The 143,863-nt window shown below is 34.3% G+C and overlaps 10 protein-coding genes, 3 long non-coding RNA genes and 3 pseudogenes across 24 annotated transcripts in view; 10 read left to right on the forward strand and 6 right to left on the reverse strand.

Moving 5' to 3' along the window:
• Positions 1 to 4,428: 4,428 nt before the first annotated feature.
• Positions 4,429 to 10,466, reverse strand: LOC146918112 (uncharacterized). The gene is made up of 2 exons (XM_085719776.1): positions 10,371 to 10,466; positions 4,429 to 6,320 (listed from the first exon to the last, which is right to left on the reverse strand). Exon 2 carries the CDS (start codon positions 6,318 to 6,320, stop codon positions 4,845 to 4,847), a length of 1,476 nt encoding a protein of 491 aa, XP_085575902.1. The 5' UTR covers positions 10,371 to 10,466; the 3' UTR covers positions 4,429 to 4,844.
• Positions 10,467 to 18,744: 8,278 nt separating this feature from the next.
• On the reverse strand, positions 18,745 to 23,052 carry LOC146918113 (wall-associated receptor kinase 17-like; annotated as a pseudogene). The gene is made up of 5 exons (XR_015016012.1): positions 22,362 to 23,052; positions 21,307 to 21,510; positions 20,265 to 21,071; positions 19,915 to 20,007; positions 18,745 to 19,633 (listed from the first exon to the last, which is right to left on the reverse strand). The product of XR_015016012.1 is annotated as a wall-associated receptor kinase 17-like (transcript).
• A 1,871-nt stretch (positions 23,053 to 24,923) lies between these two features.
• LOC146918114 (LEAF RUST 10 DISEASE-RESISTANCE LOCUS RECEPTOR-LIKE PROTEIN KINASE-like 2.4) lies at positions 24,924 to 27,324 on the forward strand. Its single transcript, XM_085719794.1, has 2 exons — positions 24,924 to 25,850; positions 26,913 to 27,324. Exons 1-2 carry the CDS (start codon positions 25,048 to 25,050, stop codon positions 27,178 to 27,180), a joined length of 1,071 nt encoding a protein of 356 aa, XP_085575920.1. The 5' UTR covers positions 24,924 to 25,047; the 3' UTR covers positions 27,181 to 27,324.
• A 1,027-nt stretch (positions 27,325 to 28,351) lies between these two features.
• On the reverse strand, positions 28,352 to 33,111 carry LOC146918115 (wall-associated receptor kinase-like 20). Of its 2 annotated transcripts, none has more exons than XM_085719783.1 (5): positions 32,705 to 33,111; positions 31,633 to 31,844; positions 30,243 to 31,019; positions 29,780 to 29,872; positions 28,352 to 29,479 (listed from the first exon to the last, which is right to left on the reverse strand). In XM_085719783.1, exons 2-5 carry the CDS (start codon positions 31,802 to 31,804, stop codon positions 28,677 to 28,679), a joined length of 1,845 nt encoding a protein of 614 aa, XP_085575909.1. In that variant the 5' UTR covers positions 31,805 to 31,844; positions 32,705 to 33,111; the 3' UTR covers positions 28,352 to 28,676. The 2 variants fall into 2 exon arrangements, with proteins under 2 accessions (XP_085575909.1, XP_085575908.1); XM_085719782.1 differs by having other exon boundaries at positions 30,243 to 31,049.
• A 1,606-nt stretch (positions 33,112 to 34,717) lies between these two features.
• Positions 34,718 to 41,897, forward strand: LOC146918116 (LEAF RUST 10 DISEASE-RESISTANCE LOCUS RECEPTOR-LIKE PROTEIN KINASE-like 2.4; annotated as a pseudogene).
• A 2,544-nt stretch (positions 41,898 to 44,441) lies between these two features.
• On the forward strand, positions 44,442 to 47,742 carry LOC146918117 (LEAF RUST 10 DISEASE-RESISTANCE LOCUS RECEPTOR-LIKE PROTEIN KINASE-like 2.4). Of its 2 annotated transcripts, XM_085719780.1 has the most exons (4): positions 44,444 to 45,344; positions 46,000 to 46,041; positions 46,448 to 47,570; positions 47,658 to 47,742. In XM_085719780.1, exons 1-3 carry the CDS (start codon positions 44,504 to 44,506, stop codon positions 47,545 to 47,547), a joined length of 1,983 nt encoding a protein of 660 aa, XP_085575906.1. In that variant the 5' UTR covers positions 44,444 to 44,503; the 3' UTR covers positions 47,548 to 47,570; positions 47,658 to 47,742. The 2 variants fall into 2 exon arrangements, with proteins under 2 accessions (XP_085575907.1, XP_085575906.1); XM_085719781.1 differs by lacking the exon at positions 46,000 to 46,041 and having other exon boundaries at positions 44,442 to 45,344; positions 46,448 to 47,697.
• Positions 47,743 to 48,676: 934 nt separating this feature from the next.
• Positions 48,677 to 54,387, reverse strand: LOC146918118 (wall-associated receptor kinase-like 20). 6 transcript variants are annotated; one of them, XM_085719789.1, is made up of 7 exons: positions 54,170 to 54,387; positions 53,675 to 53,800; positions 53,051 to 53,105; positions 52,002 to 52,213; positions 50,612 to 51,388; positions 50,149 to 50,241; positions 48,677 to 49,848 (listed from the first exon to the last, which is right to left on the reverse strand). In XM_085719789.1, exons 4-7 carry the CDS (start codon positions 52,171 to 52,173, stop codon positions 49,046 to 49,048), a joined length of 1,845 nt encoding a protein of 614 aa, XP_085575915.1. In that variant the 5' UTR covers positions 52,174 to 52,213; positions 53,051 to 53,105; positions 53,675 to 53,800; positions 54,170 to 54,387; the 3' UTR covers positions 48,677 to 49,045. The 6 variants fall into 6 exon arrangements, with proteins under 6 accessions (XP_085575915.1, XP_085575910.1, XP_085575911.1 ...); XM_085719784.1 differs by having other exon boundaries at positions 50,612 to 51,418; XM_085719785.1 differs by lacking the exon at positions 53,675 to 53,800 and having other exon boundaries at positions 50,612 to 51,418; positions 54,170 to 54,356.
• A 2,524-nt stretch (positions 54,388 to 56,911) lies between these two features.
• On the forward strand, positions 56,912 to 65,280 carry LOC146918119 (LEAF RUST 10 DISEASE-RESISTANCE LOCUS RECEPTOR-LIKE PROTEIN KINASE-like 2.4). Its single transcript, XM_085719792.1, has 3 exons — positions 56,912 to 58,184; positions 63,390 to 63,431; positions 63,991 to 65,280. Exons 1-3 carry the CDS (start codon positions 57,311 to 57,313, stop codon positions 65,085 to 65,087), a joined length of 2,013 nt encoding a protein of 670 aa, XP_085575918.1. The 5' UTR covers positions 56,912 to 57,310; the 3' UTR covers positions 65,088 to 65,280.
• A 4,639-nt stretch (positions 65,281 to 69,919) lies between these two features.
• LOC146918120 (uncharacterized) lies at positions 69,920 to 77,357 on the forward strand. The gene is made up of 6 exons (XR_015016013.1): positions 69,920 to 70,071; positions 70,238 to 70,309; positions 71,817 to 71,880; positions 75,309 to 75,402; positions 75,569 to 75,640; positions 77,148 to 77,357. It is a non-coding gene; the product is annotated as an uncharacterized LOC146918120 (long non-coding RNA).
• Positions 77,358 to 82,170: 4,813 nt separating this feature from the next.
• On the forward strand, positions 82,171 to 83,783 carry LOC146918121 (uncharacterized). Its single transcript, XM_085719791.1, has 4 exons — positions 82,171 to 82,327; positions 82,437 to 82,528; positions 82,840 to 83,255; positions 83,342 to 83,783. Exons 1-3 carry the CDS (start codon positions 82,255 to 82,257, stop codon positions 83,059 to 83,061), a joined length of 387 nt encoding a protein of 128 aa, XP_085575917.1. The 5' UTR covers positions 82,171 to 82,254; the 3' UTR covers positions 83,062 to 83,255; positions 83,342 to 83,783.
• Positions 83,067 to 83,674, forward strand: LOC146918122 (uncharacterized). Its single transcript, XM_085722000.1, has 2 exons — positions 83,067 to 83,255; positions 83,342 to 83,674. Exons 1-2 carry the CDS (start codon positions 83,067 to 83,069, stop codon positions 83,672 to 83,674), a joined length of 522 nt encoding a protein of 173 aa, XP_085578126.1.
• A 3,268-nt stretch (positions 83,784 to 87,051) lies between the features above and the next one.
• On the forward strand, positions 87,052 to 104,395 carry LOC146918123 (uncharacterized; annotated as a pseudogene).
• Positions 104,396 to 104,587: 192 nt separating this feature from the next.
• On the forward strand, positions 104,588 to 112,736 carry LOC146918124 (LEAF RUST 10 DISEASE-RESISTANCE LOCUS RECEPTOR-LIKE PROTEIN KINASE-like 2.4). 3 transcript variants are annotated; one of them, XM_085719779.1, is made up of 3 exons: positions 104,588 to 105,257; positions 111,010 to 111,051; positions 111,465 to 112,736. In XM_085719779.1, the coding sequence occupies exon 3, from the start codon at positions 111,497 to 111,499 to the stop codon at positions 112,562 to 112,564; it is 1,068 nt and encodes a 355-aa protein (XP_085575905.1). In that variant the 5' UTR covers positions 104,588 to 105,257; positions 111,010 to 111,051; positions 111,465 to 111,496; the 3' UTR covers positions 112,565 to 112,736. The 3 variants fall into 3 exon arrangements, with proteins under 3 accessions (XP_085575905.1, XP_085575903.1, XP_085575904.1); XM_085719777.1 differs by lacking the exon at positions 104,588 to 105,257 and adding an exon at positions 108,987 to 110,351; XM_085719778.1 differs by lacking the exons at positions 104,588 to 105,257; positions 111,010 to 111,051 and adding an exon at positions 108,987 to 110,351.
• Positions 112,737 to 113,076: 340 nt separating this feature from the next.
• LOC146918125 (uncharacterized) lies at positions 113,077 to 121,474 on the forward strand. Its single transcript, XR_015016014.1, has 4 exons — positions 113,077 to 113,942; positions 115,358 to 115,419; positions 116,010 to 119,748; positions 121,164 to 121,474. It is a non-coding gene; the product is annotated as an uncharacterized LOC146918125 (long non-coding RNA).
• A 1,328-nt stretch (positions 121,475 to 122,802) lies between these two features.
• Positions 122,803 to 125,378, reverse strand: LOC146918126 (LEAF RUST 10 DISEASE-RESISTANCE LOCUS RECEPTOR-LIKE PROTEIN KINASE-like 1.1). The gene is made up of 3 exons (XM_085719793.1): positions 124,576 to 125,378; positions 124,065 to 124,157; positions 122,803 to 123,683 (listed from the first exon to the last, which is right to left on the reverse strand). Exons 1-3 carry the CDS (start codon positions 125,279 to 125,281, stop codon positions 122,881 to 122,883), a joined length of 1,602 nt encoding a protein of 533 aa, XP_085575919.1. The 5' UTR covers positions 125,282 to 125,378; the 3' UTR covers positions 122,803 to 122,880.
• Positions 125,379 to 141,526: 16,148 nt separating this feature from the next.
• The window catches only part of LOC146918127 (uncharacterized), a 3,398-nt gene continuing 1,061 nt past the window's right edge, over positions 141,527 to 143,863 (reverse strand). Inside the window, exons 2-4 of one of the 2 annotated variants that reach the window (XR_015016007.1) lie at positions 143,294 to 143,863; positions 142,075 to 142,234; positions 141,527 to 141,961 (exon numbers count right to left, since the gene is read on the reverse strand). The exon at positions 143,294 to 143,863 is cut by the window's right edge and continues 452 nt beyond it. This is a non-coding gene — a long non-coding RNA (uncharacterized LOC146918127). Of the gene's footprint in view, positions 141,962 to 142,074; positions 143,125 to 143,293 lie in introns of those variants that run through there. The other variant, XR_015016006.1, reaches the window with a different exon arrangement.

The raw sequence follows: 143,863 nt of genomic DNA on the forward strand, positions 1-143,863 counted from the left end.
TATTTCTTAATATCTTGATAAATCAAACATGTCGTAGATCCGATCATATTCATGTTTAATGATTAATTTGCTTCCGCTATACTTTTATTTTGTATTGAACATGTTTTATGAATTAAGACCTAAATTTCCAACATATACATCACACACTCATGTTAAAATATGCAATCCATTGTTTTGCCAATATTAATATCAAATGCTAATATGTCTAAGTTATATCGTCAATTCATTTGGAGAATAAAAATAATTATTTACCACACGTATAGTCAAAGGGAGCAAACCTATTATAGTTTTCTCATAACACTAATAAGTGAGACAAATTTAAATTAGATAAAATCAATTAAAATGTATTATTCATGCTCTAACCTTCAATTTTGGCATCAATTGATATGTGCAGGGAAATCCACCATATGTGAGTTTTTTGTACCATCGTTATTGGAACAACAATGGCCCATAACTATATACATGAATGTAAGATGTATCTTCACAAACTAGCGAATTATGTTTGTCAAACATATAACTTGGCCATAAAATATGTTCACGATACACGGGCTTTGGCCATCGAACTTGGTTCAACCTTATATGGTCACTTAGTTTGAAGTTTGGTGGCTAAAGTCGTGTACCGTAAACACATCTTGAAAGGATTGTTCGGATATACATCATGCATTAATTCATGTAAATAGTTTAAGGCCACTATTATACCAATATTAAATTATCATATTTGATTAAAAGAGGGAGCAATCTATATAATAAAGGCATATATAATAGATAGAAGAAGAAAAAAACTCATTCTTGATTTATGAAATTTGAAATGAGCATGAAGCAAGTGGATTGAGAGAAAAAATAATTAGAGGAGCTTATTTGTATGTGAAGAGAGGTTGAAATGAGATTATATTACAGGTAAAAATAAGCTGAATAGTAAGGTTTTTATAGTGTGAAGGGACTGGGAAAGTAACTTTGTATTATAAAGTAGATGAAGAGAGGTAGAAAGACACATTTATTGAATGTGAAGGAAAGAAGTAAGTAAAGTAGTTGAAGAGAGTTGAAAGGTACAATTAATATGAAGGGAGATAGAGTGGGTGAAAAGAGGTTACAAGAAACTTTCAACATGAAAAGATGTTGAAGAATAATTTGTATTTTTAGAGTAAGGACATATTACAAAGGAGATTTTTTTATCCCATATCTTCCAAGGAAAGTAAGCAATAAATATATTCGAACATTTCATCAAAATTTGAACTATACAAATACTTACATCTTTCATCATGAACAAATTAGTTTTACCATTGGATTAATAAATTCTATTATTGAATTAGATGAAATATCATGTGACTTATAGATCAAATAGTGAAGAATACACGTATGGATGAAGCAAGACTATTATACTTGTTTGCATTATATAAAACATTTAAAGAGATTTTTTTTTAGGAAATTATTTAAATTAAGAGATATTATTTAATGTTTTAAATATGTATATTCAATGTTATCAACAATTTCTAAATATAGTAGTTAGAACATAATGCTTTTATATTTGATAGTAAAACTCATCCAATACTCAATGGCGAACAAAAGAGGATTTGTTAAAAATTGTGTGATAAAGAGTGTTGCAACCATTATTCTTCAAATAAAATTAGGGTTAAATATGTTTTTTGTTCTTATAAATATATCAACTTTTTGTTTAAGTCTCTCTAAAAAATTTAACAAAGTTTTCAACTTTTAGTCTGTAAAAAGTTTTTCATCTTCACTTGTGGTCCCTTATTTTAAGTAAACTCATATGTAAAATTCATATTTTTTAATAAAATTTTGCAGAAAAGTTTGTGATATTATAATAATAATCTATCCCAAAAAAATTAGATTTTTTTAACAAAACATGAATTAAATATGAATTTTTATAATATTCTACACATTTCTGCACAATTTCATTAAAAAAATACGTGAGTGGATTTAAAAATAAGGACCAAAAGTTGTGATTTAAAATTTTATAGGGACTAAAAATCGAAAGAAAATTCTAGCGACTAAAACAAAAAGTTGATATATTTATAGGGACCAAACATATTTAACCCATAAAATTATGACTTTCTTTTTCTTTTTCATTTATCACATGATCCTGAGAAGTGCAAAGTGAGATTAATAAAAATAATTATAATTGTCCATAAGATCTAATTCAAATAATAATGTTGATATTGTTACATTGAACACGTTTACCTGGGTTTAAACTCGATAACTCACAATTGTGTCACTTTGTCTAAAAACAAAAAAAAAATCACATTTTAATTTTTATAAGATAAAAGGAGTAATAAAATAGAGATTTTTTTTTCTCTATTTTATTACTCCTTTTATCTTATAAAAATTAAAAATTAATATAGAGATTTTAAATCAAGATAAAATGAACACAAATCTGAAAAATTAAATGTAATTTGTAACTTTTAAATGAAAAACTTACCTAATTCGGCCTAAGGTATAAAAAAGAATTTTACCTAATCCAAGATAGAAAATAAAGGTAAACGCAGTGGTACCCTATATTGTTTGAATATACATGTACCTATCATTTAATTATTCAATGATATGTCATGTTTTTGCATTAATTTAATTATATAAAAATCAAATTAATTTTTAAATGAATTTTGCAATTGGTATCAAACCAAATATCAATTCAAATAAGTGATTCAGGTCAAGTGGTCAATGAGCTTACAAATCATTCGCGACAACCAAGTTTGATTCTTGAGAACAAATTTTTGTCTGACTTTACTTACCTTCCGGTTGTACTACGGATTATTAAGGATCATTTCTCCTAAGAAACGAAGGGTTAACTATATATATATTTTAAATGTTTAATTAATTATCATATAATTCTAAAAGTCAAATTCAATTCAAACTTTTCTTTTCCATTTACACTATATTTGTTTTTACCTAATTCTACTAAATCGTATTAAAACAATTATAAAATTATTCTACACATTTAAATTCAAATTGAAATCATTTTTATAGGAAAAATTATTAATAAAATTGAAATCGGTTAGTAGTTCTCACCATTGACTTACCCAGAAAAAAAATTAAAAGATGATCACATAGATTCATTAGTTCACCTAGACAAATGCATGATAATATAAGCAAAGCAGTTAGTTTTTTGTGTTTTAAAAACCAAAATGTTAGTTCTTAAATAGGACAATGAGTTTTGTAATTAGTTCTTAAATAGGACAAACCTCGCTTTATCTACATGCTTTTCTGAAAGGGTTAATTAAGTTTTTAGTCCCTATAAATATTCACAATTTTGTTTTCAGTCCCTACAAAATAAAATCACACTTTTTAGTCCCTGTGACATTTTTCTTAAGCATTTTAGGGACTAAAAATGCTGACGGAAAAATTTTATAGGGACTAAAAATGTTGTTGGAAAATTTTATAGGGACTAAAAATGTTGATGGAAAATTTTATAGGGGCTAAAAAGTGTGATTTTATTTTGTAGGGACTAAAAACAAAATTCTGCATATTTATAGGGATCATTTACTTAATTAACCCTTTCTTCTGAAATTTAGAAGGAAATAGAGCTAGTGATTTCTCACCAATGTGTATCCATGATCTAGCTCACTAAACCCTTAATGCCCTCTTACACCCTTAATGCCCTCTCTCCCACTCACTCACTCACTCATTCAATATACAATCATAGATTAACTACTAAAATGCCTAATGCCATCATCTCTTATGCATAGTTCTAAGTTACGGTCCACAACTACAATAACGGTTTTAAGTTACGGTTCACAACTACAATAACGATTGCAATATAAAGGCTTCAGAGGTCTCTGCACTGTCATTGTGATCACATTTGCAACTACATCGGTCAGATTTGATTGAATTTATCCGCAATCATGACCACGTTCACAATGTAGAACTATGCTATGATGAGCTCCCTGCCTATTATAAAATTGCAAGCTTTTTAGTTTGTGCAAAAAAAAATTGCAAGCTTTAACTTTCAAGTAGAATCAAATCATATGCATGAAAATTTGATAATCTCGGTTAACTAACATTCATTACAATTAGAAAGAAACTCCTTAACACGCAGAATCAAAAACATTACAGCTACATCTAATGAGTTTCCCTCAAAGATTACAACACATAAAATGATAATCATCGTTGTGAGTGTATTGTTAAAAAAAAAAAAAAAATCATTAGGAGTGTAAAAATAACGGGTTTGACCGGGTTGTGTTCCTTACCCGACCCTAACATTAGATCCAACTAATGTTTTAGACCCAATCTTTAACCAGATAAAATATGATTAGATCTGAGTTCAAAAAAGACAGGTTCGTGCAAGTCAATACCAAAATTGGTCCCAACTAACCAAATAATACACAATTATTTTTTTATTTTTTTGTGAAAGAGCATAATTTATTAGTTGCAGTGTTAGCACCATAACCAAATATGAGATATGCTAGTCCATCATACACAGAAAACAGTCCACTACATATTTTGACAGTAAGAAATTGAGAGCTAAACTCAGTGCTCTCTCTATACACATCAATGTCCCCCACACCAATCAAACATACCCAAGACACACATTGCTAGTTTAACATACTCAACATACCAATTTCAACAGCTTCTGGTCCTAACAAACGTAACAGAATTACCTTATACACCATGCTTTTGAGAAATAAAAGCTAGATAATATTTCATGAAAAGGAGAACTAAACTTTGCCAAGCATAGAAAGAACTCTATGCACCCAAAAAAGAAATAGTACACAACCCATGCAGGATGTTTTGTTTAGCTGCATAACAGAGATAAGAGAAAGGCATGCAAAACTAATAATCCAGTAAGATCTATGAAACAATGTAAAATGATGAGATAGCTGATTGTAACTTTAAGAGGCTATAACGGTATGACGCCTATGACCAGTAAAAGCTTGAAGAATTTCTTTATATCCACTCTTGTAGTGATCAAGCGAGAAACACAGTTGCCGGATTGCCTCCCTCTTCTCTTCATCCCGGTCGGAGATCACAACATTCTGTCTAGTCACCTCTTTTTCAAGTTCTTCTACTTTCAGTTTCAACTCATTTACTAAATTCAGTCTAGTTTCAGATCTTGAGATCAGCTCACTCTCTTGTGCACGAAGTTGGATACGCTCTCGATCCATATTGGCATTGGCTTCATCTATTTCAGTCATGAGCATGTCAAATTTCTGTTTATGCCTGTCAAATTCCTTATTCACAGCTTCCACATCATGTCTTCTTTGATGAAGTTCTTCCTTTAAAGAACAGATTTCGCCTTGCATAGCCATTTGTTGTTTAGCATACAGCTCTTCTTGCTCCAAATTTTCAGCTTCACATCGCCTTGACTTGTTTGCTAATAAATGGCTTCTAGACTCCCATTCCTCCAGTGTTGAGGTCAACTGTGTTTTTATTTCTGACAAGCTCGCAATATCAGAATGCAATTGATCTTTCTCAAAAGAGAACTGTGCCTGCACATCATGCATTTCATCCTTCAGTTTTTGCACCTCAATTTCAAGGTTAGTTTCATTAGTTTTAAACCATGTAATCCTGTCTTCCAACTCGCAAATTTGCTTTCTGCCTGAATCAAGCTGCCATTCTAATTTAGTCACATTTTCCTGTGCCACTTCAAGCTGGTCTTGCAATTGACGAGTCTCATCTGAACTACTCCCAAGTTCCTTTCTTAATCTTGCAACTTCATCATTTGATATCTTGAGGTGTTTGTTAGCTACTTCCAATTGTTCCACCAAATTTGGAACATGAGTCTCCAACTCAGCTTTTTGCTTTTGCAACTCCAGCACCTGTCCCTTTTTATACTCAAGTTCATCCTTATTCAGTGTTAATTCTTTCTGCACACTATCAAGCTGACCCTCACTTTTCTCATTTTGATTCTTCAACTTGATAATCTCTTCTTCTGAAAGCTTAAGTTTCAAATTGGAAACTCGTAGCTCTTCCTCATTTTTAATGAACTTCTTCAACAATTCATCATAACTTTTATTTTCTCCCTCCCCAACAAACTGGCTTTGTCTTTCGGTATCGGCAAGGTCTTCTTTCAGCTTACCTTGAGTGGTTCCTTCATCGTCAGTATTCACCACCGTGCCATGGTAATGAATTACAGACTTGATACAAGAGTCAGTTTCAGAATCAGAGGAGGATGATGAAGAAACTGATTCAGAACCCTCCTTCTGAGAAGCGGCAGAGCTAACACCACCTGAGCTAGGAGAGAAGTCCAAATTGACAGGTTGAGGACCAGATTTCTGCAATCCCTGCTTCTGGTATGGAGTATAATATGGAGTTACCAACAAACTTTCTTGGTCAAGACCTTCGCCAAAATCACCAGTGCCCTCCATCTGAGATTGCAAAGATAAAAAAAGTCTATGATAAGTACTCTGCATTACAGGGGGAAAAAAATCCTAAAAGGAACAACTTTTCCATTCCAAACATCAAATAATCACCAAGGCAAAATTCATTGAACCCAAATAAATAAATGTATCATGAACAATAAACTGGATCACAGAGCCATTCAGTAAGACAGTGACAGTGATCACATTTTTTCACATCATTCTCTTCTCTTGAGATGCAAAGCAAATCCAGAGTAGTAACATAAAACTAAAACTGTTTAAAAATCCTACAATCAAAATAGATATCAAAAGGAAAATATCCAGCATAGACACTCTAATCTCTCAACGCAAAAAATTGTACCTCAAGTACTTATTTACTCCCCTAAACATATGGCACTTTAATTATGTTGTATAAAATTATGTCTCCTGGCAAGATTACATTTTTTGATTGAACAAATAAGAATAAAAGATGCACCCCAATTCATTTGTCAAAGCAAAATAAGGTTCCGACTTATAAATTATTATTGATATTAGCCCTATGAGAGTAAGTGTCTGCAACTGACATAGGTATTTACAATGACTACACCATCATTTTGGTCTTTGAAATTGTAGAGGTGTAGGAAAACATCACTCAAATTTATGAAATGACAAATTAGTCGATGAAATGAATGTCTTCAATTTCAAGACTAATTCGCTATTTCGTAAACTTAGATACCAAAATTGTCTTATTACTACAATTTCAAAAACTAAAATGATGATACATAAATGGACATATAGACCTAATATTTGGAGTATACCTTTAATTAACCTCAGTCCCTAAAGCATCATCATTTTATCTACTATTCAGTCTTACATGGAAATAATCGCTAGGACTAAAACTTTATGAAAATTTATCCAGTCTCAGCAAAGACTAACATCGGAACGAATTTTCATATACTTTACGTAGTAGTAATTACTTACATATACTTAATTGATGATTGATTTACCTTACTCCCTCCGTTTCAAAATGAGTGTCGCTTTAGGCTTTGGCACACAGATTAAGAAATAGAATGAAATAATCATTGGATATAATGTTTTTACTAAACCGCCCTTACTTTATAAGAAAAAGACAAAATTAAAGTTGCATTGAAAATTGTGTGAGAGAAAAGTTGGAGAGGGTAAAGTTGGAAGAAAAAAATTAAAGTTGTATTGGAAATGTAAAGCGACACTCATTTTGAAACAAATTTTTTTGGCTAAAGCGACACTCATTTTGAAACGGAGGGAGTAATATTTAATGATGGTCATGATACATAGAAGTAGAACAGAAGATACATGAATACATACATGTAGATCGAAGCTGACATGCTCACTCAGCTATTTATTTGCTCTATCACACTCTTCTATTCTAGGTTTAACATCTTAAAATTATAGAGGTGCAGCAAATTGTCCCCCAAATTATTGAAATGAAAAATTATTCCATCAAATACCGGTCTTTAATTTCAGGACTTATTCGGCATTTCATAAATCTGGAGACAAAATTACTTGACTCCCCCAATTTTAAAGACTAAAATGATGATACATACATTTACATCAAAAGGAGACTAACTTAGCCATCACATAATATTTGGAGTAAACCTTTAATTCAATTTAGACCTGTAACTATTACCTTATCTCATACTTGGTCTGATGAAAATAAAAATAGTTTTAAAATTCATCATATTAAACCCTAGAGTATATGAAAATTTGTCTGGTTAGTCCCAACTAGGGGTGGGCATGGTTCGGTTAACCATATTAACCGAACCGAACCGAACCTAAGTGTTGAAATGGTTCGGAATAACCGAACTGAACCGTTTAAGGTTTGGAACTAACCGAACTGAACCAAAGTTATGGTTCGGTTAACCGTTTGCTTGCCTATTAACTGAACCGAACCGAACCAAAACCAAAATTTTGAACCGAAATGTATTTTTTTTTTATCCTTTTGCTAATTTAATTGTGTTTTTTTGTCCTTTTTAAATTTAATTGCAGGGTATTCGAAACAGTATTGTTATATTGAGTGTAATCCATTGATAATAAATTATTACTTTGTGTGATAAGCATAGGCTGATGAACTCATTTACGAAAACTACAAGTTTCAGATTGTTATACATAATACATATAAGTTATACAATCAGCTCAAAGTTAATTTTGCAGGAATTATAAATCATCTAAGTTTGAACAAATAAAGCTAGAAACTCAAAAAGTTGTTGTCACATAAAGCCAGCTACTATGTAATTTTATATGATACTCAGAAAATTCATATCTACAGATTATCCCTTGAGATCAACTACCTTCTGCAGATAAGCATGAAGCTACAAGCTTCACTTACCTTACATCATAATTCATAGCAGGACATTCCACAAAATGTTATTTGTTGACACATATGTTGGTGTTTTTTTAAAATGATTTAGCCAAATAAAACTAGAGAAAAAGAGACATCCTGCATCTGAAAAAACAGTATAGAAACTCAAACTGAAATCAACACTTGAAGCAAAATACATGAAATCATAAGCTTTGTGTCAGCACTTGAAGCAAAACACATGACATCCTGCATCCTTTATTAATAAGAGGTGTTGTGTAATTGTGTTATATGGTTATGGTTCGGTTCGGTTCGGTTTGGATAACTGTGGTTATTAATGGTTCGGTTCGGTTAATTAACTGTTATCAAAATAATGGTTCAGTTCAAAAATTTGTGAAATGGTTCAGTTAATTTTGATATGGTTCGGTTCGGTTAACCGGTTCGGTTCGGTTATTGGTTAATTTTGCCCACCCCTAGTCCCAACATGTAAGCATAAACTAGGGCCTGTTTAGATAAACAACTTTGGCAGCTTATATACAGGGGTTTATCGTGATAAGCCCTTAGGTATAAGCTTAGATAAGCTATTTCTATAGCAAAAGATAAAGTTAAATTGTTTTTGTGTATGCTATACGCTATATTAGAGAACTTATGAAAATAAGTTGAAAAAACCCATGAAAATTGTCATAAGCTGTTTTCATAAGTTCTCCCAAACAGCCTCATCAAATTATGCCAAAAAATAAGCTCAAATAAGCCAATCCAAACAACCCCCCCGTGTATTCTTGGTTCTACGATGAGAAAAATTGATTTGGAGTGAATTGAGTCTAACAAACGTTGAGTTGAAGGTAAAGTAATTTATGTTGGAATATTTTCATGCCAAAGTTAAATGAACAATAAATTTGAGTCTAAAAATCAATTCTAGAATCAAAAACTCCAATTTTTAGCTTCAAGTCCGAATCAATTCTGAAACCAAAACTAATTCTACTCGAGAGCAACCAAATTATACACCTCTCGAATCAATTTTGCCTTTTTAAAAAGTGGATGTTTGGTTCCACTTCCAGAGGGACCAAAATTGATTCTGAAGGTGTAAAATTGATTATAACATGTTTGATTGCTTTCGAGTAGAATTGATTTTGCCTCCAGAATTGATTCTACTTGGAGCTAAGATTAATAGCTTTTGATTATAGAATTGATTTTTACACACAATAGTTCAACTCACTATTTTACACAAATAACTTTCCCCTCAACTCACTTTTCGTCAGAATCAACTCACTCATAATCAATTTTTTTCATGGCAAAAATACTTCAAAAATTCATAAAAGTTCATCATGTTTGTTCATAAAGTATATGAAAATTTAACACTAATTATTACTCTCATATATTGAATGAATATAATCAGTATACACCGTTGGTGTACAATTATTTTACACATTCAATAATACATAACACACTAATTAAACTATTTTTTTTTTATAGCAGTTAAACTCATATTTAATCTATGTAGAACATACATGTAGATCAACACTGACACACTGATCCATCACACATTTCTAGGTTTAAGATCTAAAAATTTACGAAACTTGAAATAATGAAATTACCGAAGCACAAAATTCAAAGAACATGATATACAATTAAAAACAGAAAAATTTAATTCCAAGAACTAAAAATTAAACAAGAAAATCATAAAACCGATTACGCAAAAACAAAAGAAAAAACAGAGAGATTAGAGAGAAGAAGATGAATGATACCTGAATCGTAGAGAGAGAAGAGAGAAGAAGAAATTTGTGTTGTAGAGAGAGAGAGTGAAATGAAAAGTGAGGAAATGGAACAAATGAGAAAAGGTTAAGAGAGAAAGAGAGAGCCAAACAGAAAGTTTTAAGTGACAGAGGAGAGAAGGAAGTGATGTGGGGCCCGATGTTTTAATTTTGATTTTGGGATTTGGGTCGTTTCACATGCTAGTAGTGGGCAGTGTGGCTCCTTTTCAACAAAATCAAGTCGGTTAAATAATTTATAAGTTCTAGATTAACTAGTCAAATTCTCAAAATTATTAAATCCAAGTTTGAATTTCAATCTTTTGATTTATGTGTGTCAATTTTAATATGTGTCAGGTTAACCTGTGCCCTTAGGGCACAAGATAAGAAACTTAAAATATAATTAAATAATAAATTTTATATTGAGAAGATAACTTTTGAAACTTTTAAGGTATTGAATGCATAATTTCCAAGAAAAATTTCCACATTTGGTTTCTTAACTTATGCTTCAAAATTTCCCTTTTAATATTAGTTATTTGTTATTTCATTATTTTTTTAATGAAAAATAATCAAGTCGATTAACGGATAACAAATACTTTATTCAATTTTATAACAAATATTTAAACCAATAAAAATTGATCTATCTTTTTTTAAGAAGCTAAACAAAATATGATATAAAACTAAGCTCCACTAACACAAGGTGTATCAAAGGAAGCTAAAGGGTACAAAAATTATAAAAAAACGATCCACATGCTACCACAAAGCAGCCAAGAAAAATAAAGATAGAAAATTGATGTATCTAATCTAAATTTTGAGCAAAATACATCAACCTTTTGTTAATCTAAATGTCTTTTACAAGTAAGATCAAAGGAAGTAGCAAATAAGTTATTAGGTAGTTTAACAAATAATTAACCGATTGATTTTGTAAAATTATTTATGGAATTAGTTTTTTTTTAATAAATTGATTGATTTAGTTTTTAAATATAAAATAACATATAAAAGATATGTTTAATTAATATTTAAAAGATAGTTTAATTAATTTATCATCATAAGTTATAAGTTCGTGAAAAAAACCTAAAAAAAATAAAAGACTACTCAAAATAAATGGAAAGTGGGAACACCCAAAATATTTAAATGCCTGAACTAAGAGGGTGGGAGGGTGACCAAGCTCAAACCTCCGTTCAAAGCAACAACCTAAAGAGTCAAGTCAACCATATGCAACACGGTTAGATTCACAATCACAATTCACAATAGATGGGAAGATATGGTACAAAGTAATGCATTGAATGCCCCTAGATAGAGACATGAAACAACTGAGTTTATGTAAGACATGACTAGTTGGTTTGAGATAAGATATTTATAGTAAACTTTGTACGTAAAAATAAACAAATTAAATGTGTAATGTTATTTCAAAAAAAAAAAAAAAGGTGTATTGATATTGTTATACAACAATTTTGATTTTTGATCGTCTTATTAGGGTCGGCTATACCATTAGGTGGGCTATTGCATGCATATGACCTCAAAATTCTCTCTAAAAGCATTAAATATAAATGTTTAAGTATTTAAATTTTAATTAAATTTTGAATTTAATTATGTTAATAAATCTTAAATTTGAGACATCGATCCAAATTGTTTAAGGGTCCTAATTTCCAGATATACCAATTTTTAGAATCCAAATTTCGGTATCCAAATTTTGAGGGTCTATAATTAGAACAAGACTTCCAAAATATGTAAGGCAGCCTTAGTCTTTTTTATTTTTTGAAAAATATAGTGAAGATGAATTTGAAAATGCTATAATTTATGTCAAAGAGATTTTTTTTTTTTGAAGGAGTGTCAAACAAATTGTTATTGCAATGAAATAGAAGTTAGAACTCAAATTTTATGAAATGCGAGTGTTATTCATACAAAAAAAATGATGAATTAAATTGGTTAAAAAGTACTTTCCCTAGTATTGGTATTGGCTTGAATAGAGGGATTAGTCCATTCAATCAGTTGTTATACAAAATGCATAATTTTTTTGGGAATGTTTAGGGCACTTTTTAAAAAATTTAAAGTGGAAATTTTATCTTGGGAATAATGTGTTGAACACACTAAAACTTTAAAAAACCACTTTTTTTTTACATAAAACTAATCAATTATTTTCTTTTTAATATCATTAGCAATGTCATTAAAGACACTTGTTAGCGTAATTTTTTTTTCTTTATATACTTGTTTTTGGATCAACTAAAATGGCACACCATTTGATGATATCAAAGGCATAAACAAGTCAAAAAAGAAGTTTGGAAGTTTGCTCTAAGAGTTGTAGATTTATAGAAAGTTGCCAATAAACATGGACTATTGAAATGATAGTTATGGATGCTAAGGTATAATTGTTTATGTACTTTATCATGCATTTTCCTATTAATATTTTATAACTTCACAAATTACACATAGCTTTTTCTTCAACTTTATAACTTTTTAAGTATTCAAATGCATGCTTCTTTCCAAGAGTAAGCATTGTCCATTTTACCATTTAGGGTAGTAAGATTCATGTTGTTAACCGAAATGAATATTTTGGGGGCTTGGCAAGACAAAGCTCAAGGTAGGTACTGCACATGTTTTTCACTATACAAGTGTGTTTGATAATGACTTTCACTTTAAACCGAAATATTTAAGGGTGACTATAGTCCTAATAACATACTTGTAAGAAACTTAATAATTTCAACTATTGTAGGATATTTAGATATTGCTCATCCATTACTTCAATGTCTGAATTGTGGACCAAATATGTTCCTCAAATAATGAGAGAATGAATAATACATACAATGCTCCAACATCTACTTTTCCAAAATTCTTCAAAAAAAAAAAAAATCTACTTTTCCAAAATGACTCAAAACTAGCAACAAATTTTACAACATGATGTTTGCATTCACCTCACAGTAGAGGACAACCAACTATTGGAAATTAAGGTTAATCATGTTATACAACAGGTTTTAAGTCTGGGGGTGCGGCTGCTGCTGTCATGTGCTTGACAGGTTTGGTTTGGCCTCCTTGCCAGCATAGGCTTCTGCATTAGGGGGGCTGCTGCTGCTGTTTGTTGTTGTTGACAGTGTTGGGGTGTTTTCTGTTTTGGTTTTTGACATGGTAGCCGCATATATATATATATATATATATATATATATATACGGTACCTTGGTTTTGGTTTTCCTGTGTTGGTAATTTCCTACAGCCACACCTGTTACGTCTTGTACGGGTTGTTGGTCTAATAAATTTGCTGATTCAAAAAACAAAAATTAGGAGTTTGCTGCCTAAGTCATGCCAATTACCAAAATTTGCCCAACTTCACATTTACAATACATAGAATGAATACAAAATTGAATGCAAGGTTACGTGTATAGAATTGACTGTTGTTGTATATTTTATTATTAATTTATTTTAAAGTTATAATATTATATTTTAACATTAATTCATTGTTATTAATAATAAAGTGATATTTTGGTCAATGCCGTTACTTTCTTATTGCTGCCGTTACACCATTTTGGCACGTTGCAATTAATCAATACTTGGTCAAGCCTATAATTTAGCTTTTAAAGTTGTATCAGTTAGGAAATAATTGCAACGGTAAAATGGATACTGAGTCAAATATATAGAAGGACGGCATTGCTTGGCATATAGATAACAGAAGCAATTTCACTCTTTCCTCCACAAAAAAAAAAAGGCATCCCCTTATTACACAATTTGATAGAGTTGGATAATTGTTCCTTTGAGCATCCTATAGTTGTTCCTGTGCCCTCGCTAGTTCACGTGCAGTGTTAGTGAGAAGAGGCTGTTGTATCCTGGAGAGCACTAGCTTTGAGGCCAACTGCATCAGGTGATTGACCTGTGGCGGCGAAATGCTCTTAAGCCCAGTGCGTTTGCACGCCTCAGCCAACAACCGATAAGTTCTTCCTTTCTTGTTTATTTTATTGAGAATTATATTTATAATTACGGTTGTATTTCTTGATTATTATTTCTACCTATTAATTAATTCTATGTCAAATTTCCAACAATCTTAAGAGCATCTTCATCAAAGTTTCATTGATATAGAATTAATTATAATCAAGAATTATTATACTAATTTTATTCATATAATTGTCACAATTCTTTTCGTAAAATATTATTACTACTGTTGACAAGCTGTACATCTTTTGTTGCCTCTCATTTACTAACATATAATTTGCACTACTATTTGTTATATATGAAAACCAAATTGTTGCAATGCCCCTACAATGGAACTTTTTTAAACAAAAGTATGGACCTTGTACTGCTCACTATAGATGCAGTAATGGAAACAACCAACCTGTCAATCCTAAATTTAATTTAGCTTTGATGGATGATATATTTGCGAATGTTGTTTCTGAAACTATAATTCTTACAAAGGAAAAATCATGGGTGGTAGATTCTGGGGTCACCACACATATATGCGCAAATAAAAATATGTTCACCTCCTATAAATATATAGGGGAAGGAGAGGAAAATAAAATTTTAAGTGATTCAAGAACAGCCACTGTTCTTGGTAAAGGAAAGGTTAATTTGAAACTCACTTTAGGAAAAAAATCCTCTCATTAAGTAATGTTCTCCATGTTCCTGATATGAATTATAATTTAGTATCTGTATCTATATTGAGCAAGGCGGGTATATAAAAAAAAAAAAACTATTTTTGATTCAGACAAAGTTTTACTTTCAAAATGTGGGGGCTTTGTAGGCAAAGGTTTTTATAGTAATGGTTTATTTGTTTTAGATGTTTCTAAAGTTATGAATGAAAGTGTTCCATCTTCTGCTTATCTTGTTGATTCCGTTGATTTATGACATGGTAGATTAGGGACATGTTAATTTTTCATACATAAAAGAAAATGAAAGAGCTAGGAATTTTGCATCAGGAGAGGATTTTCCGTGGATGATTCAAAATTGGTAGTGAATCTTTGATTTAAAAGAATGTCTATTCAGCTGAAGCCCAAACATATTCTTCCGAAATCAAACTTTGTTGTAAGTTTTAAATTCTTATACCCTTGAAATCAACCACAAGGGGTCAGGTACACATTCTAACCATATACCTCACAAATCTTGATTTTGTGTGTTGTGAAATTGCAAGAGTATTGTATTGAATATGTTGGGAAAAATGGCTCTTGCTCTTGTAGCTTTCTTTTATGCCTCTACATTAGTTATTGAGTTCTATTTTGATAATGATTAATGATTTTACTGTTGGAGTCTTTGAATGCTCTTTTAGCTTACATGTTAATTTTTGAATGCGTGAAAATGATCTTGAATTTTGTTTATCTTCAATTAAATGTTACTAAGTAGATGGTGTACGTGATTAGAACTCGGATTTAAAGATTATTGTTAAAACTAAAGGTTTTTAATAGCGGTTAACTTAGTGTAGAAGGAAATGCAAAAATAATTCTCTACCAATTATATTGGATAGATGTTGTCATGCAGGTTCTATCAATTTCATCTTACTTCTCATTATTATATATGATTTACTTGTGTCAATTATAAATGATTCATAGTCATGATAAAATTTTCAAGTGTATTTGGTTCAAATTTAAGCTGTTGTGAATTGATGTATACAAGTACCTAATTTTGGTGTATTTCTAATGCTAGGTTTACTTGTGCATCTGACTATGTTATATGCTTCATTTTGATAGTTACATCTGACTATGTTATATGCTTCATTTTGATAGTTATTTACTCTATGAGATTTGGATAATTTTGAGCTTTGTTTGGGTCAACACTTGTATAAACTTGTTTTGTTCACTATGTGAGCATCACATAAAAATTTCATGAGAGTGACTTGGAATTATTTCTATCTCTTTAATTTAAATTTTGATAGTGAGATATTGAGTTGTCCATTTTTTATATTATGCACTAGCTGTCATTTTAATAGATGCAATAAGATCGTAGCCATTGAAGCATGAAAATACATACATGACAAATAAAGAGAAATTCATTAAGATACATGTATGATATTATGAGTGAAATAAGTGCAATTGAGATGTTGTCGCTTAGAAATAATCTAAGTAGACCTGAATATATTCTTGCGACACTTGCTAAATCATGAGTTATATATTGAGATTCACCTTAAAATAATGGTGACATCTTGTGGATTATCCATTGTATTAAAATAATACAATGATGTTTAATTTATCTATATGTGTTATTTTTCCCAATGTGGGGGTGTCGTCACTTGAAAAATAATTCAAGTAGACTTAAGTAAAAATTCACACATTGATTTATATTTACCCAATGTGGGGGCGTTGTTGCTTGGAAACATTTCCAAGTAGACCTGTATAATAAATCTAAATGTAGATTTAATTCTCTCCTATGTGGGGGTGTTGTTGCTTGAATTTAATGAAGCAAACCTATGATAATATATCATGGATGATGTTTTGATGATATATATGAGATACTGACTGAGAGACGTCTTGGTCAATGTATTATTTTTTATACAGCTGTATAGTGAAAAATATATTTACATCGAAGGGGGATGGATTATGTCCAATACAAAAATTGAGAGTGATGGTAACCCAACATAGATTGTGAAAATTTGCAAGGCTATGTTCATATGGGTAAGAACAAGTCACTTGTCAATTTGTTGAGACACTATCCATTTTAATTTTTAGAATTCATCCCTATGGTGTAGGATAGTGTATACTACAGCGTTGGAGGTTGAGTATATAAACTCTTAATAAATCTATAGCTCATACATTTGAGTGGTGTGCTTGACTGTGGTGTACACTTGATAGATTTACCTATATGAGTGTTGGAGGTGGGGCCGCCTCTATGAAAGCTTGGGCAGACTTTCTAGAGCCACTCATGAAATCCAGGTATAGGTGCAAGGCCAAAATGCACCACACCGCGTTGAACAAACTTTGGAGGAGAGATCAATGTGAGTGATGAGGTCACTGATTCACATACGGAATGAGGTTCATAGAGGTTATAATCTCACCGACATTCTAGTGGATCAAATTTCATTTGCTCTATGTGCTAGTTCATAGTCCAAAAGACACTAGTGCTTATGCATTGATGTTTCACGCTCTTTGGAACATACACAACTTTAAAATAAATTGTGGGGGATTGTTGTATATTTTATTATTAATTTATTTTAAAGTTATAATATTATATTTTAACATTAATTCATTGTTATTAATAATAAAGTGATATTTTGGTCAATGCCGTTACTTTCTTATTGCTGCCGTTACACCATTTTGGCACGTTGCAATTAATCAATACTTGGTCAAGCCTATAATTTAGCTTTTAAAGTTGTATCAGTTAGGAAATAATTGCAACGGTAAAATGGATACTGAGTCAAATATATAGAAGGACGGCATTGCTTGGCATATAGATAACAGAAGCAATTTCACTCTTTCCTCCACAAAAAAAAAAGGCATCCCCTTATTACACAATTTGATAGAGTTGGATAATTGTTCCTTTGAGCATCCTATAGTTGTTCCTGTGCCCTCGCTAGTTCACGTGCAGTGTTAGTGAGAAGAGGCTGTTGTATCCTGGAGAGCACTAGCTTTGAGGCCAACTGCATCAGGTGATTGACCTGTGGCGGCGAAATGCTCTTAAGCCCAGTGCGTTTGCACGCCTCAGCCAACAACCGATAAGTTCTTCCTTTCTTGTTTATTTTATTGAGAATTATATTTATAATTACGGTTGTATTTCTTGATTATTATTTCTACCTATTAATTAATTCTATGTCAAATTTCCAACAACTGTATCAGAAGTTGCTGCTTTATCAAAAAGAGATATAATTTTGCAGACTCAAAGCAATCAAATTTAAAGAATAGATGAATTTCATGCAAGTTATCTACGCCAGTGGCGGATCTTGACAAAATATGTGGGGGGAGCCAAATATATATAAGTTGTTTCACACAATGAACACAAGTTGATATGTGGTGTTGTTGTTTATATTACTTGGATACCACCTTAAGATCAATGGTTTGAATCCTTGCCTAGCCACTTTTTGTCAAATTAAAATAAAAATATGAAGAAAAAAGAGACAGAAGGGGTCAAACTCACGACCTAATAGTCCAAAACAACTTCATTTTCCACTGCGACACAGGCATAACATTTGATAATAATAGTGTAATAGAGTATTTATATCAGATCTGGGGGGAGCCATGGCTCCCATGGGCTCCCAAGAAGATCCGCCACTGATCTACGCTACCAGTAGCCTTTACTATTTTGTGAGGATGGCTATAGACCTAAAGTAGCACATAGGGACAACAAATGAGCAAGTTTAATGCAACGCACCGAGCGTTACTATAAGAGAATGACCGACCTTCAAAATTATGTCTAGAACCAATGAGACATAATTTTAAGATATCAATCAATGGATTTGTGATTTACATAATTATAGAAACCTTATCCATATATAAAACACAAAGCCTTGGATCCGTGCACCTGTTTCAAAGAGTTTATCCAAACTTGACTCCTATGTTATTTGGTGGAATCCCCATTTCCCTTTGCTTATGCCCTCTAGAGTCTCTAACACCTGTTTCATGGTTGGCCTAAGTTCCTTGGGACACTGCACACACTGAAATGCTAACTCAGTCACTGTTGTTATCATTTCCACTACATTTTCATTAAAAGAAATTTGAAGACTTTGATCCACTAGCAGCTGTAATTCCTTGTTTAAGATTTTACTCGTTGCATATTGAGAGCAAGAGTAACACGCTCGGTGCCTTGCATTAAACTTGCCGGTTTCGATGATATAAGCTCAAATAAGAGCACTCCAAAGCTATAGACGTCGCTTTTCTCACTGACCCTTCCAGTTTCATAGTAATCTGGATCAATGTAAGCACGAGTTCCTACTGGAAGAGTTGAAACATGAGTCACATAGTCAGGAAGAAACCGCGAGAGACCAAAATCTGCAACTTTAACAACAAAATTTTCATCCAGCAGAATATTGCTTCCTTTTATGTCACGATGGATGATACCTGAGTCATGAAGAAATACCAAGGCATTTGCAGTTTCAATGGCAATATTCAATCTAGTAAGCCATGATAGTTTACTACATGAAGATCCGTGAAGATGTTGTGTAAGAGTTCCATTAGAGATGTACTCGTACACAAGCATGTGCTTGTTGCTATGACGGGAACTGCAGCCATAAAGTGAAACCAGATTTTGATGATGCAGGTGACTTAAGATCTCAATTTCTTTCATGAACTGCTTAATGGTTTTTTCAGTCTCTTCGTGGAAGCGTTTTATTGCAACCTCTCTACCGTCTTTAAGTTTTCCTAAATATAAATACAATGAAATGCGGTCAGAAAATGTAAAAGTTAGTCACACTCATTAGTTATTCTCATTGACTATATAAGCCTTATTGTACCTCTTCATATAATTACCATTTTCATTATCAATACTATTTGCATATTACTTTTATATACTTTTCTTTTATCTATAGTTTCTATCAGTTGTTTAGAGATCGTAACGAATGCAAATTACTACGTAACTACAATTTAAGTGTGCAGTCATCATTTTGTCATTAAAATTTGCAGATACCTTTGCAGCTTCTTACCATAGTAGACTCTGCCGAACCCTCCGGACCCCAGAAAAGTGTCAAACTGGTTAGTAGCTTCTTCAAGTTCGGCATGGTGGAAAATTTTGAAAGCTGAGACATATGAATTACATAGTAAGAGTCTAAAACATTAACAATCTCTAGCATATTAACAATGCAACCAGAAAAAAGCGTTAACATTTTATCAGAGTTAGGCCAATTACGCGAGCGGCTGCACAGCCTTTCTATTACCCCCCAGTTGCAGGCGGACAAAAATTTGGGCCAAGCGACCTGCTCACTTATCAGTAAACTATAAGCCGTACCCAACAAAAAGGGACAAAAGTTAGATGGTCTTAATTAATGTATTGTACCTTTTATTGAAATTATCTCATATCTCCCTTGCTTTATGCCATGGAGAGACTCTAGCACTTGTTCCATGTTAGGCCTTAATTCTTGTGGACATTTCAAACACCAAAATGCAAGCTCAGCCGTAGCAGTCATCATCTTGTTGATCTTCAGGTCTGATTCGAAGCCAAGTCTTGGATCCAACAGCTCCACTAAAGCTTGGTTTTCAACTTTTTTGTATAAAAGGGATGCTAGACTTTCTTCTTCATTCTGAATATAATATTCTGCAAGCATAGATGACACAAGCTCACACAACACCACCCCAAAACTATAAAGATCATTTTGGACACCAAGTAAGCCTTTTGACACAAGTTCCGGGTCTACATAACCACTTGTTCCGATTATGTCTCTTGTAACATGGGTTGCTCCAATATCAAGTTTCTTTGACAAATGTAAGTTACCAACTTTAGCACAAAAATTTATATCAAGGAAAATATTGTGAGACTTTACATTACGGTGCACAATGCCGTTATAGTGAAGATATTCCAATGCATTTGCTATATCAATTGCAATATCCAATCTGTTAAGCCAAGTTAATGATGTTCCGCTGTCTGATATTCGGCCTTGAATATGAGCAGCAAGAGTCCCATTGGACACGTATTCGTGTACTAGCAAGGACTCCATTTGATGAGTCGCACATCCATAAATTGTAACAAGGTTTTTGTGTGGCATGTAGTTTAGGAATGCAGCTTCATCGATGAACTGTCTCAATATGCTGTACTTGTCTTCATTGAAACATTGGACTGCAATCTCACAACCATTCTTAAGTTTTCCTAATCAAAGCAGATTAAATGATCAAAATTGTAATAAGATTTATGTAGTTTTTTTTAGTGAATAAACAACTAGGTCCGTGAATTTGTGTAATCATCGTTTATTTGAATTTGTTTTGTGTCAGTCATTTTCATTTCTCCGTTAACTTCAAAGACTAAATTAAACGATAGTTACAAATTCAGAGACTATCTCGTCCATTCAATCATTTTTTTTTTTTTCAGGTAAAAGACTTCTTACCATAATATATAGTAGCAGAGCCTTTCTTTTCAAGAATGTGAGCTTGATCAAAATAATTTGTGGCTTTTCTAAGTTGCTCATAGGGGAAGATTTGCCACTTCAATTTATTCTTCTTTGGAAATATGTCAGAAGTGCTTGTGAAGCAGCAACACATACAGAGATTCCACCCCATTGCCTCAACCTTATAGGGTCGTTGCACGTTTTCTGTGATGCAGAGTTGAGAAAAAAAAAAGCTGATTAGAATTTCAATATTTCTATGTATGTTTACTTGTGTTTTATGAAGTGTTGGGTAATTCAGAGTTCGGTCTGGAGTTAAGGAAAGTCTAACTAAAGATTAATTCAAGAAGAATTCGAATTTAAACTCTCAAACTGTTCGTTCTTAACTGAAACTCATTAACAATTTGAGCTCAATCACTTTATGTTTTTACAGGTCCTTACTAATGTTCAAGCAAGATACATCAAAACATAATTTGATAAAAAAGAATAGAATTTGACATATTAACTAATTGTAACAAACTAATGAACAGGTTCTGGGGTTGGAAAAAACAAAAGCCTGCAAACATAATCTAGATTGACATCATGATTATTGACAACAAACAATGATTTTGGTGTCTAAATGTGTTAAGCGCTGTAATTTTAGTCCCAAATGTATTGAAATTGTAAACAGTGATTCTTTTAGTAATTTTATGGATTCAATTGATCGATGAAAAACACATTTCATAACTAATTTGAATAGCTAAAAACATATTCAAGAACCAAACTGACTAAATTTGGATGTGTTTGTAATTTTGATACATTGAAGTATTATAAGAACATCTTTCTATATTAATGTGTATATTATGAATGATAATTCATGAATGTATGAGTATCAATAGGAGATGATTAGGAGACTATTTATTATTAAGAGTTTCATACTTGTGTTAGATAGACCATAAATTCAAGAAGTATTATAGCAAGTAAGAGCTTCATACATGTTTATTCTGATCATAGTAAGTTTCATACATGCAAATTAAGCAACCAACCAACAAAAAGTGGTGACAGAAAGTCTCACTCACCTTGGGAACCAAGAAACTCTGGAACTTCTCACGAATTCAAGGAAGTAAAGTAAGGAATGAAGAACTTATTAAAATATAACAATAGGACAAAATGAAAGGAATAAAGAAAGAAGGGGCGGGAAAGTCAAGATAAACTTTTCTTTTTTTGAGGAGAAGTCAATATCAACTTATGAAGCACGGTTGCCGTAGAGTAAATTAAACACAAAAAATCACTAAAATTAGTATAAAAAAAAAAAATTAGTCTAGATATTTTTTACTAAAATTAGTGTAGATTTTTTTAAAGAAAATTAGTCTATATAATTAGTCTATAAGTGAATTAAGAAAGAACAAAGTAAAACTAAAATAGAGAAAAGAGATTAAGGATAAAAGTGATTATAGAAAATTTTATTCAACTGATGAGTGATACGCTTGAAACACTTTCTCAATGCACTACATCACTTATATACACAAATTAAAAGTTCGTACTAACTATGGTTATTTGACCACCAAGTAAATCCTGTGGTGAGTTAATATCTAACTAACTAACTCATCCTTTTTCAACGAACTTATAGCTAGTAACAAACTAATAACAAACTTGTGTTAATCTAAAGTATATATATACACATCATAACAGCTATACACTAGATTACCAATGCGTTTTCCGTGATGATCCTCTGCACCTTTGGATCATCTATATCGCAAGAATGAGTTACTTCAAGTCCAAACAATAACTATGTTAGTGATGCGAAATATTCATCAACTTGACTTTATTGATAATAATATCTTCGGGAAAATTGTCACTACCTTTGATATATAAATAAAAAAAGGAAATAGAGTGGAAATTTCGTGGGTGACTTTGAGTTGACTCTATGGTCATTAGAATCATTTTTGTTGATAGCATGAGACCATCACTCAACTGAACCCCTCCTCATTTTTAATTCGTTTCCAAACATGATGGATCTGTTCAAACTCAAAAGAACAGATCTTGATCAAAATCTCTGTTCTCCTCAATATGATGATACTTATTTGTTTCCATCTCCGTTTCATTATCTCCCAACTCTCAAGAACATCACCATATACTACAATTATACTTCATCTCCTATTTCACCTGAAAATTCTTTATGTGAATCTCCGAATCATGCTTTCTATACTGTTGGTGATGAAGATAAGTTGTTGGAAGAATCAAGGAATAGTAAGAGACATATTCAAGTGCCAGTAGGAACAGATATACAAATAGCAATTATAAAAGAAATAACCAATTCCATATTTGGTTAAATATGCAATTAGTTCTGGAAATCGTTGCACTTTGTGGTATTAGTCTGCAAATTTCTTTGTCTGGTTTTGGTTTAAGTACTTGAAGTCAGTCAATCCTTAACAAATTGACAAAAGTAACGGAGTGTCACGTGATCCAATCATTTTATGCCACATGCCCCGATCATAAAAAATATCAGCATTTCAACTCAATTTAGTAATTTTAAACAAAGCTGCAACACTAATTTTAGACCATGCAACTTCATGATGTCACTTGGTACCCATCCTTTAGCCAAAGTTATTTTTCATAGAAGTAAAATAACTTTTTCAGTGATATGTAAAATAACCCAATCTAATTTCTATATATACCTTTCCCAATTTATTTAGCCATTCATATGCTCAAATATTCAAGACATATATAAAATTGTTATTTTTTAGGCGTAAGCTATGCTCTAACAGATTCCTCTATGCACTTTCTACTATTATCGTAGGTAAGCAGTTGAGCTCGTTGTTAAGAGTCCCACATCGGTTAGGAGTTGGCCTGACAATTTGTTTATAAGTGGGGGCAATTCTCACCTCATAAGCCGGTTTTGTGGGGTTGTGTTAGGCCCAACCACGATTTCTAATATGGTATCAGAGCCTCTTCACGATTCTTTGGGCCACCTGTTATCAGGTTTCCGTTATTGGACCACCCGTCATTTATGTTCACGCTTCAGATGTGTAATCCTGAGTGTGAGGGGGTGTGTCATTTATGTTCACGCTTCAAATGTGTAATCCTGAGTGTGAGGGGGTGTGTTAAGAGTCCCACATCGGTTAGGAGTTGGCCTGACAATTTGTTTATAAGTGGGGGCAATCCTCACCTCATAAGCCGATTTTGTGGGGTTGTGTTAGGCCCAACCACAATTTCTAACAGATTTCCTTCAAGGAGGATTAACGGAGGAGGATACCAGAATATACTACTCTAGGACTACTAGGAGGATACCAGAGGAGGATACCAGAATATACTACTCTAGGACTACTAGGAGGATACCAGATTAGCTATTTTATACCTTTAACTATTTTGTGGAATAATATTTAGCAAGATCATTAATCTATCTGCAAATGAAGAACTGTTATCCTTCCTTATTAGGCAAGAAAAGACCGAAACGATACACTATCATTCTCATAATTCATTAATGGAAACCTCAATTTGTTACTATCTATGTTGATCATACTAGTTTGGACTATGTATTAGTGTTAACTATGTATGAGGCAAACCTTAAGCACAAGGGTTACAAATATAACTTTGATTACTGATATTTTATCATTGACACCCCAAATAACATCATAACTTCAAAAGAAAAGATACAACATTGTAGTTTTTATTTATTTAGTTTTGTTTCTTCCATCAGCACATACTAAGATAATTCTCATTCTAACAACAGGTGTGGGAAGTGCAGCAATCATAGCATTGTTGATGTGCATCGTAATTTGTTGTTTTAGAGGCAAACCATCGATACTACACCTAAAATTTCGATCTAAGATAAAGAATTATAAAAACATTGAAGCATTTTTAAAAGATCATGGAGCTCTATCGCAAAAACGTTACAAATTTTCAGAAATAAAGAAAATGACAAACTCATTCAAAATTAAACTTGGTCAAGGGGGATTTGGTGTTGTCTACAAAGGAAAGTTATTGAATGGTTGTCATGTGGCAGTGAAGATTTTGAATGCATCAAAAGGAAATGGTGAAGAATTTATTAACGAGGTTGCTAGTATTACTAGAACATCACATGTTAATGTCGTCGCCCTTCTTGGATTTTGTTTTGAAGGCCGTAAAAAAGCTCTTGTGTATGAATTTATGCGAAATGGTTCTCTTGACAAATATATTTACAATAAGGGACCCGAAACCATTGCATCTTTAAGTTGGGAGAATATGCATCAAATTGCGAAAGGGATAGCTCGTGGGCTAGAGTATTTGCATAGAGGATGTGCTACTAGAATTTTACATTTTGACATAAAACCACATAACATTCTTTTAGATGAGAATTTTTGTCCAAAGATTTCAGATTTTGGACTTGCAAAGCTTTGCCTCAAGAAAGACAGCATTGTTTCAATGTCGGATCAAAGAGGGACAATGGGATATGTAGCTCCCGAAGTGTGGAATAGACATTTTGGAGGAGTTTCACATAAGTCTGATGTTTATAGTTATGGAATGATGCTATTAGAAATGGTGGGTGGGAGGAAAAATATTAATGCTGATGCAAGTCACACAAGTGAGCAGGGGCGGAGCTACATGTAACTGAGGGGATTCAAGTGAACCCCCTGGCCTTAAAAAAAATACACGTACATCCATATGATTTTGCAAAATGAACCTCCTGAAATAATTTTTTTGCACCCTGACCCAACAGAGTCTAGCACCGCAGGTTCATTTCACTATTTGTTTCCTTCTCTCTATCATTCTCACTTCTCTCTAAACTCTCTCATGTCCTTTACTACCTCATTCATCCTACCTCTAACCGCTGGCAGCAATCTCCCAGGCGCCACAAGCGCATCACCGCGCACAACTGACACCGACACACCACCCTTCTCCCTTTCTCTCTCAGCCGTCCTGCTTATGTTCACACGAATCTAATTTTGCCGACGGAATCTCTCCGCTGCACGCCCTCCTCCTTCTACCACTCTCCTCCGGTCTTCATCAACCAACTCTCATGCCTCAACAAAACAACAACACATGCAAGTAATGAATCCATGGTTTTGTGATTTAGGAATATTGTAATTTTAGAGTTTTTTAGATTTGGAGATTTTGTTATATTCATCAAAATTGGGAATTTTTGTTGGTGATTACTTGTCCATTTGATCATTGTTGTTGTTAATTTTAATTTTTTGTTGATTTTTCCAAACTGGAGATTGTTCATTACTTGCTTATTTGCTTAAAGTTATGAAGAAAATGAGTTTTCTAGGCTCCTAAAGATTATCTCCTCCTAAACCAAATCATGATATTCTGTTACCTGAATCCAATAATTTTCTTTAATAACTTGTGTGTTAAAGTGTCATTTATGTGAACTAAAACCTAGCTTCAAAGTTGTGTCTATTCTTAATCATGATTGACATATTTGTATAATTTAAAACATTGTTGAAGTTAGCATGCAGTGTAAACCAATTTTCTCATTCTGTCCAATTTTCTCATTCTTAATCATTCTGTCTCATTCTTTTCTACTATGAAGATTGTGAGCATTAGATTGCGTAACCAAATGGGGATGAATGGACGAACAAATATTTCATAATTTATATTCATAAGTTTGAACCCCCTGACCCAGGTTCCTGGAACGCCACTGCAAGTGAGATATGCTTTCCTCATTGGGTATACAATAAGCTTGAGCTTGGCACTAATTTGAGACCTGATGGGGTAATGGATACAGAAGAAGATGAGATTGCAAAGAGAATGACCATTGTGGGTTTGTGGTGTATTCAAACATTTCCTAATGGCAGACCTACAATGAGTAAAGTAGTTGAAATGTTAGAAGTTTACATTAATTCGTTGGAAGTACCACCAAAACCATTACTTTCGTCTCCTACTAGATCGGTATCTGAGTCTTGCACGTCTTAAATTTAAGGGTATGTGTACAATTGTTATATACTTTTTAATCAGACTAGAGATCATTTCATCCCTTTGAATAATCTTGTAAAGTAAGTGGGTTACATTGTCTCAAACTGTTTTTATATTGAATGCAAAATCATGAACAATTGGTCATGTAAAGTCTATGTTATAAATTTATATTTTCTGATCTTATATCCTTTAGAAGTTGGTGACTGCAAATGCTACAAGTGGAAAACAAGTTATACTAGAAATTGTTTTTATCTGATGTGGAAGGAACTAGCTAGTAAGCCATGATCAAAGCATATCCTTAACACTTGTTACGAAGAAAATTAGGTTTATCACCCTCTTTAGTGAACTTTAGGTAAAGCAAAAATGCGTATACTGCTGGCATTCAAGTAAGACATGGCCAAGGAATGGTGACGGTTAGCCTGGTCATATAAAAATGTTGAGTATTACAATTTACAAGTTTATTCGGATTTTTCAGTGATCTATATATAAAACTGTGTCCAACAGATATATTAAATCACAGTTGTGCTTAAACAAGCTGTTTGACACAAGTTCTGTCTATATAACCACTTGGTCCTATTAAGTCTCTTGTATCATGCATGGGTTGCTTCAATAGCAAGTTTCTTTAACAAATGAAAATTAGCAACTTTAGGACAAATGTTTATGTCAAGGAAAATAGTGCGAGACTTTAGATTACGGTGGACTGCCATTATAGTGAAGATATTCCAATGCATTTTCTGTGTGAATTGCAATATCCAATCGGTTAAGCCAAGTTTAAAATGTGTTGTGGAAATGGAAAAGTTCAACTCCTAGCTAGTCTTGAAGTCGCCTCCTATGGTGCTTCAGCATCAAGAAATTACAACAGCGTAACAGAGTTTACAACATCATGTTTGCATTCATATCACAAGAGGAAAAGTTGGATAACCATTTTAATAATAGTAGGGGATCACCATTTATTAGAGCTCAAGGTCAATCATGTTATACAATTAGGAGTTTGCTGACAATTACCAAAATTTGTTCAGCTTACATTTACGATACATAGAATGCAATACAAAATAAGATGCAAGGTTACATGCATATGCAACCGTGTCAGAAGTTGTTTCTTTTATTGTTTGTGGGAGTATCGATACTAACTCAAAAAGAGATATGATTATTCAGACTCAAAGTGGTAAACATCAAAGAATAGATGAGTGTCATAAAAGATATCGACATTACCAATATCCGTTACTATTTCCTTAAGGTGAGTGAGGATGGCTATAGACCTGAAGTGCCTCATAGCGGCAACAGATGTGGTAAAATCGCTAAAAAGAATCGTATTACTATAGTAGAATGACCAACCTTCAGAATAATGTCCAGAACCAATGAAGAACTTTACTATGACTTAATTTTAATATATCAATAAATTGACTTGTGATTTACATAATTATAGCAACCTTATCAATAAAACATAAAGCCTCGGACCCGTGCACCTGTTCAAAGAGTTTATCCAAACTTGAGTCCTATGTTGTTTGGTTGAATCCCCATTTCCCTTTGCTTATGCCTTGTAGAGTGTCTAAAACCTGTTTCATGGTTGGCCTGAGTCCCTTGGGACACTGCACACACTGAAATGCTAACTCAGTCACTGTTGTTATCATTTCCACTACATTTTTATTAAAAGAAATTTGAAGACTTTGATCCACTAGTAGCTCTAATTCCTTGTTTAAGATTTTACTCATTGCATATTGAGCAAGAGTAACACGCTTGGTGCCTTGCATTAAACTTGCCGGTTTCGATGATATAAGCTCAAATAAGAGCACTCCAAAGCTATAGACGTCGCTTTTCTCACTGACCCTTCCAGTTTTATAGTAATCTGGATCAATGTAAGCATGAGTTCCTACCGGAAAAGTTGAAACATGGGTAACATTGCCTGGAAGTAACCGCGAGAGTCCAAAATCTGCAACTTTGACGGAAAATTTTTCATCCAGCAGAATATTGCTTCCTTTTATGTCACATTGGATGATACCTGAGTCGTGAAGATATACCAAGGCGTTCGCAGTTTCAATGGCAATATTCAATCTAGTAAGCCATGATAGTTTACTACATGAAGATCCGTGAAGATGTTGTGTAAGAGTTCCATTAGAGATGTACTCGTACACAAGCATGTGCTTGTTGCTATGACGAGAACTGCAGCCGTAAAGTGAAACCAGATTTTCATGATGCAGGTGACTTAAGATCTCAATTTCTTTCATGAATTGATTAATGGTTTTTTCTGTCTCTTCATGGAAACGTTTTATTGCAACCTCTCTGCCGTCTTTAAGTTTTCCTAAACATAAATACAATGAAATGCGGTCAGAAAATGTAAAAGTTAGTCACACTCATTAGTTATTCTCATTGACTATATAAGCCTTATTGTACCTCTTCATATAATTACCATTTCCATTATCAATACTATTTGTATATAACTTCTATATACTTTTCTTTTATCTATAGTTTCTATCAGCTGTTTAGAGATCGTAACGAATGGAAATTACTATGTAAAAAAAATCAAGTTATTGAACTACAATTTAAGTGTGCAGTCATCATTTTGTCATTAAAATTTGCAGATACCTTTGCAGCTTCTTACCATAGTAGACTCTGCCGAACCCTCCGGACCCCAGAAAAGTGTCAAACTGGTTAGTAGCTTCTTCAAGTTCGGCATGGTGGAAGATTTTGAAAGCTGAGACATATGAATTACATAGTAAGAGCCTAAAACATTAACAATCTCTAGTATATTAACAATGCAAACAGAAAAAAGCGTAATATTTTATCAGAGTTAGGCCAATTACGCGAGCGGCTGCACAGCCTTTCTATTACCACTTAAAGTTTAAGGTTTATAGATTATAACTTGAATCTAAATACTATATGGTATAGTTTACAATGTTACTCCTAAACTGTACTGTCAAGTGCAGGGGGCTTCGCTCACCATACGCCCCAGTTGCTGGCCGACAAAAATTTGGGCCAAGCGACCTGCTCACTTATCAGTAAACTATGAGCCATACCCAACAAAAAGGGACAAAAGTTTGATGGTCTTAATTAATGTATTGTACCTTTTATTGAAATTATCTCATATCTCCCTTGCTTTATGCCATGGAGAGTCTCTAGCACTTGTTCCATGTTAGGTCTTAATTCTTGTGGACATTTCAAACACCAAAATGCAAGCTCAGCCGTAGCGATCATCATCTTGTTGATCTTAAGGTCTGATTCGAAGCCAAGTCTTTGATCCAACAGCTCCACTAAAGCTTGGTTTTCAACTTTTTTGCGTAAAAGGGTTGCCAGACATTCTTCTTCATTCTGAATATAATATTCTGCAAGCATAGATGACACAAGCTCACACAACACCACCCCAAAACTATAAACATCATTTTCGACACCAAGTAAGCCTTTTGACACAAGTTCCGGGTCTACATAACCACTTGTTCTGATCAAGTCTCTTGTAGCTTTGGTTGCTCCAATATCAAGTTTCTTTGACAAATGTAAGTTACCAACTTTAGCACAAAAATTTATATCAAGGAAAATATTGTGAGACATTACATTACGGTGCACAATGCCATTATAGTGAAGATATTCCAATGCATTCGCTATATCGATTGCAATATCTAATCTGTTAGGCCAAGTTAACGATGTTCCACTATCTGATATTCGGCCTTGAATATGAGCAGCAAGAGTCCCGTTAGACACGTATTCGTGTACTAGCAAGGACTCCTTTTGATGAGTCGCACATCCATAAATTGTAACAAGGTTTTTGTGTGGCATGTAGTTTAGGAATGCAGCTTCATCGATGAACTTTCTCAACATGCTGTACTTGTCTTCATTGAAGCATTGGACTGCAATCTCACAACCATTCTTAAGTTTTCCTAATCAAAATAGAATATATGATCAAAATTGTAATAAATTTTATATGTATTTTTTTAATGAATAAACGACTAGGTCCCTGAACTTGTAATCACCGTTCACTTGAATTTGTTGTGTCAGTCAGTTTCATCCCTCCGTTAACTTCAAATGTTACTTATGATAACTTGAGACGTGAAACGATGATTTGACAGTACACACGGGTTACAAATAACTTCTACACGTACTAGAGCTTATATTGTAACATACTTGCTCATAAACACACCTACCAAGCTTCAACAACTGGCTTAAGATTTCAAACATACACACGATTCCAATCAAATACTTCAACATTTTCAACTCATTCTCTAAAGATTCAGTCTGAAGGGGATTTGAAACCCACGTACACTGTCATGTCATTATTTAACATCACACATCACCATAGATAATGTTTGAAGTTAATGGATAGATGAAACTGAATAATGCAAAATAAACCTAATGTCTATTGTGATCTTTCAAAAAATTCAAAGACCAAATTGAAGGATAGTTACAAATTCAGAGACTATCTCGTCTATTCATTCATTCTTTTTCAGGTAAAAGACTTCTTACCATAATATACAGTGGCAGAGCCTTTCTGATCAAGAATACGAGATTGATCAAAATAATATGTGGCTTTTCTAAGTTGCTCATATGAGAAGATTTGCCACTTCGATTTATTCTGCTTTCGAAATGTGTCAGAAGTGCTAGTGAAGCAGCTGCACATACAGAGATCCCACCCCATTGCCTCAAGTCCTCAACCTTACAGGGTCATTGCACATCCTCTATGATTCAAAGTTGAGAAAAAAAGGCTGATTAGAATTTCAATATTTCTATGTACGTTTACTTGAGTTTTATGAAGTCTTAACTTTTTGTATTGTCTTAACTCTCTTGTTTCTAGGAGAATGAACTCTTGGTAATTCAAAGTTCGATTAGGAGTTAAGTAAAGTCTAACTAAAGATTAATTCAACCAGAATTCGAACTCAGCTCTCAAACTATTGTTCTTGACTGGAGCTCATTACAATTTGAGCTCAACCACTTTATGTTTTTAAAAGTCTTTACTTATGTTCAAATAAGATACGTCAAAACATATTCTGATAAAAATAATAGAATTTCACATACTATTAACTAGTTGTAAGTAACTAATGAACAGGTTTAGCGCCTTTTCCACTGGGGTTGCAAAATACAAAAAGTCTAGAAACATAACCTAGATTGACATCGTGATTATTGACAGCAAACAGTGATTTTGGTGTCTAAATGTTTTAAGCGCTGTAATTGTAGTCCCAAATGTATTGAAACTGTAAACAAGGATTTTTTTTTTAGTAATTTTATGGACTAAATTGATCGACGAAAAACACATTTGATAACTAATTTGACTAGCTAAAAACATATTCAAGAACCAAACCGACTAAATTTAGAATATCTTTCTGTATTAATGTGTATATTATTGGAAATAATTATGAATGATTAGTCATGATTATTATTAAGAGTTTCATATTTGTTAAGCTAACCACAAATTCAGGCAGTACTATAGTAAGTAAGAGCTTCATATATGTTCATAGTGATTGTAAGTTTCATTCATCCAAGTTATGCAACCAACTAACAAAAAGTGATACGAATTGTAATGACAGAAAGTCTCACTCACCTTGGGAACCAAGAAACTCTGGAGATTCTCAGAAATCAACGTTGTTCTGTCTGCCCTGAAACGTGGAAGTAAAGAAGGAAGTTGAAAATAACATAGGAAGGAGAAATATAAATAGTAAGGAATGAAAAAGACAAAATGAAAGGAATAGAGAAGGAAAGGGCAGGGAAGTCAAGATAAACTTATGAACCACGGTTACACAAATTTCCCTTGACCGATTCATCACAGAAAATAAACTAGGACACATGTTTATTGAAAATTAGTATCCGCTCTAATGATCGACTAATTCAGGGATCAAATAGCTTGTCATGCCGATCGATAGCTCCAACATATCAACACTTTGTCCTCATTCTAATTGTCCAATGCTAGAGATCAATTTTGTGGTTACCCTGTTTGTGGCCTAGAATGCTCTGAAAACAAAATCATAATTAATCATCCAAGTGACATATATTATGTGACAAATATAAACTATGATAATTATTCAATCACCCTTGGATAAAAAATGTCCTAGAGCAAAAAAAAATGTTACACTTTCAAACCTTACTTTGTCTTTTAGCAAATTTGATTTGAATCTTAGTTTCTACTTCAATTGTAGTTCTTATTGTTATGAAACATGGTAAAACTTGTTAATGGATTTTATAGTGATATAAATGATATTGTTGGTGGTTTGATTAATGGATTTGGTTCAACTATGAAAAAAGGGTTTGTGCTTGTGCTCTGTATGAGAGAACTCTGGTAGTTACTGGATAAAACACCAAGATTTCTACATGCATATGTCGAAATGGTAGTTTTGCTAAAAGTTGCAGAAAAGGACACTACTTCTAGACTGTTAATTAGTTTTTTTCCCAGTCTTTTGATCTTTATGTGCATGATGGCAATCAGTAATACACAATTTTTAGAGTCATTTTAACTAAATTTTTAGTTTAGCTTTGGAGAATTAGTCACTTTAGTCCCTGACTGAGAAATAAGTATTTACTTTAGTCCTTGAATGCAGAGAAATTGCAAAACAGTCCCTGAATATAGACTTTGTTAGTCAATTTCAAGGACTAAAATGACTAACGGAGTCTACATTCAAGAACTAAATTGGCTAACGGAGTATGCAATCAGGACTAAATTGACTAACATAGTATGCATTCAGGACTATTTTGCAATTAGTGACGACTCATTTTCTACTCAGGGACTAAAGTGACTAATATCTCTTTAGTTTTATTGGTTTAATATTTACTTTAGAGTCATTACCAATAATTTTTTTTAACACCCCCAGCCATTTTCTGTCCTCGTGTTTTAACCTTTTAGGCCTATTAGAATTAGGCCTCTTGCTTTTGGTGTTAGGTGGGGGTTCCTCATGTATACGGTAGTCATTTTCACTTTTGGGTGTACCGCATATATACGGCACCTTGTATTTATCTTTTAAAAAATATAAATAGAACATTGCTCTTTTAAAAAAAAATACGTTTTGATTTTATCACTGACCTCTTTTCATTCCCAGAGCCGAGCCTTCAAATTCTTAGGGTCGGCCTGGTTATGAATGGTCAATGGCTACATAATCAAACAATAAATAAAGACATCACAACAAAAGGAGGGATACATAGTAAAGATAAGAAGACAGGAATATGGCCTTGTGCATACGGGACACATAAGAAGTCAACATATGATGACCATTTACAAAAGGAATCCTAATAAGTTGTTTTGCATAAATAAACTATTTTGAATAAGTTGGTTTTTAAAATTAATCGGAATAAGCTGTTTTGTATAAATAAGTTGTTTTGAATAAGCTGTTTTGCACAAATAAGCTGTTTTGTATAAATAAGTTGTTTTGAATAAGCTGTTTAGCACAAATAAGCTCTTTTGTATAAATAAGTTGTTTCAAATAAGCTGTTTTGCATAAATAAGCTGTTTTGAATAAGTTGTCTTGAGTCAAAACCATTTTTATTAAGATAACAAACAAGTTGTTATACTTAAATGTCATTTTCTTTTGACTTTTATATATAGGACGTTGTCATATTTTGATAATTTGCCTCCTGAAGAAGGCCTAACATAATTTCATCTTCTAATTATGCTCTAGAATTCTATCATTAGATGCTTTTAAATTTTCATCACCTCCACAAATGTCTTCACCACTTCTTATTCTTCCTTGTTCCTTCATCATCAACATCTTTCTCTTCCTCTCATTCTTCTTCTTAATCCCAATATATGTCACTAGTGATGGTGAAAGCTACAAATCTTGTGCACCTTTTAGCTGTGGAAAATTCACCAACATTAGTTACCCATTTCGGAGTATTAAAAACCAACCAAGTTATTGTGGTCATCCAAACTTCAAACTTGATTGTGAACATGGCAACTTGACTATTGAAATCGAGTCACAAAAATTTCACATCATTGACATAAATCAAACATCACAAGTTTTGAGGATTGCAAGGTTGGATTTGTGGAGTTATGATGATGCTACTATTCCTTCTTGTCCCAAGAAATATGTCAACATAAACTTAGATTTGGATTTCTTCAACTACACTACCAATGATGAGAAGTATACGCTATTGTATGAGTGTGGTCCTCTTCCTGATCCATACTCGTCTTCTTTGAGTTCAGAAGTTTCTGTGATTTCTTGCCTCATAGAGGGTAAACCTCAAGATGCAAGTGCTAAAGTGGCTGATTTCATTGTACTCGGGTGTAGGAATAATATTACAACCCCTGGCCTAAAGAGTTCCTTCATAGAAGACTCGAATTCTGTGGTGGATGTTTTACACGAAGGATTTGAGGTTAGGTGGAGTGGCGTGGAAGAAGACACGTGTGATGGCTGCAAGAAATCTGGAGGGAGATGTGGGTATAATGCATCTGAGAATGCGGTTTTGTGTCTATGTCCTAATCAACAATCTAATGGTGTTTGCGGGTTTTGCCGCCCGAAGTCAACAACTGAGATTTGGCCAGATGAGCCTGATTGCAAAAGACTTATGTCACGGGCTCCAAAGGGTATGTATTTTTCCTTCTCTCAATGTTCTAATTGATTCTTCTGCGGAACAATCTTGTTCTCACAGCACGTTGAAATTATTCTTCTGCGGAACAATCTTGTTCTCACAGCACGTTTAAAGAGCTTATTATTATTAGTGTAAGCACGTTTAAAGAGCTTATTATTAGTGTTTAATTGATGAAGAAATTATTTGTTGAAGTGTTTTTTTTTGGTTCAATGTTGAAGTGTCTTAGAAATCGTGGTTGAGCCTAACAAAACCGGCTTGTGAGGTGAGGATTGCCCCCACTTATAAACACATTGTCAGACCATCTTCTGTCCGATGTGGAACTCTTAACACACCCCCTCACGACCAACACTATTGAGCTTGGTTCGTGGACATAAATGGTGGGTGATCCGATAGCGGAAACCTGATAGCAGATGGCCCAATGGATCTTAGAGAGACTCTGATACCATCTTAGAAATCGTGGTTGGGCCTAACACAACTCCACAAAACCGGCTTGTGAGGTGAGGATTGCCCCACTTATAAACACATTGTCAGACCATCACCTATCCGATGTTGGACTCTTAACAAAATGTTTGATACAGAGCTTAAAAATAGTTTATCATATATTTACATAAGCTGTTTTTGGGTTATTTCAATTAGTTCATGATCTAGAACTTATTTGCTAACAATTTATTAACAACATAAATACTATGATCGAAGACCTAATCAGTTTACGTTTAATTAAGTTGTTCACACAAATTCACCCTTGACATGATGGTGATATTGAATTTTAGTTTGGAATCCAAAAATGTATAGGACTTCCATAAAAAAAAAAGATGTATAGGACTTGAATCCATTCTGGCACGTTAGGTTGAGCTTGATATAGAATACTAGAATAGTTAAGTTCTGTGTTTTCTTTCAAAAAAAAAAGTTCTGTGTTCAAAATTATATTTTGGTTAGAATTATAAAAATTGTATTTTTATAATTATATAAATTATTTCAAAATAAAATAAAATAATGGTATGAAACGTTTTTGTAGACATGGTGACAATATATATTCGACACTTGTTTACTAAAGGTCAAATTCTAGCCACAAGCTACTTAAAAATAAAAAAGGTATGAAACTAGTTAAGAGTTAAGACCGTCTAATAATTTTTTTTTTAAAGATTTAAGACGGTCTAATAAGATAACGTGTTCAATATTTTAAATTTAATTTATATTTTTGGTTGATTTTGAATTTTTGTTTAATTGTGTTCCCCTAGTAGTCAAAGTCGATAGTTTTCTCCCTATAATCATTGTTCTTAAAATCCAGACTTAAATTCTAAAATTTAGGATTTTATTTACTTTCAACGACTTAAATCTATAGTAAAATTTCAAAATTGGCAAAATCCTTCGATTTTGATTACGATTTTACAATTTTCGATTTTTTTTAAAGGGGTTTGAAGGGTTTTCTCTATTACTTTTAGTCATTTATGTATAAGTATTTTGTGGACTTTAAACTGAGTCATTTATGACTATATACAATTTATAATATATATTTAACATTATTTTTGTTTTGGTAAAATCCATCGATTTTGAACGTGATTCTACGATTTCTTATATCAATTCTACAAAAGTAGTTAATTAAAATCCTTCAATTTTGATTGAGATTTTACATTATCGATTTTGCTATTCTCTTTCGACCTGAAGTAAAATCCCGATTTTGACAACCTTATGTTGCATTTTTTTGTTCCTCTTTTGCTTTTTTGTCTTTTATTTTAGTTCCTCCAACTATGAAGAATCAACATCCTGCCTGATCTATAACGCCTACAATAGAGCCACATGAACAGTTTACACAATTTGAGAAACAACTCGTCAATTTCAACCCTTTAGAATTATATTAAAAAACCATGCCGAATACTGGATGTAGAAATTTGCCAAAAGCAACTAAATTTACAATGTTCTGTTCTGGATACTCCGAATTTGGAAATCATATGTTCTACTACTTTGTTCTATTACCCACTACTTTCCATAGCTAATTTCAGTCTTAAAATTTCAATAGTTATAGATATTACCTCAGAGAGTTCCAAGCTATTGATTCCAATTGACAATTTAGTTTGAAAACCTTGCCTTTAGTTGAACTGAACTTCCCGAGTGGGAGATCAGTTGCAGGAGTTCATTCAGGGGATGAGGAAGGTGACCTTGCAACTTACGTGGGTCAGAAGCAGAGGGTTCTCAACTAACTAGTCGCTTCCCGAGAAGAGCCTTTGGTTCAGTCTGTTCTGCAGTTCTAGTTTCAATCTTTTTGTAACTGACTCCAAGTGAGACAGGCTCCCCACTATAGCTATGGATTCCCGCCTAAGCGGTGGGTGACCACTTCTTTAGTATTTTTGCTTGTTTAGTGTCGTTTTCTTGCTTGCTTTCTCTTGCTGTAAAACGTCTAGAATCATTCAAGTGGTGGATATGCCAATTGTAGCTAGCCTGAAGTGAAGGAAGTTTTTCCGGTACCGCTAGCTCCCTTTCACGAGAAGAGAGGCACACTTTAGACTTTACTTTCAAATAAGCTAAAACCGTAGCCTCTGGCACACCCACATCGGATAGGACCACTTCCCCTTTCGGGAACTATCTTCCAACTCAAATCACAAATCTATGATGCTTGTCACCCGAGTATACAAGAGATTACGGATAGAAAGTAAGAAAAATGAAATAGAATCGTTGAAAGAGATGAAACCATGGCTTGGACAGTGACCCCAAATTGAGAGCACGATATATGGATCTGTGGGATGGTACTGTGTCTATTCTTTTTCATTTAGCTTAGAACCCGTAAAAATATCTAGACACTTATTTCTTTTCTTTTTATAATTTTTTTTAACCAATATAATCTTAACTAATATAACTAAAAAAATATTCTTTCCAAAAAAAAAATTCTAAATAATATTATTTTTAGTTCATTGTTTTTTGTCTGATAAATAATTATACATAACCCTCCTATAGTTGGTGATTTAATTTTTTTTTTTAATACATACAACCACTATATACAAATTTCATGAATAACTAATGGTGTTGCACTATTATCATTGTTATTATTATTTTAATCCGTAAATCATGCTTTAGAATATTGGGGGTGTTACAACACCTTTAGTTGGATCTCACCTCTTAACCACTTTTTTTTATGAGAAGGCTCAAACTAGAGACCTTGGTTAAGAGATCCGAGTTCAGTTCCACTCGAACCAATGTAATGTTGGTTTTAGAAGTGTGTAGTTAGTGTTCCTATTATTGCTCCTGGCTTCCAAGCTCCAACCTAGTAAGAGAGTTTAAATTTTAGAATTTTACAGCTAGCAAATAAACAAAGAAATAAGAATGACAGAGAGAATCATTTTGTTGAGGGCATAACTCAACTCATCAATCAGGAACTGAACTGCTTCAAAACCTATTATTCATTTTCTTCCCCTCTTTACCTTAACTGCCATAAGTCCATAACAACCATAACACAACCATTCTATTATCCTCACAAAATTCCACAGTACTTAAAATTGACACCGAAAAACGAATCATCAAACTCGAAAGAACAGACCTTTCCTTAAATCTTTGTCCTCCATAATTTGTTGACACTGTCTCCCGAGTGTCAAAAATAACATCACCGTATACTACAACAGTACTCCCTCTGAATATTCCCTATGTGGAGCTCAGAATCCTTCTTTCAGTCATGTCGGTGATGAAGTTAAGCAGTTTAAAGAATTTTCAAGCATCAGATGTGAGAAACATATCGAAGTGCCGGTGGTAGGAGCATATTTGAATCAGGAGAGGGATTATTTTAATCCTGATGAACTTGGAAGAGTTTTGAATGAAGGGTTTGAGGTGAAGTATTATGTGATTCTATTGATAAACTTGTTCAATTATGCTATTATTATTAGAGAGAGAAGAGCATAATAAAGTGATGTCTCCTAGTTTACTTGAGATACAAGTTAACTAGTCTTAGTTAGTTTAATCTTGTTCATTAGCATGTGATTAGGCTAAGTGTAATCTTCATTTTGCTTATACATATCTCATGTACATACATTTACATCTATGAGAAATGAGATCATTTTCATTCTTTGTTTTCCATAACAATTATGATAATTGTCCAGATGGATCTATTGCTCCATCCTCACACTATTCTCTATACAAAAGCATATTTTTTCTTTTATCACTTTATATCATTAGCCGTAATATTACGGCCTAAATCGCAGTCGCAAACCTTGATTTATTTAAAATCCTGCTCTTTAGTTTTTAGTTCCCCATTCCTATTTCTGTTTCTAGCTTTCCCAACTTCTTTAGGCAATCATATGCAGCTTTACCTATTAGTTTTTTTTTATTTTTTTATTTTATTGTTTGCTCAAATTAGAAAATTTTCCTTGAATCTTTAATTGCTTATTTTTCAACTATCAAATGTTCAAGACAAATTTAATATTCTTTCAGCGTAACCAATGCTCTAATAGATTCCTCTATCGCAGGTAAGAAGTTGAGCAGGCAAGGGAAATTGGAAATCATTCTAGGTGATACATCTATAGTCTAATTTTCTATTTTATTTATCCCTTTTGCTATTTTGTGGTATATTTGGTAATGATCATCAATCTATTGACAAGCAAAAGACCAAAACTATAGTATCACTATTATAATTCGTTTATTGACAACCTCAACTATTGTCTATCTATGTTGATCACACTAGTTTGTAGCGAAAGCAATTTCACAAAACGCTCACGAATGGACTGTCACCATTAGATCTTCCTTTGGCACAATACATGAGTGGCTGGCTGAATACATTGTTGGGTGAATAAAAACTCAACTTGACTACAGTACAAGTCGTTCTGTCATCGCAAGCACACTTTTCGCTATAAATAGCTTTTCCCTTGTTTTACAAGCAAACTATCATCATTAACTATGTACTAGGCAAAACCTTAAGCACATGGCTTACCAATATAACTTAATTTGATTACTAATACTTTGTCATTTGACACCCCAAAGAACATCATAAGAAAAGATGTCACTGTAGTTTTTCTTTATTTACCTTTTTTTTCTGCCATCTGCACATAATAAGAAAATTCTCATTATAAAAACAGGTGTTGGAAGTGCAGCAATAGTAGCATTGCTGATGTGCATTATAATCTGTGGTTATAGAGGCAAGTCATCAATACTCCATGTAAAATTTTGGTTTGAGACAAAGAATCATATAAACATTGAAGCATTTTTAAAAGATCATGGAGCTCTATTGCAAAAACGATATGAATTTTCAGAAATAAAGAAAATGACAAACTCATTCAAAACTAAACTTGGTCAAGGGGGTTTTGGTGCTGTGTACAAAGGAAAGCTATTAAATGGTTCTCATGTGGCAGTAAAGATATTGAATGCATCGAAAGGAAACGGCGAAGAATTTATTAATGAGGTTGCTAGTATTACTAGAACCTCACATGTTAATGTTGTTACCCTTTTTGGATTTTGTTTTGAAGGTTGTAAAAAAGCTCTCGTATATGAATTTATGTCTAATGGTTCCCTTGACAAATTTATTTACAATAAGGGACCTGAAACCATTGCATCTTTGAGTTGGGATAATTTGTATAAAATTGCCAAAGGGATAGCTCGAGGTCTGGAGTATTTGCATAGGGGATGTAATACCCGAATTTTACATTTTGACATTAAACCACATAACATTCTTTTAGATGAAAATTTATGTCCAAAGATATCCGATTTTGGACTTGCAAAGCTCTGTCTCAAGAATGAGAGCATTGCTTTCATGTCAAATGCAAGAGGAACAGTCGGTTATGTAGCTCCTGAAGTGTGGAATAGACAATTTGGAGGAGTTTCACACAAATCCGATGTTTATAGTTATGGAATGATGCTTCTAGAAATGGTGGGAGTGAGAAACAATATTGATGTTAATACTAATCAAACTAGTGAGTATTTTCCAGATTGGATATACAATAAGCTAGAGATGGATAGTGATTTGTGACCTGACATAGTGATGGCCATTGAAGAAAATGAGATTGCAAAAGGAATGACCATTGTTGGTTTATGGTGCATTCAAACATTGCCAAATGATAGACCTACAATGAGTAGAGTGATTGAAATGTTGGAAGGTAGTATGGATGTCCTTGAAATACCACCAAAACCTTTGGTTTCTTCTCCTACTAGATCGTTATTGGAATCTTCAACTTCTTGAAATTTGGATCTATAAGTATATTTCAAGTAAACTTTTCATTTTGTAAAAATATGAAAAGATATGTTCTTCATAATATTTTTTATGTACTTTTTTATTATTATTAAGCAAGTAGATTAAATATATGTGATTCAAATACCAATGTGATCTATGTGGATAAGTGAAGGCAAAGAAGAGTAGAAGTTTGTATTGTCATTGATTTTTATGAGGTTCATATTTACTATCTTGACTTTTTTTATTGTCGCTTGATTTCACAAACAGACACACAAGTTGAAGGGTGGATAATGTCCCAAGCTTTCTGACTAAATTATGGAAGTGAAATGATATATATAACCGTTTTGTGACAAGTTTTCTCTATTACTCACATTATGTTTTTACTTTACCTCTATTGATTTGATTATCGTCTCAATATCTACTTTTTTTTTTGTAAATTTGTGGTTGTTCCATAAGTATTCATACAAATCGTTATTCAAATAGCACACCTCATCCTGGAATGGTCTAGGATTGGAAGCCTTAGTGAATATACCTGCTATTTGAGAAGCAAATGGAACAAGTAAGAGTCTCATGAGACCTTTTTGCACTTTGAGACTAAGAACGTGACAATCAATGTCCACGTGTTGGGTTCGCTCATGAAAGACAAGGTTTCACTACACGGATAAGGGCTAATCGCGGTGGGTGAAAATACTGATTTTGGAACGTCATTTGCGGCATGTGCGCACCTGCCACAGTTTAATGCTATGCGAGGGTATTTTGCGGCGGTTAGAGCCAACCGCTAGAAGAAGTGCCACGAGGGAAATCTGCGGTTGTTTGTAGTTTTAGGTTTTTAACTTGTTCATGGCTTTCGCAGCGGTTCCAAACCACCATAATTGTTGCCATTTATTTTATTGCATGATTTTCTTTCAAGTATTCATTTTTGCCACTTATGGTAGCAAGATTAGGGCATCAATTCAAGGTCAATCATGTCACCCAGTTAGGAGTTTACTACCTATGTCATGGCAATCACCAAAATTTGCTCAGCTTTACGTTTACAATACAAAGAATGAAATACAAAATAGAATGCAAGGTTACGGTTACAAGCATCTACTGTGAACAATCAACTGTATCAGAAGTTGTTGCTTTTATTGTGAGAGACGTAGATAATACATAAAAAAAATATAATTATGTAAACTCAAAGTGGTAAACTTCAAAGAATAGACGAGTTTCTTGCAAGATGTCTACATTTCAAATATCTATTACTATTTTCGAATGGTGACAATGGCTATAGACCACAAGTGGCTCAAAACAGACGTGGTAAATCACTATAAAATGAATCGTATTACTATGACTTAATTTTAAGACATCAATCAGTGGAATTATGAATTACATAATTATATCAACCTTATCAATAAAACAGAGTTTATCCAAACTTGACTTCTATGTTACTTGGTAGAATCCCCATTTCCCTTTGCTTATGCCCTCTAGAGTCTGTAAAACCTGTTTCATGGTCGGCCTGAGTTCCTTGGGACATTGCACTCAAGGTTATGCACTCAATGTTTTACAGGTTTTACAGGTTTTACGATTCGTCTCCTATTCAAGGTTTCATGATCATATAGGAGACGAGTATATTATTATTATTATTTATTATGAATGATAATTCATGAATTTATGAGTATCAATAGAAGATGATTAGGAGACTATTTATTATTAAGAGTTTTATACTTGTGTTAGGCCAACCACAAATTCAAGAAGTACCAGTAGTAAGAGTTTCGGATGTCCATAGTGATAGTAATTTTCACACATGCAAATTAAACAACCAAATAAGAACAATTGATACTTCAAAGTGATAAGTGGTGACAGAACGTACCTTGGGAACCAAGTAAATTGTCCCAAATTAATGTTGTTGTTCCATCTGCCCTGAAATGCATAAGTAAAGAAGGAAGTTGAAAATAATAGAGGAGAGAGAAAGATAGTATGGAAGGAAGAAGTTATAACAATATAACAATAGGACAAAATGAAAAGAATAATGAAGGAAGGAGCAGGGAAGTCAAGATAAACTTATGAAGCACGGTTGTCCTATAGTAAGTAAATTAAAAACGCAAAAATTTCCCTTGACTGATTCATCACATAGAAAAAAATTAGGGCGCATGTGTTTTTTTTCTAATGATCAATTAATTCCTAGATTAAAGTTCACCTTCCCGTAACGAGGATACAATTGATGTTGTATCTTAGATTAAAAACTCATACTAATAAACTTTGATGTGTGGAGCAAGGGTCAATAGTAACCAATGACCAAAACAATTGCAAGCAATAAGAACAAACCTAACAACAATGTAAAATTTTATTTTGAAAGGTGTTTTTATTTTGATGTTAATATTTGGCTCTTAGGAGAAAGGGTTTTTCGTAATTCAGAATTGTTTAGATATAAGTAAAGCTGCACGAAAAATTGTTTCATCAAAGAAATAAATTGATCTTAAGGGCTAGTTCATTAATCGCTTAAGCCTAATTATTGGGTTGAACTTGAGTAAATTCTATATGCCCGTTTGTCACGTTTTGTTCATTTTTTAGAGTGGAAATTTAGTGGGTGACTTTGAGTTGACTCTGTTGCCATGATGAGAATTATTTTGGCTGAGACCATAACTCAACTCAACCCCTCCTCATTTTTTCTTCTTCGTTCCGAACATAATAGATAAGCATATCTCTATGCCCATGAATATTACATACATATCTTTGTTATTCTTATTAGTAATAATAACCACTTCTTTTCCTCATCAATCCCACTCTCAACTTCAACCAAAACAACAACCTCAACCAGATTTCAATTATTCAAGTTGTAAAGACATCAAAAACTCTTACAACTGCGGAAGTATCTCCAACATCTTGTATCCATTCTGGGGACAAAATCGTCCTGTTCAATGTGGCGCCGGGAACCAGTTTTACCTTAACTGCCACAACGACAATACTACCATTCTGTTATCCTCACAAAATTTCACAGTACTTGACATCAACATAAAAAAACACACCATCAAACTCAAAAGAACAGACCTTGATCAAAATATCTGTTCTCCTCAATATAATGATACTTATTTGTTTCCACCTCTGTTTCAATATCTTCCAACTGTCAACAACATCACTATATTCTACAATTGTACTCCCCCTCAATTTAAAGATAAAAAATCTCTATGTGGATCTCAGAATCATGCTTTTTGTCATGTTGGTAATCAAGATATACTCTTGAAAGAATCTCCAGAGTTAAATAATTGCAAGAGACATGTTCAAGTCGCAGTAGGGGAAGGCTTTCCTCTGTGGTATTTTTATGATGGTATAGTTGACATTGATGAACTTAAAAGAGGTTTGAATAACGGGTTTGAGGTGAATTATAGTGTGAAAGATGAATGTGTAAAGTGTTTGGGAAGTGAAGAAGGAGATTGTAGATGGAAGAGCAATAGTGATATTGAGAAACATGTAAAGTCCTCTTGCTATTATGATGATTGTTTAGATGGATCTGTTGATTCTTCCACACAACACTGTTCTATTCCCAGAAGTATGTTTTCTTATCTCTTTATCTCATAAATAACTAAATTAAGGAAATGAACTTCATAAAAAAACACCAAATTTGTTAGAAGTATATAAAGATAGCAATTATAAAAAAATAACTAATTCTGTATTTGGTTATATATGCAATTAGTTCTGGTAATTGTAGCACTTTGTGGCATTAGTCTCTGCAAATTTCTTTAGTATTTTCACTTTGAAAGAAATTTGTTTTAAGTTCTTGACGTCAGTCAATCATTAACAAATTGACAAAAGTACAAAAGTAAGGAATGTCATGTGATCCAATCATTTTATGCCACATGGCCTGATCATAAAAAATATCAGATTTTAAACAAAACTGCAACACTAATTTTGGACCATGCAACTTCATGTTGTGACACCAACCCATCGTTTAGCCAAAGTTCTTTTTCATATAAGTAAATTAACTTTTTCAGTACTGATATGTAAAATAGCCCATTCTAATTTCTATTTATACCTTTCCCAATTTATTTAGCCAATCATATGCTCAAATTAGACGTATTTCCTTGCATCTTTAATTGTTTATTTGTCAGCTATCAAAATATTCAAGACATATATAAAATTATTATTTTTTAGGCGTAAGCTATGCTTTAACAGATTCCTCTATGCTCTTTCTACTATTATCGTAGGTAAGCAGTTGAGCTCGCAAGGGAAAATCAAAATCATTCTAGGTGATACATCTATAATCTAATTTTTCTATTTCATACCTTTAACTATGTTGTGGAATAATATTTAGTAATGATCATTAATCTATCTGCAAATGAAGAACTGTTATCCTTCCTTATTAGGCAAGAAAAGACCAAAACTATACACTATCATTCTCATAATTCATTAATGGAAACCTCAATTTGTTACTATCTATGTTGATCATACAAGTTTGGACTATGTTACATATATAGTCTATGTATTAGGAAAGCACAAAGGTTACAAATATAACTTTGATTACTGATATTTTGTCATTGACACCCTAAATAACATTATAACTTCAAATGAAAAGATACAACATCGTAGTTTTTATTTATTTAGTTTTGTTTCTTCCATCAACACATACTAAGATAATTCTCATTCTAACAACAGGTGTGGGAAGTGCAGCAACTGTAGCATTGTTGATGTGCATCGTAATTTGTTGTGTTAGAGGCAAGCCATCGATACTACACCTAAAATTTCGATCTAAGATAAAGAATGATAAAAACATTGAAGCATTTTTAAAAGATCATGGAGCTCTATTGCAAAAAAGATATAAATTTTCAGAAATAAAGAAAATGACAAACTCATTCAAAATTAAACTTGGTCAAGGGGGATTTGGTGTTGTCTACAAAGGAAAGTTATTGAATGGTTGCCATGTGGCAGTGAAGATTTTGAATGCATCAAAAGGAAATGGTGAAGAATTTATTAACGAGGTTGCTAGTATTACTAGAACCTCACATGTTAATGTCGTCACCCTTCTTGGATTTTGTTTTGAAGGCCGTAAAAAAGCTCTAGTATATGAGTTTATGTCCAATGGTTCTCTTGACAAATATATTTACAATAAGGGACCTGAAACCATTGCAACTTTAAGTTTGGATAATATGCATCAAATTGCGAAAGGGATTGCTCGTGGGCTAGAATATTTGCATAGAGGATGTGCCACTCGAATTTTACATTTTGACATAAAACCACATAACATTCTTTTAGATGAGACTTTTTGTCCAAAGATCTCAGATTTTGGACTGGCAAAGCTTTGCCACAAGAAAGACAGCATTGTTTCAATGTCGGATCAAAGAGGGACAATGGGATATGTAGCTCCAGAAGTGTGTAATAGGCATTTTGGAGGAGTTTCACACAAGTCTGATGTTTACAGTTATGGAATGATGCTATTAGAAATGGTGGGTGGGCGGAAAAATATTAATGCGGATGCAAGTCACACAAGTGAGATATACTTTCCTCATTGGGTATACAGTAGGCTTGAACTTGGTAGTGATTTGAGACGTGATGGGATAATTGATACAGAAGAAGATGAGATTGCAAAGAGGATGACCATTGTGGGTTTGTGGTGTATTCAAACATTTCCTAATGGCAGACCTACAATGAGTAAAGTAGTTGAAATGTTAGAAGTTGACATTAATTCGTTGGAAATACCACCAAAACCATTACTTTCGTCTCCTACTAGATCGGTATCTGAGTCTTGCACGTCTTAAATTTAAGGGTATGTGTACAATTGTTATATACTTTTTAATCAGACTAGAGATCATTTCATCCCTTTGAATAATCTTGTAAAGTAAGTGGGTTACATTGTCTCAAACTGTTTTTATATTGAATGCAAAATCATGAACAATTGGTCATGTAAAGTCTATGTTATAAATTTATATTTTCTGATCTTATATCCTTTAGAAGTTGGTGACTGCAAATGCTACAAGTGGAAAACAAGTTATACTAGAAATTGTTTTTATCTGATGTGGAAGGAACTAGCTAGTAAGCCATGATCAAAGCATATCCTTAACACTTGTTATGAAGAAAATTAGGTTTATCACCTTCTTTAGTGAACTTTAGGTAAAGCAAAAATGCATATACTGCTGGCATTCAAGTAAGACATGGCCAAGGAATGGTGACGGTTAGCCTGGTCATATAAAAATGTTGAGTATTACAATTTACAAGTTTATTCGGATTTTTCAGTGATCTATATATAAAACTGTGTCCAACAGATATATTAAATCACAGTTGTGTTTAAACAAGCTGTTTGACACAAGTTCTGTGTCTATATAACCACTTGGTCCTATTAAGTCTCTTGTATCATGCATGGGTTGCTTCAATAGCAAGTTTCCTTAACAAATGAAAATTAGCAACTTTAGGACAAATGTTTATGTCAAGGAAAATAGTGCGAGACTTTAGATTACGGTGGACTGCCATTATAGTGAAGATATTCCAATGCATTTTCTGTGTGAATTGCAATATCCAATCGGTTAAGCCAAGTTTAAAATGTGTTGTGGAAATGGAAAAGTTCAACTCCTAGCTAGTCTTGAAGTCGCCTCCTATGGTGCTTCAGCATCAAGAAATTACAACAGCGTAACAGAGTTTACAACATCATGTTTGCATTCATATCACAAGATGAAAAGTTGGATAACCATTTTAATAATAGTAGGGGATCACCATTTATTAGAGCTCAAGGTCAATCATGTTATACAATTAGGAGTTTGCTGACAATTACCAAAATTTGTTCAGCTTACATTTACGATACATAGAATGCAATACAAAATAAGATGCAAGGTTACATGCATATGCAACCGTGTCAGAAATTGTTTCTTTTATTGTTTGTGGGAGTATCGATACTAACTCAAAAAGAGATATGATTATTCAGACTCAAAGTGGTAAACATCAAAGAATAGATGAGTGTCATAAAAGATATTGACATTACCAATATCCGTTACTATTTCCTTAAGGTGAGTGAGGATGGCTATAGACCTGAAGTGCCTCATAGCGGCAACAGATGTGGTAAAATCGCTAAAAAGAATCGTATTACTATAGGAGAATGACCAACCTTCAGAATAATGTCCAGAACCAATGAAGAACTTTACTATGACTTAATTTTAATATATCAATCAATTGACTTGTGATTTACATAATTATAGCAACCTTATCAATAAAACATAAAGCCTCGGACCCGTGCACCTGTTCAAAGAGTTTATCCAAACTTGAGTCCTATGTTATTTGGTTGAATCCCCATTTCCCTTTGCTTATGCCTTGTAGAGTGTCTAAAACCTGTTTCATGGTTGGCCTGAGTCCCTTGGGACACTGCACACACTGAAATGCTAACTCAGTCACTGTTGTTATCATTTCCACTACATTTTTATTAAAAGAAATTTGAAGACTTTGATCCACTAGTAGCTCTAATTCCTTGTTTAAGATTTTACTCATTGCATATTGAGCAAGAGTAACACGCTTGGTGCCTTGCATTAAACTTGCCGGTTTCGATGATATAAGCTCAAATAAGAGCACTCCAAAGCTATAGACGTCGCTTTTCTCACTGACCCTTCCAGTTTTATAGTAATCTGGATCAATGTAAGCATGAGTTCCTACCGGAAAAGTTGAAACATGGGTAACATTGCCTGGAAGTAACCGCGAGAGTCCAAAATCTGCAACTTTGACGGAAAATTTTTCATCCAGCAGAATATTGCTTCCTTTTATGTCACGATGGATGATACCTGAGTCGTGAAGATATACCAAGGCGTTCGCAGTTTCAATGGCAATATTCAATCTAGTAAGCCATGATAGTTTACTACATGAAGATCCGTGAAGATGTTGTGTAAGAGTTCCATTAGAGATGTACTCGTACACAAGCATGTGCTTGTTGCTATGACGAGAACTGCAGCCGTAAAGTGAAACCAGATTTTCATGATGCAGGTGACTTAAGATCTCAATTTCTTTCATGAATTGATTAATGGTTTTTTCTGTCTCTTCATGGAAACGTTTTATTGCAACCTCTCTGCCGTCTTTAAGTTTTCCTAAACATAAATACAATGAAATGAGGTCAGAAAATGTAAAAGTTAGTCACACTCATTAGTTATTCTCATTGACTATATAAGCCTTATTGTACCTCTTCATATAATTACCATTTCCATTATCAATACTATTTGTATATAACTTCTGTATACTTTTCTTTTATCTATAGTTTCTATCAGCTGTTTAGAGATCGTAACGAATGGAAATTACTATGTAAAAAAAACCAAGTTATTGAACTACAATTTAAGTGTTCAGTCATCATTTTGTCATTAAAATTTGCAGATACCTTTGCAGCTTCTTACCATAGTAGACCCTGCCGAACCCTCCGGACCCCAGAAAAGTGTCAAACTGGTTAGTAGCTTCTTCAAGTTCGGCATGGTGGAAGATTTTGAAAGCTGAGACATATGAATTACATAGTAAGAGCCTAAAACATTAACAATCTCTAGTATATTAACAATGCAAACAGAAAAAAGCGTAACATTTTATCAGAGTTAGGCCAATTACGCGAGCGGCTGCACAGCCTTTCTATTACCACTTAAAGTTTAAGGTTTATAGATTATAACTTGAATCTAAATACTATATGGTATAGTTTACAATGTTACTCCTAAACTGTACTGTCAAGTGCAGGGGGCTTCGCTCACCATACCCCCCAGTTGCTGGCCGACAAAAATTTGGGCCAAGCGACCTGCTCACTTATCAGTAAACTATGAGCCATACCCAACAAAAAGGGACAAAAGTTTGATGGTCTTAATTAATGTATTGTACCTTTTACTGAAATTACCTCATATCTCCCTTGCTTTATGCCATGGAGAGTCTCTAGCACTTGTTCCATGTTAGGTCTTAATTCTTGTGGACATTTCAAACACCAAAATGCAAGCTCAGCCGTAGCGGTCATCATCTTGTTGATCTTAAGGTCTGATTCGAAGCCAAGTCTTTGATCCAACAGCTCCACTAAAGCTTGGTTTTCAACTTTTTTGCGTAAAAGGGTTGCCAGACATTCTTCTTCATTCTGAATATAATATTCTGCAAGCATAGATGACACAAGCTCACACAACACCACCCCAAAACTATAAACATCATTTTCGACACCAAGTAAGCCTTTTGACACAAGTTCCGGGTCTACATAACAACTTGTTCTGATCAAGTCTCTTGTAGCTTTGGTTGCTCCAATATCAAGTTTCTTTGACAAATGTAAGTTACCAACTTTAGCACAAAAATTTATATCAAGGAAAATATTGTGAGACATTACATTACGGTGCACAATGCCATTATAGTGAAGATATTCCAATGCATTTGCTATATCGATTGCAATATCTAATCTGTTAGGCCAAGTTAACGATGTTCCGCTATCTGATATTCGGCCTTGAATATGAGCAGCAAGAGTCCCGTTGGACACATATTCGTGTACTAGCAAGGACTCCTTTTGATGAGTCGCACATCCATAAATTGTAACAAGGTTTTTGTGTGGCATGTAGTTTAGGAATGCAGCTTCATCGATGAACTGTCTCAACATGCTGTACTTGTCTTCATTGAAGCATTGGACTGCAATCTCACAACCATTCTTAAGTTTTCCTAATCAAAATAGAATATATGATCAAAATTATAATAAATTTTATATGTATTTTTTTAATGAATAAACGACTAGGTCCCTGAACTTGTAATCACCGTTCACTTGAATTTGTTGTGTCAGTCAGTTTCATCCCTCCGTTAACTTCAAATGTTACTTATGATAACTTGAGACGTGAAACGATGATTTGACAGTACACACGGGTTACAAATAACTTCTACACATACTAGGGCTTATATTGTAACATACTTGCTCATAAACACACCTACCAAGCTTCAACAACTGGCTTCAGATTTCAAACATACACACGATTCCAATCAAATACTTCAACATTTTCAACTCATTTCCTAAAGATTCAGTCTGAAGGGGATTTGAAACCCACGTACACTGTCATGTCATTATTTAACATCGCACATCACCATAGATAATGTTTGAAGTTAACGGATAGATGAAACTGAATAACGCAAAATAAACCCAACGTCTATTGTGATCTTTCAAAAAATTCAAAGACCAAATTGAAGGATAGTTACAAATTCAGAGACTATCTCGTCTATTCATTCATTCTTTTTCAGGTAAAAGACTTCTTACCATAATATACAGTGGCAGAGCCTTTCTGATCAAGAATACGAGATTGATCAAAATAATATGTGGCTTTTCTAAGTTGCTCATATGAGAAGATTTGCCACTTCGATTTATTCTGCTTTCGAAATGTGTCAGAAGTGCTAGTGAAGCAGCTGCACATACAGAGATCCCACCCCATTGCCTCAAGTCCTCAACCTTACAGGGTCATTGCACATCCTCTATGATTCAAAGTTGAGAAAAAAAGGCTGATTAGAATTTCAATATTTCTATGTACGTTTACTTGAGTTTTATGAAGTCTTAGCTTTTTGTATTGTCTTAACTCTCTTGTTTCTAGGAGAATGAACTCTTGGTAATTCAAAGTTCGATTAGGAGTTAAGTAAAGTCTAACTAAAGATTAATTCAACCAGAATTCAAACTCAGCTCTCAAACTATTGTTCTTGACTGGAGCTCATTACCATTTGAGCTCAACCACTTTTATGTTTTTAAAAGTCTTTACTTATGTTCAAATAAGATACGTCAAAACATATTCTGATAAAAATAATAGAATTTTACATACTATTAACTAATTGTAAGTAACTAATGAACAGGTTTAGCGCCTTTTCCACTGGGGTTGCAAAATACAAAAAGTCTAGAAACATAACCTAGATTGACATCGTGATTATTGACAGCATGTGTTAAGCGCTGTAATTGTAGTCCCAAATGTATTGAAACTGTAAACAAGGATTTTTTTTAGTAATTTTATGGACTAAATTGATCGACGAAAAACACATTTGATAACTAATTTGACTAGCTAAAAACATATTCAAGAACCAAACCGACTAAATTTAGAATATCTTTCTGTATTAATGTGTATATTATTGGAAATAATTATGAATGATTAGTCATGATTATTATTAAGAGTTTCATATTTGTTAAGCTAACCACAAATTCAGGCAGTACTATAGTAAGTAAGAGCTTCATATATGTTCATAGTGATTGTAAGTTTCATTCATCCAAGTTATGCAACCAACTAACAAAAAGTGATACGAATTGTAATGACAGAAAGTCTCACTCACCTTGGGAACCAAGAAACTCTGGAGATTCTCAGAAATCAACGTTGTTCTGTCTGCCCTGAAACGTAGGAAAGAGAAATATAGTAAGGAAGGAAGAAGTTATTACAATATAGGACAAAATGATAGGAATAAAGAAGGAAAGGGCAGGAAAGTCAAGATAAACTTATGAAGCACGGTTACACAAATTTCCCTTGACCAATTCATCACATAGAAACAAAATAGGACACATGTTTATTGAAACTAGTACTGCTCTAATGATCGACTGATTCAGGGATCATATTTCACCGTCCACTAGAACGAACACAAGTTGTGTATAAATTGACCCAACACATAAATTGTTGACACTTAAGAGATTTAAAACTGAGACAAAGAAAGAAGCACAATCGTAGGTATCAAGTCTTCAATTCTTCATCATTATGCCAACCCGGAGAGACATATTTGTTTTAAAGAGTTGTACATTCATTTTTTGAAAAGTCCAATTTTTTTTTTTAATAAAAAATTTCTATTTTTTTTTTTTTTTGCAAGTATCATCACAATCAAATGCATTATTACCCAAATTATAATTTTAGTATTTGTCTATATACTCACTAAACTATGTCAAAACACTTCCAACCCTGTTTGCATTACCCATCATCCTTGTAACATCTTGTCACGCCGATCAATAGCTCCAACTTATCAACACTTTGTCCTCATTCTAATTGTCCAATGCTAGAAATCAATTTTGTGGTTACCCTGTTTGTGGCCTAGAATGCTCTGAAAACAAAACCAAGTGACACATATTATGTGACAAATATAAACTATGATAATTATTCAATCACCCTTGGATAAAAAATGTCCTAGAGCAAGAAAAAATGTTACACTTTCAAACCTTACTTTGTCTTTTAGCAAATTTGATTTGAATCTTAGTTTCTATTTCAATTGTAGTTCTTACTTCTCATTGTTATGAAACATGGTATCAGAAATAAAGTTGAAAGAAAGCTTGAAAACTCTTTATATTGATGTTAATGAACATATTACAAATGAGGAAGTCATCAACCTTCTAATGAGGTGATTACATCTATATCTATATACTTACCCTTCAATTTTAGAACCTATATTAATGATGAAAAATCGAAGGCTTACTTGTTTGTGGCTGATGATGAAGCAGAAATTGGCTATGATAATTGGAACTGTGAGGAACATGTTGTTGTGATTGTAAAGAGTGATGAGTTAAATGATGTTGTTGGTGGTTTGATTAATGGTTTTGGTTCAACTATGAAAAAAGGGTTTGTGCTTGATTTGAGGAATGGGTTTGAGGATTGTGCTCTGTCAGTATGAGAATTCTGGTAGTTACTGGATGTGATTAAAACACTAAAATTTCTACACGCATATCCTGCATATATGCAATATCCCTATCAACTGAGCTAAGCTCATAGGATTGAGTCTTTTGATCATTATGAGCACATAATTATATCACAAGTTAAATTGCTATACATGTAGGGTTCAATTCAGGGATGGAGTTAGAAGGGGACCAACAAAGGCCACAGTATTTTCATATTTTTATATATTTTTTCATATTAGTATGCTATTATAGTTTTTTTGTCACTGTAGTTATTTTATGTGAACTTACTTTACATAATTTATATAATGAACTTTTTTTTACTCAATATATTTAGCCTTGTATACATAACTTTCGAATTTTAATTACACCAAACCTTAACTCGAATGCATACCATTGAGAAATAAAGTTAAATTTTTTATGTAATTAGAAGAACCTTAACTAGAACATCAATTTATGACTTGTTGCATGCAATATTGTTTGTGCACTCTTAGTCACTACCAACGATTCACTATTCGTGATATTATTTTGAATTTCTCCTCCTAACTTTGCATTCTTGTTGTTTCCTATTTTCTTTCTCTATTGTTGATAATTTTTCTTTAGCCTCCTCATACTCAAAGAAGCCTCAAGGAACTCATTTTTCTTACATCTTTGAAATTTCTTAAGATTTTGGATACATGTTAACTTTGGATATAACACATAATTCCTTAAATTTCTTGTGTACATTACATATGCATATAAAAATTTGTTTTTTCTTTACTATCATATACTCTTAAACTTGATCCCCCTAAGTTAAATTTATGGCTTCGTCTCTGGTTCAATTTGTTTAATCTATTCGGTTTAATTTAGACCATCATAATTGGATCAGTAGTTCTTGATGTAGTTTGACTTAGGAGGTGGAGTTTATTTTGGTGGTTTTGTCCTCATGAGTGTTGAAGGTAAAGCTTGGTTTGGTGTGTTGTGTGTATGAGTGTTTTTATGGTGTTTATTTTGGGTACTCCGCTTATATACGTTGCCTTTAGTTTGTAGTTCTGAATCATCGGTTTCTGTTCGTCTTGAGAAGAGATTTGGTTTTTAAATAAACTTTACTGTTAAAAAAAAGGTTTGGTATCTACGAGGTATCATCATTGTAAAAAAATATATTTTACGTACCTAATGGGACCAAGGTCCCAATGAAACATTTCAATCTTAAGTAGGATTGAATTTTTTTAATAATATAAATTGGAATATTATATAAAATTATTGATTGATGATTAAATTTTAAGAAATTTGTGTGAGTTGCTGGATTAAAGGGATCAAGTGTTTATAATGAATAATATGTAAATGTGAGATCCAGTTAAATACCGACAAATTAATGTTTGGGTCATGCTAACCGGTGCCCCCGTGACATTTATTAAGGATACTAAAAAAGAAAGTTATACAGTAGTTATTGTATTGAAAATTATATAATCAATCCATAAAAAGTTAAAAAAGTATCCTTTTCAATTTATAACTTCTTTTTTTTTTTTTGTGTTAATACATGTTCAAACTCAATACATTTAACTTTTTAATTCTTTTAATTTTTTAGTTTAACTAAATGAGTTATCAATCTTCAGATAATTTTGACACTAAATGTAAGTTGACTCCGTGTTTAGTATTGAAAAGTGTCTCAAATGGATTAACTTCATTGGAGGAAACAGCCGAAATTAAGAAAAAAAAAAAAAAAAAGCCTAACTCATAGAATATGCGTGTGAGAACAGAGATTGAAAACAGTAGACTTTTCCATTAATTCCAAATCAAGTATATTAAAAATAATTGGCAGCTAAAAATATTCCAATATTTAATCAAAAAGAAATATTCCAATATATAACTATCAATTTGATTTGGTCAACAAGGCAAAACACTATCGATAATGGATTTGATGCTTAAGCAAATAATTTTGGACAGCGGTTACACAGCACATCACATGAGTTGTTTATGTAATTGCCAAAAGACTCATTCAAATTTGCCAATATTTAGTGTTTTATGACATTAAAACAAACTAAGTTAAGCTGAATTGTAGAAAGCACCAAGTGAGATGGATTAATAAGTTATAAGAAAAGAATTGCCAAAGTTATATAAAAGGATGTTTGGAAGGTGTTAAAAAGAAGCTAGAAAGAAAAGGAAAACTACATTTTAGTACTAAAACCACCCCATTTTGTGGAGAAAATCTTGTGTGGTCCTGGTCCACACAAGTGGTCTTTGGTCATACAAAGAGAAAAAAGAGAAGAGAGAGAAGAGAGAAGAGAGAGAAAATGGAGAAGAGAGAAGAGAAGAGAGAGAAGGAAAAAACTTGTGTGTGTGACCAAACCAAAATTCTTTGGTCCTGGTCCACACAAGTGTTTCTCCATTTTGTGTCCATCTTAAAAGTCAACACCATTAGTACAAAGATACCAAACAAGTCATACTTCATTTGGTTTGACTTTTACACATAAAATGTGGTAGCCCCTTTTCTTATGCTAAGTAGGCCATCTCAAAATTCTACTTGCCTTAACCTCCTACTTCCTCTTCTACTTCCTTTTCCCTTCATCACTAAGACCTTTCTCTTCCTATCTTCTTGTCTTCTTATCTTCTTAGTTCAAGCAAATGCAACTGGTGATACCGAAGGGTATGGATATCTCTGCATGTAAATGCTTAGTTTTATCTTATGAGCCAAGTAGAACCTTGAAACGTTAAACTATTGAGTTTTAACGCATCAAATAATTTAACCTTGAGATCACTACTTCAATTGTCATCTCATTCAAGCGTTCTTGAATCAAGATCATTTTTATTAAGCTAACAAACACGTTATTATACTAATATAGAATGTTGTAGCAAACTTTGATCATTTGCCTCCCTAAGAAGGCCTAACATCATTTCATCTTCTAGTTAGACTCTCTTGGCATTTATTATCATTAGATGCTTTTCAATTTTCATCACATCCACAAATGCCTTCCCCTCTTCTTCTACCTCCTTTTTACTTCATCATCAACATCTTTCTCTTCCTCTCATTCTTCTTCTTAATCCCAATACATGTCACTAGTGATGGTGAAAGCTACAAATCTTGTGCACCTTTTAGCTGTGGAAAATTCACCAACATTAGTTACCCATTTCGGAGTATTAACAACCAACCAAGTTATTGTGGTCATCCAAACTTCAAACTTGATTGTGAACATGGCAACTTGACTATTGAAATAGAGTCACAAAAATTTCACATCATTGACATAAATCAAACATCACAAGTTTTGAGGATTGCAAGGTTGGATTTGTGGAGTTATGATGATGCTACTATTCCTTCTTGTCCCAAGAAATATGTCAACGTAAACTTAGATTTGGATTTCTTCAACTACACTACCAATGATGAGAAGTATACGCTATTGTATGAGTGTGGTCCTCTTCCTGATCCATACTCGTCTTCTTTGAGTTCAGAAGTTTCTGTGATTTCTTGCCTCATAGAGGGTAAACCTCAAGATGCATACGTAGTGTCAAGTGCTAAAGTGGCTGATTTCATTGTACTCGGGTGTAGGAATAATATTACAACCCCTGGCCTAAAGAGTTCCTTCATAGAAGACTCGAATTCTGTGGTGGATGTTTTACACGAAGGATTTGAGGTTAGGTGGAGTGGCGTGGAAGAAGACATGTGTGATGGCTGCAAGAAGTCTGGAGGGAGATGTGGGTATAATGCATCTGATAATGCGGTTTTGTGTCTCTGTCCTAATCAACAATCTTATGGTGTTTGCGGGTTTTGCCGCCCGAAGTCAACAACTGAGATTTGGCCAGATGAGCCTGATTGCAAAAGACTTATGTCACGGGCTCCAAAGGGTATGTATTTTTCCTTCTCTCAATGTTCTAATTGATTCTTCTGCGGAACAATCTTGTTCTCACAGCACGTTGAAATTATTTGTAATCTTGTTCTCACAGCACGTTTAAAGATTGATTTAAAGATTGAAATTGAAAGATTGATTTAAAGATTGAAAGAATTGTTCTCACAGCACGTTGAAATTATTTGTAATCTTGTTCTCACAGCACGTTTAAAGATTGATTTAAAGATTGAAATTGAAAGATTGATTTAAAGATTGAAATTGAAATTAAGATTGATTTAAAGATTGATTTAAAGATTGAAATTGAAATTGAAATTAAGATTGATTTAAAGATTGAAATTGAAATTATTTGTTGAAGTGTTTTTTTTTGGTTCAATGTTGAAGTGTCTTAGAAATCGTGGTTGAGCCTAACAAAACCCCACAAAACCGGCTTGTGAGGTGAGGATTGCCCCCACTTATAAACACATTGTCAGACCATCTTCTGTCCGATGTGGGACTCTTAACACACCCCCTCACGACCAACACTATTGGGCTTGGTTCGTGGACATAAATGGTGGGTGGCCCGATAGCGGAAACCTGATAGCAGGTGGCCCAATGGATCTTAGAGAGACTCTGATACCATCTTAGAAATCGTGGTTGGGCCTAACACAACCCCACAAAACCGGCTTGTGAGGTGAGGATTGCCCCACTTATAAACACATTGTCAGACCATCACCTATCCGATGTTGGACTCTTAACAAAGTGTTTGATACAGAGCTTAAAAATAGTTTATCATATATTTACATAAGCTGTTTTTGGGTTATTTCAATTAGTTCATGATCTAGAACTTATTTGCTAACAATTTATTAACAACATAAATACTATGATCGAAGACCTAATCAGTTTACGTTTAATTAAGTTGTTCACACAAATTCACCCTTGACATGATGGTGATATTGAATTTTAGTTTGGAATCCAAAAATGTATAGGACTTCCATAAAAAAAAAAAGATGTATAGGACTTGAATCCACTCTGGCACGTTAGGTTGAGCTTGATATAGAATACTAGAATAGTTAAGTTCTGTGTTTTCTTTCAAAAAAAAAAGGGTTAAATATGTTTTTGGTCCCTATAAATATGTCAATTTTTCGTTTTAGTCCCTCTAAAATTTTCCTTCAACTTTTAGTCCCTATAAAATTCTCAATCTTCACTTTTGGTCCCTCTTTTAAAGTAAACTCATATGTAGAATTCATATTATTTAATAAAATTTTTCAGAAAAATTCAAAATATTATAAGAATCAATCCAAAAAAAATTCAGAATTTTTTAACAAAACATGAATTTAATATGAATTTTTATATATTTTACGGTTAGAAATTCATATTTTATTTGTGTTTTGTTAAAAAATTCTAATTTTTTTTTAGGAAATTTTTTTAGAATATTTTACACATTTCTGCAAAATTTCATTAAAAAATACAAAAATTAAATTAATAATAGGGACCAAAAGTAGTGATTGAAAATTTTATAGGGACTAAAAGTCGAAGGAAAATTTTAGAGGGACTAAAACGAAAAGTTGACATATTTATAGGGACTAAAAACATATTTAACCCAAAAAAAAAAGTTCTGTGTTCAAAATTATATTTTGGTTAGAATTATAAAAATTGTATTTTTATAATTATATAAATTATTTCAAAATAAAATAAAATAATGGTATGAAACGTTTTTGTAGACAAAATAAAATAATGGTATGAAACGTTTTTGTAGACATGGTGACAATATATATTCGACACTTGTTTACTAAAGGTCAAATTCTAGCCACAAGCTACTTAAAAATAAAAAAGGTATGAAACTAGTTAAGAGTTAAGACCGTCTAATAATTTTTTTTTTAAAGAATTAAGACGGTCTAATAAGATAACGTGTTCAATATTTTAAATTTAATTTATATTTTTGGTTGATTTTGAATTTTTGTTTAATTGTGTTCCCCTAGTAGTCAAAGTCGATAGTTTTCTCCCTATAATCATTGTTCTTAAAATCCAGACTTAAATTCTAAAATTTAGGATTTTATTTACTTTCAACGACTTAAATCTATAGTAAAATTTTAAAATTGGCAAAATCCTTTGATTTTGATTACGATTTTACAATTTTCGATTTTTTAAAGGGTTTTGAAGGGTTTTCTCTATTATTTTTAGTCATTTATGTATAAGTATTTTGTGGACTTTAAACTGAGTCATTTATGACTATATTTTTAGTCATTTATGTATAAGTATTTTGTGGACTTTAAACTGAGTCATTTATGACTATATACAATTTATAATATATATTTAACATTATTTTTGTTTTGGTAAAATCCATTGATTTTGATCGTGATTCTACGATTTCTTATATCAATTCTACAAAAGTAGTTAATTAAAATCCTTCAATTTTGATTGAGATTTTACATTATCGATTTTGCTATTCTCTTTCGACTTGAAGTAAAATCCCGATTTTGACAACCTTATGTTGCATTTTTTTGTTCCTCTTTTGCTTTTTTGTCTTTTATTTTAGTTCCTCCAACTATGAAGAATCAACATCCTGCCTGATCTATAACGCCTACAATAGAGCCACATGAACAGTTTACACAATTTGAGAAACAACTCGTCAATTTCAACCCTTTAGAATTAGGGTTAAATATGTTTTTGGTCCCTATAAATATATCAACTTTTCATTTTAGTCCCTCTAAAATTTTCCTTCAACTTTTAGTCCCTCAAAAATTTTCCATCTTCACTTTTGGTCCCTCCTTTAAAGTAAACTCATATGTAAAATTCATATTTTTGAATAAAATTTTGCACAAAAATTCATAATATTATAAGAATCTCTCCCAAAAAAAATTGGAATTTTTTAACAAAACATGAATTTAATATGAATTTTTATATTTTTTATGGTTAAAAATTCATATTAAATTTATGTTTTGTTAAAAAATTTTAATTTTTTTTGGGAAATATTTTTACAATATTCTACATATTTCTGCACAATTTCATTAAAAAATAATAAAATTAACTTAAAAATAGGGACCAAAAGTAGTGATTGAAAATTTTATAGGGACTAAAAGTTGAAGGAAAATTTTAGAGGGACTAAAACGAAAAATTAGTATATTTATAGGGACCAAAAACATATTTAACCCTTAGAATTATATTAAAAAACCATGCCGAATACTGGATGTAGAAATTTGCCAAAAGCAACTAAATTTACAATGTTCTGTTCTGGATACTCCGAATTTGGAAATCATATGTTCTACTACTTTGTTCTATTACCCACTACTTTCCATAGCTAATTTCAGTCTTAAAATTTCAATAGTTATAGATATTACCTCAGAGAGTTCCAAGCTATTGATTCCAATTGACAATTTAGTTTGAAAACCTTGCCTTTAGTTGAACTGAACTTCCCGAGTGGGAGATCAGTTGCAGGAGTTCATTCAGGGGATGAGGAAGGTGACCATGCAACTTACGTGGGTCAGAAGCAGAGGGTTCTCAACTAACTAGTCGCTTCCCGGGAAGAGCCTTTGGTTCAGTCCGTTCTGCAGTTCTAGTTTCAATCTTTTTGTAACTGACTCCAAGTGAGACAGGCTCCCCACTATAGCTATGGATTCCCGCCTAAGCGGTGGGTGACCACTTCTTTAGTATTTTTGCTTGTTTAGTGTCGTTTTCTTGCTTGCTTTCTCTTGCTGTAAAACGTCTAGAATCATTCAAGTGGTGGATATGCCAATTGTAGCTAGCCTGAAGTGAAGGAAGTTTTTCCGGTACCGCTAGCTCCCTTTCACGAGAAGAGAGGCACACTTTAGACTTTACTTTCAAATAAGCTAAAACCGTAGCCTCTGGCACACCCACATCGGATAGGACCACTTCCCCTTTCGGGAACTATCTTCCAACTCAAATCACAAATCTATGATGCTTATCACCCGAGTATACAAGAGATTACGGATAGAAAGTAAGAAAAATGAAATAGAATCGTTGAAAGAGATGAAACCATGGCTTGGACAGTGACCCCAAATTGAGAGCACGATATATGGATCTGTGGGATGGTACTGTGTCTATTCTTTTTCATTTAGCTTAGAACCCGTAAAAATATCTAGACACTTATTTCTTTTCTTTTTATAATTTTTTTTAACCAATATAATCTTAACTAATATAACTAAAAAAATATTCTTTCCAAAAAAAAATACTAAATAATATTATTTTTAGTTCATTGTTTTTTGTCTAATAAATAATTATACATAACCCTCCTATAGTTGGTGATTTAATTTTTTTTTTTAATACATACAACCACTATATACAAATTTCATGAATAACTAATGGTGTTGCACTATTATCATTGTTATTATTATTTTAATCCGTAAATCATGCTTTAGAATATTGGGGGTGTTACAACACCTTTAGTTGGATCTCACCTCTTAACCACTTTTTTTTATGAGAAGGCTCAAACTAGAGACCTTGGTTAAGAGATCCGAGTTCAGTTCCACTCGAACCAATGTAATGTTGGTTTTAGAAGTGTGTAGTTAGTGTTCCTATTATTGCTCCTGGCTTCCAAGCTCCAACCTAGTAAGAGAGTTTAAATTTTAGAATTTTACAGCTAACAAATAAACAAAGAAATAAGAATGACAGAGAGAATCATTTTGTTGAGGGCATAACTCAACTCATCAATCAGGAACTGAACTGCTTCAAAACCTATTATTCATTTTCCTCCCTTTTTACCTTAACTGCCATAAGTCCATAACAACCAAAACACAACCATTCTATTATCCTCACAAAATTCCACAGTACTTAAAATTGACACCGAAAACGAATCATCAAACTCGAAAGCATGTTTTCCATAACAATTATGATAATTGTCCAGATGGATCTATTACTCCATCCTCACACTGTTCTCTATACAAAAGCATGTTTTTTCTTCTTTCACTTTATATCATTAGCTGTAATATCACGGCCTAAATCGCAGTCGCAAAACTTGATTTATTTAAAATCCTGCTCTTTAGTTTTTAGTTCCCCATTCCTATTTCTGTTTCTAGCTTTCCCAATTTCTTTAGGCAATCATATGCAGCTTACCTATTAGTTTTTTTTTTTTTTTTTTTTATTGTTTGCTCAAATTAGAAAATTTTCCTTCAATCTTTAATTGCTTATTTTTCAATTATCAAATGTTCAAGACAAATTTAATATTCTTTCAGCGTAACCAATGCTCTAATAGATTCCTCTATCGCAGGTAAGAAGTTGAGCAGGCAAGGGAAATTGGAAATCATTCTAGGTGATACATCTATAGTCTAATTTTCTATTTTATTTATCCCTTTTGCTATTTTGTGGTATATTTGGTAATGATCATTAATCTATTGACAAGCAAAAGACCAAAACTATAGTATCACTATTATAATTCGTTTATTGACAACCTCAACTATTGTCTATCTATGTTGATCACACTAGTTTGTAGCGAAAGCAATTTCACAAAACGCTCACGAATGCACTGTCACCATTAGATCTTCCTTTGGCACAATACATGAGTGGCTGGCTGAATACATTGTTGGGTGAATAAAAACTCGACTTGACTACAATACAAGTCGTTCTGTCATCGCGAGCACCCTTTTCGCTATAAATAGCTTTTCCCTTGTTTTACAAGCAAACTATCATTATTAACTATGTACTAGGCAAAACCTTAAGCACATGGCTTACCAATATAATTTTGATTACTAATACTTTGTTATTTGACACCCCAAAGAACATCATAAGAAAAGATGTCACTGTAGTTTTTCTTTATTTACCTTTTTTTCTGCCATCTGCCATTAATAAGAAAATTCTCATTATAAAAACAGGTGTTGGAAGTGCAGCAATAGTAGCATTGCTGATGTGCATTATAATCTGTGGTTATAGAGGCAAGTCATCAATACTCCATGTAAAATTTTGGTTTAAGACAAAGAATGATATAAACATTGAAGCATTTTTAAAAGATCATGGAGCTCTATTGCAAAAACGATATGAATTTTCAGAAATAAAGAAATTGACAAACTCATTCAAAATTAAACTTGGTCAAGGGGGTTTTGGTGCTGTGTACAAAGGAAAGCTATTAAATGGTTCTCATGTGGCAGTAAAGATATTGAATGCATCGAAAGGAAACGGCGAAGAATTTATTAATGAGGTTGCTAGTATTACTAGAACCTCACATGTTAATGTTGTTACCCTTCTTGGATTTTGTTTTGAAGGTTGTAAAAAAGCTCTCGTATATGAATTTATGTCTAATGGTTCCCTTGACAAATTTATTTACAATAAGGGACCTGAGACAATTGCATCTTTGAGTTGGGATAATTTGTATCAAATTGCAAAAGGGATAGCTCGAGGTCTGGAGTATTTGCATAGGGGATGTAACACCCGGATTTTACATTTTGACATAAAACCACATAACATTCTTTTAGATGAAAATTTATGTCCAAAGATTTCAGATTTTGGACTTGCAAAGCTCTGTCTCAAGAAAGAGAGCACTATTTTCATGTCAAATGCAAGAGGAACAGTCGGATATGTAGCTCCTGAAGTGTGGAATAGACAATTTGGAGGAGTTTCACAAAAATCTGATGTTTATAGTTATGGAATGATGCTTCTAGAAATGGTGGGAGTGAGAAACAATATTGATGTTAACACTAATCAAACTAGCGAGTATTTTCCGGATTGGATATACAATAAGCTAGAGATGGACAGTGATTTGAGACCCGACATAGTGATGGCCATTGAAGAAAATGAGATTGCAAAAGGAATGACCATTGTTGGTTTATGGTGCATTCAAACATTGCCAAATGAGAGACCTACAATGAGTAGAGTGATTGAAATGTTGGAAGGTAGCATGGATGTCCTTGAAATACCACCAAAACCTTTGGTTTCTTCTCCTACTAGATCATTATTGGAATCTTCAACTTCTTGAAATTTGGATCTATAAGTATATTTCAAGTTAACTTTTCATTTTGTAAGAAAATGAAAAGGTATGTTCTTCATAATATTTTGTGTACTTTTTTTTATTATTATTAAGCAAGTAGATTACATATATGTGATTCAATGTGATTCAAATACCAATGTGATCTATGTGAAAGAAGAGTAGAAGTTTGTATTGTCATTGATTTTTATGATGTTCATATTTACTATCCTGACTTTTTTACTGTTGCTTGATTTCACGAACACAAGTTGAAGGGTGGAAAATGTCCGAAGCTTTGTGACTAAATCATGGAAGAGAAATGATATTTATACAACCGTTTTGTGACAACTTTCTCTCTATTACTCACATTATTTTTTTACTTTAACCCTCTATTGATTTGATTATCGTGCCAATATTTACTTTTTTTTTTTTGTAAATCTGTGGTTGTTCCATAAGTATTCGTACAAATGGTTGTTCAAATAACACACCTCATCCTAAAATGGTCTAGGATTGGAAGCCTTAGTGAATATACCTGCTACTTGAGAAACAGATGGAACAAGTAAAAGTCTAATGAGACTTTCTTGCACTTTGAGATGAAGAACGTGACAATCAATGTCCAAGTGTTGGGTTCGCTCATGAAAGACAGGGTTTCACTACACGGATAAGGGCTAATCGCGGTGGGTGAAAATATTGATTTTGGAACGTCATTTGCAGCGTGTGTGCCTTAGGCATTGGCGGTGGTTAAAGCCAACCACTGGAAGAAGCGCGTGAGGGAATTCTGCGGCTGTTTATAGTTTGCGGTTTTTCACTTTGTTCATGGCTTTCGCAGCGGTTCCAAACCGCCTTAATTGTTGCCATTTATTTTATTGCATGATTATTTTTAAGTATTCATTTTTACGACGTATGTAGCAAGATTAGGACAACAATTTTGAAACACCCCTACTAGAAATCACCTAGGATATCTAGCATGTGTGTTAAACTTGGCGTCAGATACATTAAAATTACAATAAATAAATATTCTCTGAACAAATCATAGAATTTCTCGCCTGTTACCTAAGAAATAATTCCACTGAAGTGAACTTTATATGGTCAAGCTGCTTCTTCTTCTTCATCACGAACCATCCTATCGTATAATAACTTGTATATCTGAAATAAATAAAGGGATTGGGGTGAGACAAGATGTCTCAGTGAGTTCCACCTATCTTAGGTTGTAGGCAACCTCGGGGAACCTAGGATCGCCATCTATTTCTAAACTCAACCCATTTTGGGTTTATAAAATTTCATTATGCATAACTGAGCGATCAGAGAATAACTAGAATCGCTGTCTGAAATACTGCCTTGATTTAATAAATATAGTCGTACTCATAACTTTAATCATAAACATAATCACCATAATCATGTTAATAATCATAAACATATATCCAATATATCATATTTTGGTATAGCTTATACTTTGACATATTTATTTGAGTATGTCTCTGATTCTTTTCTGATAACAACTAGTTTCGGCTAACTAAGCCGGAGTTCCATAACTAAAATTCTTCATTTTCAATGATTGGCAAAATGACCATAAGATATTGCTTCGTAGCTAATTCATTCTAAACATAATTTTCATGTTAATACACTTCTCTAAAGTACAAAGCTACTGAAATTTGACACATTCTCGTATACTTTATCATCGCATCCCATGATGTGAATTTACTATCAATAAAGTATATAAATTATTTTCTCATTTGTACAACTCAATATAGACTATCTCATCAATATAAATTATTTTCTCATTTGTACCACTCAATATAAACTATCTCATCATTTATCTGTTTTCATTATTTACCACATTATCTCAGTTGTGGCGAACGGGAATATACCACATTATCTCTTCGTTGTGGCGAACGGAAATATACCACATTATCTCTTCGTTGTGGCGAACGGAATATACCACATTATCTCTTCGTTGTGGCGTGGCGAACGGAATATACCACATTATCTCTTCGTTGTGGCGAATGGAAATATACCACATTATCTCTTCGTTGTGGCGAACGGATTTTTCACAATTTTATTATTATTATTATTATTATTATTATTATTATTATTATTATTATTATTATTATTATTATTATTATTATTATTATTATTTTCTTTCTTTCTTTTCTCTGATCATGTTACTCATTTCAATTTTTCTACTCATTTCAATTTTTCTTTCAAAGCATTACTATAATTATATACATCAATTGCGTTGATAGAATTTCCCTCCAACATTTATACTAGCATAAACATAACATAAATGAGATTTTAGAATAAACAAATAAGGATACCTAATTCAGAAATAAGCATTCTACCATCTAATATTTATTTTGTTTCAAATGTACCATTCATATGGCATGATAGTCATGCTTGCACAATCGGCAAGTAATCATAAAAATGGTCTAATTATTCATGTTATCTCAATAATCTAACATAATCATAATTGATCCCCAAAGGTGGGTTCTAAGCTAAAGGAACTCACCTTGGCATTAGTCCCGAAATTTCAAGCAGCTTATCCACAATTTGCAACTTTTGCTAGCTCCAAAACTCCATAATCCATTTTCCAAAATAGCTTATGTCTTGGCTTATAAGTCTTTCTCTTTCCGAAACAACTCAAATCATTTGTGACATACTCTTCCTTCATCAACCGGCATATACAAAAATTTTCATTCCAGTCCCTGCACCCGAAGTTCGTCGTTTGGCTATTTAAGCACTTCCAAAACAGCTTAATTACCATTTAAGCACCTTTACCATGGTTAGAACAGCTTATTCTTTTTCCATTGCTCATATACCAATTCAACATATCCCTCCTAAACTTTTCATCACAAGATAATACCTGACACAACTTAAATTCCAACTTAAGCTATTATCCAAACGGCTTAACTAGAAACTTATGACTTTTAGCATATCAATTTCAATTCAAACTTTCACACAATATTCCAGAATGAATAATCAGCCCTATTAATCACTTACATATCAGTTTGAATCCACAACTTAATCATTTAAGGCATTTTGATCAAAACAGCTTAAATGACAGCTTATTCCCTTTAAACCATTCAATTTCTGTTCAAATTTTCCAGAATCAAACTAAACATGTATACACATCTCCTAAACCACTTACATCGAAATTTTAACTTGTTTCACTCAATAATCAATTATAGCAACTATTGGAACAACTCACGGCAACTTAATCACAACTTAAGCTATGAATCACTTATACTTACAGTCAGCCCTTGCTTCAATCTTCTTGCCAAGCCAAACCCTAGCTTCAATATCCTTGTTTCTTGCTCAAGCTTGCCTCTAATGCTCCAAACACAACACAAAGCTTCAATTTTCTCTACATGATTACCATCTTAGTTCTAACTTCTTCAACCCATGTTAGAATCACTTGAATGAATTTCTTCAAAGAAGAAAAATAGGAGCAGCAAGTTGCTTAAAGGCCCCATGTCTTCCAAAGCTCAAGAAAATAGCAAAGCTTGCAAAAATTTCATGAAGAAATGATGAATTTTGGTGGCTTGGTGAGAAAGAAAGGAAGGGGCGATGGAAGTAGAGAGAAAGGGGGAAGAAAATCTGATTTTTTTGAGTGAGAGAAGTGTGTAGAAAAGTGTAGAGAATTTTGGATATTTTGTCTTATATACTCCATTTGGTTAAAATTACAATTTTGCCCTTTTATACATTCTTCGTTAAACTAAATATCCGATGAAATGTCGTGAAAGTTTTAAGCGGCATGTCTCATCCCTTGTAGTCTGTTAGATAATATGATTTAGTCCTGAAAAGTCTTATGCACAATTACCATTTTGCCCTTCTCTTAAAAAAAACCAAAGGATAAAATAACTGGTACTAATACCCGACGGAAATTTTACGTGCGGGATATTACAAATTTAAAGTCAATCATGTCACTCGATTTGGAGTTTACTGCCTATGTCATGACAATCACCAAAATTTGCTCAGCTATATGTTTACAACACAGAATGAAATACAAAATAAAATGCAAGGTTACATAAAGTATAAACGAGTTTCTTGCAAGATGTCTACAAGTGGCTCAAAACAGATGTGGCAAAATTACTAAGGGTGTGCTTGGATGGAGGGTTTAGGAGGGGAAGGGAGGGGGAGGGGAGGGTTCACTTTTCATTTTTAAATTACGGAAACTATGAAATGTTTTTTAAAATGTTAACATATTAACATAATAAACACTCATATAATACTTCAATCATACTTAATTTATTTTTGAAAAACATGTTATAAAGTTCGTAATCTCTTATTCTTAAAAGTTATTACGTCTGGCTACATGTATACTCCCTCCGTTTTTTAATATAAGCAAAATTGACTTTTTAGGTTCATTCATTTAATGATGTATGTGGTTAATAATATGGACCACATACATCATTGAATGAATGAACCTAAAAAGTCAATTTTGCTTATATTAAAAAACGGAGGGAGTACCTAATTATTTCCCTCTAATTACCTGCCATTAAATGCTAATCTGTTAACCCTAAACTCTTTTTTCCCTCCCAAATTTGAAACACACCGTTTTAGTAATTGAAAAAAAAAAATAGAATAAAATAAGTAACAATAATAATTATGTATATTGTAACACATGAAAAAAAATAAAAAAAAAATAAATAACACTAAACTACAATTGATAATAATAATATTTAAATAAATACTAATGTTTAGTAGTAAAGATAAAAGTGAGGTCTAGAAGCTACTAAACAATTCCCTTTGTTTGTTTCTTTCATCCTTTCCCTTCGTTCCTCTGTTCATCACACGGCAACATTTCTTTTTGTTTTCATTCTATTCAAACATCAAATTTAAGCTACAATTAACACCCATTAGTAAGATTATAGTCTAAACAAAGCTTGTTCCTAATTCTGCAAGTGCTATTTGGTGGAATTTTGGGGTTAGAGTTTGTGCTTTGGGAAAGAAGAGGAATACCCATGTTGTGAAAGTTGCTCATTGAGACTTCTTGGAGGTATATTTATCAATTTACAACTCAATTAGTACATATTTAGGCATGATTATTGTTAGAAATTAATTTTTGATATTAGAGTATATGATATGGGGATTTTATGGTTAACTATAGTTAAAGTAGTAGTAAAATGAGTTACTAATTCATGAGAAAAATTATGGATGCTCAGATATGACGCCGGACGCTTCACATACTTCTTCAGGAGTGGTTAGAGAGCAAACGGAGTTGATTCGTCATAGTTGTGAGTTGATGACGATTATCACTTATTTTAATTATCGTTATTATTGATATTTTGGTTATTTTATAAGTTAAAGTGTTTATAAAAAATGGGGAACACACCCTTTAAACATTTTTCTTGTTGTTGAAATTATGTTTAAGGTCATGAATATTAATATGGTCTCTATTTGAATTTATCTATGATTTATTGAGAAAATAATTTGAAGTCGGGATTTGGTTGCATACACTACGGCATATGTTTTGAGATGTTGACAAAAATTGTTTTTGAGAAATATGTTTTCATTTTGAAATTTATTTCGATACTATTCATTATACATTCCATTTGGATTTGGGTTTTGGATTGACCTATGATTTATAAAGTAGGGGATTTAAGAATTGAAATTTGATTTCATGTATCTCGGCACTAGTTTTCATACGTTGTAAAGAATGGTTTTGACAATCGTGTTTTTTGAAGATTTTGTTACTAACATGTACTTGATTTGGATTGAATTTGGTTTTACTTATGATTATAAGTAATAGATATTCGATTGAGTTTTGATGGTACACATTTTGTCGACATAAGTTTCAATATGTTGTGAAACATGGTTTTAGTGACATTTTGAGAATTTTGTTTTGAGAAAAACGATTATCATTGCGACGACCTAGGTGCACCTAGTATGTTATTTCAATTAGGTAGTTACTCCATTAGATGGAGCCGCCCCAATGGAAAGGCCGCCATTAGGAGGAGAGGGCTATCAATGAGAGGTTAACTCCCTAATTGAAAATGTTTTATACTTTGTTTTGAGTCGAGAGAAAAGAGCTATCCGTTAGATGGAGCCGCCCCTATGGAAAAGGCCACCATTAGGAGGAGAGGGCTATCAACGAGATGGAGCTAGTTCTCGATTCACCCATTTTGATTATTTTCACTAAATTGAATTTACTATACTTTAAAAAAAAACATTTTTGTTTTGAGTCGAGAGAAAAGAGCTATCCGTTAGATGGAGCCGCCCCTATGGAAAGGCCACCATTAGGAGGAGAGGGCTATCAACGAGATGGAGCTAGTTCTCGATTCATCCATTTGATTATTTTCACTAAAGTTGGATTTATGTACTTTCTTTAAAGTTGATTATTTTGGTGAAATCAAATTGAATGTGATTTTATATTTTATTTGAAGTTGATTATTTTGATCATTTTCATTAATGGAGTTTTCTATATTTTCTGTAAAGGCTTTTACTATGATTTTCATCGGTGTATTTATAAAGGCTTGTAACCTATTTTTCACCTCTTTAAAATATGGGATTTTCTTAAAATTATTTTTATTTGATTGGAAATATTTATACATTTGTAAAAATTATCATGCGTCTAATGCGGATCAATAGAATTTTATACAATTACTATTTTTGTAAATTGACATTAGATTTGAGAAAGTAAATAATCGTGCCCTTGTGTGTTTCCCTTCTAGGTGGTGGTGGTGGTTGTTGTCTCTCACTAAGTCTTTGTGACTTACCCCTTCTTCTTACATTTTTTTTCAGATTCAAAGTCAAGGGCGTAGAAAGCTTGTAGCAGAGTTAAAGATCTATCAATGTCATTCTTTTGGTAGGTCTCCTCTATGTATAAACTGAATGGTCGATGTATCTGCAGCTATTGGTAGTCTAGAAATGTTTTGTTTTGAGTTGTACAAACATCTAGTTATGTCACTTTGAGATTCTGCTGATAATACAAGTATATAGACAGGATTCATATCTTGGAAAGTATTCAAAATACAGAGAATACTCTGTCGAAATTTCAGTGGATGTCATTTTAAGTAAAAGTAAATTTGAAAATTGTTTAAATCATAGTTTGTCAAGTGTCGTCAATAGGCTTGCCGGACTAGGATGCTCTAGTTCGTGCGCCGGTCACGATATTGAATTTTGGGTCGTGACAAAGTTGGTATCAGAGCACGGTTGTAGGTCCTAATAGCTGCAGACATAGAATGAAAATAGATTCTTGCTAGTAGATTGTGAACCGCGGCACCATTTACTTGCAAAAATCTATTAGCATTCTATGGTAGTGTCATTTGTTGTCCAATCTTGTGATTTCTTTTGGTCTTTGATTGGTCTCACTCTTTTGTTGTCTTGTACTATATTTAGTCAATTTTCCTTCATTTAGTGAGGGTGTCACCCATTACCAAGATCTCCACTAGAAGGGAAATTTATTCCTTATGGGTTTATTGCTCAACCTTAAAACCTTTGTTAAAGAGGTCGTGTTTAGGGACGTACTCGTGGTCGACGTAAATCAAATGATGGAGAATTTGCGTTCATGTGTGTCTTAGTTATAGGAGTAGCTAGTGTTGAAGTGTAAATAGGAATGTGAAGATTGCTATATGTATTATGACAACTTGTTGGGGTTGCTGTTGAAAAGCAATAGGTTAACCTAAGGCAAACAAATCTTAACGGTCAATAAGAAGCTAGTTGAGGAGCAAGCGAAAAATCCACCTACATGGACTTAACCCTTACATTTTGTAAGTCTAGTGAGTGTAAGGATCCACTGAAATTCGTTGACAGTGTCGAGGGGTTATGAAGGGTATTAGGATGCTCAAACATAAGGATTTTGGAGTTTACCTCATGTAAGTTTGAGGGTGTAGTATGTGACTTGTTTGATGCACTTACACATGGAAAATAAGTGGGATCAATCACCTCCGTTAGAATGAATTGAGATCTCTTGATTGTTTATGGCTCGTTTACTTCTATAAAGTGTTTGAGATGAATTAGCACACGAGTATGAAAGATTGGAACAAATTGATGTTATGCCAATTTTAGAGTACAAAACTTGTTTTACAGAGCTTCAAGACTTGATCCTCGTCCTATCAAAGAAGAGATGTGTTTCAAGTGGTTCATTATAAGATTAAGGGAATACTTAAATTGGATTTGTGATTGAATCTAATTGTGATGCTTTGAGGAGGTTTTGAGTTTGACACTTCAAATTAGGCAGCAAAAACTTAAGGAGGTAGTGAACAGGATTTTCTCAAGAAACAAGTTGAATGATTATTTTAAATGTGGTGGTGAAGTTATGTTTGGTCATTAGGTTGCAACAAATATCAATATCACAGAGTGATGGTTCTTGTAGACAAACTTTTGGACACATTGCAAAGTCGTAGATTAGATTACGGGGCATATAGGTAATTCACTTCTTTCTTATAGTACTTTTGATTTCAATGTGGTTAAGTATGTTATATCAGGAGGGATTGTCTTTGGTAGCTATGACGCAACTATTATCTAGTCATGCATTAACATAGTCATGTTAGTAAAAATTATAGGATTTTGAGTGTGAATTGGTTGCCCTTCCAACATGTCACCCTAGTCTATTATAACGAGGAAGCGAGAGTTGAGATATTGGATAATCACTTTTCTCTTTTTAGGAAAATGTTATTTGGTACTATACAATTAGACCTCAGGTTTAGGAGCTAACAAGTTAATGAAGAGAGGTTGTCTAGTATAATCGATCTTGATTAAGGATATAGAAGGGAGTAATGAAGAACAATAATTGTTCAAAAGTGTGTGAGTTCCTAATATTTTTTCTGAAGAATTTTCTAGATTGTCTCATGATAAGAAAATTAAGTTCTCTATAGACTTGGTCCCCAACATTCAATGACATCCATACCTCTTGATCAAATAGTTAGCAAAATTTTAGGTGTTAAAGGGAGAAGCTACATGATTTTCTGAATAAGTGATTTATTCGCCCAATTTTCTTATTTCCGTAGGGAGCCCTGATATTTTTTGTAAGGAAGAAAAATGGATTCATGTCATTATGTGTAGTTCATAAACAAGTGAATAAACTGATAGTTAGATATAAATGTCATTTACCCTGCATTGGCGAGTTGTTGACCGACTTCAAGGAGCTCTGAGTTTTTCTAAGATTGATTTGCTGTCTAGGTGCCATCAGTTGAAAATTAAGAGGGATCTTATGCCAATGACAACTCTTTACGCATGCTACGACCATTATGAAATTTTGGTTATTCCTTTTGGGTTTACTTATACTTCAACATCTTTTTATGGATTTGATGAGTTGGGTTTTAAACCATTCTTACATCCATTTGTGATATTGTTCATTGATGAATATGTTTATTCCAATAGTAAAGAAAGAATTGATCCAAGCTCATTAAGTAATATCTTAGAGTAGGTAAAGGACTTATGTTGATAAGAGGAGTTGCCTTTTAGAGTTCACAGTTGGAGAACATTTATCTTACGAGTATCACTAGTGAAAGGAGTTTTGTAATGAAGTATATGGCAATACAAGTCCAAGGTGCATTGGAATGTTTAAGATTTTGGAGAGTCGGACATGTAGCTTATCGTTTGGCACTTCCATTGGATAATTCATGTGGTCTTTCAAATAGTTATGTTTCGGAAGTACCTTTATGATTGTTCTCGTGTTATTAATCATGAATATGTGAAGTTAAACGAGAGTTTGTCCTACATCGGTCATTCGACAACTATAATAGATAAGAAAATGAAACCTTTATGTTCAAAGAACACTGTTCTGGAAAAGATTCTGTGGCTAGAACCATCTGGTGAAGAAACCACGTGGGAACCCGAAGATATAATGCGTGCAAAAAGTATTCATACTTATTCGAAAATCAAGGCTAGTAGTTAAAATTCGAGGGCGAATTTTTATTAAGGGGGGAAGAATGAAACACACCGTTTTAGTAATTGAAAAAAAAAATAGAATAAAATAAGTAACAATAATAATTATGTATATTGTAACACATGAAAAAAAATAAAAAAAAAAATAAATAACACTAAACTACAATTGATAATAATAATATTTAAATAAATACTAATGTTTAGTAGTAAAGATAAAAGTGAGGTCTAGAAGCTACTAAACAATTCCCTTTGTTTGTTTCTTTCATCCTTTCCCTTCGTTCCTCTGTTCATCACACGGCAACATTTCTTTTTGTTTTCATTCTATTCAAACATCAAATTTAAGCTACAATTAACACCCATTAGTAAGATTATAGTCTAAACAAAGCTTGTTCCTAATTCTGCAAGTGCTATTTGGTGGAATTTTGGGGTTAGAGTTTGTGCTTTGGGAAAGAAGAGGAATACCCATGTTGTGAAAGTTGCTCATTGAGACTTCTTGGAGGTATATTTATCAATTTACAACTCAATTAGTACATATTTAGGCATGATTATTGTTAGAAATTAATTTTTGATATTAGAGTATATGATATGGGGATTTTATGGTTAACTATAGTTAAAGTAGTAGTAAAATGAGTTACTAATTCATGAGAAAAATTATGGATGCTCAGATATGACGCCGGACGCTTCACATACTTCTTCAGGAGTGGTTAGAGAGCAAACGGAGTTGATTCGTCATAGTTGTGAGTTGATGACGATTATCACTTATTTTAATTATCGTTATTATTGATATTTTGGTTATTTTATAAGTTAAAGTGTTTATAAAAAATGGGGAACACACCCTTTAAACATTTTTCTTGTTGTTGAAATTATGTTTAAGGTCATGAATATTAATATGGTCTCTATTTGAATTTATCTATGATTTATTGAGAAAATAATTTGAAGTCGGGATTTGGTTGCATACACTACGGCATATGTTTTGAGATGTTGACAAAAATTATTTTTGAGAAATATGTTTTCATTTTGAAATTTATTTCGATACTATTCATTATACATTCCATTTGGATTTGGGTTTTGGATTGACCTATGATTTATAAAGTAGGGGATTTAAGAATTGAAATTTGATTTCATGTATCTCGGCACTAGTTTTCATACGTTGTAAAGAATGGTTTTGACAATCGTGTTTTTTGAAGATTTTGTTACTAACATGTACTTGATTTGGATTGAATTTGGTTTTACTTATGATTATAAGTAATAGATATTCGATTGAGTTTTGATGGTACACATTTTGTCGACATAAGTTTCAATATGTTGTGAAACATGGTTTTAGTGACATTTTGAGAATTTTGTTTTGAGAAAAACGATTATCATTGCGACGACCTAGGTGCACCTAGTATGTTATTTCAATTAGGTAGTTACTCCATTAGATGGAGCCGCCCCAATGGAAAGGCCGCCATTAGGAGGAGAGGGCTATCAATGAGAGGTTAACTCCCTAATTGAAAATGTTTTATACTTTGTTTTGAGTCGAGAGAAAAGAGCTATCCGTTAGATGGAGCCGCCCCTATGGAAAAGGCCACCATTAGGAGGAGAGGGCTATCAACGAGATGGAGCTAGTTCTCGATTCACCCATTTTGATTATTTTCACTAAATTGAATTTACTATACTTTAAAAAAAAACATTTTTGTTTTGAGTCGAGAGAAAAGAGCTATCCGTTAGATGGAGCCGCCCCTATGGAAAGGCCACCATTAGGAGGAGAGGGCTATCAACGAGATGGAGCTAGTTCTCGATTCATCCATTTGATTATTTTCACTAAAGTTGGATTTATGTACTTTCTTTAAAGTTGATTATTTTGGTGAAATCAAATTGAATGTGATTTTATATTTTATTTGAAGTTGATTATTTTGATCATTTTCATTAATGGAGTTTTCTATATTTTCTGTAAAGGCTTTTACTATGATTTTCATCGGTGTATTTATAAAGGCTTGTAACCTATTTTTCACCTCTTTAAAATATGGGATTTTCTTAAAATTATTTTTATTTGATTGGAAATATTTATACATTTGTAAAAATTATCATGCGTCTAATGCGGATCAATAGAATTTTATACAATTACTATTTTTGTAAATTGACATTAGATTTGAGAAAGTAAATAATCGTGCCCTTGTGTGTTTCCCTTCTAGGTGGTGGTGGTGGTTGTTGTCTCTCACTAAGTCTTTGTGACTTACCCCTTCTTCTTACATTTTTTTTCAGATTCAAAGTCAAGGGCGTAGAAAGCTTGTAGCAGAGTTAAAGATCTATCAATGTCATTCTTTTGGTAGGTCTCCTCTATGTATAAACTGAATGGTCGATGTATCTGCAGCTATTGGTAGTCTAGAAATGTTTTGTTTTGAGTTGTACAAACATCTAGTTATGTCACTTTGAGATTCTGCTGATAATACAAGTATATAGACAGGATTCATATCTTGGAAAGTATTCAAAATACAGAGAATACTCTGTCGAAATTTCAGTGGATGTCATTTTAAGTAAAAGTAAATTTGAAAATTGTTTAAATCATAGTTTGTCAAGTGTCGTCAATAGGCTTGCCGGACTAGGATGCTCTAGTTCGTGCGCCGGTCACGATATTGAATTTTGGGTCGTGACAAAATTGCTATAATTAATACAGGTTTAACTACTTAAACTCTATCGGCTCCCCAACACCATTTCTGCATTGCATTAATAGCTTTGTCACCTAATTAAATTGAATTTGAAATTTCCCTTTCAAACTCCACTTATTGCCCATGCGAACAAATCTTTCCATCTTCCACCAACATTAAAATCACACATACTTCCCATGTAATCAAAATTCCCATGCAATACATGTATATAATCTCACCAGCATTAAAATCACACCTACTTCCCATGTAATCAAAATACATCCCCTTTCTCATTTCTTCTTTAATGTTGATTCTTCTAGGCTGAATTTGTTTATGTTTTATTTTCTTCATCTTTTACTTTATCACTGCCTTCCAATTTCGGTTCATATTTCTAATTATAATTATATTTTGTTGATTAATAATTTGAGGAGCAATGGAATTTATGAGCTCTATTTTCTTGCTACATATATATGTAGCAATTCCTTTTCTCTTTTACATCTATGACTTTCTTCCATCTCAAATCGTACGTAGCTATTTCTTGCTTTCTTCTCAAACAGTATAATCTTTGAGGAAAACATATTTCTTTTGCTTGTGTTTAATTCACTTTAACATTTTTTTATGTACGTAGAAGGTGAAGATTTTGGATTGGAAGAATTTAATTTAATTTCTTAGCAGCTAATGAAAATTTGTTTATATTAAAATTTATTAATTTTATTTGTTTTTGCCTTGAACGATATGCAACAATTTGGTCCATCATGTTTAGATATATTCATTTGAATTTGTTGTTGTGATCTCCTTCATGTATGAAAGATTGGATTGATTTCTTATGTTATAGTACTTTATTATATAAATTTATCTTTTAATTTTTATAACAATTGTGGCCATTTTATTTGAGATTGAAATATCATGATAACTTTTTTTAGGATTTCCAGTAAAAAATTAAAACGACTTGCTCTTTCAATTTTTTTAGCATTTTAAAGGGTAAGAGATATGTTATAATATTTTTATATCCATGTGTTTCAGCCTATGTTTATTGAAGTTGTTTAATATTGATGACATTACTTGAATGAATGTATCTGCTTGACATATATTGTTTGCTCAATAGTGTTATTCCTTAGAGATAATTCTTGGATAAAGGAAGTGAAAGTTTTTCCTATTGAGCGATGTATTTAGTTTCACAGGTTGTAGGCTTAGTTATGGTCTTTATTCCTCATAAAAGTACATATGCAGACCTTATAGTACTTAAACTATATGATATATCTTTTGGTTTGGCTTCTGGTTTTCTTGCTGGTATGTGGCATGTTGTAGTCTCAAGGTTTTTGCCCTGTTTTTCTGAGGTTGTGGCAGCAATTCGGGTTCTGCTTGGTTGGGGTCGCTTGGGTGTGTTGGTGGGGGGTCTGTTTGGTGATGTTTAAACTTTTTGTGCATCTTCTTTTCGGATAAGTTAGGTGATTGTTTTGCTATCCTTTTGGTTTTTTTTTTTGTGCAACTACTTATATACAGTATGCCTTTAATTTGTTGTACCGGTTCTGATTCTTTGTTCGTCTTGATAAGAGTTTAGAGCGCGTAATATTACCAGCCAGTTTAAAAAAATATTAAGATACCTTTTGGTTAATAGTTGTATATTTTGCAGATTACACAAATGCATGAAACAATATGCATTTGAGCTTTGAGTCCATTATGAAGGCTGTTGATGGAGATAATCAATGAGAACTATCATTAGTTAGCTAGATTGTTTGAGTTGGCACCAAAGACACATATTTTCTCCCTAAACACGAATTACATGGTCGCTTGCTTTTCCTTAGGTGTTCGTTATAAATACAAATTGCATTATTGATATTTTTAGTTAATATAAATACAAATTGCATGTTTTGTTTGTCTAAAAAAAATTGAACATAAATTTAATGTTAGATTTGTAATAGCTCATATTGACTGCTCCACTTTTTTTGTGCGTTAATCCTCCGATTTTTAAGGGGAAGAGAGCTCATATTGACTGCTCCACTTTTTTGTGTGTGTTAATCCTTCGATTTTTAGGGGGATGAGAGTTTGAAAATTTGGAGTTCGAGTGTAGGGTAAGTATAATGGTAATATTTTTTTTTTTTGTTTTTGTGGTGGTTGGAGTTTGAATCCCGACCTTGCATATATAAGCTCGCGAGGACATAATGGTAATATGTTTTTGCAACTCATTCCTAAAAAAATGTTTATCCTACTATGTTTAATGGTAATAGAAATTTCTCCTAAAACTTAATTTTAGTGTATATTACGGTTGATAAGACCCGTGCGACGCACGGGTTGGCGATCTAGTATGAATAACATTGTTAACAATTTGTGCCAACCCTAATCCTAATTGCTTTAGGCGGGAATTAATGTAGACCGTTGATTTCAATCAAAACACATCTCAACCGTTGATTGATTATTTATGTCACTTACAACTCCTCTGTTAATTATTTATGGGACCTAGAACTGTTATTTCCAAAATCTCTTTTGTTGTTCCAACTAATATTGTAGTGAACAATGCTATTCCTTGGGATGGTCAATTTAGGGTTGTGTTTATGTTTCCAAAATCCTCCTTCTCACTTTTTCAACATATCACGTTTCCAACACAACTCCTCCCTCCCTTCAGAAAAAAGAAACACAAAACTCTTTCATTCTCCTCCTCCTCCTTCTTTTTGAGAGATCACCCTATGATGTTGATCTGAAATACGTCGGAAGCTACCGTCTGCGTCACTCACGCTCTCGCCGATCTTGCCAAAAACGGTATTCGTCATCCTTTTAACGATGCGTTGTTTTCTGAATTAAATGATTCATTTTGTTGCTGTTGTTCTTGCAATTGTAGAGGAAATTGTGAATGTCATTGTTGAAGGAGGTGCTGTTCAGGCTTTGAGGCTTTGATTAAACATCTTCAGCCGCCAGCTGAAGGCAATTATGTTCAGAAGCCGTTACCATTTGTACATGAGGTTGAGAAAGGGAGTTCTTTCACACTTGGAGTTCTTGCTGTTAAGGTAACTTCACTTCCACCTTTTCTCTATTCTCATCATTCAATATTTCCTTCTCAAAACATTGTTACGTGTGAGTAATTGCAAAGAAAGAAGTGCCAGGAAAAGATGAGAAAGTTGCAATAGGAATAGACTTGGGAACAACTTATTCTTGTGCTGCAGTGTGGAGGAATGATAGAGTAGAGATGATAGTAAACGACCAAGGGAATAGAACAACACCTTCTTATGTTGCATTCACTGACTCTCAAAGAATGATTGGTGATCCTGGTTTCAATATCGCTGCTTGCAAACCAACCAACACTGTTTTCGGTAAAAGCTTCTAAACTCAATTGTTCTTGATAAGCCAATTTTATATGATATTTTAGTGCATGAACCTTATCCTATGTATGCTATTTCTTTAGTTAATATTCTTATTTTGGATATAAGCTAAGTTTGGAACCAACTGACTATGATATGAAAATAATTTTAAACCAACTCTTTATTATATTTCAAATGATTTTAGATGATACAAAGTATTACAGATGTATTATATGCCAAAGAATTTTTAATCCAGCAATGAATTTTGTAATGAAAATATCCAATAAAAAGTTATTTAGTGATGTAGCGATACATGTTACATCAGTGTAATTTGATTTGTAAATATATAACCAATTTTCCTATTCAAGATATATTAGAGTCATCCTATTTATACATACAGATTTATTCAAATGCAATGAAAATGGTACAACATTTTTTCTCATAGTGTACACAACTCTTTTGTTTGTTTTGTAGATGTCATATTAGCACACAAAATAATTATCGTTCAATTACTTAAATTTTGTATTTTTTATGGTTTTATTAGGTAAACAACGGTGTTGTTAAGAATGAAAAGTGGAAAAAAGAATGGTGATGTTCTGTTTAATCAAAAGTAATTGTTAAAGGATGTCGAAATTATGAATAAAACTAACGAAACGCTAGTCTTTGTATCAGTCGACTTAGATGATTCCATTGATTTTCTGTATCTTTTTTATCTCATTGCTTCTATGGTTGGATGAAAAATTAGTGGCTGAAGAAACAAGAATGTAATATAAGTTATGATGCTAAAGAACCCAATTGAAAAAGAATCGAATATTATAGTTCTGCCGCCGAAGTTCGTGCTGAAAGTCTCAAAGGTTCTTCATTCCTAAAAAATTCCCATGTGATGAGTGTTATTGGTTTCGTTGCTTCTTTTTTCATATCATATTTGGCAATATTGGATGATTTTTTCGAAAGTATACTTTCGAAGTTTTCTATTGCTTTCCTTATGAATTACTTGAAAGAAGATATGTTGTGGCAGAAGCTTGATTGAATGATTGACATTTGCGCTGAAAAAATCGTTGTAGAGAATTCAAGGTAATTTATTTGCTAATGCAATCTGTATTTTGGATTCATATTCAGATGTTTGTGCTTAGCCCACCCGCCTTTGTAACATGGAAACACGTAAAACTATGCATAGAAACAATACAGCCGTAATACTGTCTTGGACCAATGCAAACTATCTGCAAACCCTAGGCTTTATTAATGATCTTCCAACTGAGCTTGCATAGAAACTATCAAAACAGCATCAGAAATTGAGCCAAGGTCATTCTAAGGTGATATATTTTTGCTATATATATGGATGAACTTTCCAAAGGTTTCACCAACACTGAAAAGTTGCATCTGTCTTGAAGCATTTGTCTAAGTATTTGTTTTGTCCATCAAGTTTTGACTATGTCGATTTTGGATAGTTTTCTCATTGTTGCCAAAGACCAAGAAGTTGCTGATGCTCTTATCCAACTTAAAGGTTGCAAAAATTCGAAATTCTTTAACTGTTATTGTGTTTATTCAGACCTATATGTTGTATATGATTATTTTGTACTGTATGTTGATCATTTTTTTTCCATTAATTCCAGTTCAAGACAATTTGACTCCTGATGTGTGCAAGGCTGTGAGAAGTGATTTGCTGAAGCTGAGAACATACCGCATGGAGTTTGATATTGGCATTGTTAGTTGATCTTAACATTATATCCATGAAAGTTGTTTACAACCTTTAAGTGCCATGACCTTTGAGTACACATTGAAAGCTTATATAAAACTTATAAATGGTTTGGTTGGCTCTTTGATTCACGCTAGAAATAACCTGTATATCTTATCTTTTTCTGATTCTAAGCGTATCCTTATTAGGTTTTTGTATATTGAAGTTTGCTGACAGAATTGGCCGCTAGAACGTTATTTTTTCTGTGTTTCAATGGGAATGTCAGAAGTTCATTGATATATGTTTATATCTATTTTTAAATTTTGGTTTATTTGTGTTAGGGAAAGGGGAGGCTGCCTGGATGCTTTTCAAGGGTTTATGGAATGCAAGTTGCTCCGTATGTCATGTTGCGTGATCCAAAAAATAATGAGATTGAAGTGAAAGTTGGAAAGAAAAATGACAGGGTGTATTTTACGGATGGTTGGTCCATGCTGAAGAATTTCTACAAAATTCAAGGTGGATCTTGGATGACCGTCATATACGCAAACAAAAACCTTTTTTGATTAAGATGCATGATCTTTATAATGAAGAGGTTTTGTATCCTGTCTCCAATCCTCCCAAGAGGTTTCTGTTGCAAATTGGAGCTGCGTTATTTCCGATTGTCACATGTTCCCCCAATGTTCTTTTCCTCCCTACCACCTTTTATCATACGTATACAAAGGTGCTTACAAAGGACGATGTTATGTCCGGTAGCTTGGTAAGGTCGATAATTTTTATATCGGTTTAAATTAATTGATTTGTAAACAAACAATTTGATGTCATGTGTTTTTTACTTGCTCGCAGAAGTTAGGTTGGTTAGGATTTTGTCAAGCGGCATTTCCATCTGAAGCATGTGAGATGACTGTTGTTGATTGTTTGGGATGCAGCTGGAAATGTCTGTTGAAGTTGAACCTTACTACTGATATGACCTGCAATTTATCAGGTGACTGGCTGAAGATTTGTGATGCGCGTAACTACAAAATAGGAGATGCGGTTAAGCTTGGTGTCATGGGGGAGTATAATAATACTGTTGTTTATCTCACTGCACCGCCAATGTTAGTTCTTCGCACAAACCGTTTCGTTCTGTTTTGTTTTGTTCACCTTTTATGTGATGTCGAATACATTGCCATATTTTGATCTCATGAAGTTGGTCTTTGGGCTACTTCAAATTTTGTTTTTTGGTTTGGCTGTTTTGTAATGTTTGATTCGACAAGTGCAATATTCAAGTAATGGTTTGTTTTGATTATTTTCAAGTGTTTTCTTTACAATTTACGACTTTCTTTTAATTTTTAAGTCAATTAGTGGCATTGCTCAGGTGTAGTTGTTGTTATGTTTGCCTTAATTACAATCTTATTTGAATACTGAAAGTATATATGAGATATATTAGTCAGAAAACATCCATAACTACGGTTGCCGTAATTTAGCATATGAACTAATTAGAATGAAGCAGGTGCATATCAGAGTGAACGTAATTTCAAAAATTAACTACTTTGACGAATTATAATAACTAACCCTCACAATATTAATGGTTATTTTGTACTTGACTTTCTCCAACATCTACAAATATTATGTCATATTATGCTTAATTTTATACATTATGGATATCATAGCCTTGGAACTCTTTTTGTACTTGACTTTATCCAACATCTATAAATATTATATGTTATATTCTACTTTATTTTATTATACACTATAAATGACCCGTGCGACAGCACGGGTAGGAGATCTAGTTTAAAATAGAAAAGTAAACCCTCCCCTCCCTTCCCCTCCTAAACCCTAAATCCAAACACACCCTAAAATGAATTGTATTACTATGACTTAATTTTAAGACATCAATCAATGGACTTATGAATTACATAATTATATCAACCTTATCAATAAAACACAGAGTTTATCCAATCTTGACTCCTATGTTATTTGGTGGCCCATTTCCCTTTGCTTATGCCCTCTAGAGTCTGTAAAACCTGTTTCATGGTTGGCCTGAGTTCCTTGGGACACTGCACACTCTGAAATGCCAACTCTGTCACTGTTGTTAATTTCCACTATATTTTCATTACAAGAAATTGCAAGACTTTGATCCCCTAACAGCTGTAATTCCTTGTTTAAGAATTTACTCATTGCAAATTAAATTGGGCAAGAGTGACACGCTCGGTTTCTTGCATTAAAATTTCCGATCAAGATATTCAAGAACCAAACCGACTAAACTTGGATGTGTTTGCAATTTTGATACTTCAAGTACTATTAGAATAACTTTTTGTATTAATGTGTATATTATTCAAAATAAATATATGAATGATTAGTCATGAGTATAGAAGACGAGTATATTATTATTATTTATTACGAATGATAATTCATGAATTTATGAGTATCAATAGAAGATAATTAGGAGACTATTTATTATTAAGAGTTTCATACTTTTGTTAGGTCAACCACAAATTCAAGAAGTTCTATAGTAAGTATACGTAAGAGCTTCATACATGTTATCATAGTGATAGTAAGTTTCATACATGCAAATTAAGCAACCAAATAAGAACAATTGATACTTCAAAGTGATACTAAAGTGGTGAAAGAACGTCTAACCTTGCGAACCAAGTAAATATTCTGGTATTAATGTTGTTGATCCATCTGCCCTGAAATGCGTAAGTAAAGAAGGAAGTTGAAAATAACACAGGAGGGAGAAATATAGAAAGGAAAGAAGAAGTTTTTTTTTTTTTTTTAGCAAGGAAGGAAGAAGTTATAAAAATAGTACAAAATGAAAGGAATAAAGAAGGAAAGGGCAGGAAAGTCAAGATAAATTTATGAACCACGGTTGCCGTAGAGTAAATTAAATACACAAAAATTTCCTTTAATTGAACCGATTCATCATATAGAAAAAAATTAGGGCACATCATTTTATTGTAAACTCGGTATTGGTATCCTCCCTAATGATTGAAGCATCTATGATTTTCTTCAGTATAACAAAACAAGGAAGTTCTTTAAATAGAAAATGAAAAACCAACAAGATTAGTGACTTCCAAACAGAGAAAGATGCATAGCAGTAATAATAAAATTTCTTATATATTTAACAAAAAAAAAATCCTTCACGACAAGAGTAGTCTTTTGAATGAACTACATATGGAACGTTGATTCCAAGAACTATACATCTATTTTTTTTTTTTTTTATATCTACATAATTGAACTATTCACCTACTTGACTTTATTGATAATTAATTTCTTCGAGAGAATTTGGCTGACCACCTTTAATAAATATAAGAAAAATGAAATATAGTGGAAATTTGTAGGTGACTTTTCACTTGACTCAATGGCCATGAAAATCATTTTTGCTGTGCATGAGAAGCATAACTCAATTCAAACATCCTTTATTATAAAAGCTAGACTTGCTTGGCTAGCATGTTTGCCCTAATCCTCCCTATTTTGCCCTAATTCCCTAGCTTTTTTCCCTCCTAAACATGTAGTAATTGCTCGAGTAATCTCATCCGTTCAAGCATTTGATCACATCCGTTTATTCGACCTTGAAAAAAGTTCTCTCACTTCGTTAATGCAATTGAATACCTATTAAAGCCTAATCAAGTCGAAACATGTACTAATCACTCTACCAATTACTGCCAATTGAATACCTATTAATGCTCACTTATAATGGCAATTAAGAACGTAGTTAATGGCTTGAAAACGTCGTTAATGGCCATTAAAAATGTTTCATGCATACACATAAACATCCCTAAGTTTATGGCAATTGAAGATGTTTTGCGCATACATTTTTTAGACCTTGCTGTTTCACGCATACACGCCTTGCTGTTTCACGCATACACTAATTCCTGTCGCATTAGGCTACTGACATTTCAATGTTTCACACATGGATTATTTACACCATACTGTGCTATCTGATACAGAGTGGTAGGATGATATGCGTTTCAAGGTGAAATTTCCCTCGAATTTTACCACTAAAATATTGCACTAATCACTCTACCAATTACTACCTATTAAAATTAATTATGACGTACTTATTTCAAAAAATAACACATATCATGGTTGATCCGATTTTGAATAGTAATTATTGCGTACTGTTAATGGCAATTATGAACGTAATTAATGGCTTGAAAACGCCGTGAATGGCCATTAAAAACGTCGTTAACGTCCTTTTAATCCACGGTACTCCACGCTTTTAGTTGATTTTATGCATTATGCACTAACCACTCTACCAATTACTACCTATTAAATACAATTATGACATACTTATTTCAAAAAATTATTGCTGTTTAAAGGTTGATTCGATTTTTTTTTGAGGGAAGGTTGATTCGATTTTGAATAGTAATTATGACGTAGTATTAATGGCAATTAGAAACGTAGTTAATGGCTTTAAAACGTCGTTAATGGCAATTAAAAACTTTTGAATAGTAATTATTACCTTTAGAACACTACGATTATTCACATTTAAAACGTAGTTGTGCTATTACAACCATTCTCTACTTTAAGCAAATATATATCAAATATAACTCTTTCTTGCACTTGCTAATATGGCAAACACTTTCACCCCCATCTCAGCTGTGACAGGTGGAAGGAGGTATTTGAAGTTGATTGTCCGTGTGACCCATATATGGCTGATCCGTGATAAGGAAAATCCAGACGATGTTATCTTCATGAACATGATATTGGTTGATGAGAAGGTATATTATATGTTTCAATTGTATAAATAATTGATCCTTTTTTCAAGTTGCCACTATGATAACATATAATATGGTTTATTTTTGATGACATGTGTTATACCCTAATTTTGGACCTAAAAATACTAACTCAATTCCTCTTTTCTTGCATTACAAGTCATTTGGACTGTCTCTGATCAATTGCATCTTTCTCTGCATTTTATTTCAATATTACTTGCAAAATTCATGAAAAAGGGCATTTTAGTCATTTCCCATGTTAAAATTTCTTTCAATCTTTGAAAAATTGTTTGAGTCTTTTCAACTGGTTTGAATAAGTCCTTATTTCAATTCTATGTCAAAATCCGTTTTGAAAATTGCATTTGGAGTCATTTTAAGTCAGTCTTGCCCCTAGGGGCATTTTAGTCTTTTCATGTGTTAAAGTCCTGTCTAATTTCTAAAAATTGTCTCTGAGCCTTTTGATGTGTTTGTATAAACTCTTGCTTTAATTTCCTGTTAAAAATCCATTTTAAAATTGCATCTGAGACATTTTAGTCGTTTTAGTCCCTAGGGGCATTTTGGTCATTTCACACAAAATTTTGGCAGATAGAGGTTACTTTAAAGTACCTCATTTAGGTAATTGGTTCATTTTAGTCCGTTTTGTCAATTTTAATTGTTTCACTTTACGTTTAGTCAAATTTACCAATTTTAATTCAAATTTATTTTTTAATTTTCATCTTAAGTCCTCAAACTTCTAGTAATTGCATTCTAGTCCTTCATGTCTCAAACTTTTTGTTTTTGGTCCTTTTTTTTATAATTGCAGTTTAGTCCATTATTTTTGTAAATTGCAGAATAGTCCACATTTTTGTCCAGGTTTATTTTCAGTTCTTTTTTAGTTTGCAATGTGGTCCTTGTGTTAAAAAGTAATTGCAGATCAATCCTTCAACTTCCCAGAATTGCACAAAGGTCCCTAAAGTTCAAATCAGCCAAGGACGAGTTTGTTAAGGTCCAATACAGGTGTCAACATCCTATTGGAGCATCAGAACACATGGCAGCCTATATAAGGCCACCTAATCATTGCCACCGTAACAGAATTCCATCCACAACGTGCCAAATCATCACAAACACCAAATTGATTCTCTCTCATCTCATCCAAGATCAAAGTCATAACCGTTTTCAAATTCAACAAGAACACGAAGAACATTGATGAAACCCTAGCTCCACCAGAATAAAGAATTGAAGTGAATTCAATGAAGTTCTCAGAGATTCATCGCTGAATCTTCATCATCGAACCTGAGACACTGCAATTCTAGTGGGAATTTGCCACCAAAGCAGCAAATCCACACGATCACAGTGGAGAAGACGAAGAAATCGAAGGTTGAGTTCGATCAGTGAAGAAGAAAAGGATCAAGAACTGATTTATTTTCAGTTTCTTTGCAGAACTTACCAGAAGCATCAAAAACACATCAAGGATACAAGGTTCCCGAAGAATCTCGTTCGAATCTCCAAATCAAACTCAGGTAAGTACACAAATCCTTCTCGTTTAGTTCGTAATCGTCATCGAAGGTTCTGAATGGAAGATAAACGGTGAATTGAAGTGGAAATTCGAAAAGATTTGAGAAAGTTGAAACGAAACCCTAATTTCAAAAATCATGAAGATTCACCGTTTATCTTTCGAATCAAAGCATAGATTCGTCATCAGCATGTAAAACAAGTCAAGATAGGGTTTAATTTCAAAAAGATTAGAAGAAAATTTTGAAACCCTGGGATGAAGATTTAAGTGTAGATCTGTTCAAATCCAGGCCTGTTTTCGAAAAATTAGTTCCAGAATCGTAAAGAGGAGACTCAGATGAACACGATAGTGCAAAAAAGTTTCGAAAAATGTTCAGGTGTGGTGGCGCCGCCGGCGAACCACCACACCTCCTCCGTCGTGTTCATCGGAGAAGATGAAGAGAGATTGCAGAGCATCTCTCTCTAAAAACTTTGTAGTGAGAGAAAGGGAAGGAAGAAATGAACTGGACCGGTTTCGTTGCGTTTATATAGACACGTGAACCGGTCTGGTTCAGTTCGGTTCATTCCACTTCTCAGTTTCCATCGTTGGATCTTTGGTTCTCCACGTGGATGATCCAGATGCTTTGCTTGAGTGTGCCTGATGTGTCTTACGGTGTGCTGCATGTTCTTGGCTGTTGGATCTAGGTTAAAACTGATCTGGATCAATCCAACGCCTCTGAGGCACTTGGATGATCCAGATCAGTTTTCCCTTTGGGCTTGGGCCTGATCTCCTTACAGTTTTCGTTTTGCCCCTATTTTTTGCCATTTCTTGCTATTTTGACACTATAGGTTGTTATTTACACCACTTTTAGCTCAAAAAAAATTTGATAAAATTCTAGAAAAATTCCTATGTGTTTTCAATATATTTCTTGATGTTTTTGTGATGTGTTATGTGCTAAATCTTGTGTGTGGTATTTTCTTGCAAATTGTTACTATTTTGATTAAAATTTGTGGAATTTTATATTCTTGAACTTTTAAAAATCCTTCAAAAATTCCATAAATTTTTTTTTTGTATGTTTCTTGTTAATTTTGTGATACATCTATGCATCTAGTTCACTGTAAATTTTGCCAAGAGGTGTTAACCCTTTTTTTTGCATTATTTCTTGTTTTTTATGTGAAAAACCTCTAAAAATATGTTCAATTCTATGCCATGTTCTTGATGACTATTTGGTATACATGATATATGTTTCTATGAATCTTTAGCCACTGTTTGTACATGATTTTGATACTTGTGTGTGGATTTTGGTTAGTTGCTTGGCTTACAAGTCACATTTGTGAATAAATAGTGTAAATATGTCTAAATTCACCTTAAAAATGTCAAGTCCATCATATTGCCCTAATTCTCACTTTAAGACTTGATTCTAAGCCTTTGGGAAGATATATGAGAATGTGAGGATTTTAGGCAATAGGATTCTTACATTTTGTGGGTGATTTTTAGTCATATTTTGCACTTGTCTTGGTTTATTTTGTGTTAGATTCCATGCTTTTATTATAGTATTTTTCTTGCCTTATTTTTCTCCATATTATCATGTGCTACTAACCATTTTCTTGTGTTTCATATTCCATACATCATGAGCATACTCTCTATCACACTTTCTCACCCCATTTCTTTACATTTCTTTTGATCTTAATTCATTTGTGTGGGATTAAGTTCTCACAAGGAAGTAGTGTGTATGTAGGTGAAGGATGTAATAAGGACTATGGACTCTAATAATGTACACCGACACAAGCACCAACACATGCACACACCTCACTTTAGATGTATGCTTAGAATATGCATGTTTAGATGTATGTTTAGGATTGTATGTTTAGATGAATGTTTAGGTTTTACACTTAGAAAAAAATCAACTTTCCAAAAAATATGAACAACTTCACTCAAATCATTTTCCTAATAAACCTTGGGATCAAAATCCCATTGATTTTCTTTTCATTTTCTTAATCAAATTTTAAATGAATTTTAATCATACTTAGACCACATTTTGCAAAATAACTAATCTCACCTCACATTTTTTACAATCTTATGCCCTTGAGGCCTCTCAATCTCCATTCTCCAAACTCCAATTTTCAAACTTAAAATCAACCAACAAAAACAAAAACATTTTTTGGAAGAGAACTACGGTGGATTTGATCCCTTAAACGGGTACGTAGGCAAGGACAAAATTCCTTCAATTCAAATAAAATAAAAATTCAAACACATTCTTCTCCCTCCAATTCTTCACTTGGAATACTCTTAGGTCTAAATAACATCTTTTCAAATAGCATTTAAAAATAAAGCGCGCGCGTAGAAATTAAAGACGGTTCCTATAGGATACTATAGTCGTTATGGGTGCCTAACACCTTCCCGTAGCGAAAACAACTCCCGGACCTCGATTCTCAAAGGGTTTTGCTTACTTTTTCCCTTCCCAAGAAAAAATAAGATATCACCGGTTAAAAAGGTTCAAACGTAATCAATGTTTGACACCCGAAAACCAAGATAAAACAGCTGGCGACTTCACTGGGGAGATTCGAGAGTTGCGCCTAGTTTTTATTTCCACGCTTGCGCTCTTTTTACTTGTTTCTTTTACTTGCTTTCCTATGTGAATAAATGTTTAATTTCTTGCAAACGTGTGGGGTGAGAATATCAAAAGTCCTGCACCCGGGCTGAGTGAACTTAGGATTTAGGAGGGATATAATCGACAATTCATTCCGGGGGTTGCCTCGTGTTTTGGATTATGCGATCAATCCCACATAGCTGAGGCATTTTGGGGGTGATGTTGTCGGCGCGTGTTGTAGCGTTTAGGCACTTTATTTCCAATTGTTCTATGACGCTATGAACCGTAGATAACCAAACCCATCCATGGCCATTTTCTAGGACGTAGTGCGGAGGCTAAACCGAGTGTTGTCTCGAGTTTTAGTCGTCACGCGATACTACACTCAAGTTAGACCTTCTTACGCATAATCATGGAGCGAGTGTTGTCTCGTGACACCATGATATACGTCGGAGAGGTTGCAACTTGGGAACCTTTTTAGAACCCGGTTACTATTATCCAAAGCCCTAATTTCACCGGACACCGTGTCCACCCATGACTCCTTGACTTTGAACTTCAACCCACCATGTTTTCTCCGAACTTGAACATAATCATAATCATGCATACATGCATAAACTTTTTTCCATGCATTTATCGGAGGACTTAGACGAGTCATCTTTTGAACATCACGGATGTGAACACCAAGTGATACCATCTCAACTAAACTTCTAGTTTTGCTTAAGGTCTTCAAATAAAACCGTGTTTCTCCGTGATGTTCACAACCACTTTGACAAGTCCTCTGACAAAAAAAAGAGTCTTTTCGCATTTGCATATCATGCATCATATGCATCATTCATCGGTCACAAATGGCTTCCCGTGCTCATTGTCTCCTGGTTCTTCTGCCGCAGTCTGAAAAGTGGCTCGTGCTCGTAAGATTCACCAACCAGATAGAGTTCATCAGACAAGATCGTACAAGAGAAGAAACATGGCTAACCTTGAGGAAGAGAATGCCAGCCCCTCGGGCCAGCCCATTAAAGAGTCTAATCTGGACGAGATTTTGAGGCTTATTAAAAAGAGCGATTATAAGATTGTTGACCAGCTGCTGCAAACTCCGTCAAAGATATCCATCTTGTCTCTGCTCTTGAGCTCAGAAGCTCACAGGAAAGTGTTGATGAAAGTACTGGAACAGGCCTATGTTGACCACGAGGTCTCTGTGGATCAGTTTGATGGAATAGTGGGTAACATTACTGCTTGCAATAACTTGGGGTTTGGTGACGATGAACTCCCTGAAGCAGGGAAACATCACAACTTGGCTCTGCATATCTCAGTGCACTGCAAGTCTGACATGATATCCAATGTGTTGGTGGACACTGGATCATCCTTAAATGTAATGCCTGAATCTGCACTGAGACAGTTGAGCCATCATGGAATCTCTCTGAGGGGAAGCAGCTACTTGGTTAAGGCTTTCGACGGATCCCGCAAGGATGTTCTTGGGGAAGTGGACTTGCCGATTACCATTGGTCCCGAGACATTTCAGATCACTTTTCAGGTCATGGACATCAATGCTTCTTACAGTTGTCTCCTCGGAAGACCATGGATTCACGACGCTGGGGCAGTAACTTCTACTTTGCATCAAAAGCTCAAGTTTGTGAAGAACGGTAAGATTGTCACTATGCATGGTGAAGAAGCATATCTGGTTAGCCAAGTATCATCTTTCTCTTGTGTTGAAGCAAGGTCCGCTGAAGGGACGTCATTTCAAGGCTTGACTGTTGAAGGCGCAGAGCCTCGAAGAGCTGGTACTGCTATGGCTTCATTGAAAGACGCCCAGAAGGCTGTTCAAGAAGGGCAAGCTGCTGGCTGGGGCAAAGTGATTCAGATTTTGGAAAACAAACGTAAAGAGGGCCTTGGATTCTCCTCAACCTCTGGCGTTTCGACAGGAACTTTCTACAGTGCTGGGTTTATCAATGCTATTGCTGAAGGTGCTGCTGAGAGTAGTCACGTGCCTACATTTGTTGTACCAGGAGGCACTGTGAGAAATTGGAAGGCCATTGATGTTCCTTTAGTCATGCATGCTTCCATGTAATGTGTCTTGTTGCTCATGTTTTCTTTGTTTTCAAAATGACAATCCTTTCGTTCTGCCCAAGACGAAAGTGATATCATTGTAAGGGCATGTTTGTTTCGGCATTGCCGTTATTAATAAAAAGTTGTCGTCTTTCTCACGACTCTTTGTTTTTTTATTTTTTTTAGTGCCTTTTTTCTTGGAAATAATGGTAATGCCAGAAAAAACCAAAACATCTATTTTTTTCTTATTAATTTCAAAAATCTGCATGAAAAACTTTTTCTAAAAATCATCCCAATCATATTATGCAGATTGAACCATAATCAACCCGTTGAACACAGTGACCCTATGGTTCCTCCAAATTTTGAATTCCCTGTATATGAAGCTGAAGATGAGGATGATAATGAAGAGATACCGTATGAGATCACTCGACTGCTTGAGCAAGAAAGGAGAGCCATTCAGCCTCACCAGGAAGAGATTGAGCTTATCAACCTGGGTACTGAAGAGAACAAGCGAGAGATCAAGATCGGTGCTGCACTTGAGCCAGAAGTGAAAAAGAAGATCACTCAGCTTCTCCATGATTATCCAGATGTCTTTGCATGGTCCTATGAAGATATGCCGGGTTTAGATCCCAAGATTGTGGAACATCGGATACCGACAAGACCTGAATGTCCTCCTGTCAAACAGAAATTGAGAAGGTCTCGTCCAGACATGGCTCTTAAGATCAAGGCTGAGGTGCAGAAGCAAATTGATGCGGGTTTCCTCATGACAGCTGAATATCCTGAATGGATTGCCAACATTGTGCCAGTACCGAAGAAAGATGGGAAAGTTCGAATGTGTGTTGATTACAGAGATCTGAATAAAGCCAGTCCAAAAGACAACTTCCCATTGCCTCATATTGACGTGCTTGTTGACAGTACTGCTCAGTCTAAAGTGTTCTCCTTTATGGATGGTTTCTCTGGCTATAACCAGATACGGATGTCACCTGAAGATAGAGAAAAGACGTCCTTCATTACTCCGTGGGGAACATTCTGTTATAAAGTGATGCCGTTTGGCTTGATAAATGCTGGTGCTACCTACCAAAGGGGTATGACCACTCTGTTTCATGATATGATTCACAAGGAGATTGAAGTATATGTTGATGACTTGATTGTGAAGTCAAGTGATGAAGAGCAGCATGTTATGTATTTGAAAAAGATGTTTGAAAGATTGAGAAAGTACAAGCTGCGTTTGAATCCTAACAAATGCACATTTGGTGTAAGATCTGGAAGGCTGCTAGGCTTCATTGTCAGCCAAAGAGGCATTGAAGTTGATCTTGACAAAGTCCGAGCCATCAGAGAAATGCCGGCCCCTCAAACTGAAAAGCAAGTCAGAGGTTTCCTCGGACGTCTGAATTACATTTCAAGATTCATATCTCACATGACTACTACCTGTGGACCAATTTTCAAATTGCTCAGAAAGAATCAGCCTGTTGTATGGAATGATGAATGCCAGGAAGCTTTTGATAGCATTAAAGAATACCTGTTAGAACCACCTATCCTTGTCCCGCCAGTGGAAGGAAGGCCTTTGATTATGTATCTCTCGGTGTTAGATGATTCTGTGGCTTGTGTCCTCGGTCAACAAGACGAAACTGGAAAGAAAGAACATGCCATCTACTATCTGAGCAAGAAATTCACCGACTGTGAGACTCGGTATACCATGCTTGAAAAGACATGTTGTGCTTTAGCTTGGGCTGCCAAACACCTGCGTCATTATATGGTGAATCATACGACTTGGTTGATATCCCGAATGGATCCAATCAAGTACATCTTTGAAAAGCCTGCTGTTACTGGAAAGATCGCACGTTGGCAAATGTTGTTGTCTGAATATGATATTGTGTACAAAGCTCAGAAAGCAATTAAAGGAAGTATTCTTGCTGAGCATCTTGCTTGTCAACCTCTTGATGATTACCAGCCGATTAAGTTTGATTTCCCTGATGAAGATATCATGTATTTGAAAGCGAAAGACTGTGAAGAACCACAGATCAATGAAGGGCCAGATCCCAATAGCAAGTGGGGATTGGTGTTTGATGGTGCTGTCAATGCATATGGTAAAGGAATTGGGGCCATCATTGTAACTCCGCAGGGGCACCACATTCCTTTCACCGCTCGAATAACTTTCGAATGCACAAACAACATAGCTGAATATGAAGCATGCATTTTGGGCATTGAAGAAGCCATTGATCTGAGAATTAAGCACCTTGACATCTATGGAGATTCTGCACTTGTTATTAATCAGATAAAAGGTGAATGGGAGACTCATCATGAGAAGCTGATCCCATACCGTGACTATGCCAGACGTCTGTTGACATACTTTACCAAGGTCGAGCTGCACCATATCCCTCAGGATGAGAATCAGATGGCTGACGCTCTCGCTACTTTGTCTTCTATGGTTCGTGTCAACCACTGGAATGATGTGCCCGTGATCAGAGTGCAACGTCTTGATAGACCCGCTCATGTGTTCACCATTGAAAATATACCAGATCGGGCTAATGAAGATGTGAATGATAAAAAGCCTTGGTATTACAACATCAAACAGTTTTTGCAGAATCGTGAATATCCACCTGGTGCTTCCAACAGGGATAAAAAGACTCTGAGACGATGGGCTAGCAGATTCCTTCTGGACGGAGAAATCCTATACAAGAGGAACTATGACATGGTCTTGCTGAGATGTGTTGACAAACAAGAAGCTGAGAAGTTGATGCATGATGTACATGATGGTACTTTTGGGACCCATTCTTCGGGTCACACCATGTCAAGAAAACTGTTAAGAGCCGGCTATTACTAGATAACCATGGAGCGTGACTGCCACAAACATGCTAAGAGATGTCACAAATGTTAAATTTATGCTGACAAGATTCATGTGCCTCCACATGCTCTCAATGTTATCTCTTCCCCATGGCCTTTCTCTATGTGGGGCATTGACATGATCGGAAGAATTGAACCGAAAGCGTCCAACGGACTTCGTTTCATTCTAGTGGCAATTGACTATTTCACCAAGCGGGTCGAAGCTGCTTCTTATGCCAATGTGACCAAGCAAGTGGTTGTCAAGTTTATCAAGAATAACATCATCTGTCGATATGGTGTTCCCAACAAGATCATCACTGACAATGGTTCCAATCTGAACAATAGCATGATGCAAGCTTTATGTGAAGAATTCAAAATTGAACATCACAACTCTTCTCCTTATAGACCTCAGATGAATGGTGCAGTTGAGGCCGCTAACAAGAACATCAAGAAGATTGTTCAGAAGATGGTCACCACTTACAAAGACTGGCATGAGATGCTACCGTTTGCCTTGCATGGTTACCGTACTACGGTACGCAGTTCAACCGGGGCAACTCCTTTCTCTTTGGTATATGGTATGGAAGCAGTTCTCCCTCTGGAAGTGGAGATTCCATCTCTTCGAGTGATCATGGAAGCAAAATTAACTGAGGCTGAATGGTGTCAAAGTCGGTACGATCAATTGAATCTGATTGAAGAGAAACGTATGGATGCTATGGCTCATGGACAGTTGTATCAAGTGCGAATGAAGAATGCTTTTGACAAGAAAGTCCGACCTCGAGAATTCAAGGAAGGCGAACTTGTATTGAAAAGAAGGATAAGTCAGCAACCCGACCCAAGGGGCAAGTGGACACCTAACTATGAAGGTCCTTATGTTGTCAAGAAGGCTTTCTCTGGTGGTGCTTTGATTCTTACACACATGGATGGTGTTGAACTTCCGAATCCTGTTAATGTCGATATAGTCAAGAAATACTTTGTCTAAAAAGAAAAGAACAGCGTGGTAGGTCGAAAACCCGAAAGGGCGGCCTAGGCAAAAATGCGCTTCCCGGTGGATCGAAAACCCGAAAGGGCGATCCAGGCAAAATTTAGGGACAAAAAAAAATGATGAAAAAGCTCGCTGAGATTGTAAGCAACTCAGGCAAGAATGAGCGCCTCGATGAGCCGAAAACCCGAAAGGGCGGTTCATGCAAAAATGAGGTTGACAATAAAGACAAGTAACTATATCTGGCAAAACACCATCACTCCTTGGGGCATCTGCAACTGTCAAAGATCGTCTTCATCAGAAACTTCTGTACTTGTGAATTCAAAATTTCTATGAAATGTAGTGGTCATCGTGTTCAATGTACCACCAACCAATAAAATTACCATTTTCCAAGCTTTGTAAATCCTTGGAGTTATGCCTTTGGCTAATTTTCACTCTTCTACATCAATTTGAGCCGGTGCTTTTGTTTGAAACTCTATTTTTCTTTCTACCTTCAATGCTATATACAAAATATTTTCTTTCCATTTTGATAATGTCAATATCCGAAACAAACATTTTTTGAAAACTGAAAAATCCTTTTCTGCCTATTTTGAAAGCAAACCTGAGCAACAGGGTACATTTCAATGAAACATGCATGAATGAATGAGTGTCAATGTCTATTTCAATACATGTTACAAGCAGGTTACTCCCCAGGATGATCTGTGGTCAATGGCAAGAATGAAAAAACAGAATGAAAATAAAAAATTGAAAAATGAAAATAAAAAGCTCGCTAAGTCGAAAACCCGAAAGGGCGGCTTAGGCAAAAATGAGCACCGCTGATTGACAACCTATGAAGGCAATTCAGGCAAAAATGGGGCAATGAAAAGAATCTTACTCCCCGGTGAATCGAAAACCCGAAAGGGCGGTTCAGGCAAAAATGGGATTGAAAAATGAAAGAATGAAAAATGATATTAAAAGTATTGACCACAGATGCAAACATCCAATGTTTACTCAGCACTGACACGCCTAGCAGCAGCGACCTGTATCCAAGAATCTCCCAAAGGTTCCCCTCCTCTACAAGTTTATATTGCCCTCAGCCATGGTTTCGATACGTCTCTCAACGACGGTCTCTCCAAAGAGGTTTTTCCCCTGTGAATATATGTTGCAGCACGAGCCACTACGTGCCCAATCTTCCGATGTTTTGTCTATCTCTGTGAAACTCCCCTGCCAAATTACCAACCCCAATCATGCATTTTCAAACATTCATACATGCATAATCATGCATTTTATGTGCCCATACATGTAATAATCTTGTTATACCATACATACATGTTGCATTTCCAATTTCAACTTTCAATCTAAATCAGTTTCCACTTCCAATTTCAATTCAATCTCAATTTCAATCCAATTCCAAATTGCAACTGTCAAACTCAATTTCAATCTCAATTTCAATTCCAACTGTCAAATTCAATTCAATTTCAACTGTCAAATTCGATGCAATCTCAACTCTCCAATCTCAATTTCAAATCATTTCAAATCTCAAATTCGATGCAATCTCAACTCTCAAACCTCAATTTCAATTCAATCCAATCTCAATTTCAGTTTCAACTCAATCTCAATTTCAACCTTCAATCCAATTTCGAATGTCAAAATTCAATTCAATCTCAATTTCCAATCCAATCTCAATGTCAATCCAATGTCTATGTCTATGTCTCTAATCAATCTCAATTCTCAATCTCTCTTTCAATCTCAAACTTTCAATTCAATGTCTGTGTCAATGTCAATCCACTCTCAATTTGCTTTTGGGCCAACGAAAATGGTCATGTCTGTCTGCAAATCAAGTCAATGACAATTTACTCCCAATTTGTATCTTTCTAAACCCAACTTCCAATTTGTATCTTGTTATTGGGCAAGTAGCTAGTTCAATCTAAAGAACAACTTGTACCTGCTTATATATACCTATATTTCCGGACAAACAACAAGTTCGATCCAAAGAACGGTTTGTACCCAGCTTATGCTTTGTTATCGGTCAAACGACAAGTTCGATCCAAAGAGCAGGTTGCACCTACTTACATGATGTGGTGATGATCCGACGACAAGTTCGATCCAAAGAACAGTTTGTATCTACCCTTTTGTCTATATCTCCAACCAAACAGCCAGTTCGATCCAAAGAACAGTTGGTACTTGTCTATTTGTTTGTATCTTCAATCAAGCGTCAATTTCGATCCAAAGAACAGCTTGTGTCTGCCTATATGTCTATGTTTCCGGTCAAGTGCCAAGTTCGATCCCAAGAACAGCTTGCACCTATCTCTTGTTTTGTATTCCTTGGTCAAGCGGCCAATTCGATCCAAGGAACATCTTGTACCCTGTTTTCTATCCCCTGGTTTGTCTACCATGTCAATATCTACCTGAATCCCCAGTGACATGACATGTTCCATAGACTCCAGTCGTTTGTCTTGCATTCATAATCAAAATGTTGCATGGCATTCATGTATTGAAAATCTGAAAACGTATTTTTATGTCCAAAAACAGTGCAAATGTTAATATTTTAGTATCTTTGTCCCGTCAACTCAAAGACTTCGTCTCTGGACTCTCCGGACAAAGAAACTTAAATAGGGGCAGCTGTTATACCCTAATTTTGGACCTAAAAATACTAACTCAATTCCTCTTTTCTTGCATTACAAGTCATTTGGACTGTCTCTGATCAATTGCATCTTTCTCTGCATTTTATTTCAATATTACTTGCAAAATTCATGAAAAAGGGCATTTTAGTCATTTCCCATGTTAAAATTTCTTTCAATCTTTGAAAAATTGTTTGAGTCTTTTCAACTGGTTTGAATAAGTCCTTATTTCAATTCTATGTCAAAATCCGTTTTCAAAATTGCATTTGGAGTCATTTTGAGTCAGTCTTGCCCCTAGGGGCATTTTAGTCTTTTCATGTGTTAAAGTCCTGTCTAATTTCTAAAAATTGTCTCTGAGCCTTTTGATGTGTTTGTATAAACTCTTGCTTTAATTTCCTGTTAAAAATCCATTTTAAAATTGCATCTGAGACATTTTAGTCGTTTTAGTCCCTAGGGGCATTTTGGTCATTTCACACAAAATTTCGGCAGAGAGAGGTTACTTTAAAGTACCTCATTTAGGTAATTAGTTCATTTTAGTCCGTTTTGTCAATTTTAATTGTTTCACTTTACGTTTAGTCAAATTTACCAATTTTAATTCAATTTTATTTTTTAATTTTCATCTTAAGTCCTCAAACTTCTAGTAATTGCATTCTAGTCCTTCATGTCTCAAACTTTTTGTTTTTGGTCTTTTTTTTATAATTGCAGTTTAGTCCATTATTTTTGTAAATTGCAGAATAGTCCACATTTTTGTCCAGGTTTATTTTCAGTTCTTTTTTAGTTTGCAATGTGGTCCTTGTGTTAAAAAGTAATTGCAGATCAATCCTTCAACTTCCCAGAATTGCACAAAGGTCCCTAAAGTTCAAATCAGCCAAGGACGAGTTTGTTAAGGTCCAATACAGGTGTCAACATCCTATTGGAGCATCAGAACACATGGCAGCCTATATAAGGCCACCTAATCATTGCCACCGTAACAGAATTCCATCCACAACGTGCCAAATCATCACAAACACCAAATTGATTCTCTCTCATCTCATCCAAGATCAAAGTCATAACCGTTTTCAAATTCAACAAGAACACGAAGAACATTGATGAAACCCTAGCTCCACCAGAATAAAGAATTGAAGTGAATTCAATGAAGTTCTCAGAGATTCATCGCTGAATCTTCATCATCGAACCTGAGACACTGCAATTCCAGTGGGAATTTGCCACCAAAGCAGCAAATCCACACGATCACAGTGGAGAAGACGAAGAAATCGAAGGTTGAGTTCGATCAGTGAAGAAGAAAAGGATCAAGAACTGATTTATTTTCAGTTTCTTTACAGAACTTACCAGAAGCATCAAAAACACATCAAGGATACAAGGTTCCCGAAGAATCTCGTTCGAATCTCCAAATCAAACTCAGGTAAGTACACAAATCCTTCTCGTTTAGTTCGTAATCGTCATCGAAGGCTCTGAATGGAAGATAAACGGTGAATTGAAGTGGAAATTCGAAAAGATTCGAGAAAGTTGAAACGAAACCCTAATTTCAAAAATCATGAAGATTCACCGTTTATCTTTCGAATCAAAGCATAGATTCGTCATCATCATGTAAAACAAGTCAAGATAGGGTTTAATTTCGAAAAGATTAGAAGAAAATTTTGAAACCCTAGGATGAAGATTTAAGTGTAGATCTGTTCAAATCCAGGCCTGTTTTCGTAAAATTAGTTCCAGAATCGTAAAGAGGAGACTCAGATGAACACGATAGTGCAAAAAAGTTTCGAAAAATGTTCAGGTGTGGTGGCACCGCCGGCGAACCACCACACCTCCGCCGTCGTGTTCATCGGAGAAGATGAAGAGAGATTGCAGAGCATCTCTCTCTAAAAACTTTGTAGTGAGAGAAAGGGAAGGAAGAAATGAACTGGACCGGTTTCGTTGCGTTTATATAGACACGTGAACCGGTCTGGTTCAGTTCGGTTCATTCCACTTCTCAGTTTCCATCGTTGGATCTTTGGTTCTCCACGTGGATGATCCAGATGCTTTGCTTGAGTGTGCCTGATGTGTCTTACGGTGTGCTGCATGTTCTTGGCTGTTGGATCTAGGTTAAAACTGATCTGGATCAATCCAACGCCTCTAAGGCACTTGGATGATCCAGATCAGTTTTCCCTTTGGGCTTGGGCCTGATCTCCTTACAGTTTTCGTTTTGCCCCTATTTTTTGCCATTTCTTGCTATTTTGACACTATAGGTTGTTATTTACACCACTGTTAGCTCAAAAAATTTTTGATAAAATTCTAGAAAAATTCCTATGTGTTTTCAATATATTTCTTGATGTTTTTGTGATGTGTTATGTGCTAAATCTTGTGTGTGGTATTTTCTTGCAAATTGTTACTATTTTGATTAAAATTTGTGGAATTTTATATTCTTGAACTTTTAAAAATCCTTCAAAAATTCCATAATTTTTTTTTTGTATGTTTCTTGTTAATTTTGTGATACATCTATGCATCTAGTTCACTGTAAATTTTGCCAAGAGGTGTTAACCCTTTTTTTTGCATTATTTCTTGTTTTTTATGTGAAAAACCTCTAAAAATATGTTCAATTCTATGCCATGTTCTTGATGACTATTTGGTATACATGATATATGTTTCTATGAATCTTTAGCCACTGTTTGTACATGATTTTGATACTTGTGTGTGGATTTTGGTTAGTTGCTTGGCTTACAAGTCACATTTGTGAATAAATAGTGTAAATATGTCTAAATTCACCTTAAAAATGTCAAGTCCATCATATTGCCCTAATTCTCACTTTAAGACTTGATTCTAAGCCTTTGGGAAGATATATGAGAATGTGAGGATTTTAGGCAATAGGATTCTTACATTTTGTGGGTGATTTTTAGTCATATTTTGCACTTGTCTTGGTTTATTTTGTGTTAGATTCCATGCTTTTATTATAGTATTTTTCTTGCCTTATTTTTCTCCATATTATCATGTGCTACTAACCATTTTCTTGTGTTTCATATTCCATACATCATGAGCATACTCTCTATCACACTTTCTCACCCCATTTCTTTACATTTCTTTTGATCTTAATTCATTTGTGTGGGATTAAGTTCTCACAAGGAAGTAGTGTGTATGTAGGTGAAGGATGTAATAAGGACTATGGACTCTAATAATGTACACCGACACAAGCACCAACACATGCACACACCTCACTTTAGATGTATGCTTAGAATATGCATGTTTAGATGTATGTTTAGGATTGTATGTTTAGATGAATGTTTAGGTTTTACACTTAGAAAAAAATCAACTTTCCAAAAAATATGAACAACTTCACTCAAATCATTTTCCTAATAAACCTTGGGATCAAAATCCCATTGATTTTCTTTTCATTTTCTTAATCAAATTTTAAATGAATTTTAATCATACTTAGACCACATTTTGCAAAATAACTAATCTCACCTCACATTTTTTACAATCTTATGCCCTTGAGGCCTCTCAATCTCCATTCTCCAAACTCCAATTTTCAAACTTAAAATCAACCAACAAAAACAAAAACATTTTTTGGAAGAGAACTACGGTGGATTTGATCCCTTAAACGGGTACGTAGGCAAGGACAAAATTCCTTCAATTCAAATAAAATAAAAATTCAAACACATTCTTCTCCCTCCAATTCTTCACTTAGAATACTCTTAGGTCTAAATAACATCTTTTCAAATAGCATTTAAAAATAAAGCGCGCGCGTAGAAATTAAAGACGGTTCCTATAGGATACTATAGTCGTTATGGGTGCCTAACACCTTCCCGTAGCGAAAACAACTCCCGGACCTCGATTCTCAAAGGGTTTTGCTTACTTTTTCCCTTCCCAAGAAAAAATAAGATATCACCGGTTAAAAAGGTTCAAACGTAATCAATGTTTGACACCCGAAAACCAAGATAAAACAACATGTTATTTTTTGTTTAGCGAGGAAGGATCCATGCCACTGTTCGTAAGTTCCTGGTGCCAACGATTCAAGGAATGGTTGAAGAAGGAGGAACATATAAGTTAGAGAATGTCATGGTAGGATTTAATGAGGGACCTTACAAACTCTTGCCACACAAGCACAAACTTAACATGGCGGCAAATGCGAGATTTACTAAGGTGAATGCAGGCAATTTACCTCGGAACGTGTTTGAATTCATGTCTTTCAAAGACATTTTGATCTCTCCATCAGAGGACGTGGTTGCTGGTATGAAATCCTACCTTTTTTTTTTGCGAATTTGTTACTAGCTGTAATGTTAATGCATATTTTTTTGTTGTAGATGTCATTGGTCATGTATTTGAGAAAGATGGTGTACGCGAAACCGAAAAGAATGGAAGAAAAAGCAAAGTCATTGATCTTAATTACACTCGAGGATTTAGAGAAAGATGTGCAATATATAACTTATCGGTTTATTTCAATTGATGACTTTATTCTCATGATCGAGTTGATTGTGTTATTTGGTGTTTCAGGAATACCAGGATCCGTTGCTCTCTTTGAGGTGAATTTGCAACTAATATTAAAAACTACTTTGCAACTCATGACAACACTAAGTCTGTTGTGCTGATTGTACAATTTGGCAATGTATGGTTACATTATTTTTCATTGATTCGATTAACTTCTATGTAGTAGGACCCGTGCAGTAGCACGGGTCAATGGTCTAGTTATGAACTGAAATTTGCCTTTAACATAACCCCTTCCTCTTTTTTTCTTCCTTGTTCTCAACATAATGGAAAATCATATCCCTATACTCATCAACATTACATACATCTCTTTCTTCTTGGTAATAATAACCACTTTTTTTCCACATCAATCCCACTCTCAGTCTCAGCCACCTCTACAACAACCTAAATCAGTTAATGATTATTCCACTTGTAAAAACATCAAAAACTCATACAACTGTGGACACATCACCAACGTCTCTTATCCATTCTGGGGACAAAAACTTCCTTTTTACTGCGGCGCCGGAGATCTTTTTCACCTTAATTGTCACAAAGACAACATTACTACAATTCAATTATCCTCACAAAATTTCATAGTACTTGACATCAACACAAAAAATTATACCATCAAACTTCGAAGAACAGACCTTTCCAAAAATCTTTGTTCTCCTCAATTTTTTGATACATATTTGTCTCCCACTCTGTTTCAATATCCATCAAGTGTCAAAAACGTCAGCATATACTACGGTTGTACTTCCACTTTCTCTGAAAATTTACCTGCAAACTCTCTATGTGGTTCCGACAATCCTTCTTTCGGTCATTATGGCGATGAAGATAAGCTGTTACAAGAATTTCCAACTTTGAAGTCATGTAAGAAACATATCAAAGTGCCGGTAGGAGGATATATTCCTCTAAAGGATGATTATTTTGAGCGTGGTGAACTTATAGGAGCTTTGAGTGAAGCTTTTGAGGTGAAGTATAGTGTGAATGAAAATTGTTTAAATTGTTTGGGAAGTGAAGGAGGAGATTGTTCGCGTGAATATTTTGATAAATATGTTGATTTGTGCTACTATGATAATTGTCAAAATGGATCTATTGATTATTCCGCACACTGTTCTTCTCATCACAAATGTATGTTTTCTATCTCTTTATCTCATAAATAAATAAAGTATGTGTTAGTAGTTACATGATCAATATTATAAAACAAGAAGGAAAAAAAAAGAGTAATTACATGATCAAAGAGACGAGATTCAAATAAGCTTGAGAAAAAAAAGTAAAACTATATATAATTTTTAATGAATGATTGATAAATGATAATGAACACACAAGATATCCTTAGTTTTGAATCAGAACCTCTACCTCCTTATCCTTTAAGTCATCCAACTTCTTATCTCTATATTTCATAAATAAATAAGTAAAATAAACAACATAAAGAAAGCACCAAATTTTTCTTGCTTGCTAAATAGTCACACGAATTACACAACAGAAAATGATGCATAACTATATTGGTGTTGAAGTTTTCACAAGAGGAAATTAAAATTTTCATGCGAGTATTACCTTAAGATATATACTTTAGTCATTCAGTAGTAATAGTTTCCTATATATTTAATAAAAAAATAATTCGTGACAAGAGTAATTTTTTTAATGAACTACATATGGAATTTTGATTCCAAAATTTATATATGTATTCTTTTTTGGATAACTAGTTACAAACCCGTGCTTCGCACGGGTTCAATAACGTATTCGATAAAAAAATTATTTGAAAGAAGAGATGTTAAAATGACGGAACATTGTGATTCATCATAAAATATGTATGGGCTGATTAAGAGAGCATATAATCAATTTATGAGATTAAGAATTGACATAATTAATATTTAGGATGAAAACAATTGGAACCAATGATGTGTGAATTATGATTACATATTATCCAAAATTATAAAAAAGAGTGTTGTTGTTATAGAGTTACCAAAAAAGAATTGATACCCATATATACATCAGATGAAATCATGCAAAGAAGTAACATCAGTGAGTGAAGATAATCTAGTATAGGATTAGAGTTAAGGCGATCTGTTGAAAGTGCAGATCATGAACACCAAATCTTTATTTGGGAACGACGTGAACGTGCATATTTTTAGGTGGCTTCTCTAGATCAAAAATCAGCTTATCACCTACCTCTAACACATGTTCTCGACAAAATTTGAATCATTGGCCACCTAAGTATTTTTTGTAACTTGCTATCTTTGCCGTTATCAAGCGACACTTATACCTTTTTTGAGCTTGTTTGTCGATGAGTGTGATTGTTTTCCGTGTTCCTTTTAGAAATGTCCTTGATATCTCATTTGGGAAGTGTCAGGCACAAAACAAATTGCAGTGTTAATTAGATGTTATATATATATATATATATATATATATATATATATATATATATATATATATATATATATATATATATATATATATATATATATGTACATTTCTAAAACATTTACCAAAACATTATAAATATTTGTTGTAGGAAAAAAGCATGTTCTATTTTGTTCAAAAGATTAGGAAAACAACATTATAATTAACATGATACAAATTGGAACCATTGAAGGAATCAACAATGTGCAGATTAACGTTACATAATAGTTAGGTTTATAAAAGAGACTGCATGTGTCATAGACTAACCAAAAAGGGATTTTTGCCAATATTTACATCAGACAAAATGAAAAGAACAAATGGCATCCGAAAGTCAAGATAGTTTACGATTACAGTCCAAAGTGATACATCAAAATAGTAGAAGTTCAAATAGTTCAGCAGCAAAGATCTACTTTGGAACAACTTGAACGTGCAAGTTCTTCGGTGACTTTTCGAGATCAAAGATGAGTTTACCACCTTCTTCCACCACACGTTCTCTGCAGAAATTGAACCACTGCCCACCCAAGTATTTTTCATAGCTTGCTCTATCGGCAATATAATAAGGCGACACTTATACTTTCTCTGTGTCTGGTCATCAATGCGAGTGATTGTTTTGCGCTTTCCTTTCAGAATTGTTCTTGACACCTTGTTTGGGAAATGCTAAACAGGAAAATAACTGCAATATTAGTCAAATGCATATTAACATGGATAAGATGTATGCGAATATAGTTACATATAATTTATAAAATAAAGGTAGCATAACTGATTTTAAGCTAAAGAAAATGTACCAAGACTTCTAATTTATCTTCATATTATCTTCCTATAAAGTCTAGATAAATGCATGCATGTACATTATATGTACCCCGTTGACCAATTAACATTGTTGAAACAAATGGAAATTAAACATCACTCCCGCATGTGCATCTATAGCTAGCACCATTTGACATTGATGTCTTCGAACATTTGGTGCAACTCCCATAATACAATCCAAACTGGTTAGGATTGAATTTAGTTGTTTTCCAAATAGTGATGCAATATGTATCCTAACACAAATTATGCACATGAAATAAAGAATAATGCAATATGTATTTTAAATTGTGCGTAAAAAAAGCAGACCTTGACTAAGTTTATAAATTCAGCAATTGGCCTAACCTGAGACAGATTGAAAAAATCGTTGTACGAAGTACGTTGAAAAGAAGCCGAACATTGACTTAAGTTCTGACTGAAGCTTTGAATCTGAGCTTGAGAAGTGTTAAGGTCACGACAACAATTCAAGAAACATGGTCAAAAAACAATCAAATCGGATTGTGAAATAATAAGTTACTCTAACACTGTATTGTGAAATCATAATGCAAACTTACTAAGTCTTAAACATCTCAACAACCGGATGATGTAGGTTGATGAGCAGCCTCGAACCTGACCAATTGTTACATATATTTGGGTTGCCATTGACTACAAAATGGAAGCAAAGAACTCAAGGTAAGTAGATGGTAGATGATAAAGCTACAAAGTATTTCTTCCACAGTAACAACTTTTGGCCAAAGCTCATTCCATTCAGTTTTATGCATTAAAAAAAAGTTCCCTTTTTAGTAAGTACTTAATTGATATTGTATTTGACCTAACTTCTCCTTAAAAATTTAGAGAAGTTAAAAAAAACCGCGTTAAACAGTATCTTAATCTCCCACAACGACAGTGTAGAAGCAATTGAATTTGGGAGAAAAATTGAAAAATAGTTAAAAATAAAAAAATTGGAAAATAGTAAAAAAAAATAAAAATTGGAAAATAGTTAAAAAAAATCGATGAGGTAGCACTCAACCAAGCAACACTAAAAATAATTATATGCATCAGCGTAACAAAAACACAGTCAGACGGACATAAAATATTACTCTAAATATTCGCGAGGTTGAAGAAAGGAAATAAAAATATTTGGTATCATTAAATGACAGTGTGAATAAAAATATTTGTGAGGTTGTGATTAAACAATATTGAAATTAAAATAATTGATATTGTATTTGACCTAATTTCTCCTTAAAAATGTAGAGAAGTTGGAAAAAAGCCGGGTCAAACGATACCTTAATCTCCCACAACGGCAATGTAGAAGCAACTGAATTTGGGAGAAAAAATTGAAAAATAGTTGAAAACATAAAAATTGAAAAATAGTTAAAAGTTATTAAAAATTTAAAAATAATTAAAAAAATGGTGAGGGGAAAAATGGGAAATATGCCATAAAAAGGTGAGGTGGCAACAACCAAATTCCACAAATTAGGAAATTACAAAAATGCCCCTCCTAAGGGCAAAATGGGAAATTCATAGGACATCTCTTTTAATAGTAGTATAGATTGTTGGGATAAGCTACTTAATTTTATGGTAAAACTCAAGTGAATTAAGAAAGCACAAAGTAAAAGTAAAAGAGAGAAAAGAGATCAAGGAGAAAAGAGATTCGGGAAATTTTATTCAACTAATATGAGTGATACACTTGATACACTTTCTCAATGCAATACATCACTTATATACACAAATTAAAAGTTCTTACTTACTATAGTTAGTTGACCACCAAGCAAATCTTATGGTGAGTTAACTTCTAGCTAGTAACAAACTTGTGTTATATAAAGTATATATACATCATAACAGCTATACACTAGATTACTGCATCAATGCGTTTTTTGTGATGATCCTCTGTACCTCTGGATCCTCTGCACCTCTGGATCTAGAATGAATTACTTCAAGTCCAAACAATAACTATGTTAGTGATGCAAAATATTCACCGACCTGACTTTATTGATAATAATATCTTCGGGAAAATATGACTGACCAATTTTGATAAATAAAAAAAGGAAATAGAGTGGAAATTTCGTGGGCGACTTTGAGTTGACTCTATGGTCATTAGAATCATTTTTGCTGAGAGCATGAGACCATAACTCAACTGAACCCCTCCTCATTTTTTATTTTTCGTTCCGAGCATAATGGATAAGCATATCTTTATGCTCATGAATATTACATACATATCTTTCTTCTTCTTATTAGTAATAATAACCACTTTTTTTGCACATCAATCCCACTCTCAACCACAAAATCCACATCAACCAGTTTTCAATTATTCAAGTTGTAGAGACATCAAAAACTTCTACAACTGTGGAAATATCACCAACATCTCTTATCCATTCTGGGGACAAAATCGTCATTCGCCATGTGGAGCTGGTAAATCATTTTACCTTAACTGCCACGAAAACAAAACTACTACCATTCTGATATCCTCACAAAATTTCACAGTAGTTGACATCAACACAAAAACTCACACCATGAAACTCAAAAGAACAGACCTTGATCAAAATCTTTGTTCTCCTAGGTTTGTTGATACTTATTTGTTTCCACCTCCGTTTCATTATCTCCGAACTCTCAGGAACATCACCATATACTACAATTGTACTGTCCCTCGATATTTTCATATAAATTCTGTATGTGGATCTGAGAATCATGCTTTTTGTCATGTTGGTGGTTATGATGAAAACAAGTTCTTGGAAGAATCTGAGTTAAGGAATTGCGAGAGACATATTCAAGTGCCAGTAGGAACAGAGTTTCCTATATATAATAATGATCATTATGGTTATTTTAAGCGTGATGTTCTTGAAAAAGGTTTGGATACGGGGTTTGAGTTGAATTATAATCTGAAAGAAGAATGCTTAAGGTGTTTGGGAAGTGAAGGAGGAGATTGTAAATGGAAAACCAATGATGCTATTGAGAAACATGTAAAGTCCACTTGCTATTACGATGATTGTTTAGATGGATCTGTTGATTCTTCCACACAACACTGTTCTAATAACAGAAGTATGTTTTCTTATCTCTTTATCTCATCAAAAAATAAAGGAAATGAACTTCGTAGAAAAAAACACCAAATTCGTTAGGAGTATATATAAATAGCAATTATAAAAAAATAACTAATTCTGTATTTGGTTATATATGCAATTAGTTCCGGCAATTGTAGCACTTTGTGGTATTAGTCTCTGCAAATTTCTTTGTCTGGTTTTGGTATTCACACTTTAAAAGAAATTTGGTTTTAGTACTTGACGTCAGTCAGTCGTTAACAAATTGACAAAAGTAACGGAGTGTCATGTGATCCAATCATTTTATGCCACATGGCCCGGTCATAAAAAACCAGCATTTCAACTCAATTTCCTAATTTTAAACAAAACTGCAACACTGATTTTAGACCATGCAACTTCATGATGTGACTTGGTACCCATCCTTTAGCCAAAGTTATTTTTCATAGAAGTAAAATAACTTTTTCAGTGATATGTAAAATAACCCATTCTAATTTCTATTTATACCTTTCCCAATTTATTTAGCCATTTATATGCTCAAATTAGACATATTTCCTTGCATCTTTAATTGTTTATTTGTCAGCTATCAAATATTCAAGACATAATTTTTAGGCGTAAGCTATGCTTTAACAGATTCCTCTATGCTCTTTCTACTATTATCCTAGGTAAGCAGTTGAGCTCGCAAGGGAAAATCAAAATCATTCTAGGTCATACATCTATAATCTAATTTTTCTATTTTATACCTTTAACTATGTTGTGGAATAATATTTAGTAATGATCATTAATCTATCTGCAAATGAAGAACTGTTATCCTTCCTTATTAGGCAAGAAAAGACCAAAACTATACACTATCATTCTCATAATTCATTAATGGAAACCTCAATTTGTTACTATCTATGTTGATCATACTAGTTTGGACTATGTATTAGTGTTAACTATGTATTAGGAAAAACTTTAAGCACAAGGGTTACAAATATAACTTTGATTACTGATATTTTGTCATTGACACCCTAAATAACATTATAACTTCAAATGAAAAGATACAACATCGTAGTTTTTATTTATTTAGTTTTGTTTCTTCCATCAACACATACTAAGATAATTCTCATTCTAACAACAGGTGTGGGAAGTGCAGCAACTGTAGCATTGTTGATGTGCATCGTAATTTGTTGTGTTAGAGGCAAGCCATCGATACTACACCTAAAATTTCGATCTAAGATAAAGAATGATAAAAACATTGAAGCATTTTTAAAAGATCATGGAGCTCTATTGCAAAAAAGATATAAATTTTCAGAAATAAAGAAAATGACAAACTCATTCAAAATTAAACTTGGTCAAGGGGGATTTGGTGTTGTCTACAAAGGAAAGTTATTGAATGGTTGCCATGTGGCAGTGAAGATTTTGAATGCATCAAAAGGAAATGGTGAAGAATTTATTAACGAGGTTGCTAGTATTACTAGAACCTCACATGTTAATGTCGTCACCCTTCTTGGATTTTGTTTTGAAGGCCGTAAAAAAGCTCTAGTATATGAGTTTATGTCCAATGGTTCTCTTGACAAATATATTTACAATAAGGGACCTGAAACCATTGTATCTTTAAGTTGGGATAATATGCATCAAATTGCGAAAGGGATAGCCCGAGGGCTAGAATATTTGCATAGAGGATGTGCCACTCGAATTTTACATTTTGACATAAAACCACATAACATTCTTTTAGATGAGAATTTTTGTCCAAAGATTTCAGATTTTGGACTTGCAAAGATTTGCCTCAAGAAAGACAGCATTGTTTCGATGTCAGATCAAAGAGGGACATTGGGGTATGTAGCTCCAGAAGTGTGGAATAGACAATTTGGAGGAGTTTCACATAAGTCTGATGTTTATAGTTATGGAATGATGCTATTAGAAATGGTGGGTGGGAGGAAAAATATTAATGCAGATGCAAGTCACACAAGTGAGATATACTTTCCTCATTGGGTATACAATAGGCTTGATCTTGGCACTAACTTGAGACATGATGGGGTAATGGATACGGAAGAAGATGAGATTGCAAAGCGGATGACCATTGTAGGTTTGTGGTGTATTCAAACATTTCCTAATGGCAGACCTACAATGAGTAAAGTAGTTGAAATGTTAGAAGTTGACATTAATTCGTTGGAAATACCACCAAAACCATTACTTTCGTCTCCTACTAGATCGGCATCTGAGTCTTGCACGTCTTAAATTTACGGATATCTATAAAATTGTTAAATACTTTTTAATCAGAGTAGATATCATATCATCCCTTTGAATAATCTTGTAAAGTGAGTGGGTCATATTGTCTCAAACTGTTTTTATATTGAATGCAAAATCATGAACAATTGGTCATGGAATAAATTTATATTTTCTGATCTTATATCCTTTAGAATTTGGTGACTGCAAATGCTACAAATGGAAAACAAGTTCTACAAGAAATTGTTATTATCTTGATATGGAAGCAACTAGCTAGTAAGCCATGATCAAAGCATATCCTTAATACTTGTTTTGAAAAAATTAGGTATATTAGTCCCCTCTTTAGTAAACTTTAGGTAGAGCAAAAATGTGTATACTGCTGGCATGGTGACTGTAATACCCTGCTTAAAAACACTCTCAATTTTATGTGTCGGTTAATTTTATCTTTGAGACTTAAGTGAGGGCAAAATGGTAATCTTGCCTTACAAGATATTTTAAAAGTCCAAAGGCCATTTTTTTTCCTCATTCTTTCCCTTTCTCCTCTCACACAACAGAGGACACTTCCTCTGTTCTCTTCTTTCTCTTGCGACCCTAACCTTTTTCTCTTCAAATCTTCATTCTTCCACTCTAATCTTCATGAGACAAGCATGCAAGCCAATTTCTATAACTCTCGTCATCTCCTAAATCAACTGTAAGCTTTACTTTTCTCTTTCCCTCTCTTAACTGAACCCATCTCTCCCTCATAATTGCTGGGGTTTTTAAGAAAATCAACTTGTGGGTTAATGTATGGTGTGCTTGAAGCTTTAGTCATGGTTTATTGATGTTTAAAAGCAAGGATGCAACAAGAAAATTTGAAGTTAGGGTTTGGGTGTTGAGCAAAAAACTTGAGGAAAGTGATAGAGGTAATTATTGTTGTTGTTTGAGTGAGAATTAAAAATAGGAGCAAAATCAAAGATTGGACAAGCTGTGTGTTTTGGGTCGTGATCTGTTTTGTGGGTGGTATCTTTTACTGTGCTGATCAGAATTAAGTAATTATTGGATATTTAGATTGTACATTCAATTCCCTTCAAATCGGATATAAATTTCATGTGATTCCGATTAGTAATGAACTCGGAAAGTGCGTTTGAAGTTGGATAATTCTGCTGGAAAAAAGCTTACGGGTTTTGTCATGATTTTTGCGAAATGAGCTAAATTGTGGATTTAGACTAGTAAGAGAGGTGCAGAATTGAACGCCTATGATTAATAAGAGTTTTGATCAAATTTTGAAATGAATTCGGAACACGCAGAAGCCATAAGCTGTAGTTAAGATGTTTAGGATAAAAGTGCTTACGGAGCACACCGGGAGCTTAACTAGGACTCAAGCAGCGCGGAAACTTCAGAAAATGTTAAGGTGAGTTGATGGCGATCATTATCACTTATTTTCATTATCGTTATTATTGATATTTTTATGACTTTATATGTTAAAGTGTTTATAAAAATGGGGAACACACCCTTTGAACATTTTTCCTCTCATTGATACTTATGTTAAAAGTCATTGATATTATTATGGTCACTATTTAGATTTATCTTTGACTTATTGAGCAAAGGATTTGAAATTGAGATTTGGTTGCATATACAACGACATGAGTTTTAAGATGTGGGGAATACGGTTTTGAGATATATGTTTTTGAGAATTTTCGATGTTAATATGCGCTCCATTTGGATATGGATTTTACTTGTGATTTATAAAGTAAAGAAATTGAAACGGAGGATTGGATTTTATGTGTTTTAGTAGTTGTTTTGATATGTTGTAAAATGCGGTTTTGAAATATACGTTTTGAAAGGATTTGATATTAATATGTACGCGATTTGGATTTGGATTTGAATTTGGATTTACTTATGATGATAAGTAGTAGGTTTTCAATTGAGTTTTGATGAACGTATTTTGATATAAGTTTCATTATGTTGCAAAATATGGTTTTAGACATGTGTTTTAAGAATGAGGTTTTGAAAATTACGGTTATAATGACGACGACCTAGGTGCACCTAGTATGTTATTTCAATTAGGTAGTTACTCCATTAGATGGAGCCGCCCCAATGGAAAGGCCGCCATTAGGAGGAGAGGGCTATCAATGAGAGGTAAACTCCCTAATTGAAAATGTTTTACACTTTGTTTTGAGTCGAGAGAAAAGAGCTATCCGTTAGATGGAGCCGCCCCTATGGAAAGGCCACCATTAGGAGGAGAGGGCTATCAACGAGATGGAGCTAGTTCTCGATTCACCCATTTTGGTTATTTTCATTAAATGGAATTTTCTATATTTTTACACTTTGTTTTGAGTCGAGAGAAAAGAGCTATCCGTTAGATGGAGCCGCCCCTATGGAAAGGCCACCATTAGAAGGAGAGGGCTATCAACGAGATGGAGCTAGTTCTCGATTCACCCATTTTGTTTATTTTCACTAAATGGAGTTTTCTATATATTTTTAAAGGTTATTTATCAATATTTTCGGCAATATATTTTTAAAGGCTTTTATTTTGATTTTCGGCAATTTATTTTAAAGGCTTGTAATGTTATCTTCATGTCTTTACGATGTTGGACTTTTCGTTGAAGTATACCTATTTGATTGGAAGTATATACAATGTGTGGATTTTCATGCGTATAAAGGTTTGCGGATTATTAGAATTTTAGACGATTACTATTTTTGTAATTGACAATAGATTTGATAAAGTAAATAATCGTGCCCTGTGTGTTTCCCATCTAGTTGGTGGTGGTTGTTGTCTCTCACTAAGTCTTTATGACTTACCCCTTTTTCTTATATTTTTTTCAGATTCAAAGTCAATTGCGTAGAAAGCTTCTAGCAGGGTTAAAGATCTACCAGTGTCACTTTTGGTAGGCCCTCTTGGTTGGTTTCTCTTTCTATATTTATATTTCAGTGTCCATTGATGTATCTGCAGCTATTTGGAAGTCTAGGATGTGTTATTCTGAGTTGTACAAGTATGAGAAAAATGTTAATTGAGATACTGGATGATAAAACAGGTTTTTAAAACAGGATTCATATCTTGGAAATGTTGAATTTACAGGGGAAACTATGTCGAAATTTCAATAAATATTTTTTTTTTTTTTTTTTGAAGTGAAAACCTAATTGGAAATTGTTTTTATTTTATAGTTTGTCAAGATGAATCAATAGGCTTGCCGGGCTAGAATGTTCTAGTTCGTGCGCCGGTCACGATTAGTGTTTTTGGGTCGTGACAAAGTTGGTATCAGAGCTCCGGTTGTAGGTCCTAATAGCTGCAGACATAGAGTAGTAATAGATTTTTGCTAATGAATTGTGAACCGCGGCACAATTTATTTGCAAAAAGCTATTAGCACTCTATGGTAGTGTCACTTGTTGTCCAATCTTATGATTTCTTTTGGGTCTTTGAATTGTTTCACTTAGTTTGTCGCCTAGTCCTATTTTTGATAAATTTTCTTTCATTTAGTGAGGGTGCCACCCATTAACAAGATCTCCACTAGAAGGGAAATTGGTTCCTTGCGAATTTAAAGCCGAACCGTAAAACCTTAGTCAAATAGGTCGTCATTCAGGCTGTTCTCATGGTTGACTTAAAGAAAATGATAAAGGACGTAGCATTTATGTTGACAAACGTGACTGAGTTGTAGGAGTAATTAATGTCGAGGTTCCTAGAGAAATACGAAGAAATTCAATGATGATAGAGCTTATTGTTGGCTTACAAGGAATACAATGGCTTGTGTAACAAATTGTTGGACAATAACAACATGGTAATCAAGCGCAGAGAAATATTTTTGAACCACAAGAAAAGTTCATCTAGAGAGATCAATGTGGATATAGAAAAGTTCATGAAACTTAAACCTTTACCTTTTATATGTCTACTATGTGTGTGGATATAATGACTTATTGACGGTCAAGATAGGTTATGAATGAAATTATGATGCTCTCATTTAAAGGTGGATATAAGGATGTGGGAGTTGACATAATATAAGTTGGAAGGTATGGTATATGACTAGTTTGATATATTTACACGTGGAAAACAAGTAGGATAACCTCTGTTGGGATGAAGTGAGACAAGTGTTTATGACTCGTTTTCTTTTAGAAAGGGTTGGAGATGAATTTCTTCAAGAGTGTGAAAGATCGGACTAAATTGAGTTCATGCCAGTTTTGGAGTACAAAACCCGTCTTATTGAGCTTTCAATGAACGCTCCCCACCCTATCATAGTAGAGATGAGTGTCAAGTGGTTCATTATAAAATTAAGGGAATGCTTAATTGGATTCGTGGTTAGATCTAATTGTGCTACTTTGCGGAGGTTTAAAGCTTAACACTTCAGATTAGGCAACAAAAGCTTAGGGGATGTAGTAGACAAATATTTGCAAGAAATGAGTTGAATGATTATACATAGATTTTTCTTAGGATGATGGTGAAGTTATATTTGGTTATTAGGAACAATAAATATAAATAACATAAATAGATAGTTCTAGTTGACAAACTTTTGGGCACAACGCAAAGTGTTTAGTAGATCATGGGGCATGTAGGTAATTTACTTTTCCTTATAGTACTTTTGATTCTACAATGGTTGATTCGACTCTGGAAATATTTTGTTTCAAGGATGAGAAGGTATGATTTCAATGTGGTTAAGTATGCTATATTAGGAGTGTTCATCATGGGTAGCTACGACACAACTATTATTTAGTCATGCATTAACATAGTCGTGTTAGTACAAATTTATAGGATTTTGAGTATGAATTGGTTGTCTGTCTAGTAAGCCACCTTACCCTATTATAACTAAGTAGTGAAAGTTGAGATATCGGGTAATCACTTTTATCCTTTTGAGGAAAATCTGGTTAGGTACCATATTATTTAACCTCAAGTTTAGGTTCTAACAAGTTATTGAAGAGAGGTTGTCAAGGATAATTGGTTTTGATTAGGGATATACAAGTGAGTGAAGAATTATAAAAAGTTCTAAAAACATTTGGGTTTCCTGATGTTGTCCTGAAGAACTTTCTGGATTGTCACTTCATAATGAGATTAGATTCTCTATAGACTTGGTTCCTACCACTCAACCCACATCCATACCTCTTTATCGAATGACATAGAATAACTTACATTGTTTAGGGACTAACCACAAGACCTTTTCAATAAGGGATTTATTGACCTAAGTTCGTTTCCTTGAGGATTAATGAAATTTATTATAAGTAAGGAAGATAGATATGTGTGACTGTGTGTAGTTATAGACAAGGGAATAAGGTGATAGTTAGGAATAAATATTATTTACCATGCATTTATTTGTTCGACCAACCTCAAGAAGCTTAGTGTTTTCCAAGATTTATTGAAATAGGGGTATCACTAGTTGGATATTAAGAGTGAACATACATTAAAGACAACTTTTCGCACATACTACGAGGATTGTAAAATTCTGGTTATACCTTTAAGACTTACTAATGCTCCAACGTCTTTTATGGATTGATGAATTGGATTTTTCAACCTTAGATTTGTGGGTGATATTGTTTAGTGATGACATTTTTGTGTATTCCAAGAGTAAAGAAAGGCATGATCTAAGAGATCCTACACATGAGTGAATATGTCAACAATAATTTTGCTTTTAAGATTTTGAGGCATTAGCAATATGAAAGATTTTTTTTTTAGATTTATAACAACCACAAAGGTCTTAGTATAACTTAAATTTAAGACAAATAAGGTGGATGGAGTTCTCTTAAAGACTTTGATTGCAAAGACTTGTATCACCTTGGAAAGTCAAGTGTTGTTGTAAATGTTTTGACTAGGAAATAGATAGGTAGTCTTACTCATTTAGACAAAATAAAGGGACCTATAATTAAAAGGCTACAAAAAACTTGTTGGAAAGGGGGATTCAATTTTAGCTTGATCATTCAATGGCATTATTGGTCATGTGTAAATTTGTTCCACTGTAATTTACAGTATCAGAGAGACTCGGTTAAGATTTAGACTAGGTAAAATTGATAGGACCTTGGAGGAATGAAGCGTACGAAGAAGGAAAGGCATGATGTGAAGTTTATAATAAATTCTCTTAAGGAAGTATTCAACGCCAATGGTGGCTGGTAGTCAGAAAGAATCAGTTCGTAACAGACGTATGTTGGAATCTAAAGTTGAAAGTTGGAGAAATCATTTATACTTATTATCACGTAAACTCTAAATTTCGAGGACGAAATTTTCTTAAGGGGGGTAGAGTGTAATACCCTGCTTAAAAACACTCTCAATTTTATGTGTCGGTTAATTTTATCTTTGAGACTTAAGTGAGGGCAAAATGGTAATCTTGCCTTACAAGATATTTTAAAAGTCCAAAGGCCATTTTTTTTCCTCATTCTTTCCCTTTTCTCCTCTCACACAACAGAGGACACTTCCTCTGTTCTCTTCTTTCTCTTGCGACCCTAACCTTTTTCTCTTCAAATCTTCATTCTTCCACTCTAATCTTCATGAGACAAGCATGCAAGCCAATTTCTATAACTCTCGTCATCTCCTAAATCAACTGTAAGCTTTACTTTTCTCTTTCCCTCTCTTAACTGAACCCATCTCTCCCTCATAATTGCTGGGGTTTTTAAGAAAATCAACTTGTGGGTTAATGTATGGTGTGCTTGAAGCTTTAGTCATGGTTTATTGATGTTTAAAAGCAAGGATGCAACAAGAAAATTTGAAGTTAGGGTTTGGGTGTTGAGCAAAAAACTTGAGGAAAGTGATAGAGGTAATTATTGTTGTTGTTTGAGTGAGAATTAAAAATAGGAGCAAAATCAAAGATTGGACAAGCTGTGTGTTTTGGGTCGTGATCTGTTTTGTGGGTGGTATCTTTTACTGTGCTGATCAGAATTAAGTAATTATTGGATATTTAGATTGTACATTCAATTCCCTTCAAATCGGATATAAATTTCATGTGATTCCGATTAGTAATGAACTCGGAAAGTGCGTTTGAAGTTGGATAATTCTGCTGGAAAAAAAGCTTACGGGTTTTGTCATGATTTTTGCGAAATGAGCTAAATTGTGGATTTAGACTAGTAAGAGAGGTGCAGAATTGAACGCCTATGATTAATAAGAGTTTTGATCAAATTTTGAAATGAATTCGGAACACGCAGAAGCCATAAGCTGTAGTTAAGATGTTTAGGATAAAAGTGCTTACGGAGCACACCGGGAGCTTAACTAGGACTCAAGCAGCGCGGAAACTTCAGAAAATGTTAAGGTGAGTTGATGGCGATCATTATCACTTATTTTCATTATCGTTATTATTGATATTTTTATGACTTTATATGTTAAAGTGTTTATAAAAATGGGGAACACACCCTTTGAACATTTTTCCTCTCATTGATACTTATGTTAAAAGTCATTGATATTATTATGGTCACTATTTAGATTTATCTTTGACTTATTGAGCAAAGGATTTGAAATTGAGATTTGGTTGCATATACAACGACATGAGTTTTAAGATGTGGGGAATACGGTTTTGAGATATATGTTTTTGAGAATTTTCGATGTTAATATGCGCTCCATTTGGATATGGATTTTACTTGTGATTTATAAAGTAAAGAAATTGAAACGGAGGATTGGATTTTATGTGTTTTAGTAGTTGTTTTGATATGTTGTAAAATGCGGTTTTGAAATATACGTTTTGAAAGGATTTGATATTAATATGTACGCGATTTGGATTTGGATTTGAATTTGGATTTACTTATGATGATAAGTAGTAGGTTTTCAATTGAGTTTTGATGAACGTATTTTGATATAAGTTTCATTATGTTGCAAAATATGGTTTTAGACATGTGTTTTAAGAATGAGGTTTTGAAAATTACGGTTATAATGACGACGACCTAGGTGCACCTAGTATGTTATTTCAATTAGGTAGTTACTCCATTAGATGGAGCCGCCCCAATGGAAAGGCCGCCATTAGGAGGAGAGGGCTATCAATGAGAGGTAAACTCCCTAATTGAAAATGTTTTACACTTTGTTTTGAGTCGAGAGAAAAGAGCTATCCGTTAGATGGAGCCGCCCCTATGGAAAGGCCACCATTAGGAGGAGAGGGCTATCAACGAGATGGAGCTAGTTCTCGATTCACCCATTTTGGTTATTTTCATTAAATGGAATTTTCTATATTTTTACACTTTGTTTTGAGTCGAGAGAAAAGAGCTATCCGTTAGATGGAGCCGCCCCTATGGAAAGGCCACCATTAGAAGGAGAGGGCTATCAACGAGATGGAGCTAGTTCTCGATTCACCCATTTTGTTTATTTTCACTAAATGGAGTTTTCTATATATTTTTAAAGGTTATTTATCAATATTTTCGGCAATATATTTTTAAAGGCTTTTATTTTGATTTTCGGCAATTTATTTTAAAGGCTTGTAATGTTATCTTCATGTCTTTACGATGTTGGACTTTTCGTTGAAGTATACCTATTTGATTGGAAGTATATACAATGTGTGGATTTTCATGCGTATAAAGGTTTGCGGATTATTAGAATTTTAGACGATTACTATTTTTGTAATTGACAATAGATTTGATAAAGTAAATAATCGTGCCCTGTGTGTTTCCCATCTAGTTGGTGGTGGTTGTTGTCTCTCACTAAGTCTTTATGACTTACCCCTTTTTCTTATATTTTTTTCAGATTCAAAGTCAATTGCGTAGAAAGCTTCTAGCAGGGTTAAAGATCTACCAGTGTCACTTTTGGTAGGCCCTCTTGGTTGGTTTCTCTTTCTATATTTATATTTCAGTGTCCATTGATGTATCTGCAGCTATTTGGAAGTCTAGGATGTGTTATTCTGAGTTGTACAAGTATGAGAAAAATGTTAATTGAGATACTGGATGATAAAACAGGTTTTTAAAACAGGATTCATATCTTGGAAATGTTGAATTTACAGGGGAAACTATGTCGAAATTTCAATAAATATTTTTTTTTTTTTTTTTTTGAAGTGAAAACCTAATTGGAAATTGTTTTTATTTTATAGTTTGTCAAGATGAATCAATAGGCTTGCCGGGCTAGAATGTTCTAGTTCGTGCGCCGGTCACGATTAGTGTTTTTGGGTCGTGACAGTGACGGTTAGCCTGATCATATAAAAATGTTGAGTATTACAAGTTTAATCTGATTTTTCAGTGATCTATAAAACTGTGTCCAACAGATATATTAAATCACAATTGTGTTTTAATAAGCTTTTTGACACAAGTTTTGTGTTTATATAACCACTTGGTCCTGTTAAGTCTCTTGTATCATGGGTTGCTTCAATAGCAAGTTTCTTTAACAAATGTAATTAGCAACTTTAGCACAAATGTTTATGTCAAGGAAAATAGTGAGGCTTTACATTAAGGTGGACAATGCCATTATAGTGAAGATATTTCAATGCATATGTTGTATGAGTTGCAATATCCAATCGGTTAAGCCAAGTTAATGTTGTTCTGCTATTTGATATTTGGTCTTGAAAATGAACAACATGAGTTCCATCGGACAGGTATTTGTATACTAGCAATGATTCCTTTCGATGAGTGACACATCCATGCATAAATTGTAACTAGGTTTTGGTGAGACATGTAATTTACGACTGTTTCAATATGTTGCTGTTGGAACACTAGAGTTGAAATTGGAAGTTGGAAAAATAAACACCAATTGTCCCACATACATTGGATAGAACTAGTTGTGTGAATTGAAAAAAAGTAGAAGTCACACATTGGATCTGCTACCTTTAAGGCGAGAAATCAATGGTGGTACATACCTTAAAGAGACAAATCTTCTTGATATTCCATTACTTCAATGTCCATATTTTGGAGCAAATACGTGGTACAGTGAGAGAATAAATAAATACATACATGCTACAAATTCAAAGTTTCAAATGTGTTGTGGAAATGGAAAAGTTCAACCACTAGCTAGTCTTGAAGTCGCCTCCTATGGTGCTTCTGCATCTGCTTTTCGAAAACAGCTCAACAACCGTGTCAGAAGTTGTTTCTTTTATTGGGGAGTATCGATACTAACTCAAAAAGAGATATGATTATTCAGACTCAAAGTGGTAAGCATCAAAGAATAGATGAGTGTCATGAAAGATATCGACATTACCAATATCCGTTACTATTTCCCTATAGCGAGGATAGCTATAGACCTGAAGTGGCACATAGCAGCAACAGATGTGGTAAAATCGCTAAAAAGAATCGTATTACTATAGGAGAATGACCAACCTTCAGAATAATGTCCAGAACCAATGAGGAACTTTACTATGACTTAATTTTAATATATCAATCAATTGACTTGTGATTTACATAATTATAGCAACCTTATCAATAAAACATAAAGCCTCAGACCCGTGCACCTGTTCAAAGAGTTTATCAAAACTTGACTCCTATGTTATTTGATTGAATCCCCATTTCCCTTTGCGTATGCCCTGTAGAGTCTCTAACACCTGTTTCATGGTTGGCCTGAGTTCCTTGGGACACTGCACACACTGAAATGCCAACTCTGTCACTGTTGTTATCATTTCCACTACATTTTCATTAAAAGAAATTTGAAGACTTTGATCCACTAGTAGCTGTAATTCCTTGTTTAAGATTTTACTCGTTGCATATTGAGCAAGAGTGACACGCTCGGTGCCTTGCATTAAACTTGCTGGTTTCGATGATATAAGCTCGAATAAGATCACACCAAAGCTATAGACATCACTTTTCTCACTGACCCTTCCAGTGTCATAGTAATCTTGATCAATGTAAGCACGAGTTCCTACCGGAAGAGTTGAAACATGAGTCACATAGTCAGGAAGAAACCGTGAGAGACCAAAATCTGCAACTTTAACAACAAAATTTTCATCCAGCAGAATATTGCTTCCTTTTATGTCACGATGAATGATACCTGAGTCATGAAGAAATACCAAGGCATTTGCAGTTTCAATGGAAATATTCAATCTAGTAAGCCATGATAGTTTACTACATGAAGATCCGTGAAGATGTTGTGTAAGAGTTCCATTAGAGATGTACTCGTACACAAGCATGTGCTTGTTGCTATGACGAGAACTGCAACCATAAAGTGAAACCAGATTTTGATGTTGCAGGCGACTTAAGATCTCAATTTCTTTCATGAACTGCTGAATGGTTTTTTCTGTCTCTTCGTGGAAGCGTTTTATTGCAACCTCTCTACCGTCTTTAAGTTTTCCTAAACATAAATACAATGACATGCAGTCAGAAAATGTAAAAGTTAGTCACACTCATTAGTTATTCTCATTGACTATATAAGCCTTATTGTATCTCTTCATATAATTAACATTTTCATTATCAATACAATTATTATATTACTTTTATATACTTTTCTTTTATCTATAGTTTCTACTTTCTATCAGCTGTTTAGAGATCGTAACAAATTGAAATTACCGTGTAAAAAAGTTTTAAACATATAGAGATCGTAACAAATTGAAATTACCGTGTAAAAAAGTTTTAAACATATACCTGTAAAAAAAACCAAGTTATTGAACTACAATTAAAGTGTGCACTCATCATTTTGTCATTATAATTTGCAGATACCTTTGCAGCTTCTTACCATAGTAGACTCTGCCGAACCCTCCGGACCCCAGAAAAGTGTCAAAATGGTTAGTAGCTTTTTCAAGGTCGGCATGGTGGAAGATTTTGAAAGCTGAGACATATAAATTGCATAGTAAGAGTCTATGACATTAATAATCTCTTGTATGTTAACACCAAAACACATACGAGGTAGAAACACATTAGAGAGGAAAAGTGTTGGAAAAGTAAACCAGAGAAAACATAACATTTTATCAGATTTAGGCCAATTATGCGAGCGGCTGCACAACCTTTCTATTACCATTTAAAGTTTAGGGTTTATAGATTTTAACTTGAATTTAAATACTATATGGTATAGTTTACAATGTTACCCCTAAACTGTACTGTCGAGTGCAGGGGGCTTCGCCCACCATACCCCCAGTTGCAGCCCGATAAAAATTCGGGCCAAGCGACCTGCTCACTTATCAGTAAACTATGAGCCATAGCCAACAAAACGGTAACAAAGTTTGATGGTCTTAATTAACGTCTCGTACCTTTGATTGAATTTATCTCATATCTCCCTTGCTTTATGCCATGGAGAGTCTCTAGCACTTGTTCCATGTTAGGCCTTAATTCTTGTGGACATTTCAAACACCAAAATGCAAGCTCAGCCGTAGCGGTCATCATCTTGGTGATCTTAAGGTCTGATTCGAAGCCAAGTCTTCGATCCAACAGCTCCACTAAAGCTTGGTTTTCAACTTTTTTGCATAAAAGGGTTGCCAGACATTCTTCTTCATTCTGATAATAATATTCTGCAAGCATAGATGACACAAGCTCACACAACACCACCCCAAAACTATAAACATCATTTTGGACACCAAGTAAGCCTTTTGACACAAGTTCTGGGTCTACATAACCACGTGTTCCGTTTAAGTCTCTTGTAGCATAGGTTGCTCCAATATCAAGTTTCTTTGACAAATGTAAGTTACCAACCTTAGCACAAAAATTTATATCAAGGAAAATATTGTGAGACTTTACATTACGGTGCACAATACCGTTATAGTGAAGATATTCCAATGCATTTGCTATATCAATTGCAATATCCAATCTGTTAAGCCAAGTTAATGATGTTCCGCTATTTGATATTCGGCCTCGAATATGAGTAGCAAGAGTCCCGTTGGACAGGTATTCATGTACTAGCATGGATTCCTTTTGATGAGTGACATAACCATAAATCGTAACTAGGTTTTTGTGTGGCATGTAATTTAGAAATACAGTTTCATTGATGAATTGTTTCAATATGTTGCACTTGTCTTCATTGAAGCATTGGACTGCAATCTCACGACCATTCTTAAGTTTTCCTGATCAAAGTAGATTATAAGAACAAAATAGTAGTAATTTGTATATTTTTTTTAGTGAATAAACAACCTGGTACGGTTCCTGAATTTGTAACTATCTTTCAATTGAATCTGTTCTGTGTCTGTCAGCTTCATCCCTCGTTTAACTTCAAACGTTACTTATGATGACTTCCGATGTTAAACGATGATGTGGCAGTACACGAGGATATAAAAAAACTTCGACATATACAAGGGCTAAAATCATAAACATTATACAAATATTTTCTCTAAAACACCCCTACCAAGCTACAACAATTGCCGAATGATTTCAAACATGTACATAATTCCAATCTAATACCTCAATCAAAAATTGACAGAAACACCCCCTTCAAAAACTAAATTAGGTAATTCTTTCAATCAAACAAAAATTCTAAAGTAGTTAATGAGATTATCTTAAAAACATGTGATTATCTTCAAAAACCAAATTGACAGCTAAAATGTCTAATTAAAGAGACTTTTGAGCATGTGTTTGCAATATAAGCATATACCTTTTTAGACCTAAAATGTCTAATTAAAGAGACTTTTGAGCATGTGTTTGCAATTTTGATACAAATAGGGACTATAATGGTATCACATAACACATTCAAGTAGAAAAATGGGGGTTTACTCTAAATCAATCAAAGTCAAATGAACCAAAATACACACTTTGCCCATAATAGAACCAAAAAATATCAAAACATGTAAATGACCAACTTATCAAAATTTGAAGAGGTAAGATATGCAACCGTGACAACAACTCTCATATGTACTACTGTCAAAATAATTTCCAAAGTGCTTTTTTTATCATCTAGTTTGAGCTATTTCTACTAATAAAAAACTGAAGTGAAGTTCTAAATATTTCAACAAAAAAAAAATAGCACATAAAAAACAATAGTCATGTACAAAAAGTCTTCATGAGAAGTTTCACAAATCCTATTTATTTCCCACTGACTTCATTCTTCATTTAAGTGAAATGTGATATATGAACAAATGCAACTTAATGTCTACAACAGCATTATTTAAAAACAATGAAATGTATAGGTAGATTAATAAACAAAATAAGGATCAAAGAACACACTACTATGAACATTGATAACAAAGCAATTGAGAATTAGAGAATGACACCAAACAATTAGAGAATGGTACCTACTGATATCATAAAACTACATGGCAAAACCCATTTACAATCTTGAATATATAACAAAGAAAAATAAATCACAAAGATGGCTCATGACCGTACAGAATTATTTGTTATGTAAGAATAAAGACAATGCAATTGATTCCTCTGAATGGAGTAAAGAGCATTTGATGCTTCATACTGATAAGTGTTTAAAAGTGATATATTTCGCATAGGAGTTTAAGCGTTTTAGTGACTTGTTTTGCAAGATTCTCTATGGAAAACTCCAAATATTGTGTTAATATGTCATTTATGCTTTTGAGCCTTAGTCTACCCTTTTTGTGCAGGAAATTACAAGCAAGGTGCAAGAAATGTCAAAGTTCAAAGAAGCTACGCCATTAGCGTGTCCTACGCTATTGGCGTGATGAAGAAATGCCAAAGGTCAGAGGGATACGCCATTAGCGCACCTGGGGCGTGGATCTGGAGCACTCTTGAAGAGTACGCTAATAGCGTATTCTGAGCTATTAGCGTACAATGTCCAGAGAGCTACGCTATATGCGTACCTGGAGCGTGGAAGCAGAAGCTGGGTTTGAAGAGCTACGCTATTAGCGTATTTCACGCTATTAGCGTAAATGCTCCAGAGAGCCACGCTATTAGCGTGGCTGGAGCGTAGCAGCAGGGCAAGAACAACGTGGCAGGCTCCCATTGGCCAAATTATAGGCCGCCTTACCACGCTATTAGCGTGAGTTGCGCTATTAGCGCAGGTGCAAAAACACAGGCCATTTAAATAGCATTTTTACCTCTCTTTTAGGTATTCACTATTCCATTGAAACATTTTATACATTTCTAGAGAGAGGTTAGAGCTATTTCAAAGAGAGAAACACAAAGCAAGTGATTAAGGAGTAGATTCAACCCTAGATTCATTGAGACATCAAGGATCTTGGCATGGAATCTTCATCTTTCCTTCCTTCCTTGCATTAGTTTACATGTCTATATGTAACTATCACCTTCTATGTAGTATTGAGGTAACAATCAAGCTATTATGTAATCTTTTGATCTTTTAATATATAAGGTTCTAGCTTAATAATTCAATATTGTTGTTATTCTTGCTTTTAATGCTTTCAAAGAGATTCAAGATGATTTGGACACAAACCCTTGAATCTAGACCTAGAATAACAATCTATCTTATGTTATATCACTCTTGACAAGTTTGTAAACCTTTGATAATTACTTTTAATCAAGCTTTTAATGCTTTCGGATACTTAATCAGGCTGGACACGGTCGATTAAGTCATCCGATCGACTTTGTTATCGTTTAAGGAATTTGGACACGAATGTTTAAACGCTAACTTGGAAATAACGATATCGCTTTGGACACGAAGGATATTGTAGAAATGATTGTAATAATATTGGTTATAAAGCTAGAGTCTGTTAATCGATCGAGAGATTGCTGCTGTTATGCTTGCTCGTTATCTTATACCGCAAGCGAAATAGTTCGATCCCCTCTCGTTTTTACTTTAATGTCAAATATGGATATAGTGTTACAAACAAACAAATTATATCCAAACCCTTAATGTGAACGATTGTGTAAATGCTTATGATTAAACGTAACTCCCTGTGGAAACGATCCTATATATACTCACGTGTACATAGTTATATGACGTGTAGGAAAAATCTTACATCAAAATGGCGCCGCTGCCGGGGAGTAACGGAAATTTTTATCATAAGTATCGAAACAATTTTGTCATGTTAAGTCAATTTTGCACAAAATTCTTTCATGCATATACTTATACACATATATCATTCATTATTTTTTATGCTAACCACCTGGTATAGTCTTGGTGAACTTTGTTTATGCGAGGTACCGTTGATAAAGAAGACCTACAATTTGATCCTGAAATTGAGAAAACTGCTAGGTTACTTAGAAAGCAAGCAAAGGAAGCTAGGAGATTAGCCAGGCTGGCTCAGCCGGAATCTTTACTTTTTATTCCTTCTCCGTCAGGTTCGGTGCATACTATATCACTAGGTGATTCTTCATCACATTCTTCTGCACATTCATCTCCGAGGAGTGATCCAGAAGTAGTCATGGCTAATGAAGATGAGAATGCTCTACCTATGTGGGTTAGTCCGAGGAGGCTAGCTAATCTTGGCAACCGTAATGCCAAATCTTTTGAGCTGAAGTCTGGGTTGATAAACTTGATAACTCATAACCAGTTTACCGGTATGGATCATGAGGATCCATATAGACATCTTACCAACTTCTATGTTACCGCCGGTACACTTGGTATGAAGGAAGATGAGGAAGAGGGTGTGTTTGTGCAATTGTTTCCTCATTCTTTGATCGGGAAGGCTAAGGAGTGGTATCTTGATCAACCAACTTCTTTGATGGAAAATTGGGGTGAGCTAGAGAAAGCATTTCAAGAAAGGTTCTTTCCGGAGGATAGGCATCTTGAGGCTAAAACTTCAATTACAACTTTTGCTCAAGGCCAAAGTGAGACTCTTTGTGAAGCTTGGGAGCGCTATAAATCATTGCTAAGGAATTGTCCAAAGCATGGTTTTGATAGCCAAATGCAACTATATCTTTTTCGTCAAGGGCTACAAGACATGTCCAAGACGATGCTAGATGCAAGTGCTGGAGGTTCTATTGCTTTGAAAAACCCAGCTGAAGCTGTCAAAATCATTAATCAAATGGCTCTCAACACAAGAAAATCCTCTCACAACCGGAATCCTAATCAAAGGAAAGTCGGTATTCTGGAACTAGAAGCAAATGATGCGGTCTTAGCTCAAAATAAGCTTCTCACTCAACAATTAGAAGCTATGCAAAAGGAGATGAAAGCTATGCCTAAACAAATTCTTGAATCTCTCAAGCAAGAAGGAGGAACCGCTCAAGTCTATACTTGTGGACTTTGTACGGGGGATCATCCCACCGGCTATTGTCCCGAGCCCGGTTCTTTTGAAGGGGAAGAGGTCAACTATGTGGGAAACCAACAAAGGCCTAACCAACCACAACAAGCCGGAACCTCACAACAAAATCCGGGTACTTCCAACTTCCAAGGAAGGTATCCGGCCAACCAAAACCAACAAAGACCTTGGAGAACACCGTACAACAATAACTATCAATATCCACCATCAAACTACTACCAACAACCTTACCAACAACCATTCAATAATCAATACCAAAATCCACCACCAAATAACCCCCAACAACCGAATAATTCCCAAAGCACCGAGGAGGTCTTGAAACAATTCATGCAAGTGTCCATGGCTAACCAGAAAAACACCGACGCGTCCATCAAAGGCCTTGAAACGCAAGTTGGTCAGTTAGCTCAACAAATGGCTCAAGGTCCTCCGCAAGGTGGAGCTTTCACCGCAAACACTCAACCAAATCCTAAGGAGCACAACAAGGCATAGCAGTCAAAAGCTATAGCTACAAGGAGTGGGAGAGTAGTAGGTATAAGGGTAGGTGATGATATTGTTGTTGAAGAAAAGGATGATGAAGTTGTCAATGAGGAGGACAAAGAGGAGTTCGAGGAGGATAGTGTAGAGATAGAGGAGGAAGTGTATATAAAGAATAAAGAAGCATTAGTTGAAAAAGAAAAAAATAAAAAAAGAGATCTTGAGGTACAAGTGGAGATGGAGAGGAAGAATAAAGATGTGGGGAAAGATAAAGGGAAGAAACAAGTGGTTGAGAAGCAAGTGGTGGCTCAACGCTTACCATACCCGCATGCTCCATCGAAGAAAGACAAAGAGCGGCAATACGCAAGGTTTCTTGAACTCTTCAAGAAGTTGCAAATTGATATACCATTCTCAGAAGCCTTGGAGCAAATGCCGGTCTATGCGAAGTTCATGAAAGATATCCTTTCCAAGAAAAGAAGAATCAACGATGAAGAGACGATCCAAATCGATGCCAATTGTAGTGCTATTATTCAAAGAACGTTGCCTAAGAAAGAGCAAGATCCGGGAAGAGTCACTCTACCGGTAGCTATTGGCACAACACGTGTAGGTAAAGCACTACTTGATCTTGGATCAAGCATCAATCTCATGCCTTTGTCCGTTGCCAAAAGAGTTGGTGACCTTTGTATAAAGCGGACTAGGATGATGTTGCAATTGGCCGACAAATCCTTTGCAAAACCACTAGGTATGGCCGAAGATGTTCTTGTAAAAGTGGACAAATTTATTTTTCCGGCTGATTTTGTGGTTATGGATGTCGAAGAAGATGAGGATGTGCCTATCTTAATGGGAAGGAATTTCATGCAAACGGCTCGGATGATGATTGATCTTGATGATAATATCATGAAGGTCAAGGTAAATGATGAAGAGGTTACCTTCAACATCCGAGAAGCTTTGAAGTACTCGAAAGACAAGGGTGCATGTTTTAAAATGGATGCAACCGAAGAAGTCATCTTGACTACTCGGAAGCAAATGCACAATAGAACACCCCTTGAGAGTGCTTTGGTGGACGCACTCAATGCTATTGATGAAGACGAAGCAAGTGCCATTGAAGAGTGTTTGAAGGAGCTAGATTCCTTGAAGGAGGTTCTTCCTAATCATGCCATACTTGAAGATTTGAAAGAAGAATCCAAGGAAGAAGCCAAAGTTGATGACACCAAGGTAGAATTAAAAGTTTTACCATCTAATTTGAAATATGTTTTTCTTGAGAAAGATGGTACAAAACCGGTGATCATTAGTAGCTCCTTGTCCATCGATGAAGAAACAAAGTTGGTAGAGGTTCTCAAGGCCAACAAGGAAGCGATAGGGTGGAAGTTATCCGATTTGAAAGGGATAAGTCCATCTTATTGTATGCACAAGATCATGATGGAAGAAAACTTTAAACCGGTAGCACAACCGCAACGCCGCTTGAATCCAAACATGAAAGAGGTGGTGCGAAAGGAAGTAGTGAAGTTACTTGAAGCCGGCATGATCTATCCTATCTCGGATAGCGCTTGGGTAAGCTCGGTTCAAGTAGTTCCCAAGAAAGGAGGAATGACGGTGATCACTAATGATAAAGATGAGTTGATCCCAACTAGAACCGTCACCGGATGGAGGATGTGTATAGATTATAGAAGACTCAATCAAGCAACAAGGAAGGATCACTTTCCCTTGCCCTTCATGGACCAAATGCTTGAAAGACTCTCCGGTCAATCCTTTTATTGCTTCCTAGATGGTTACTCCGGTTACAATCAAATCGCCATGAACCCAGATGATCACGAGAAGACGGCTTTCACTTGCCCCTTTGGTATTTTTGCTTATCGAAGAATGCCATTTGGCTTGTGTAATGCATCCGCAACTTTTCAACGGTGTGTTCAAGCAATCTTCTCCAAACTTATTGGAAAATGCATGGAGGTGTTCATGGATGATTTCTCAGTTTTCGGTTCGTCATTTGATACGTGTTTGAATAGCTTGGATACCGTGCTGAAGCGGTGTATTGAAACTAGCTTGGTGCTCAATTGGGAGAAATGTCACTTCATGGTTACCGAGGGTATTGTCCTTGGTCATAAGATTTCTGCTAAGGGTATCGAGGTAGACCAAGCAAAGGTCGATGTCATAGGAAAGCTTCCTCCACCGGTAAATGTCAAAGGTGTGCGGAGTTTTCTTGGTCATGCCGGTTTCTACCGGAGGTTCATCAAAGACTTCTCAAAGATTGCAAAGCCTATGAGCAACTTGCTCAACAAAGATAAGTCTTTTGTTTTTGATAATGAATGTCTTGATGCATTTGAATCTTTAAAAGAAAAGTTGACCACCGCACCAATAATCATTGCTCCTAATTGGGATTTAAATTTTGAATTAATGTGTGATGCAAGTGATTATGCTGTTGGTGCGGTCTTGGGTCAACGTAAGGACAAAATTTTTCATGCTATTCACTATGCAAGTAAGGTTTTAAATGAGGCACAAATCAATTATGCCACAACTGAAAAAGAGTTACTTGCAATAGTTTATGCAATGGAGAAATTTCGTTCTTACTTTGTAGGTTCCAAAATTGTTGTTTATACTGACCATGCAGCTATCAAGTATCTCCTTACTAAGTCCGACTCAAAGCCTAGACTCATCCGGTGGATGTTGTTGCTTCAAGAGTTTGACTTAGAGATCAAGGATAAGAAAGGCACGGAGAATCTTGTAGCTGATCACCTTTCAAGGTTGACAAACAATGAGGTAACCAAGAATGAACCGGAGGTTCGTGAAGAATTTCCAGATGAACGGTTGCTAGCAATCAATGTGAGACCGTGGTTTGCCGACTTGGTGAACTACAAAGCAACCGGGTTCATTCCGGAAGATTTTGAATGGCAATAACGCAAGAAGTTCCTTCATGATGCTAACCACTTTGTGTGGGATGAGCCTTATTTGTTCAAAATTGGAGCGGACAATCTCTTGCGTAGGTGTGTGGATGATGAAGAGGCAAAGAAGATCCTATGGCAATGTCATAATTCGCCCTATGGAGGTCACTTCAACGGGGAGAGAACAGCCGCAAAGGTACTTCAATCCGGGTTCTATTGGCCAACTTTATTCAAAGATGCCAATTTACATTGCAAGTATTGTGATGAATGCCAAAGAACCGGATCAATGTCAAAAAGAAATGAGATGCCTCTACAACTCATCCTTGAAGTGGAAGTGTTTGATTGTTGGGGTATAGATTTTGTTGGCCCTTTTCCTTCATCATATTCAAATGAGTACATCTTGGTCGCTGTTGATTATGTGTCAAAGTGGGTGGAAGCCGTAGCATCGCCTAAAGCCGATAGCAAGACGGTGGTGAAGTTCCTAAAGAAGAATATTTTCACCCGGTTTGGTACACCAAGAGTTCTCATTAGTGATGGAGGGTCACACTTTTGCAACACACAACTTGCCAAGGCCCTAGATCATTATGGAGTCAAGCACAAAGTAGCATCACCGTATCATCCGCAAACGAATGGACAAGCCGAAGTTTCTAACCGGGAGGTCAAACGCATACTTGAGAAGACGGTCTCTACATCTCGGAAGGATTGGTCGGCTAAACTTGATGAAGCTTTGTGGGCATATAGGACTGCATACAAGTCTCCTATAGGCCTCACTCCTTTCCAAATGGTTTATGGCAAATCTTGTCATTTACCGGTCGAGCTCGAACATAAAGCCTTTTGGGCATTGAAGTTCCTAAACTTTGATCAAGAGAAAGCCGGTGAAAGAAGAAAAGTTCAAATGCATGAGCTTGAAGAATTGCGAAATCAAGCTTATGAATCTTCAAAGCTCTACAAAGAAAGGACCAAGAAGTATCATGACAAGAAGATCATTCTGAGACAATTCATGCCGGGACAAATGGTATTACTTTTCAATTCAAGACTGAGGTTGTTTCCGGGCAAATTGAAGTCTAAGTGGTCCGGACCTTTCATGGTTAAAGAGGTCAAACCGTACGGAGCTGTTGAACTTGAGGACCCAGTCACCAAAGCCAACTGGACTGTTAATGGGCAAAGGCTTAAGCCCTACTTCGGTGGTGAAATTGATCGGTGTTTGACGACGATTTCACTAATCGAGCCATGATTTCTTCAAAATGCGTCAAGCTAAGGACGTAAAACAAGCTCTTGCTGGGAGGCACACCCAGTTTTGTAAGTATTTTTATGGTTATTACATATAGTAGTAGTACATATACATTTACAGCAGAAATGAAAGACTTTGAAAAACTGATCCTGAAGCCTCACGCCAATAGCGAAATTTGCGCTATTAGCGTGAGAGCTCCAGAGAGCCACGCTATTAGCGTGAGTTTGGCGTGGGAGAAAATTTTTTTGTGGGCCCAGGGGATTAACTCCCCATAACTTCCCACAACCCACTCCTCTTATTCCTTTTACGGTTTCATTCTTCCCTTTCTCACTCTCACACACAAAAACTTCTCTCACTCACACACTAACCCTAAAAATCAAAACCCTTTTCTTTTGGGTCAATTGGTTCCAAGCATTCATCTTTGCATCATTCATTCTATTGCTTGCATCCAATCACTGCACTAACAGGTTTGATTCTCTTCCTATCTTTGTTCTTAAATTTGAAAAAAACCATGCTTTTGACATGATTAGAGATGGTTAGGTTAGGGTTAGAGTTTTGATTTGTGAATAGAGATTGTTCTTCATTGATAATAGTTGGAAAAGGAACAATAATCATAACCCACATGCAACAAACATTCATCTTTTGATTTTGACCCATTTTGTAAATTTGAAAAATAAGGGTTTTGAATGATTTGTGTGCCAATGTTGTGATTCTGATTCCTTTTCATGATTCTATTGTGTTTTAGAGACATAGGATGAAACCTAGGGTTGAAATATGCTGGGTTGTGCTGAGAAATTGCAGGAACAAAGATTTTGAAAATTTGAAAATTGCAGGAACGAAGAAGTACGCTATTAGCGAAATATACGCTAATAGCGCAACTTTTCCAGAAAAATTTCGCTAATAGCGTATCCTACGCTAATAGCGAAAGTTTCCCAGAAAAATTTCGCTATTAGCGTGACTGGCGCTATTAGCGTAGTTCTTCGTACTTGCCCAGATTTTCAAAATTTTTGATATTTTTAAATGACCAATTGTAGTTTGTGCTAATATTTTCTATGCAATATGTTGGTGTTTCCTGGTTTTGTTGCAGATGGCACCGAAAAATGTTGAAAAAACTACCGGGACTAAGCGTCCTAGAGGCAAAGGTGCCTCTTCCTCTGCTGCACCTGCAATCCCAAACCGTTTCCCCACCCCTGCCCACTCTGCCAGGTTTAAGAAGATGGCACAGTACAAAACCTGGCACGAAAAAACTTTTGACATTCATCCTAGTGGTGAGCATGCTGATATGCTCCACATTTTCACTGGTCGCAAATGGACCAAACTCCTTGTGCCCGCAACCGAGATTAACACCGACCTAATCAGGGAGTTCTATTGTAATGCTGTCCCTGATGCCTCACCCGCTACCTTTGCTGAGACTTTCTCTTGGACTTCTTATGTCCGAGGAAAGCAAATCCCATTTGATAGGGATGCAATCAATGATTTCCTTGAAAATGCCCTAAACCTTGAGCCATCTGAGGACCCCACAATGCCCACCTTGTGTACCTATGCTAAGAGAAACGCTCAAGGAAATTGGAAATATCAGCAAATTGAGCGTGATATAATGAACAAGGGTAGGCTCTTCGTCAAAAATGACAAGGGAGAGATTAGGCATGCACTTACCAAGGAGATGACCGCCACTGCCCGCTTAGTTTTCCAATTCCTTGTCCACAATGCCCTGCCTAGAGCCCATACTTCCGATGCCCCAAAAGCCGTTCTACCACTCATCTGGTGCATTATGAAAGAAGTGCCTGTTGATATTGCTCGCATCATAGCAAATGAGATGAAGGTTGTGGCTTTGAAAGTTGCCACGGGTGCTAAGAAGGTGGCATTGTTCTACCCGGGTTTGATTATGGGATTGCTTAAGGCTTATGGAGTGCCTATTTCTGGACCCTATGATGAAGATATTGAAGGGGCCATTACTGACACTCATATTCGCACCTGGGAGAAAACAGAGCAGAGGGCAGCCCAATACCATTTCTCTGATGATGAAGGTGGCCCATCTGAGGCTGCTGGTTCTTTTGACTTTTCAGGTTTGCAGACCTTTATGCTGGAGCAGCAGATGCATAACCAGTACGTGAGGGACCAGAACAGCTTCTTAATGGACCAGAATGAGGCAATTTGGAGGAGCAACATGGGCATACACCAGGACCTCTACAATGCTCACATGCATCCGGGAAATGCTGAGTACCCGGTTATGACTCCTGAGCAGTATCAGGCTTATGTTCATTGGCCTGAGGGCAGGCCAAATCCTTATGTGGGGGTGGCTGATGCTGTTGATGATGAGGCGACACCTGATGATGCTGGAGTCGTGGGTGATGATGATGATGTGTACCAGGATCTTGATATGGATGATGCTGGAGAGGATGATCAGTGAACTTGAGTTTTTAGTGATGTTTTTCTTTTTGCTTTATAACTCTTCGTTTTTATTTCATGTTGGAACATATGTTTATTTTGGTTGTATTTTGTACTCTTCAAGCACTGTGGTTTTTAGTGCTTGATTTGTTACTTTGTTACTTTGTTACTTTATATTTGGTTTAATAACTTAGTTTTTTTTGGTTTAATAACTTATGCTTTGGATGAAATTTTTGTTTACATCTTGCTTGTGTCTCTCAAAAGAAAATTGCTCATGAACAATAAATTTTAAAGTGCTCCATGGAGCCATGTTTGAGCAAAAGCAGGTGAGTGATAATGATATTACTTGTGATAAAGCGTAAGGCCAAGGTATTGGTTTCCTGTTATTCTAGGTTTTTAATAAGAATTTGAAACTTGTACTTTGCACAAAATATATATCATTTAAGTCTTTTCATAAACATAAATATCTTTGAACCACTTAGTACTTAACATAAATGTGAGGTAGCTTCAATCTGTTGTATATATGCTGGAGACCGATAATCACAGTCTAACTTGTTTTAGTTATGTTAAATCTGATAATTATTTTGAATTGTTTGAAAGCATGGAAAGGATCAAGGCACTTTTTGAATTGAGAGTAACCTACTTGACCACATAAAGCCTACCTGTGAGAAGAGCGAGTATCTGATACCCCAATCTGAGCCAAATGAATCAAGTCCTCAAACATGAACTGTCAATATTCATAAGCACAATGCTTGTTGAATTTGCCTGAAATTTTTTAAAAAAAATCCAGTTCATGGTTGAATCTTATAGGACTTTGATGATTTTACTTTGTTGAACCCTTAACCTTTTTGTACTTTGTCCCTTGCCTTAGGATAGGGGAACATTCAATTAGAGTTTTGTTGTATTCAAGTTGGGGAGGAAAAGGAGGCATTATATGTTAAGTTATGGTGAAGTTGTAAAATAACCTGACAACATTGAATCAAAGAAAAAATTGTACATTTGAAAAAGAAAAGAAAAGAGAAGAAAAAGAAAGAGAAAAATCAAAAAGAGAATAAGTTGTCAAGGTTACAAGTTTGATTGTTAAGCACCAAAGGTTTTAATTCTTGGTAGGGAAGTATATGGATTTCAAGTTGTGATACAAAAAAAAAAATGTTCCTCTTTGATAGGCTTTCTGATCAATTGCCCCACATATGACATTTCTTTTGTAGCCCAGCCAAGTTATAACCCTTGCAAGACCTTTTGATCCATGCTTTTATGCTTTTTGAGACGATATTTGGATGGACACCTAACTTAAATAGGATGTTAGCATGATTGTTGGATGTGTGTTCATTACCTCATTCATTGTCATCATTATATTGCATTTACTTTCAAAGAAGTGTGTTAGGTGTGGTTCATAGATAAATATGTTTATATTTTGAAGTTTATGATGTATAGTTTGTGCTTAGGACATTTTTCGCATTCTTAGTTTGAACCTAGAGTAGCGGAGGACTTCATGCTTGTCCACGCGATCATTTTTTTTTGAATCACCATTTGTTTATTTTTGTTTTGAATTGTTTGACATCATGTTGAAAACCTTGTCCAAAGCCTTGTCAGTTTCCTTTTCAATTGATTTGTTTGAGGACAAACAAAAAGCCAAGTTGGGGAGAGTTTGATAAGTGTTTAAAAGTGATATATTTCGCATAGGAGTTTAAGCGTTTTAGTGACTTGTTTTGCAAGATTCTCTATGGAAAACTCCAAATATTGTGTTAATATGTCATTTATGCTTTTGAGCCTTAGTCTACCCTTTTTGTGCAGGAAATTACAAGCAAGGTGCAAGAAATGTCAAAGTTCAAAGAAGCTACGCCATTAGCGTGTCCTACGCTATTGGCGTGATGAAGAAATGCCAAAGGTCAGAGGGATACGCCATTAGCGCACCTGGGGCGTGGATCTGGAGCACTCTTGAAGAGTACGCTAAAAGCGTATTCTGAGCTATTAGCGTACAATGTCCAGAGAGCTACGCTATATGCGTACCTGGAGCGTGGAAGCAGAAGCTGGGTTTGAAGAGCTACGCTATTAGCGTATTTCACGCTATTAGCGTAAATGCTCCAGAGAGCCACGCTATTAGCGTGGCTGGAGCGTAGCAGCAGGGCAAGAACAACGTGGCAGGCTCCCATTGGCCAAATTATAGGCCGCCTTACCACGCTATTAGCGTGAGTTGCGCTATTAGCGCAGGTGCAAAAACACAGGCCATTTAAATAGCATTTTTACCTCTCTTTTAGGTATTCACTATTCCATTGAAACATTTTATACATTTCTAGAGAGAGGTTAGAGCTATTTCAAAGAGAGAAACACAAAGCAAGTGATTAAGGAGTAGATTCAACCCTAGATTCATTGAGACATCAAGGATCTTGGCATGGAATCTTCATCTTTCCTTCCTTCCTTGCATTAGTTTACATGTCTATATGTAACTATCACCTTCTATGTAGTATTGAGGTAACAATCAAGCTATTATGTAATCTTTTGATCTTTTAATATATAAGGTTCTAGCTTAATAATTCAATATTGTTGTTATTCTTGCTTTTAATGCTTTCAAAGAGATTCAAGATGATTTGGACACAAACCCTTGAATCTAGACCTAGAATAACAATCTATCTTATGTTATATCACTCTTGACAAGTTTGTAAACCTTTGATAATTACTTTTAATCAAGCTTTTAATGCTTTCGGATACTTAATCAGGCTGGACACGGTCGATTAAGTCATCCGATCGACTTTGTTATCGTTTAAGGAATTTGGACACGAATGTTTAAACGCTAACTTGGAAATAACGATATCGCTTTGGACACGAAGGATATTGTAGAAATGATTGTAATAATATTGGTTATAAAGCTAGAGTCTGTTAATCGATCGAGAGATTGCTGCTGTTATGCTTGCTCGTTATCTTATACCGCAAGCGAAATAGTTCGATCCCCTCTCGTTTTTACTTTAATGTCAAATATGGATATAGTGTTACAAACAAACAAATTATATCCAAACCCTTAATGTGAACGATTGTGTAAATGCTTATGATTAAACGTAACTCCCTGTGGAAACGATCCTATATATACTCACGTGTACATAGTTATATGACGTGTAGGAAAAATCTTACATCACATACCAGCAAACACTTGTAAATATTCCTGACATCAAATAGATTAAAGAAATGTTGCTATTCAAGAGTGAAGTGAATTCCTTTCATAACTAAAAAAGTTGATCAAATATTAGTACCAACACTTTTTTGCCATGAAACGTCACTTGACCGAGATAAGTTACATAAATAAAGGATTCAGTCGATCCCTTTTCTCTTTAACTTAATTTTAGAAGTTCCGAACCAATAATAATATAGATGTACATCAAGGATATAAATTGTAACAATAGAATCTAATGTTAAGAACTAAACTCATGTAGATACCACTGCATTTCACATAATTTTCAAATTGAACAAAACATTCTAAAAGCAGTCAGGGTAATCAGACATTTCTTAAGAGAAATAAGATAAATATGCCTATCCTAAATATTCAATAGAAACATACCTCCTGCACAATAGAAACATGCCTACCCTAAGATTACATCCTCCTGCACAATAGAAACATATAAAAAAATCGTAAACTTGAAAAAATTGATCTCAATCACCAAAGATGTGCAGCTTCCAGTACCTTTATGCTCTCTGCTGTCGATCTCTCTCTCATGTTCTTGTTCATGTTCCTGTAAAAAAAATGCAGAGAAAATTTTAGATGGATTGTATTGTGCGTTTGCTAAAGCAATTGAAATTTAAAAGAGAAACATGAAGAAGAGAAACACTAACACTCAAATCCTAACTCTAAAAACAAATATTTGGAGATGTGTAGAAATGAAAAAATTTGAGTGAAGAAAGGGAGGAAAAAAAAGTTTATAAGGAAAGGAAATGTTGACAGAAAAATTAGAAAGAAATGAAAAAGAAAATAAGAGAAAGGATATGAACGTTAGACCTTCCTCTGCCACCTTCTTCTCCGATTAACTCCTCTCCAACCTCCGCTGCTCTCTCCTACCTCACCACTATCATGGCTGCACGTCCTCAGACCTCACCATCGTCGTTACCATCCTCACCTCGAATCACACCACCGCCACTACCACCACCTAGCTCTCAGATCTGAACACCGTTAACATCATCTATCACCATCTCATCTCACTGTCACCACCACCATCCTCACCCACTCTCGCCTCTATATTTGTTCTCTCTGCCTCACACTCTTCTCCAAAACACAACATTGACAACCTTTTTAAACAAAAACCCTAAACAACAATATTTTCACAGATGTCGGAATGACGCGGCGAAGAAAACAGAGAGGCGGTGAGGGAGAGAAGGCGGAGAGAAGAAAGAGCGCATCAATGAGATAAGTAAAATAAAGGAGGAATATAAGAGTACTTACTGCCAGCTGAAGAAATTTCTGGAGATTGACTGGAGAAGGTTTGGAAACGATGGCGTTTTGGGGAAGAAGAGTGCATTTGGGTTCAGAAAGAGTAGATGGGAAGGAAAGGTGAATTGGGAAATTGAGAAGCGAAAAAAATGACGGTAGAGAAGGATGAAGAATTTTTTTTGAAGAAGAAGAAGAAGGGAAGGTGCAGTTCACAGTTTTTTTTAATGGGAAATTGTATACATGTTACCACTTACCAGTGCTTTCTTTTTCCAATGTTTGAAGACAGTGGAATGCTTCATTGGGAATACGACCAATTTTTTCCAATTTGAATTTTGAATGGTAGGGCGCCAATTTTTTTTAGGTTTAGGGTTTGGATTAGGGTTGCATTGTTAGCTAGGATTAGATATAAAGATGAGTTGCTCGTTAGTTATCTGTTCATTAAATTATTTATAACTAGACTTTTCACCCGTGCTGCCGCACGGGTCATATAAATAGCAAATTTCACATTCAAAAACAAATTGACATATTACATAACTCATTAACCAAAACATTCACATTAAGATAATAAAGACAATTGTATTTCACGGAATTCATTTTGATACATTAGTAAAACTTTTTTGTAAACCACGTTTGAAGTACTGATAATGCAAACAATGTCCTCGCTGTTAGGAGAATTTTCAGACCACTTTTAAATTATAATAGTAACAATTTTCAGACCATGATGAACTCTTAATCAATTAATTAATCATAACACAAAATTGTGCGCCAGTACCATAGATATTATACCACAGGTTCGCAACATACCACCAAAATACAAAGCATTAATTAAAAAAATAAAAATCCAAACAGAAATGATTTAACTATTACATCAATTTTCAATCAATCCAATCCATAATATTTCAATGTGATAAAGAAAACTTCATTGTATTCAAGGGACGGAGCACCAATCTTTATCACCATTCCTTCACACAGTCCTAAACTTATGCAATAATGCTTCCAATCTCCACCAATTTTACATTGCGTCAAAGGTGACCGTTCAAAATTATTCGTACAGTTCCAAGCATGTCCGGTATCATCAATCAGCTTAAATGTCTTGCAATCCTTTGAAAGCATCGAATCCATAAACTTATCATAAGACAATGTCTGCAAAATAAAAAAAAAATTAATTTGAAAGATACACTATTAAAATAATAGCAATGTAATAATTTTTTTTTTAAATATTTGATGTAAATGAATGTAACTTTAAAGACAAATACCAGGAGACAGGAGGTTATGTCCTTCTTCTTCAACCACTTGACAATAAAGTACTTAAAGTTGCTGCTTTTATATGATCCGGGTAAAGAACACGACTCAATCTTAAACTTAAACAGGAACATGGGTTGGGTAGGAAATTTCATCTCCATAACTATCTTGCACCTGGATAATGAACCGATCAGGTTGAACACGTATTAAAGTGATTTAACCATCATACTTCAGGTTATAAATGCGATGAAGCTCAATCCATCCATGGGCGAAACAATATCTATTGTCTTTGACTTCAATCATTACTTCAAACTAATTATAATTAGGATCACTTAGTTCAACAAATCGTTTCAGGTGACTCTTAAATATATCAATCAACAGATTTGGAACAACAGCAACAGCACGTGAGAAATGCAAATGTATAATTATATAGTCACATAAGTTTTATAAAACATCATATTAATAATATTATATAGATACACTGAATGAAAAGGCATAAAACGGTTTCCCTCATTTTGATTGAAGTGAACACATAAATTACGGTACTTCAATCGAGATCAAGGACATCCAATCAGTTGCGCTGCACATTAACAAATATGAATTGAAAAAAACACTTAATTCCATGAATCCTTTTATTCTTCTATCATGGTAGCATAAAAAATAAAAGAACAATAAAAAAAACGATAGAATGTGCGGTTTTTATAGATCTTTTTTAAAAAAAAAAAAACTCAGCCGAATTGAAAGAGCACACAAACTTAAAGGAAATATGATGATAGTTTTAGCAGATGTATTTGAATGATAGCATTATAATGAATTTAAAAAAAAAGTTGCAGAAGAAGAATAAGATTAACAGAAATAGAGAAAAATAAATAACCGCATAAGCTCGTAAAAGCATATTAGCAAATACGCCGAAGAAAAAGAATTATAAAAGCACTACACTATAACAGGAAGATCATGAAGGCATGTTCAGTATAGAATTTCTGTTTGCAAAAAATGATATTAGTATACATTAGCATATTAGCAAACACAAAATTACATACCATCCTGCACAATCAAACACAAAATTACATACCATCCTGCACAATCAAAATTAGACCAGACAATCTCTTTATAAATAATTTGTCCTGCAATGTTCCGAATCACATTCACTATCACAATGCCTAACCTGCTCATAATCACTAAAATTTGCAACTATAATGGGGGACAATGTTCGGTTTTGTTTTAATGTCTCACCTGATATTTGCTTGAATGGGAGAGAAAGAAATAGCTGAGAATACACTGCAGAAAAAATGTTAATGTGAGAACAGAGTTGAGAATGCAACAAAAAGTTGCTTAAGAACCCCAACCGCAACAAAATTTGCCAACTGCCACAAATCAAACATTACAAACTTAAACATGAACTTATCTCGGTAATTGATCGATCCTGACATTGCAGACTTGAAATTTGTCTAACACACATGGTCATGGTTTTTCTTTTTATTGTATGAGTGTAAGAGACAAAAAGAGAACTTTAGCTCTAATTGTGCATTTATACTACAAAATGAAGCCATGACATATTGTTAAAGCTTAGTTCAACTTAATACTACCAGTAAGCAGAATAATAAAATAAAATTAAAAAGCTCAATGTATCTTAGTTCCATAAAAAAAACCTACAGCAATGGTCTTCAATGAAAGAAAAAAAAACAAAATGAAAAAACAACTAAAGAAAGATTAATTTACCAATAACAGTTGGAGATAAACCCTCAATTTGAAGATCCTTTATCTGCAAAATGTTTGATTTCTTACTTGCAAGAACTGCCCCTT

The sequence above is a fragment of the Medicago sativa genome, chromosome 6 (assembly GCF_051527215.1).
Source record: "Medicago sativa cultivar Bolivia chromosome 6, Bolivia_mono, whole genome shotgun sequence".
Classification (NCBI taxonomy): Eukaryota; Viridiplantae; Streptophyta; class Magnoliopsida; order Fabales; family Fabaceae; genus Medicago; species Medicago sativa.

Coding starts and splice junctions, on each gene's coding strand:
- LOC146918112 (XM_085719776.1), bottom strand. CDS start 6,320: ATGGAGGGCACTGGTGATTTTGGCGAAGGTCTTGACCAAGAAAGTTTG.
- LOC146918114 (XM_085719794.1), top strand. CDS start 25,048: ATGTGCATCGTAATTTGTTGTTTTAGAGGCAAACCATCGATACTACAC. Junction 25,851..26,912: donor GATGCAAGTCACACAAGTGA/GCAGGGGCGGAG, acceptor CGCCACTGCAAG/TGAGATATGCTTTCCTCATT.
- LOC146918126 (XM_085719793.1), bottom strand. CDS start 125,281: ATGCCACACAAAAACCTAGTTACGATTTATGGTTATGTCACTCATCAA. Junction 124,158..124,575: donor TGAGATAAATTCAATCAAAG/GTACGAGACGTT, acceptor TATATGTCTCAG/CTTTCAAAATCTTCCACCAT. Junction 123,684..124,064: donor GTTCGGCAGAGTCTACTATG/GTAAGAAGCTGC, acceptor ATTTATGTTTAG/GAAAACTTAAAGACGGTAGA.
- LOC146918121 (XM_085719791.1), top strand. CDS start 82,255: ATGTCGATTTTGGATAGTTTTCTCATTGTTGCCAAAGACCAAGAAGTT. Junction 82,328..82,436: donor TGCTCTTATCCAACTTAAAG/GTTGCAAAAATT, acceptor CATTAATTCCAG/TTCAAGACAATTTGACTCCT. Junction 82,529..82,839: donor TGGAGTTTGATATTGGCATT/GTTAGTTGATCT, acceptor TATTTGTGTTAG/GGAAAGGGGAGGCTGCCTGG.
- LOC146918115 (XM_085719782.1), bottom strand. CDS start 31,804: ATGGGGTGGGATCTCTGTATGTGCAGCTGCTTCACTAGCACTTCTGAC. Junction 31,050..31,632: donor CTCTGCCACTGTATATTATG/GTAAGAAGTCTT, acceptor TATTTTGATTAG/GAAAACTTAAGAATGGTTGT. Junction 29,480..29,779: donor GTTCGGCAGAGTCTACTATG/GTAAGAAGCTGC, acceptor ATTTATGTTTAG/GAAAACTTAAAGACGGCAGA.
- LOC146918122 (XM_085722000.1), top strand. CDS start 83,067: ATGCATGATCTTTATAATGAAGAGGTTTTGTATCCTGTCTCCAATCCT. Junction 83,256..83,341: donor ATGTTATGTCCGGTAGCTTG/GTAAGGTCGATA, acceptor ACTTGCTCGCAG/AAGTTAGGTTGGTTAGGATT.
- LOC146918119 (XM_085719792.1), top strand. CDS start 57,311: ATGCCTTCCCCTCTTCTTCTACCTCCTTTTTACTTCATCATCAACATC. Junction 58,185..63,389: donor TATGTCACGGGCTCCAAAGG/GTATGTATTTTT, acceptor CCTCTATCGCAG/GTAAGAAGTTGAGCAGGCAA. Junction 63,432..63,990: donor GAAATTGGAAATCATTCTAG/GTGATACATCTA, acceptor TTATAAAAACAG/GTGTTGGAAGTGCAGCAATA.
- LOC146918124 (XM_085719777.1), top strand. CDS start 109,490: ATGGATAAGCATATCTTTATGCTCATGAATATTACATACATATCTTTC. Junction 110,352..111,009: donor ACACTGTTCTAATAACAGAA/GTATGTTTTCTT, acceptor CTATTATCCTAG/GTAAGCAGTTGAGCTCGCAA. Junction 111,052..111,464: donor GAAAATCAAAATCATTCTAG/GTCATACATCTA, acceptor TTCTAACAACAG/GTGTGGGAAGTGCAGCAACT.
- LOC146918117 (XM_085719780.1), top strand. CDS start 44,504: ATGCCCATGAATATTACATACATATCTTTGTTATTCTTATTAGTAATA. Junction 45,345..45,999: donor ACACTGTTCTATTCCCAGAA/GTATGTTTTCTT, acceptor CTATTATCGTAG/GTAAGCAGTTGAGCTCGCAA. Junction 46,042..46,447: donor GAAAATCAAAATCATTCTAG/GTGATACATCTA, acceptor TTCTAACAACAG/GTGTGGGAAGTGCAGCAACT.
- LOC146918118 (XM_085719784.1), bottom strand. CDS start 52,173: ATGGGGTGGGATCTCTGTATGTGCAGCTGCTTCACTAGCACTTCTGAC. Junction 51,419..52,001: donor CTCTGCCACTGTATATTATG/GTAAGAAGTCTT, acceptor TATTTTGATTAG/GAAAACTTAAGAATGGTTGT. Junction 50,242..50,611: donor TGAGGTAATTTCAGTAAAAG/GTACAATACATT, acceptor CATATGTCTCAG/CTTTCAAAATCTTCCACCAT.